Below are 138,317 nucleotides of genomic sequence, written 5' to 3'. Positions count from 1 at the left end.
GAACGCACCAATTGCCTCAAAGCATGAGCAAGAAAGGAAAATACCGCATTTTCTCCGCCTTTGGAGACTATGGCCCCAATAATCTTTCCCCCGCCCGCTCCTTCCCCTCGATCCGCCATTGCATACGAATTAGCTCGCGCGCCTGCAGCGCCAGACGATTTTGGCGTTCGGTAGCAAATTTTTTTCTTAGCTGCCCATTTGTTCAAACCATCTCCAATGAAATGCTCGCGTGTGCGTGGTTAGTGTGCGACCAAAACCAAGGTAACTGATCTTGTTACGTGCATGCCCGCATATGGTATCACCACTCAAAGACGCTTGCCGTATTTGCACATACATTTGAAAAGTGGTAAGTGTCAAGTGCACCTTGCGCCGCAATTGCTAATTTTTTCCGTTAGTGGAATGCACATCGGATGGCATGTACACTGCAAACGACTATATCGACAATGTTGCACGCAGCAGCCCCGCCCCACTTCAACTGCAATATCGATTCCAATTCTATCTTGACATCCCGTTTCCGAACTCATGGAATGAACTTTTGCAGCTAAATGAATTCCCGACGTTGGATTTCCACGTCCACGGCTGGATGCATGGAAAAGGCGACCATTCTGCTTGATCGTGCCACGGCCGTATGGTATAACAACGTTTTTCGCTTGCGGGTTTACGACGCAACGGTACCAGCTATGGTAGCGTTGCGTCGAAGCCTCGTGTTCAAGAGCCTTAGTACTAGCCAAGTCACGGGCGTGTAAAGACCCTCCAGCAGCTTCAGAGGTATGCAGTTGCGTGCAGTCATCAGCTCGAATCATGCCAGCCGGCAGCACATGGATACATTTGTCATTAATGCAGGGAGCGCGCGTGATTTGGGAACTCCAAACCACATTTAGCGCAGTGGAACACGACGTAAAGCGCGCCTGACATGTTGCAAAAGCCAAATATGCTTAATGCCAACAGAGGCATAACAGTAGCACAGGCAACTGACGTCGCGAAAAGCAGGTGGCATTGTAGCTTTGTAACGAAATCAATGTCAGCTTGCAGAGCTCAGCTAAGCACGTATAAACGATGAAGTTAGTATGTGGCCTACCGTTTCCGCCAGGAGCTCCGCTGTTTGCACACCGTTTCGGCCATCGTCCGGTATTATTGGTACCGGGAAGGATCTCGATATGTTTGGCGTGTACCTACGTGTACCTACGTGTACCTACGTGTACCTACGTGTACCTACGTGTACCTGTGCATCACAGCCTCGAGCCCTCTGAAGCCTCAAGCCGAAGAAGTTAAATTGCAAGGATCTGGCCGAAAAGCCGTGCAAACGATAACACAGATGACAAATGAATATGGACAACATTTCTTGACATCGTGGATTTCCGCAGAAACAGTGGTCACCATGAACGTGAAGCGTGAAAGATCGAATCTAGCATCTTCCGAAACGCATCCATTCACAATCTGCGTAGTTAGCAAGTCGGCCGGACACTAGGGAGGACAACGAACTGCCGAATTACTAACAAGTCGTCCACGAAGCCTCCACTGCCAGACTACAGCCCCAGACCCGCCTACTGATTCGGAGCAATGCAGTGTTATGTTAGGCGTCACTGTACTAAACAATGACAAGGAAAGTATTATCGATATGCAATTTCATTGGCATGCAATAGCAAATCTACGTGTATCTTATAAAGCACAAGTTAACCTTATGAAGCGGAACACTACATAGACATTCTGTCTGAAGTTCATGCCATAAGTTTAAACAATTTCTGGGCGGATGCTAGGCCTGACCCCTAGCCGTGTGAATCGGCCGAAATCGTTGGATGCTGGCTGCGCCATTATTATTGATATCGATGCTGTGTGGAGCAGGTGGGGTGTAAGGACCATTTGATTCAATCCCCATTCATCGCGGATCACGTTTAGGTACGTAATGTTTGGAAGTACTGCATGTCTGTGAAGAGGGACGTACCTAGGATATTGAAGTTTGTTTTGTCGCTTCTGCGTCAAATGCCAACGAATGTTTTGTCAAGTTTCAGAATGTCTCGGTAGAAAGAGACCTCGCATCATATCTGTCCATGAATAATGATCTTGCTTATAAGCAGTCCAACCGCGATTTTATCCCACAATACGCCTTTACAAGCATGCTTTTAAAAGTTTGCGAGGTACTCTGGCTGAAAACCGCAGATAAAAGTTGGGTTGTCAACAACAAAAAAAAACCGGACACGGCTACTAGCTTTGCTGGGTGGTTCCTACAGCCGGTAGTGACTCAGCACTGGCTGGAACAGCGCCTGAGATGGCAAGGCCCGAGCTTCGGTGGTACCAAGAAATGTTTGGATTTCATACAGTGAAAGCCAGCAACAGCGCCATTACCAGCCCTACCTTACCTACGCTAGTGCGGTACCCATGAAACTGAGCTGTTGTGGGTACGCGACCATAGCACAGGGATGTGGCTGTTTTTGGGTGCTGGTCTCATGTCTAGTTGGGTGGGTGGGGTGGGAGTCGGGGTGGGGTGAGCCCCAGCCTATCCAACTTGGAGAAGAAAGTGGGTCAAACTTGAGGAGAAAGTCGCTCTTGGCATATTTGATGGCGGATTTAGTCATTTTCCCCTCTTAGCCCCCTAACTTGTTCGCAATATTAGGCCTCTGCCGTGCACATGATAAAAAGTATCATCTCTTTCGATATGACACATCTCACAGGCATGACCAGCTACGTTTCCTTACAGCTCAGCTATTCTCTACATCCTCTCATATGAATCCTCTCAATGAGACAAAAGGATCACGATGACCCACATGAGATCAAATGTTCCTAACACGCAATGCTCCCAGACCAAGGGAGTTTCATGACCGCATTCTAACATGGACTTCTATGAATGAAACGTAAGATAGTGCAGTGAGGAAACGTGTAAATTCGGGTGCACTACTTCGATTTATTTTCAGTGAGAATGTGCCGTTTTCAAGTGCAACCTTCATGCACATATTAGGTAAGACTGTAATAATAGCTGTATTCTTCGTTGAAAAACCGGGACAATGGAGGGATAGATGCGTTAAAACTTTGGCAACGTGCCTTTATCGAAACGAATAACAGGAGCAACTTCAACATTGCTTGCCGATCCGACTCATCCTACTTTTCATGTGCTTTTTCAATCAGCGAGCCACTGTTTCTACGCGTCACAAACATTTCCGGGAATTAAACAAGGGGCAATTGCCAGCCGTCGCTACGATACAGTACATATCTAAGTATTAAAATTCGCAAAAAATACGTGTACATGCAAACAAATTCAAGTAAAATAGGCATCACGCACCACGCTTCAATCAAACATGCGAGCGATCGCTCGTTTATTTGTTTAAAGTTGTTGATAAAATGCTCTATAGAAATCGCTCGCATGTTTAAATGAGGCGTGATGCGTGACGCCTATTTGCTTGAATTCGTTTATATGTACGCGCATATCCCAACAACCCGATTTTGAATTAGATATGCACTATTATCGTAGCAATGGCTAGCAATTACTCGTGTAATACCCTGAATGTTGACGACCTGTAAAAACTGTGGCTCGCTGTTCTTTTTTAAACCTAAAAAAAATCTAGGATTGGTGAGCAATGTGGAATTTACTGCTGTTATTCGCTTCGCTTACGGCATGTTGCCGAAGTACCATCGTATCTATTTTTCCAGTATCCTGTGTATTTCCCACGAGGAATAAAGCTATTACTGCCGTCTAATCTATATGCATAATGTTCCTCGCCAATGCACTTAGATTACGTACCTATTAGGCTCAATTAAGACAATTATTGGATCGATATTAATTTTGAAAGAACACATAGCCGATTGCAGGCGGGACTGCAAAGCTGTATCAATGATTCGCTTGCCGTGATTGGTCAGCGCTGTCGAAAATATATGTTTTTACCTTCAGCGGCAGTACTTACCGAGTACGACAAAGCCCGAGCATTACCAAAGTATGCGTTCCAGCGCGGCTGCATGTGTAGGAGGGAAAACATCTTAGACAGGCACCGGCATGTCACAGAGAGGCATTAGTCATATCTGACAGGTGAACGAAAATACAAAACATTCCCTCTACCACGCCATGAGAAACGAGATGTCATGTCGTTGCACACCGCTCATCAAATTTACTAACGGGTTGCATCACGAAGATACTTAACTTCCTAAACTGAATTTACTAATTTAATAATCTTCCTTAAGAACAGTTGTGATCGGCAAGAAATGCAATGCTTATTGCAAGCAATGGCATGCATGTCAGCAAGTAGCGAAACGCCACCGGAGATGGCAAAGGCACGTAACCATTCGGTATGGTCCGACAGGCTTGGACGGCCATCCGATAAGCGTTCTCTTACCTGAGGCTGGCCGTGTAAAACGAGTGTGCCGATGTTACCGGTCTTGATCAGCCGCTTGTCGTTCATCAGACTGCCAGAGGTGCTGCTGCTCCTGCAAAAGATCGACAACCATCACATGGTCCCCGGACAGCGCCGAAGTCACGGCATCAGCAAGCTGCTCGCCCTGTCGGCAAGAATTAGAAGTAATTGGATCGTTCAAAATAATTCAGTAGCTTTGCAATCATCATGCCGGATACATTGAACAATTTCAAAACTGGTATAATCCATCAGGTTGATATGACAACAGATACCAAAGGACGGTTTCATGTTGCATGTAAAGGCATGCAGGCATGCCCTATTTGTCATTTATCCAGGCAAACGATCTCACACCGGGGTAATATTTAGCGACAACTTCACAGAAATGAAGTGAAACCATATGTGCAACATTCAGTGATAAAGCAAGCTTGCATTGAGCGCGATTCAAAAGCGCTTGCCAAATTTGTCATGTTACAAAGATTGGTGCATTGTTCGGTTCATAATTTTTCCAAAGTACAGGATTCTACATGATGTTAAGCATCCAATAAGCACCGTTGCTGGGCCGTATCAGCGACGTCATGAGAGCATGTACCACGAGCAATTTGCGTTCAGATTTGAATATTACTTGCAGCATACACCGCGTTTCGGCATGCCAAAGGGACTGATCCACATTTGAAAGTCTTCAAGTAAGCATCCGACATGATGCTATGAGCCTCACTTACTATTGGTATGTTTCTGAGTGGAAAGGATTGCTCTAGCCAACAAAACTTTTCTTCTCTTTAAATATGTTCCGCAGTGCGTCATTGCTTAATTGCGTCGTGCGTCAAATCGTATGGCGCTAAGATGCCGCTAAACTAGCCGTCCGAAATTGCCACCCTAGCACTCACTTCTAGTACTTCGAACTCGCCGAGAGATGACAGTGGCGGTGTCGAAAGTATTCGCTGAGCCAAACATTGTTATGTGCTCGTACTCCAGCCCCTCCTCGTGGTGTCCTTGTGTATTTATCCGTGAGCTTAACATGTTTAGTTGCATTTACACACTCAGTTATGGCGCTGTTCTTAAGTTATTTGATTACATATCTTATTTCCATAACAACTAGCAGTTATGTCCAGCTTCTGATATCATATAGCACAAAACGAGATGCATGACTGAAACTCGCACAGCCTGCTCAACATCGATTGAGAGCCAACTGACATCCAACCTATTTGGAAATCGTGCTCACGGACGTCAGATTTGAAAGGCTAGACGCTATATTCTTCATGGCCTTAAACGCTGCATGGCCTATGGAGTGGCAGGACTTGAATTACGTTGCTATGGCGTCATACATGCCTAGGACAGCCTTGAAATAGTCTGTACGACATAGCCCGCAGGTATGTCGTACAGAGGTATCTTAGGTATCTTAGGTATCTTAGGCATCTCCATGGGCAGGTAGTCTTAGCAACTAGTGTTTTAGAACAGCATCTTCATCAGGATCGTTAGGCAAGCATCATATATCATGATCCTAAGTGGAAAAGGCTGCTCTAGGCAATACAATTTGAGATTATTAATATGTTCCTCAATGCGTCATTATTTGATGATGTCATCACACCTTACACAGCACTGATTGGAAGCGAATTGACTGCCATTAAATATGGAAATCGTACTCACGAACGCACCAGATATGGGCAACTCAAAATTTTATTTTGTTTGGCCTTGATCACCGCAGTGGAACGGCAGGATTCGAATGACATAATGGTCTCATGTAGGCCGGGTGTCCTTGAAATTTTTCCCAAAAATATTGGCATATCTTCGCAGGTGTGTAGCTCAGTAATTAGACGGGTTTATTTCTTGAGGAGGGCAGGGCTGTGAACCGCACCGAATGATCTTCAAGATGGCCATTACAGTTCAAAATCTCATACAAATGTGGAACACCCCATTAACCCTCCGGCCCTTGCCAGTTACCATGGAGTTCTAAAAAGGACTGTATGAACTCTGGCTTTCATCCATGCACGCGTTATAACCCGAATGCTTTCCTTGAAATTGTTGTGACTCGAACTAGGGTTTTCTACCTGTGGGTCTGGTGCTCTACTAGCTAAGTAACCGGGAGGAACAAAGCAAGGAGGTCCACCCTGGTTAGGCCAAATCGCAGAGCACTGAACTCGCAACCAGAAAATCCTGATTGGAATCCCAACAATGTCATGGAGAGAATTCCACCTGTTACGCGTACATCAGTGAGAGCCAATTGTATCGAGTCCTTTCGAGACTCCATTACACCTGACATGCGCCGGGTAGTTAACTGGCCGAAACGTTGCGTGCATGCTTATACACTGGACAAGGACGACAGACAAAACAGTTATGCCATTCGTGATACTAAAACCTCGTGCCTGTCCTTCCGTAAAATTACATACATTGCTGAATACAACCGTATGTACTATGTGGCAATTTCAAGGATGCTTCCATCCTCCCCCAAAAATGTTTCGTTCTCCCGGGTCATGAGATATTCCAACGTACTGCAGAAAAGCAACGCAGCATGGCACGACTTTGCGCATTGCAACAAATGCCGCCCAAGTCTTATTCGTTTAGCGTTTACCATGAATCGATGCAAGACACACTCCAGACGGTGCAGTACAGTAAACAACTGTGCCTTTACATGCCTTTGATTCTTAACATAAAAATGTTGTGTCTGTACCGAAAGCGAAAGAACGAAGCTCACGAAGTTGGTCAACATATGACTGTCGACTTGGCATGCCCCCGGCAAGCAATCCGTGCCTTGTCCAGCAACCCATCTCTAGGAACAGATGCCTGAACATTGCAGACAAGCTCTGCTGGTTTGATACGTGCTCTGCATGCCCATCACAATACATCATCCTTGGTGGCCGTAACTTACTTCCAACTGGAAACGGGCCTTAGAACGTCCCTTTAAGAAAACAAAAGACGTTACAAATCACGGCACATTCTTACTGCAGACAGCTTAGGCCATTACATCCATCCTACCAGATAAACAAGTAACTCCAGGATGATTGACAAAGTATCTGCCAAGTATGAGATTCGGTAACAAAGGCAAGCTGTGTGTTTTGTTGTCTCCTCAAGCATAGGTGTACGCTCAACGACGCCTACCTCAGGGTGGGCAGCGCAGAAATGAGTGAGAGCGTGTCCAATACGTCTCAATGTGTTGTCAACCAAATCACGTTTGGTCGAAAATTACGGGAATACGATATAGGTATGCTGGCATGTCCTAAGCTCTGCGTGGCTGGTGGCCTAACCTTCAAGTAGCATCGCTCCTAAAGCCAGGTTAAGCCACATGGGCCGGACATGGCGACTCCAGGTGAGGTTTCCGAAATGCATACGAATTTTGTTATTTCATTTCAATGTCAGAGATCTTTAAATTTAATCATGCAGTTGACATTCCATGTCAACTGCATAGCTGAAATGAAGAAGACTTGATGCATTGAAAAAGAGTTGCTGCCTGGAAGTAGAGATCGCCAAACTATGTAGACTTGGTCACTCAGTCGAAGGTGTAAGAACTTCCCAAAATTTTAAACATTATGCGAAGCCTATACATGTGTGTATGCAATATCCATCCTTCTAGCATTTGAATGCATTTTGGGCCTAAAAAGGAATTATCCCACTAAAACAAACAGATTGTGTGCAAATGAGGCAGCACAAAAATGGCCCGTGTCTACCTCATTTATATGTGAATTCTTTCTTTTCCTGGCAACATTCACTTACAATTTTTGGAAAATCTCTGCAGAAACAATTGGTCCCTCAGAAGGCCATTGCACTGTAGTTATACAAGCGCCACGATGGCCCTTGAGACCACAGTGTTACGGCGCCGTGAGGCAAGACGGAAAGTGATTTTGTGGAGACATTTCCATTATCCCGCCGTTACGTGGTTGTTGGGGTCAGCCAATTGTGTTCTAGAACCTCTTTGGCTCGTTCCAGAATAAGAAACTCGAACACTTCTGAACCCAATCCTCTGAATGCCATACCCTAGACAAATGTATATGATGAATTCAGAACCCATAACAAGAAACCATGATGAATTGTTTACAGCCCAAGGTAAAAGGGAGGCAGTACCTGAACGAATTTGAAACCCTGTTCTTCCGACGCTCTTTGTTTTTCTTCCGGATCTCCTTCCACTGGTTGGAGTCTTCGTCTGCCTCGTCCTCTTGCCCCGTCCGTCTTCGGCGAATGCGAACGCTGCTGGCCGCCTTCACGTCCTCCTCGAAGGTGACGTGTTTGCCGTTGAGCTTGTCGTCGGCACTGTCAGGCCGGGGGGTCGGCTCGCCGTCCTCCCTCGCCGACGGCTGTCTCTCACCCTCCGTCTCCGGCGCCAACTCCACATGCGAGAGCACCTTGGGCCCGCTGGCATACGTGTAGACCAGCGAGACGCGGCTGGGCGGCCGCCTCTGGTGGCACCTGAGTCGGGCCGGCTCTGCCTCAAGTTGGTCACCGTCCTGGCCGGCAGTGTCCGCCGTCTCGCCGGCGGAGAACACCGAGTCCCCGTCCGCGGCGCCCTCGTCCAGCTGCGTCGTCGTCTCGGGCAGCCTCGCCATCCTCGTCCGGTCTGTGCTGCTGCTGCTCGATGTAGGGGGACACGCTCCTCGGCCCCACCCACTCGGACGGCGACGGCCCGGCGTCGCTCTGCCCATCAGCCTTGCCTTCGTCTACCCCGGCAGCGTCATCGTCTTGGTCTTCTGACTGATTTTCATTCACCTCGGCATTGTCGTCGTCTTGGCCTTCAGACGGATTTTCATTCACCTCGGCACTTGTCGTCGTCTTGGCCTTCAGACGGATTTTCATTCACCTCGGCATTGTCGTCGTCATGGTCTTCAAGCTGGTCTTCATTAGAAGCTATTAATCACAGTTTCTCTTTCGTCATCGTAAGTTGTCGCAGGAATTCTCTCCCTTTCATCATCCGTCTCATAGCCGTCACGTCCGGATCTATCCTCTTGAGCCCCCTGCTCATTTGAGTCTACCTCGTCCGCAGATTCCTCATCTTCTACGGGACTTGGGTCATTAATCACATCATCCTTGTCTTGATCCTCAGGTTCCTCCGACATTTGAGTTTGGGGATCATCAATCTCTTCATCTTTGTCCTGATCCTCAGCCTCATCCGAGACTGGCGTCTGGGCTTCATCGTCACTTGCGCCATCGCCGCCCTGATCGCTGTCACGTTCTTGTTCACTCACGTTCTCTTCGCCCTCCTCACTCAGGTGCTGCTCATCGCCGCCAGTCTGATCTTCCGTCTCGGAGTGTCCCTCCGCTTCCGCTGCGGACGTACTTCTGCCCTGCCGGGAGCCCTCCTCAACTTGCTTCGCTGATCGAATCTCTGGTCGATCCTGCCAACGAATGATTTCCATCATCGTCGTGGTCCTCCACATCGTCATCTCCGTCGTGGTCACTATTCTGTCTTGTTGCGTCGTTTTCGGCATCAGAATTATGCACATCAATCCCATCTTTCTGTTGTGCATCCTCTTCCGCCCTGTACCCGGAATCGTCCAATCCATCACCACTGGCATCAAAAACATCATTGCCATGATCTGTGTCCGCAGCACCAACACTGTTCTCTCCAGCACTGTCTGCAGCGGCTTCAACGGCATCACTGGCATCGTGCCCATCGCCAGAATCGTTTTCCAAGGCATCGTCATCACCCCGAGTGTGGTTGACGTCATGTTGCTCCTCTTCTTGCTGTTTCCTCACATGCTCCTCCCACTTGCGCTGTTTTTTCTCCTTCACTCTTTGCTTTCTCCAAAAGCGGTTCTCACGCTTCTGGTTTCTGTCCAGCCGGATAAGCTTCGTGTGACCGCCTGCGTTCATGTCATTTACAAGATTGTGCGCATCTCCATTTGACAGAGCGTCTACGTTGTGGCCTGACACGGCATCTGCACTTGTCAGGCTAGCAGTGTCAGTCACCATGAGCATTTTGTGACGAAATCAAGCACCGATTCAGCGGGAAGCGACGACGTAAGCTCGTGCTGCGGTGAGAGCAAGCAAGCAGATCAGGAACAGGTGACTCTCAGACCAGTCCAGGTCATCGACAGCTCGTCCACCTTTCCGTCCGTCTAGACCCGATATTCCAGAGGTCGGCACGTGAGCGATCCACACGAACGTCACGTCACCGCCGGCACCATCACGTACTCTCCGTTCGGGTCTCACGAGTCTTCTCCACAGCCGACGTCTACAGCAGGCACGAGAGGGCGGGTCACGCACGGCCGGGTCAGCGCTGGCGACGGACGGCGGCGGGCGGCGGGCGGCCGGTGCTGGAGCGGGCCGCGCCGCTGTCGGCCGCGCGCCCGACAGTTGTCCACCGGTTACCTAGGCGCCGGCTGACGTCAGGGCGCCGCAGGCGCCGCCAGACGGCCCGATCGTTAGCGACGCGCGGACTGACGGCCGTCTGGCGCCGTCACACGGCCGGTGGTTAGTGACGCCAGGTGACGTGGGCCGACCGGCGGCTATTGACGGCGCACGTCAGCCGACCGGCGACTACTGACGGCGCACGTCAACCGACCGGCGGCGGTTGGCGGCACACGTCAGCCGACCGGCGACTACTGGCGGCAAACGTCAGCCGACTGCCGACTACTAGCGGCACACGCCAGCCGACAGGCAGTCACTGACGGCACACATCAGCCGACCGGCGATTACTGGCGGCACACGTTAGCCGACCAGCGGCTATTGGTGGCATGCGTCAGTCGACCAGCAGGTCTTGGTGGCACACGTCAGCCGACCGGCGGCCAACGACAGCTCACGTCAGCCGACCGGCAACTACTGACGGCGCTCGTCAGCCCACCAGCGACCAACGACAGCTCGCGTCAGCCGACCGGCGGCTGCTGGCGGCACACGTTAGCCGACAAGCGGCTATTGGTGGCATACGTCATTCGACCAGCAGCTCTTGGTGGCACACGTCAGCCGACCGGCGACCAACGACAGCTCGCGTCAGCCGACCGGCGGCTGCTGGCGGCACACGTCAGTCGACCGGTGGACACTGACGAAGCCTAACCTGGGCGGTTGGCTCCTAATTGGCTATGCTGTCACAGGAGCAGGTATTCCGCGCCACACAGCGGAACTGGGCAGGCACGCAAAGAAATGTGACAGTTCTGTTGTCAGTCTGCAATGATCGCACCTAAATGCTGCAGGTATTTCATTCATTGCATAAGCGATGCTACATATTGCCTGCAATTAGCTGTGTAGTCCGCTTGGTGTCTAAAAGAAAAGGTATCAATATTGGATCCAGCTACGCAATTTTCAACACGTTGCCCGCACCAAATGGTTCTATTCAGCCAAATAGGGTTTGACGCTATGGGCTTCTGAATCTTTCTGACAGAATCGTGGAATGATATGAGCGTTATGCTTAAACGAGAGCCGCCTTTTAAAATCGGTTGGGGGCTCAAGTAATAGGCTGTGCTTAAACAGGAAAAATCCTGCTTTCACCGCTTATTTCGAGCAATTTAGTTTGCGTGCGTGTTAAAAATGAGCAGCTTTTATGTTTGGCAAAGTTGAACTTCGTTTCGACGTGGAGAAATATGTCTGTCCATGACGAGCCGGAGTAAATCCATAGTTTTGTGAGAGGCTCGCAATGGGTGGCTTTCCGGGGCAAAATATCTGAGGGAAAATACTGATGTGATCACCAAACATGTGATTCGTTAATCGTTTATGAAATGTGGTCCGAGACGCCATGCGGTGTTATGAACGGTGTTATAAACCGCCTTGAAGAAACTGCCTTTTTAAGAAGGGACGGTGCGGCCTAACGTGCGTGCAGTGGCCACGACAAATTGTTGGTATAAACTGAGGTGATACTTCCGAGGGTAACAATGAATGGAAATGAGCTTGCACGATCTTCTGGAGCCAACTGAAGTCCTCGCAACTCCAGCAGTCGGCATGATGACATCGCAAGCACACGCGTTAATATGGCGTGCGCTTTCAAAGGGATCCACAGGGATTATCGAAAATATTTAGAATACTCTTGTGCTTCGGACGGGCCGGAAATAACGGCAAAAGCAAGAGTGTGTAAAGTGTTAAATTATTTCCGCCAATCTAAGAGAATATTTTTCAGCTTAATTAGAACTGATTGCCTCGGACAATTCTGAAAGTGTTGCTGGAACTTTCAAGGGCTCCCCGCAACAGATCGTCCTGAGATGAGTTTGAAAATTGTGATGCAGATGTGGTGGCGCATGTGACAAAAAAAACAGCAACGTGCAGGAAATATTGTACAAGCACGGCCGAAAAGCTTCGTCAGGTACTTCTGCTAGCACGTGAACGACTTGTAACCGGCGAGTAACTAACCCAGTTCAGGATGGCTTCAATCTGACGTGTCTAATCCGATAATAATTGGAGGTACAAAAAAGGTGTCAAACTTTCTTTAATGGGTTTCATCGCATGCAAGACTTTGCGCGCAAATGGTCGCGTCGCAGTTTTTGGTGCGCTGACGTCCGTACTGAACTTCTTTGCATACACCATAAATCGTGCTGCATTTCTTCGCGTCCCGATCACTGACATGCAAGGCTGGCACTTTCTAACTGAAATGTAAATGATGTACATGGTATTTTCAAGCCCATTCTTTCCATGCAATGCTATGGATCCAATGCTAAGTTTCTGTTGAGGACGGAACTGCAGCCCGATTGATAGTAAAATTATACTCATACCTATATTGCATTTCTAAGCCTTGCATTTCTTCATAGAGTAATTTTTCCGCGTCACATTTTCTGGGGTATACTTTAAGATGGAACACCTGGTACTGAGAGCAAACACGTCGGTCTTTCCTTGACCATCCGTTGATCAGTTCTGCTGTTCCTTCGTCGCTATTCTTCTCGTCTGCAGTTGTCTATAATGACCCAATAATGAAAAGAATTGCTTGGAGGGTCCTTTTCCTACCTCATTGAGTATATTATGATCCTCTGTATGACTGTATTCATACGAGACCCATCGAGCTGGTGAATGGCTTGACTCTCTGCTCACTGAGCTGGTGAATGGCGTAATTTTGCTTATCGAGCTGGTGAATGGTGTGACTCTGCTTATCGAGCTGGTGAATGACAGTGACTGCTTAACGAGCTGGTGAATGGCGTGACTTTACTTATCGAGTTTGATAGTTTGGCTCTCTGCTTATCAAGCTCGTGAATAGCGTGACTCTGCTGAAACATGTCCCGCCCCCATACCTCAGTTGCTAAGGCGTTGAGCACTCAGGCTAATATGTAATAAGTATTTGGGCTACAATCCTCCCGGAAACTACTCACACTCAACATCCGAACGCCTGTCTAGAACTTATAATAAAAAGACATTGGAGACGACAGCTTCTGATCTTATCAGGCATTCCTAAAAGGGATTCCATCAGTTCCGTCCACGCAAGCATCTCGAATCTATAGCCCTGAGGGTTATCAATTCGAGCGCTTCGTTCTGTGTTGATGTTGGGTTTACGTGCGTTTCTGGAGCCTGCACGCGTTTGCCGTGATATTGTTTCGCACTTTAACGTTCACATCTTGTCTTGTGTTTCTGGAAAAGATATCCCCGATTCTACGAAGCATCCTTTCCTCTCCTGGCTTCACATGGGTGGGGGGGGGGGGGGGGGGCAGGTCTTCCCTGGGTTAAGGAAGAGGTGCCTACTTCATGCGCACCGTCATTGCAACCGTCCACAGCTCATAAGCTTGCAGAATGTCAAAGGCAATCAGCGAATAGAGTGGTGCACGTATGGAGGCAGTCCATGTACAGGGGCCACATTAACCATGCGCCAGTGAACCAACATTACGCTCCTTGAACGTCATACAAGAAATACTACGCTGGGTGTGTAACGTCGGCCGCCTGGGGAGGTGTCCTCTTTGCCGCTAATGAGTTCCTGAAATAGCTTCAAACCGTCTTGAGTACGCCCACTAAATCTTCAGAGGCTGGACCAGTTTACATGCTCTGTTAAAAAGGTGTTCGATTTCGGGTAAAATGGTGGGCTAAAGACGTCATTAACGTGGGTTCACGAGGCAATTTCGCCTCCCATACCGGTAATCTACCGTTTTCTTTTTGTGCTATTTTAAAAAAAAAATAGACCATCGACTAGCTTGACTGTTTGGACAATCAGATCATATCACTTCAGGGCATCAACGAAGGGCATATGAGGTAACTTGCAAACATCGCACCAAAAGTATCCGTGGCGCTCATTTGTGAAAGAGGGAATGCTCCCTATTTGAAGATATCAAAGTAGGCATCAAATATGACGAGGCAAGTTTTTTTAAACAACTGGCATGTTTTTAAGTGAAAATGACCGCTCTGAACAACCAAATTCCTCTTTTTAATAAATATGCTCCTTTGTCATTGTTAGGTTGCACCACAGAACGGTCGTACCACATTAAGGTGCTGCCAACCTGGCCGTGCGAAATTAGCACCCTAGCACCGACCTGTAGTACTTAACTCGCCGATAGATGGCAGCGGCGTTGCTGGATATGTTCGCTGGGCCAAATATCGTTGTGCTCGTATTTTGGTCCCATCTCGTGGTGTTCTTGCTTATTTAACCATGTGTTTAGGAAGCTGTGTTAGGTCATAACAAGGTCAAACAGATTACAAACTATGAATACGTGTACAATACGCAGGGACGAATCGTTTCCATGCCATTGCCAGAGCAAAAAGAGTGCAAGAACGCTCCTCTCAAATTTTGATATCACGCATTGCAAAGGCCATTAATCACCTCGTGACCATCTATAATCGAACGAGGTACATTTTGGTAAGCGTATGTGCCATCAAATATATTTGTTTCTTTGGACGAAGTTAACACCTAACAAATGGGCAAAATTGTTTAATTCCGGACTAAGTCAAAAGGACCGAGATTACGAGATCAGGTCCTCGCCTACAAAAATACGAATAAATGCCCATTTTTTATCCTTCCGTTCCTTCCAGTTTTTTTGAGATATTCCAGATTGCTGATTTGTATGCTTCGTCATTGTTGTTATACACAGTTTTGTAATGAGCTACATTGGCTGACACTAAAAAGTTCATGAGCTCTACAGCTTCTCACCAAGACGACTGAGCTCAATCTTTCAAGAAATCAGCAATGCATCTAGATTACCTGATGAATCAAGCTTCAAGCAATTCCGAGATGCGAGGGTGCTAAGCTTCGTGTTCAAGCTGTAAGGTTTTGCCCTGGAAGGCCCCAGTAGTCCGTGGCCACGCTCCCGTGGAATGTATTGATCGCCGGCAGGTCCTTCCAGCTCGCCACAACGTGCATGAATAAATCCACGTCCATTCCCCGCGCAAGAACAGAATCAAGCAGTGTGATTCTACGCCAATAGTCAGGAGCTCACCAGAATATATTTCCACAATATTCACCAGTAACGGTCTAATGCGGTCGTTTTACGGCTCAAAACAAAGCAGCACACTCAATTTCATATTCATGAAACATATCCTGCTGACTTTCTTAGTACCAGCTTTAATGTCATTTTTACCGCTGTTAAATTGTAGCACTCTTTCTGAGAAAACGTGACCCAATAACAAATTTGTGAACGTAATATTAGTCATGTTTCTCGCTACATCGATCGTACAGTTTACTTGTTGGCAACTAGGATATGTTACTGGTTTGTATTATAGCTATAAACGATTTTGACGTCAGTGATGTCACGCTTCTTTGTATCTGAGGATAACCGGTCAAATCAGAGGTCAACGAGATCAAATTCCAGGTGCATCAGGCGTCACACAGACAACAGAGGTCAAACAAGAATGTTTTTTTACGAATCACACGGAATTTCTTGGGTCTCGGTCATGCTGGGTCCGAGATAAGTAACACAGGAAGTATCCATAGGCACAGTTAGCGCCAGGTTGGTACTGACGTACTGTAAAAATGATTGTTCTTTCTTATTTCGCTTTGGTTATGCGTAGTTGTATACAAAAAGTTTCAATCGTTTTAAGCCAAGCAGGGTCATGACTCACAATAACTAGTACCTGACAAATACAAATGTTAATAGTACCATGACCCACAAATACGTGCCTGAGCAATTTCCAATATTCCTGTGCAGATACCATCTCGCACGGGTGTAAAACTTCCTCTTAACAGCGATCGGGCAAGTCGTTTTAGGCTGGTGACTGCAACGACTGCCCGCTGCGTGCGACGAAATAACTTCACAACGTGTTCCTCGTTCATCAACTCTATCGGAAAACCACCACCAGAAGTGAAGTCTTGAAAACGCACAGTGTGGCACCAGCTGGCCTACCACAGCGCTATGAATGTTACCTTCGTACATGGACATTGCACGCGAAAACAACAGCCGAGGTCAATTTCGTGCCACGTCATGGTGTGAACTGACATTTTTTGGACATAACCACTTGCCACAACATAGGGACATAATTTGGCTCCGACCCGCTTTGATCTGTGCACATATGAAAGACAACATAATAACGGTAAATAGTGATTAGACGTCGTTCCACCTGAATTAACGGCACGATACGATACGACTGATAACCGGAATGCGGGATTGAAATCCAATTACCGCTGCATTCAAGAACTTCTATTCAAGCATGCCGGGTGTGGGATCGATAAGGGGTGGTCCCAGCGCCACCTATGCCTGCATCTTCGCCACCGTCGGCGGTCCCTAGTCTGCCGAAGGTGGCGAAGCTACCGAAAGCGGCGAAGGTGATATGCGCAATGACATTGCAGAGAACTAAGCCAGCACACGAACCATCGATACAGACGTCACTCTTTAGGGCACTCGCACACCGCACTGAAGCGGCGTTAATCGCATGCGACTGAAATCACTACACGCGACTGAAATCACTGCACGCGACTGAAATCACTGCACGCAACCAAAACCATTGTCACCAGCTGTCATTGTCTGCTGACAGCACATACGTTCCGAAAAGTGCTCTTTCCAGGAACACCGTCCCGGTTCCTCATCACTGCTACCAAGACCGTCAACAGGATTTAGCTTCGGTGGTCAATCCATGATCCAGCGATCAAAATGGTTGAATGAGAGGCCAAACCGGTGATTTGGTTAATAAAAACTGGTGAAACCACTAGAACATGTATGTCGCCAGAGGGTACACGCAACACCCCAGAGCATAGGGCTATGATCACCTGTCTTGCCCCCCCCCCCCCCCCTACACACACACACTGAATGGTGATAACCCCATTCGATTTCTGTTTTTAAATCTTCGTTTTACCTCAAGCTGTGGGCGTGATAAAACGGGACCGCTTTCAGGCATTCATTGATAACATGACTCAAAAACTGAAAACTGTTCCAGTCACGGGAATCAGTGAGTTGACCGTGGCTTTGCCGGTGCCAGGCACCGTCAAATCCTGTGACACCCCTGGGTAGTACCTGGTCGGTGCGAGCAGCACTTTTCCACTCATCAAGTCAAGTACCAAAAAAGGACTCACGTGGCTATTAGAGGACACAAACCTCCAGTTGTACTACACCAGCAAACCTGCATCATGGGCGGAATTATTGCTCGGACTGTCGTCCTCGTCTGGTGTGGTAGGATGAACACAATGTTCTGGCCTGTTCAGTGTGCGGCCGTCGGTCGGGGTTATTGAATCCTGGGGACTGTATGATGTTTGCCCTTCAGCCGCGCAGCCGGCCCGGCCCAACTTCTCCCCTTGGACCGCCGGGATTCAGACCGGGTCTTCCGATTGCGAACCGACGAATAACCTAGCCAAACATCCAAAGCTTTATCATGCCACGCAGGAAAGCATCCCAGACAGCTACTGGTCCTACCGGGAATGCTCGCGACGGGGCAGGCAAGTCGACTACCAATCCACCTAGCAGACCCCGCCGTGGCCGAAACCCTGGCCGGGGCTGCCAACGATGGGGAGACACTAGGACCCCGACCCCCTCGTGTCCACACAAACGCGTTTGGAACGGCTGTTTTCACGATGCTTGAGCTTTCTGAGGTTCTTGGCCGACTGGGGGCATCGAGAGCAGTAGGCGCTGACGGTCCTGTACAAATGATGCACACGACATTCCTTGAGGATAGATCGCACATCGTTAGTGTAATGCACAGATGACTTATGATAGGCCCGGTCCCACGCACTTTATCGGGCTTTGAAAATATATAACCGCGTCTTTTTCACACTGTCCGAAAGAAGAAATGTGAAAATGACAATGTAAAGAGAAAATATCGCAGATGCAGACGTGACACTTGTAAGCAGGTTCGTCGCTTCTGACAAAGCGTGAATATTTTTTTCCAAGAGACGTACTCCTGCTTCGCAGTAACGTTATAGCTCATACGTCCCGGTTCCCCGCAGCACCACTGTTACAGCTGCTGTTGGTACATGCGACAGGCTGAGTGTTAAGCCTGGTGCCGCCGGCTGACGCGCTGCTCCATGGGGCGCCCGGCCGGCCGTCATGCGTTTGGCAGCTGACCTGCAGCCGGTCGGTGCCCGAGCTGCCGGGCAGCGCCGCAGCGGAGCAGTGGACGTGTCTGCTAGTAAACCCTGCCGGCAGACCGGCCCTGCGCCGGCGCGGGGCGGTGTTGCTGCCCGAGCTGCCGGGCAGCGCCGCGGAGGGACAGTGGACGTGTCTGCTAGTAAGCCCTTGCGGCAGACCGGCCCAGCGCCGGCGCGGGGCGGTGTCGCTGCCCGAGCTGCCGGGCAGCGCCGCAGCGGAGCAGTGTACGTGTCTGCTGGTAAGCCCTGCCGGCAGACCGGGCCAGCGGTGGCGCGTGGCGGTGTCGCGAATGAGGAGGTGACCACCGGCCTGACACGGATGGCGTACTGACATTCCGTGCAGCACTGCGCTGCCGCCCAGCGGCATCCCTGGGCGGCGAGACGGAACTGGCCGCTGTCGCCACGGCCGCTCAGGGGTGGCGCGGGGCGATGTCGCGAATGAGGAGGCGACCACCGGCCCGACACGGATGGCGTACTGTCATGCCGTGCAGTACTGCGCTGCCGCCCGGTGGCATCCCTGGGCGGCGAGACGAGGCTGGCCGCTGTTACCACGGCCGCCCAGCGCCGGCGCGGCGCCGTGCGTCAACACTGGCCTGAAGAAGCCTTGTTTAGACCGCCGTTGGACCAGATCTGACATGGAGCGACACTCAAATCCCCCTCCTCCCCCCCCCCCCCTCCCAGCCATGCTGAATGCCAGCTCTGCCAGCGCCACCGCTGGCTAGCGCCCACAATCCAGGCGAGGTACCGCGCACGACGCAGCGCGCTGACTACGCTCTGGAACTCCAATATCGACAGCTAGAGAGGACCATCCCAGAAACGTCAAAGGACTCAGACAACACGGAGCAACCCGCTGTTTTGCCGGCGATTTGCGACCATAAGTCGTAGCAGGGCAGCGTCATGGCGAAATAATGACTCTCTGTGCAGAGGGCTGGAAGAGGAAGTTCCAAAAATCAGGAAAGCAGAAAACCATAAAAAGCAGTTCGAACGATCCAGCCCGGATCACTCAGTCCAATTACAATTGCCGCTGATAGATGCAAAAGTCACTTCCTGACCTAGGGACTCGTTTCCCCAGGCCAGGCTTTCCAGCAGTCGATGCCTGGCGCTGTCCGGATCTCTATACCACTTGTCCAGCGTCGGCCCGCATCCGCTCGCTGGCTTGACCGCGAGCAGGGCGCGGGTTGACCTTGATGCTGGGTGGATGCGATGCACAGAGCCCGTTGTAAAACACTAGACCGCGTCCCACGCCGGTGCTCCGGAGAGGAGAGAGGGGGTACGCACACGGGCGCGTCTGTGTTCCAGTCCGGTGTGGACTCAGCTGTGGCAGGTGGCGGCGGCCGATGATTCACACCCTGACAGGCCTCCGGCCATTGTGAACAGCCTGCGCGCAAGTCCACATATCTGCCATTCGATGGCCACGGAAACAAATGGAAGCCATGCGTGATAAACGGATTGTGCCATGAGCCGTGCGTGTAATAGCAAGTACTTGATTAGGTATCATCGACAATGGTCTGGTGCTTGGAAAATGCACAATCTAACCAAATACCTCCGCAAACACGAAACAGCTAACCACCCTCCTTTGCTTCTTCTTTCTCTATCTCTATACGCAGATCGGCCCTCTAATCTGATGTTCCCTACACTTTCGCCAGGCTCAGTTCAGCTCCGATCGCCATATATCGTCATCAATAGCCACCAGAGTTTTACTCAGCTGTTGCACTCAGCTGTTGAGGCGACATGACGTCGCCTGCCCATTATCCTGGCAGGGAGAGAGCACCGGCACCGTGGGGAATCGAACCCCGTGCCTCTGGTTTCCTAGACGCGCAGCTCACCCACCACACTACCAGTATCGGCATCGTCGTCAGGCATGGCCTTCCGCTTACCTGGCAGGTAATGCATCACACATCAGTGTGATCAATACCTCGTCCGGCAGTGTGTTTTTGCAACGCTGACTCAGTCTTCCATGTTCTGGAATGTCCATCAGGCTGATATATTGTGTATGAGCACTTGGCTTTGGTCAGCCCACGTACTCCGCCTGTCGGAAGTGTTTGAAAACACTGCGAAGGAGTGCAATTCTGAATAGCGGATCAATAGTGCGGTTAACTGGAAATGGCCGAGGAGGCATTTACCCATACATATGTTCTACGCGGCAGTGTCCCACCATGAGATGGGGCGCCTTGGCCAGTGGTGAGCCCAGGGGGAGGCATTAGGGGTCTGGGGCCTTCCTCAAAACCCACACATTTAAGCAGCTTCTCGACCGAAGTAAGCGCCCATGTTGCAGAAATCACAAAAAGGCGCCACTAAGGCCAAGAAGTCCCCAGGTCCAAGCGGGGAGCACCCTCCCCCCCCTCCCCCGAAAAGAAGGAAGCGGAACGCCCCAAGTCAAGGAAGACGGGAAATGAACCCCATAGCACAAGATGACGTCCTAAATTCGAAGCGCAGGACGGAAGTGAGAGGTAGGAGTAAAAGTATGGTGATGGGCACCAATCAGCGCAAGCAGGCCGGCACCATAAGCATGGGAACAGGGGCATCTTCAACACGCACCCGGGTGGCCGACTGGATACCCTTCGCTCAGAGGGTTCAATTTGACTCCCCTCTCGGTATTTCGGGAAATAAGAGAGCTAGAGACACAAAATTCACACGGTGTGTTGAGCTGTATGTGAACTTACTTCGGTCAAAGTTTGAAGTTACTTGGTCATGATCTTCGGGCCAAATAAGGTCAAACAAGGTCACACTCCATGTTGGTCTCCAAAGTGCCCCAGAACCTAGATAACCGTTCCTAAGCAAAAGGTCACATGCTCACTCAAGGCCAGTGACCTTATTTGATCTTTTGAAGGTCATGGTGACCAAAATCATACAAGACTGCCCTGAGTTTTGCATTTGAATAAGCGACAAGGATTACGGTAGGCAGTATGTTTCCAAAAACAAAATGTTGACCTGGGTCAAGTTAGGACAACGGCCTACTCTGGCCTCTAAGAAGTTCATGGAAGATGTATAATGCAGTTCCTGTTATCAATAAATTCGAAATGAGCACCAGGGACTAACCCATACAGCAAGCGCAAGAGCAATGAAACAGGTTGGTTTGACCTTGGTGTGACCTTCATACCTTGCCTTAGGTCAATGAAATCTGTTCATTCAATTGTTGTGTTGTCTAAGAAAGTATTTCAGAGATGTATGGCTTCGTCTAACACTCCGTTGTTGCATCGTATTAAACGATTCCCTGGAATATGACTTCGCTGAAACCATGGCCTGACTTTGAACTGCCATAGGTCAGCAATCTTACAAGGTACGTCTAAATTCTTTACACCAAACGATCTGCTATTTGATTGCCTACAGCTATGCAAAATTTGGCGCGGCTACGTCGCGTTGTTCGGAAGCTATTCCAGAAAACCTTCGGAGGGAGGGGGGTCAGTTTGAACCCCGAGCGCGCATTAAACGCGGGTACCCGAACGCAACTTCAAAGGCGGGCGCTCAAGTCCAGGCTTATGTTTGTAACGAGATTGAGAGCAGGCTCGGCGCCCAGATACATACAGACGGGGTGATACCAAAAGCTAGCTGTACGCAACGCGTTGTCAAAATACGAATGGCCGCAACGTAAATGGTAAGAGAGTGATGATCCGTGATAACGGAAGTGGTCGGCCATATTTCGGAGGGGCCACGGAAGACAAAGATTAGGCAGGACAAGCGGCCGCGACGAAAAGGGACGCGGACGAATTATAAGCATAATGAGTAATGAAGAAGCCGTTCCATGAATAGAAGCTAACGAGGTTGTGGTATAAGGCTCCGATCCAGTGAAAACGAGCTTTGAATGGTGCTGACCTGAGCGTAAGAGCAGGCTAGAGCATCTTATTACTGTATTTTTGTCTTCAGATGTCCCATATTTTGTCAGGATCTGGTGTCTGTGTAAAGCCAATGAGAATCAGCGACAGTCCTGGTGCTTATTCTGGTGTTGGACTGACCCAAGGTTTGGTGTTTGTGTAAAGTCAATGAGAACCAAGAACAGGTCTGGTGCTTACGTTGGTAAATTAACCCATCGTCTGGTGTTTGTGTAAAGTCAATGGGAATTAGGAACATATTCTGGTGCTAGGCAAGAGAGAAGTGGGAGCCAGAAACCCATGCTCATATTTGCGACAAACCAGTGTGGACCAGCAACTAGGAAGCAGTGCTTGCAGAACCATCAATAGGTTTTTGGAACTAGGGAGCTTATGCAATAACCAGCAGGAAGCAAGGAACCAAGATCTCGTCTTCAAAAGGGAGAAGTTGGAGCCAGGAGCCGACATTGGGATCCAGGCATGAGTGTGTTCAGCGCCAGCACTAACGAAAAGGCGGCATTCGAGACGGCCCCGACACCGTACGCCGTCTCCTATCGTGGGCGCCTATGTTGCTCACGACCGATCCAGAAAATGGCTATATAGAATTTGCATGGACATAGAGGCTAACAGGGCACCCATAGCAGGTCAGCGACCTGATAGCCTCAGGGCGCGTTTCGTATAGTTCGGCCGTGAAGGCTGAAAGACTTGCTTCCTGCCACGAGCGTTTGCTGAGTCAGAGTAGGCGGGCGCAAATTGGAGGACACGAGAATGCGAGGTAATGAAACCAATTGAAACCAATTGGGCGCATCCGAACGCAGTCCACAACATCCGTCATATCAGGCGTCAAATTGTTATGACTCTATTGCCTTGAATCCTGTGGACTACCTGCTTGTTTGCTGTTATCCAAATCTAGCTTATTCATGTCAAATATTTGTCCACTGATTTGTCTCCCTAGCTGTCTTTTATGCCCGTTAGCTGTTATCCCCTACGCATTTTTCTTACCGAGTTTTATCCCTGATGATAATTTGTCCTTTGAAACATTTTTCAATGTTTTATGGCTGCGGACATTTATCCCTTTCTACCTTTTCCCCATTTCAGTTCTATCCCTGTCAACTGGTATTTCTTTTAATTTGTTGTCCGTTGATTTTTTTCGGACTCGAACTTTATCCCCGTCGGTTTCAGCCGATTCGAGTATTGTCCTTCGACTCTTTTCCCATTTGGCTTTTGTCCATGTTGACTTTGATCTCTTTCGACTATATTCGCACAACCTCTTTAGTTCGACTTTTTCCGTTCGCATTTCTGTCCAGGAAATGAAAGGAGCTGAACGTCGAGTCGCTCGTGGAACACGCAAGTGAGCACCATATCATGTTGGTGAAAGCGTGGTTTTGTGGAGGAAGCCTTAGAGTCGTTCTAGGCAATTGGCATAGTTTGCCTCCCTACGCGCCTGAAGAGCACATCAACCAGATGAATAACTTATGTTCGATTATCTCTAGCCACTCCAGGTGAGTTTGGACAGCCCCAGACAAGACTATTCATATTCAATAGCGGGTAACATGCGCGCAGAGCATGCCGAGTGAGCTCCATGGCTGGAGCTTGGGCATAGTGGGCAGACAAGCATTTGCGTGCCGCAGATAATGAGACCCAATAGCCGCCTCGTCTCTACGTCCGCGCAGCTGGGAAAGGCAAGCATCTATCCCTTGAGATCCCTACGGTACGTACGTCTGTACAGCGTTCAAGTTTAGCACTGACTTACGCATACGACTTCACCACGTGAGACGTTCAATGAGTTTTAGAAATGACGCTCTATTCCGAAGGGTTCAGCTACGACGCCTGGCGGGTGGTCAGTGAGCAAGCTGTTGTGTCCTGTTGCGGGACGCGCGAACCAATCCGACATTTCAATATATGAGCCTACGCAAAGGGACGTATCAAGCCGAGGAAGGGGTCCAGCAATACGTAGCCCGCGCAGAGGGAAGTCCCAAAGCCCTCATCATGGGATAATCCAAGCCTTGAGCAGGGCGCTGAAGCCAAGTCACAATAGATGGTGTCCCAGGCTTAGACAAAGAGCGCTCTAAACCTAGCTGGGGACGTACTCAAAAAACCAAACGGGAACCCTAAGCCTAGATCGGCCAACCACAAATCCTGTGTCTTCCCTGATCAAAGATGTATGTGATCTTTTGTCCTGAATTACAAGGTCTCGTCGAGGCATGTAGAGCGCCCCCGCCCCAAAGTCTAGGCGAAGGGCTCAACACATCATGCGAACGGACGCCACGCTTCTCCGGTCTACATAGAGCCCTGAAACCCACAAAGGCATCCAGAGAAACACAAACGTAAAAGCCACTTTTCAAGATCCGGCCAAAGTACCTTGAGCAGTTTGGGTCCCCATAGACTACCCAAGTCTAACCAGAGATACACGAGATGGCAGATATCCGATATCTCGCGCCCCAGCTTCGAAGACGCTGGGCACATAAAGCCAGAAACAGTAACAGGAGGCAGAGGGCGTCAAGGCGATATCCCACATAACGCGTTAGCCTAGTTATTTGCGAAGGAAAACGGTGTCTTAGTCCTCAAGGATACGCGATGATGAGTTCCTACCACATGTCTCATTACTTTCAGTGACCATGGCAGGCTGTGCAGCTAACGTGTGTCGACGATGAAGAGATTTCGATGTCTTTAACACCCAGACGCACATCTGAGGACAGAGTAACGGGACTCGGCCCCCCTTGAAGCCCACACGGATCCCGCAAGGAGAGATAGATTGCCGAGCGCCGTGACTACCGCGGGCCGCAGCGACAGTAACATGGAGCCGTGTACGCATGCGGAGTCTCAGTACCGTCAGGCGCCAATAGTTTTGCGACTCAAGAGTGTCAGATATTAAGCAAAGCCAAGAAACCGAAGAAAACGAATGTTATGTAACTAACACCCTTTTTCATATCAGACATCGCTGAAGAAAATCGCGAAGCCACCAAAATTTCAGGATGTACTCCATTAGGTTCTACGGAGGGGTAACCCTTCGCACTGAAGCCGAGCACCGTAATGTTCAATTAACCCACCGTAACGACATCCGGCTTCCGCCCCACGGCACCACATGGTACGCCGACTCTATACCCTCAGACTCTTAAGCTTCACAAGCCGCTAGTATTGCCTTGATGTACTTATTACATTCTACTATCTCGTCTGAGCAGCGGCACAGGCAAGGGTGGGACGCACCCCTCCTCTGGAGGTGGCGGGTGCCTGGGGCCGGCGGCCTCAGTTCCTTTTGGCCGTTTACGCCACTGTAGGCAGGCAAAATGAAATTTCTTCTTATTTTGTGTGGAGGGGGGGGGGGCAGTGGACAGTTATTTTTGGGGATCTGTTTCCAGTCGAGTATACCATCTTTCCGGTATTTTCGAGTAGCTCAAAGCACCAATGATAATTGAGAGGACGCTTCCGCCCCCACCCTAGTTCCCGCGACCCTGCCAGTAGGCTTTTACAACATACCGAGGCAAAAACATGGGATCCTGAGCCTCAAAAGATCCCCGAATCCAAGAAAAGGGCTTCTTACCCACAAAGACGGTTCCATGGGCTGCAAAGACCCTACGAGCCGATCATCCACCCCCCCCCCCCCATCCCCCTCTACTCCCAGGTGTAACCTTCGTTACGTCGCTGTGTCTCGGCATTGACAGCAGGTGCGTACCTTGGCACCATCGATTTCAGTCGGGCATGAGCGGTGTAGAGCCACAACTTTGAAAAAAGTCATCAAGCACAAGCAGTTCAAAACATTGCACACGGTAGGAATTCAATTCAAAACCGACCGTGCCCCTCACTCCTTTCGGTGACTTCTTTCGAGGAAGATCCAAGTGAGGGGCAGGGAGCCAAGACCCTCCAACATAGCTTATGGTGCGATCCTGGAGAGGGCATCACTAATCAAAATTTCTGGATCTGTCCCCGTAATCATGGGCAGCAAGCAGTATCCACAGAAAATGACATATGTGTGGTGATCCGCCTTTTCTCACTTTCGTAACATTCCAGCCGAGAATATTGGAGGGGAGGGGAGAGACCAACATTGGGGGGGGGGGGGGGGATCTAACTCAACGTTAGGAAAGGCGCTCATAAAAGGATACAAGTCGACGCCCGTCTAACAGAGCCTGCTGGGGCCCCAATTCCAATGCAGAACCCCAGGAAAAAATGGACGTCCGGACCAGATGCATGTTAAGAATAAGGTCCAGTGAAATTCGTAATCTGCCCCCGAGTTCCTGCGTCAATGACCAACCCAATGCACGATTTTCAGCGTGTCTGCATCTTTTGGATCGTATCTCGGGTACCTCTCACTGCGGCTTCGTCGCGCGCTGACCGAACTTGCGACAGACCGGCCAATCGCACTGTGAGCCTGACGAACACTTTGGTAACCAATAATTTTGTGATGTGATCAAGTACTTACTTTGAGCCATCGTTGTGGTTCTTCTGTCCCTGGAAGATTGGTCTGGGCTGGCTTGAAAAACTGTATGTTGCTGAAACGTTCGGGCCCCCTCCAGGAACTATCTTCTGAGAGATAACTGCAGTCATTTCGTGTTTTTCACTGACGGATTTGTCCACGCAAACCATTTATGCACCTGAACCACTTCTTCACTGTGGACTTCCAGACAGGGGTCTAAACCACGAGGCCAGCGACGGCGTGTCACCGGCGCCCAGCCATGTTTATCGATGAGGCGTCCTGGTGTTGCTATGGCAACGCCGGCATGCCGGCCCAATGTGCACGCGGGAGCCGAGGGCGGGTCCAGACGTTGGAATGTCAGGAATGTCTGACGAATGGGGATGGGTTGGGTGGCTGAGGGTCAGACCGGTGAAATGCAAGGGCTGTATATGCGTTTTTGTCGAGCGCCTATTGTCAATAACAACGAATACCAGCAGAGATAAAATTTGGCAAGCAAATTGCGATCAGGGGCAGGTTTATAGCGACAGGTGAAATGGCGACATCACTAATTGCCTGAACAGAAAACAAATAGTTTCAACCTTCTTTATTAAGGCCTTTGTTACGTGTGGAGCATCTCGAAAGGTTAATAACTAATTAACCTTATCAATGCGGTCAAAATGAGGTTTGACCGAAATGACCGCACACGAATGAGCCGTCGGGACAGACAACTGGAACCATTATCCAGCAAGCCCCCCGCTGCTGGAAAGTTGGTGCCCGAGGTTTTGGGTGTCTTTGAGTGCGTGTCCTTATTCCTTACCATTGCACCTAAGCCTCCAGCAATGAGCGTCCATACATCCATAACTAAAACTACATAAACAACGCGCATTGATAGTTGTTGCGCATTCAAAAAGTGACGAAGCGAGGTTCACACGTATATAGGTCACCAATTTCTCGTAGCGTCTTCTCGCTTCTCGCTACACAAAGTAGCGTCTTCTCGCTCTTTTTCTAAACGAATGGCCTAAACTTACTCCACTCCGTTTACAAAGGTTGCTTATGAATAACAAGAGTTAAGGTGTATGCCTCCTGCGGCATCGCTTTACGTGTAGCTCCTAAGAATTGCTCTACAATAGAACATTCTATTTTTAAACTTTTTGAAAATAAAGGCTCTTGTGCCACTTCGCTCCTAAGATTACAAAAGACTCCAAGTGCAACGGATGTTACTGGTTGAAGCACAATGTGTTTGTAATACTACGTTTGGGAGCAAAGTTGGCTCTGTGTGTTAGATCTCTTGTAAAATTGTGCTTTCTAGCGCTCTCAAAAGTGGTCAGTGGGTTCGTGGAGACGTGTTTGACGTTAATATTCATGCAATGGCCTTGATAAGCACAAACCATGTGCTGAGCACGTTGAACTTACCGCCTCAGCACATTAATGTGTGCTACCCAAAACTTGCATATAATGTTCGCGGCACCCAGTTGTTCTTCCAGTCCAATTTAGGGGTTTGGCTGAAATCCTAAAAATAGATAGATGAAGGGAATACGCATCAAGCTCCTTGCTCTAAATATTACTCAAGAAGTTAAGCCTATTGGAAGAGTGAAGCTTTTCTGGCCGGGAGATCCCTTTTTGGGCCAGAAGAACCCTGCTTCGGATTATGAAGCACCCTCAATAGATCAGAAGACCGCTGTTTTGGAACAGCAGGCGGCAAGGAGCCTACTGTTCCAAAAGACCCCTGTTGCGGATCAGGAGGTCCTGTTTTGGGAAAGCCCTCTCGCTGGGTTGGAGCGCCTTTATGCATAAAGGACCTCCTGAGCGTTCCATCTTGGGAAAGACATGTAGCCGTGGCAAATAGATTTCTTGAATAGAGCTGCGGTGAGCATATTCCTTTCTGATCCCCAAAATTTCCCAGTCGGACACAATGATCACATCACACGAAACTCGAGCTGGAAACACTGGGCTTGTGTCCCGGAACGATGGCTGCCGCTCTGATAAGTGCCTGGTTTTCCGGGTAACAATCGCTCAAGCAATCCTGAGTTCTCATGTAGGGGAGAACCAGCCATACCGTGTCCATGTGTTAATTGTTTATCTAGTTTTGTGTTGAACACACCCGACGGATATGCCCGGCACATGAATGGGCGCATCCCTCTTCAAGTAATCAGGTCGGTGTGGACCAGATGACCTAAGCATACAGGCCTATACTAAGCAAAACAAATTGGGCCTCTAAGACATTTACTTAACGAATCTGTGAAAAACGTGCAGGTAATCTCCAATCAGTTTTTGCCATTGCCATCAAACGCCTACATAACTAACCACTTCTAACAGGAAATTTGTTGTTTTCCACAGCTTAAAAACGTATTATCATGCTTGCCTAACAAGGTTACGATTAAAGCGAGTGTTCCACATTTTTATGGGGTTTTACACTGAAATAGCCGTCTTGAAGATCATTCGGCGTAGTTCACAGCCCTTCCCTTCTTAAGACGTAAGATCCTCTTGTTTCTGAGCAACAATTCTGTGAGGATGTGCAGACTGTGTCGTGCAGACCATTTCAAGGTTACCAAGGCATCCATGACGCCATAATAACGTCACTGAAATCCTGCCATTCCACTGCCCATGCGACGTTTGAGGTCAATAGAAATATCGCTGTCGGGTCGTTCATAGCGGACGTTCATAACACGATTTTCAAATATGACGGCCTTCAATTGGCTCTCAACCAATGTCGTGCAAGCTGTGCAAAGTTTAACATTAATTACGTTTTATGCTAGATAATGCAGGAAGTTTTACATTGTTTCTAGGTATCACAGAAACAAGACTTGTACTCGAACCTGTAAGAATAGTGCCAAAACCGAGTATGTGAATACAAGGGATCATTTTAAACTCAGGGATGAATACGCAAATACACCACGAGAAGGGGCCAAAATGAACACACCAAACGATATTTGGTTTAGCACACATCTAGCACCATCGCGGGCTACCACTCAAGAGATTGAAGAATACCAGTGAGTGTCGTCATGCAAATGCTCCATGACGCCGTCAAACAATGACATATTGAGGAGAATATTTACAACTAAGTGAAATTTTGACGTCTAGAGCATTCTTTCCACTTAAAAGTATATCGGTGGTCATATATCATAAACGAGCTTATTTCATTACATGTAATGCTTCAAGACCATTAGATGTGGAAAATTCCCTTTACATTTGGCAGTAAGCTGCATCCGTCTAAAACCGATTTTTGGAATGTGCCCCTATTTTCCCGTGACTCGAAACATGGAAATTTGCTTCCTTTCCTAGTCCCTCAGAACAATGAAGAACCCGATATTCATTTTCTCCCAGTTAAGAAGGCGCAATGGACACAGCTTCAAGGAGTCCGAATGCGTCGTTGTGGGGTCTCTCTCACCCAAATTCAGGAAATCTATTACAAAGCATCACCCATTAGCTCCCTCCCCTCCCCCTGCATCTCTCAACCCCCTGTGAGGCCAGCTTGTCAAGGACGTTCTTCATGGCAATGTACCGTTTGGATGTTGTGGTAGATGATCACCTAATTTCGTTGTTTCATATCGGTTCTGAACGTGTTTGAATACTACGCCAGACATTGCTCTTTCATCGACTTTACAAACGGTGTTCTTCTGGTTTTTGGGTCTTTAACCTTCCGGTCACGTTTGGTGGTGCCAGACATTCTGGTTCAAATGCCACCGCTCGAATTACTGGCTCTGCTTCCTCGAACCTGCACATTGGATAATCCAATGCATTACTCGAATATTTACCCAGTTCGCGTATTCACCGCCACCGGTGATTCCTGGGTTACCAGTGACGCCACATGTCGGGACGTAGGAGCAGATCTGACACTTCAAAGAAAGCTGTGTGGCCGTGAGCCGGGACGGTTATAGAAAGATACACTGTTAGGTCCAGGTACAGCCATCTGGATGATATAAGTGCCATGTTAAGTTTCGATGACTTAAACTGCTCGGAATCCGTGAGTTGCAAAGTGACAATTTTTACAACGGTTAACCCGGTTACAATGGTTGTGACAACGGTTGACAAATCAGTAAAACTCTGTCCACCACTGCATTAAATGCAGATATATAGACACACACACACACACACACACACACACACACATATATATATATATATATATATATATATATATATATATATACATATACATTGCCGTCAGCACCTAGCACCGACCGCTGTACGTATGTTGTACCATACGTTGTTAACTTGCAAAATGCGAATGCACAAGAGGCCGTGTTTGGCGTTGCCACCGTTCTCCCACGGAGATCCCTTCCTTTCAGGGCATGAATTATGTTCCGAGAACGCATCAGTCGCAGCGATGCAGTTACCACGTTTTTCCATGATGATCTGTTTCAATAGACATTTACAGAAAGGGAACAGTGCTCCATCATCCCAAGGGAGGGATTAAACGACCGAATAAGCTTGCTAACAAACCCATACCCGAGGGTAAGGAACCGATCGCTTCAGACCCTCCGCCATTTCATGCCATTTGGTCAATAACCTTGCCTTTCCAGAACATGGCAGCCTGAGATGAGGTCAAAGGTCACCAAAAATGTCCGAAAGTAAATCAGTTTGCAGACAACCCCGTGCTCCCAGCCTATGGAATCGATGACCACAAAACGCTGGCAAATCGATGCGCCACAATCAATCATTTATTCTTTCCAGACGATGGTGACCTTCGGTCCGGTCAGTTTTGGCGACCTTTGACACGACCCAAATTCGCCACGTTCTAGAGAGACAATGATTATTGATTTGTCCAGTCTGGGTTATTTTTCGGTACCATTTGAACCGAATAGAGGTCACAATGTTCCACCTCGGCAGAGTTATCGAACACGTCGCATCGTTTGGTAGAGGTTTTGAGGCAATCTATACCATATGCTCGGAGCATGGGGATGTAGGCAGCCAGTTTAGGCGGCATGTCTTTGGTGACCTCTGACTCGTCTGAAGGTCACCACGTGCTGAAAAAGGTTGTCGACGGTTGCGCATCGATTGGTGAATGCTCTATGATGATCAGTCCTAAAGGCTGAAAACATGGAGCTTCCTCGATATACTTTTCCGGTTTGAGACATCTCGACAACACTGGAAACCTTTACCCCTGCCACTGGGCACCATGCCCTGGAAGGACAGATTATCGACCAAGCGGCATCGAGTGGTGAATGTTTGGTAGCGACCCGGCACATAACCTCAGAGCACGGAGTTATCCACAAGTTTCGTCGGTCATCCGGTCCCACCTCCTCCTCGCCGCCCGCGCAAAATAGTCGCACACTGCCGCCGCCTGTTCACGCGCCAGCCAGACATCCCCTGCTAGCGCCGGTGGGCCCCGTCAATATCAATGGCTCTCCAGGATATGTCGATTCCAGAAAGCAGCTTAGCCTCACTTACCGTCTACACATCGCTCCATGCACGCCACTGATGTCGATTCCAGAAGGCAGCTTAGCCTCACTTACCGTCTACACATCGCTCCATGCACGCCACAAGCCGCATACAAATTGCTTCGCTTGACCAGCGGGGCGAAGCTGGGCAGGGATTAGGCAAATGTCGGAGCGGCGGCGATGCCACAGAACCGTCCAGCCGCCCAGACGGTCGGGCCGATGCTCGTTTTTCCTGCTTTTCAGTGAGACGGGAAAGTTAAACACGCATGATGGACGGGTAGGGTCATATGATACGCATTACTCGCGAATCTTTGCCGCTGAAGCTTCGACTCTGCGCTCCCTGCCGATTCCGAGACAGGCTAGGCCATGTAGCCTCAACTGCTGAGTGCGTCGTTAAGCCTAATCACATGACATTGGCAATCTCAGCCAGTAACCGCAGAAGACGTAGATATATAGCTTATAAGCCCGCCCCACTGGACCGAAACACGTGCCATCACTTTTGCGGAGGGACTTGTACATACCCCCCCCCCCCCCCCCTGCGAGCGTTGCGGCACATCGCACTATAACGGACTCCTCCGTACGTGGAGCGAAGTCCACCAATTTTTGTTGACGGGTGGGCACCCGCGGTATGTTCGGATATCTGGTCCCGGGACCATGGTGGTAAACAACACGTGCGACGCGCTGGCCAGTGCTCTCAATACTCCGCCTGCCATGATTTTGAGGCTGGATTGCCTTACGTTGACCTGGTACCATATCGCCAGGACAAGCACGCGGCGCCATATGACAACACCCGAATACGTCGTTAAGGTCAAATGGCTGTGCAAGATAGTTGCGCAAGTAAAATATCGTAACATGAAACTTGTATTGTTACAGCCGACACCTCATGTCCGGACAGCGGTCATCTTTTAAAATAATGTCCTCAGATTCTGCCTGGTAGCAATAAAGAAAAGGAGGAAAATTCCATTTAGGGTGCATGTCACTCAACAGATGTTCGGGCACATCGAAACCAGGTGGCTCAATCCACCTGTGAACTGCTTCGCAGCGCATCCCCAGCGTTACATGCACCACCTATTTGTGCTCATTCATCTTGCGTACGCTCCATACAAATAACCAGTGATCATCCTCGCCACAAGATCTCAGGGAGATCAAGCGCACGACTCCCCGGAGGCCAAACACTCAGTTTAACGGGCGTTGTTTATTTGGGCGTCATACATTTTTACGAGTTGGCGTTCGGGCCCTTCTTCTTCCCGAACGTCTGCACCACGGTGACGAAGCGCCGCCGGTACTGGATGCGGCGCTTGGCCCGACCCGTCTTCTTCTTGCGCTTCTCCTGCTTTTCCACCTTAGGCGTCTGTCCCTTTACCTTGCCGGCACGGGCCAGGGATCCGTGCACCTTACCTGGAACACAACGCCATCTGTTAGAAGTCGCCGACAGGCTCCATGAACATGACACACGAGTCGGGCACATCTGATGAAAGCGCTATTACGCATGCCCCGATGCGGTTTCTCCCGAAAGTATGTGTGCATCATGGCAGATGGGTGACGGTGGGGTGAAGGCCGGGGTCAACTTAACCCCTACCGAGTCCTCAGAAACTAAAAGAATTGTTTCCGCTGAATCCATGGCCTGAACTTACCTGCCGTAGGCTATCAACCTTACAACTTACATCTACATTTTTTGACACCAAACTATCCGCTTTTCAAGGGGGTGTCGAACTCCCCCCCCCCTCCATCCGAGCGCGTGTTAACATGACAGTTATTAAATCAACACAAATCATCGCGGAGACTCCGATGGCGTACAGCTGAGGTTCGTGCGGTAGTACCCAATCAACCCAGCGTTAACACGTTGGGCGCAAAATGACCGCGGCTGTCGCGCCCTTGGAGTCGTCAAATGATGTCAGTCTACATGACGCACGCGGCGTAAAACAACGAGAAAAGGACGCCGCAGCACAGTCAGGCCTACGTAAGGGTCAAATACTGCCAGACGAGGTCCAATTATGCCAACAATTCAGTATCGTTGCTCTCAACACTCCTTTATTGGAACAGGTGAGTTTCTCTTGCCTCCTTTCCAATCGCAATTTATTCAAAGCTTGATGCCACGCACTGTGACGCATGACGCGCACCAATGAAATCGGGATGACCCCAATATATCACGATTACAAAATGTTGTTAGTTTACTACTTGCATCGCGAGGTCGTTAAAATTGTCCTTAAAGGACCCTTTTCATGTATAGGACATCACTTAACTTTGCTCGTCAGTTACAACTCTCATTTTTGGCGTTTCGCTTGTAATATCATCCAAAGTAAGTCACTTGCATACACAATGTACATTACATTTGGATGATGATGAGATGAAACCAGCATTTCAGGTAACTCACTTTTCATTTCGCCGTTTTCACAGCACGTTAAAACTTAGGTGGCAAATTTCAGGGCGATCTGCGATTATATTTCGAAATCACAGCGAGCTGAGAGGCCAATACACAGCGCAGCCTTCCCGTGAACTGCACAAAGGTGCATATTTAATCCATACATTGACTAGACAGCATCTCCGCATGCATATTTTGAAACTAAAGCGCCGTTTTTTCGCTGCCCTTTCCCCACACCACGGTTGATTCCTTCCCAGGAAATCACTTGTCACGCGGTCACTTTGCGCGACTCTTCCGCCAAACGTATATGTGCAGATACCTCCAGGAGACTGTATGTGCAATTCGTGAACTAAATGCCGCACCTTCCAAAAACAAAACAAAACTGAAGCTGATTCCTTTAGTAGTATAGATGGTTAACAAGGTAGTCCCGGTAGCCTTTGGAAGGGGGGGGGGGGGGGACTCGGTTGGGAGCATATGCTGGACTTCTTCGTCGGAGGTCTGGTTTGGATTTTAGCTCGACGCTAGGACCTATGATTGCTAAAATGACCATCAGTCACTGGCGCCCCATGAAGGCGGTGATGTGTGGACCGATACCGTTTACAATAAAATACTGCACCCGTTTATCGAGACTCGGAAAATTTCGACAATTTGATGGCCTCAATACATGGCAGCTGCTTATCAGCGCTTTGAACACTTGGACAACTTGAAAAATACTGACACCCGACCCCGCGGCACAGCGAGTCAACGTGAATACCCGACCAAGACCAACAAGTCAACCAAGTCTCCCGCTACGCGCAAAGAGATCCGCCCCCCTCATTATAAAACGTTCAAACTAAGAAATAATACTATGCGTGAGAGGATATCTGAGAACCGCGAAAACGCATTTGGGCCCATTTCTAGCGCTACCTCCGCAGCTCAGCATTTACGTCCCAATCGGCAGGCGGCCGCGTGGCTGTGGGACGAGGCGCGAGCGGGCGCGACCCACCTCCCTTGAGGCCGACGTCCAGCTCGATCTCGGCCTGGATGGAGCTGATCAGCACGTCGTCCGCCAGCGTCACGCCGCCGGCGGAGAGGCGCGCCTCCTCGGCGTCCACGCCCTCCAGCGCGCAGAGCAGCGGGCGGAGCTGACCCAGCGTCTCATCGCCGCGAACTTCGACCACGTGCGGCTCCTGGCCGCGCACAAAAATCTGCATGGCTGCAGGACCTAGAAACACAGACGCTGGTCAACGGCGACGCTTGAGCAATGGTCATGCTTTTTCTGACATACTCCATTTTAAGACATCTCCTGCAGCCCTCTCCCTGCAGTTCACCCAGGACATGCAAAAAAACAAAACAACAAACAAGAAGATCCTCACCAACCCCATCTCCAGACTGGTACACTGCTATTGGTAAAATATCAATGCCACCAAAACCATTTCAGCTTTGATACATCTTGCTATTTTTGTGTTAAGACACTCACATTTTTTGCAATAAATTTTATTTTTGATATTCTGTTATGTAGAGGCCAACATATTATGCTGTTTTCTTTTAATCCTGAAGGTTAGTGGTATAAAGGCCACAATATTGATGCTTTGGTATAAATTAAAACTCTTGTATAGGCAAAGCTGTTGTGTATAAAGAAATTTTCGTTTCCCTACAGCCCTTGTTTAAACCTGTCTGGATGGATTTGGGGGATCAGAAAGGAAGGGGGGGGGGGAAGGCTGAAGTTCCCAATCTGAATAGGAAACTACATGCTGTAATAGTTGTTATCACTGTGCTCATAGTGATTTTGCTTATTTCTTTCAAGTCAATACCCACAAGTCTGATGTTAGACTTCAGAAGGCTGCAGGGGGGGGGGGGGGAGGGCACAGCATCTCTACCCACCCTACAGTTCCTATGCCCCTGATCCAGGTAGGGTGGGGAACAGCCTCTCCAATCTGCCCCCCAGTTCCTGCACCCCTGATTCCAAACTCTTCAGATTCCAAAGTACAAAATAAGACTGGTAGTTAACAACAAAATTCATGCACTCAGACAGAAATAACATAAGCATAATGCTGTTAGCCTACACTGGCTTCAGCTGCTTGTACACATATAGCAAATTGCTGCAAAGAACACCAAATGAAATAGGCCAGGCAGCACCTATAAATCCAAGTTCCTGTTGCTAAACCTTGAAGCCCCTTACCTACCAGTCTACAGATAATCTGTCTTGTCCCAAGCACAGAACCTAGGTACCCCAGTTGAGGAAGGACTGAGCCCATCCCAAACAAATAAGCTGGTCTGCCATTTTCCCAGACTGCACCAAATACATACCATGCCAAACATCCTGGCACAACATTCCAAAATTTGTCCTATAAGGTATGCAGGATGCAACCATAAACTCACACCACCATAATCCTGGCTCTCTAGCATCCCTACACATAGTTCACTGGTCCTGATCTGCTGCTCTTTGGCCCTAAAACCAGACATCTGACAAGACCCAAGCCATTTGTCAAGCCTGCATTGCTTAGTACTGGGTTGACTGCCATCCAGTTTGATGCTGGTTGGCCATTTTTGAGCAAGGGGTGAGACAACCAGCAGCCAATCCCAAGCTGGGATGCAAAAGCATGGGCAACCAAAGTGGCTGAATATTGGAACACTGTCCTGGCACGGCGGCCACATCCCACTAACAGCTTCCAGGTACAAACACTGCGAATGTGAACACTCAAAATTTGCACCGTTTCACAAATTTCAGAAAAAGAGCCAGAATTTTGAAGACTTATGAGATGCAGTTTGAGCTAAATGTACTGAGAAAATACTTATGCTAAGACACAACTGACACTCATGAACAGTTTGCCCTATCCTGACTTTGGCACAAGAGCTTGGTTCAGACTCAGGGCATGGATGAAGGCATGGCACAGATGACAGGATGCAACGATATGCCTTGTACTGCAGTAGATGGATTTTCACATACTAAACCAGGAGGGTCCTGACATCTCCACGTGGTGAATGCTCCTAACCTTCACAACAAATTTGGCCATGACATGATTCAGTCTAAATGCACAAGCTTGTAGCTTGATTTGGCATGTGAAAAATGAAGCATAACCTTGTATATTAACATGGAAATAAGTGGGGGGCATATGAGGAATTACTTCATAATGGGTGACCACCACTTGACCATGATGCCATAACACGCATTGTTGGTCAGAGTAGGCCAGCTGATCACATCAGGATGCGTGAGCAAAGAAGCACCAAATGGAATGCATAAGATTTTCAGTCATTAAAGCTCTCTTATGCATATCAAATGGCCCATTCGGAGTCCTCCATACAACCTTGGACTTCAGCCCGTGACAATATCGTCCAATATTCGGAGCGGCAGGCAAATAAGGCGCACACAAACAACACCCATTCAGGTAAGCAGACAGACGGCACATCAATCTGGCCAGTATGGAATGACTCATAATTATTTTCTTCTTCAACTGATAGCAAAATGCGGCACAATGGAGGCATATTTCGTGCGAACAAACGCGATTCTAAGCCATACAGCCACTTGCCTGAAGAAACAGGATATAGAGGGAGTAGTGCAGAATGATGCACAATAATCAACAAACTAACAACATCCATCATTTTCTCACTAAATAAGCAACTTTCGGTTATAAGTAGATTCATATCACGATTAAATATTTAAACTAGTATCAACTTACTAATTCATCCACGGTCTTAAGAAAATACTGAAGAGAAACAAAATGCTTCTCTATATCAAGATAAGTTCAAGTTAAAAATAGCGCAATACTGGCTTAAAATAAAAATTTGCAACATTTCTCATTAAAATGGCAGAAAAACCAGTAGTTAAAATATTCTTACGCTTTGAATACGTTTGATTCCTGTTTCTTTTGAAAAAAGGGTTCTAGAAAACATTACTTCTTGATACCTGTGACGTTTTACCACTTCAAAAACGGCCTATTCACGACATATGTTCCGCGAATTTGTCTGCGAATTTTGCACGTGCGAATTTTTCTCGCACGTGCTTCTGTTCACACGGCAGGAATCGTATGCGCGTAGGTACTATTGTAACTCGGCGCAAGTCGCACGTCGTCGGGTGAACAGCTTGTGTGGATAGCCCAGTTTCATGTAATTGTGTTGGTAGATACACTGTAAAAACCTTGGTTAGGCACCGCGACCGGTTGGATTAGTTCATCCACGATATTCGCCGCCCGTCGCACATGGTTAATGTTGTCTAAACCTCCTGATGTGAACATTACTACCCAAAAATGTTCCTGGTGTTCATATATTTTTTATGTCATCTTGCACATCATGGGCACTGACAGCATAGTGGCTAGGTATGTGTAACTGGAGGTATAGTGTGTGATTCCCTGAGGTCCAGACTACAATGAATACTCTATATCAGATATGTCTGGCATAACAGCACCATTCTGGCAGCAATTTAAGCACATGTATGAGGTAGACCAGGGAAAGCTGATTTAAGCACATGATCACAATCATTTACAGCACACAGAGAGCCAGTGGTGATGCTGCTAGGGTGATTTCAGACAAATATACCCCAAACTTTTGAAACATTAATTAGTTGCTTTTTGGGTCAGTCTCACCTGGCATCAGTTCAGCGCATTTATGCTCCACATTGAGCATGCCAAAGTCATCTGTCATATTGAATGGACATTTTGCAGACTGGCCACTGGCTGGTGGCCAGACTGCCAAAAAATCCATGTTGCACAAGAGAGAACTGGTAGACATAGCAGTAACATCCAGCCAACTCACTCTGGTCCAGTAGTAAGTATTGAACATATAATTCCAGCAACATGGAGAGGTAATGCTAATAGGAGTTGTGATGCTGAGAAGGAGTTTTTACACAAAATTACCATTAAAGACTTTTTGTGCTGAAATAATTAACAACCTCAGTCTGATCTGTGCTAGCTTGTGGTAGGTACTCACAAGGGTGGTAGCCCAGAAAGGTTATAGGAGTCTGTCTGGCATAGTAGATGCATTGTTTCCAGGCTTGGTCAGTGGTGCCATCTCTGGAATGGTGAGAGGCAGACAGCACCAGATGGCATCAGCAGCTGAGTGTATCGTAAATTCATGACGACAAGTGTATTGTTCTCCTTCCTTGGACCTGTTTCACCTTCAGTAAATTGGTGATTAACTTCTTTGTGATGCTGACTATAACAGGTATAGTGATTAATTGGTCACAAAGTTAATCTTGTTAACTTTAAAAGTTCTGTGAAGACATATTATACGTGTCATGCAATATTTGGCTTAAAGTTTTTTTTCTTTTGCTTACAAATAATGTTTGTAGAAGCTCTGCTCATTTATATGTCGCTGGGTGAATATGTCTCCTAAGGGAACATCCATTGAAAACCATTTTCTTTGACATGACATGACCATGTTCTACCACTCATTTCATAAAGTGAAGTCTAATGGTGTGCTTGGATTTGTTTCAGCAATCCTAGGTGCTATCAAATGGCCAATTGATACAATAGCAACTGATGGTGTTGATAATGTCTCCAGTGCCATGGTGCTCAAGGTAAATATTGTCATGGATGCTGTGCTGCAAAGTAGTGTTTTGGGTTCAGTTGAAGACACTGCTTTTCATATAAAAACTGCTCTTTGATTGGCACCAGCTGCACTCATGCACAGCTGAGCAGGCTCAAGTCTGAGCCATCCTTGGATCCATCTGGACCAAGCCTAACATGCTCTCTGTCTGCCCCATCCATTCCCATTCTGCCCCATCCAGTGTCCTGGTCCATGCTCTGTGCTGCCCCATTTTGGGTCAAACCCAACTCTGCCTAGTCAAGCCCTGGCTTGCCCTGTCCTGCCAACTGCCCAAGGACACTTGCACTGTCCCATCTCCTGCTGTTTTCTGTTTTCTGGCTTCTTGCCCATGCTGTGCTCTGTCCTCTGTGTGATGTTCCAGTCTTTGTGCTATCTGTCATGCTGTCCACTGTCCTGTTCTGTCTTGTGTTCTGCCATCTGTCATCTGCACTTCCATGCCATGCTTAATAGCTGCCTTGTTTTGTCCTGTTGGGGGTAGCACACAGCAGGCATCATGCAAAGCCAGGCTTCTGCCTGGCAAGCTGAATCAGATGACAAGGCAGTGATATGGCACTGAAATGGAAGCTGATGCTGGAGGCTTCAAAGTTTCGGACTACGAAGCCGGATCCGACACCAGTGACTTGGTCTTTTTTTCCTTGAATATGCGGAAACGAGGCCGAAGTCAACGGCTTCTAACTAATGAATGTGAGGCGGTAGTCGAGAATCAATCAGTTTAAGGTCATGAGGCCGAAACTAAAGCCTTGTAACACGAAACGTTGTTTGCAAAACCAAAAGTACTTCCGCGTCTGCTAAAACTGCATACGATCGGCAAATGTCATCAAAGCGCAACAGAGTGATTAAGGCGAGGCGAGGCGAAGTATTGCGGATAGAATGTTTCTCATGCTATTGTCTTGGTCTCGTGGTATTATGTGCACAACGTTTCGAGCACTTTGTTCTCCTACGTCGTCAGGTGTTATTGAGTGCTAAGAATGCCCAGCTGATCTGAGACTTGCAGCCACGTCTTGGTCGCAACCTTGAAACGTGGTATGAGTTATGAAGGTGTCAGGAAGAGCAAGTCCGTAGTTTTTTTTGTAAGCAAGCTGTAACTGTAATGAAAGTAAACCCCCATGGCAAACCCGAAGATGGCAGTTCAAAGTTTCATGGAGTCACTTCTCAAGAGTTGTTCGAGTTGAAGCGGTAGTCCGCTATGAAGAATGGCACAAAGCCGAAGCCTAAGTCAATCGTTTGTCATGCCACGAAAGGGAAGCTGACTAGCCGTGCACAGTGGGCTCAAAACCTAACCTGAAGTCATTGCAGGAAAATTGTGATGTCACAAAGCGGAAGCCAAAGGTGATGTTGGCTTCATCTCCATGCGTGGTGCACAGCACGGCCCTGCCCCTGATATCTTGTATCATATATTGCATAGGTCGGACTGTGCTATTGGCTTTGCTGGTGTGATACTTGGCTATGGCTGGCGGCGTTATGCCAGGAATTATGCAGGATATTTTCACATACAAATATCTCGTGTGTCGTCTTAACTTCTACACCAACGGCTTCTAACGCCTGTAGGGAAGAGCTCATTCTATTCGCGGGTCTGAGAGGTCCATGAAGTTGTGGGTCTAGCGCAACAATACACCCTGGTAAAATGTGACGCTACTCACTGTCATGCGGTGCGCGTAGCACGTGCATGCGTGTCCCATAGGTAATGCGTGGTAAAGTCTTCAAAAGAGCGATTCTTTCAGTCTGATATTTTTTTTTTTGACTTTGAAAAGTATCGAAGGATCCAAAATGCGCCATTCAATCCCACATCCAGGTAAGTTCCATATCAGCTGCTGGCCATTCATTGCGGGTTGACCGCCGACGGCGCGTTTGTCTGACCCTACTTCAGATACGGGAATCTCATGTGCGTCACTCAGATGTTAAGCTCCGATGTTTACCGTGGGGACGGCCGGACGAGCTGCCGAAATTCTGCGCTGTTTGAGTTCGTGATGGCCCAGTCGGACCTCGCTCATATTCTTTAAATCTAATCGCCATGTTTCTTTTCAGTGACGAATGGCAAAAGCTGAGGGCTCTGGTGTGCAGCATACAGGAAGACTCCACTAACACGGCCAAACTTCGGCTAACAATCAGCATTCTGAGATGCCTGATGTCGAGGTACTGGTCACTGCTTTCATATTTTGCACAGTACGGCCGATACATGGATGGAGCCGGTGTGGGTGCATTCTTAGCTCAGCTGTGGCTTGTGTGTGCATAATTATGTCACTGCCCCATGATCTATCACCCCATCTGCCAGTGCATAAAATGCACGTACAAATTTTTGCGTGTATCGCAACTTTAGACATTCTCGACGGATGAAACATGCCTGCCTGTGGACGCGAACGAGGATGAATAATACCTGTAGTACAATTGATTGCAAGTGGACGCATGCGACTGACAGCATCTCAGCGACAACGTTGGTCACAACACTAGGTTCCAACATCGCTGATGAACACGTGCGACTGGTAGCTTCTGGTGCCACAAGGGTCGTCACAACACTAAGTCCCAACATTTCCCCCCCCCCCCCCGCTAACGAACTGGCAGACATGTTTTTCCGTTACCTTCATTATCTGCGGCACGTGAACCGCTTCTGTTTGGGAAACGACCAACCTATATGACACTGCCAGTTGCGTCTTCGTCAACTGCGTTTTCGTCCAATTGCGTTTGCGTCCAATTGCGTTTGTGTCTGATTGCTTCTGGGCACATGTCATTGATTGGTACGTTGCAGATTGCCGTCGCCACCGATTGGTGCTCTGATGACGTCAGAGCTTCTGCAGGCGTTTCTGTCAGTCGCTGGCGACACCGACGTCGCCACGCGTGATGGAAGATCGCAGATGGCGTTCGCCATTATCAGGTATTCCGAATAGATTTCCTCTCCCATTAAACTGTTGATTGGCCTCCGTCGTGTTCCTTTTTTAACATTCAGCATGCAATGCAGTTTTTGCCCGGGCAGGAACTGGTATCATGAAGTAATAAAAGCAATCTACCCACCTTTATCTTCGAGGCATCACACACGGATTGTGAAGCTATTGAGTTGACCGGCGCACATTACTCACCAGTTATTAACTTCGTTTTCGGTCATGTGATTGGCGCGATTTAGAAAGGGCGTAAGATTTGGTTGTGCTCTCGGAAACTTGCCTCATTGTTTTCGTGCGCGTGGTTGAGCTGGATTTCGCTTGGCACATAGACCAACGTTCCATCGCAGACCACCGATCCTGGCGGCGAGCACTGTCACATGAAGCCGCACAAAAACAACGGCAGTAATACACGACAGCCTTCGACGCTTGGAAAGCCCAGGTGTCGAGACATTTCTCGTCCTTTAACTAAACTGGCTCCCGTCCACTCCGACAGGTTCGTCAACTACGTGAGCCACGCATTCCAGGAACCGGACAAGTTCGGCGTGCTACCGCTGCACAAGATGGCCGCCCGGCAGAACGTGCCCGACTGGCTGGTGACGCTGCGGCACGACGCGTCGCACGGCGCCCTGCCGCCGGCGCACCTGCTCGGCTGCGCCATGAGCGCCGCCCTCCGCTGGGTCGTCGTGAGTCGGGCGGCGGTGTCGTGACCGTCGGGGTGGGCCATCACTCATCATATGCGACTGTCCCCGTTTTGAGCTGCGCTGTCAGGCGGCACACCGCAGTAAGTCGCCGCACTGGGCCCGGTTGGCGCATGCGCAATGCCTCTTCTTCCCCCACACATTCAGCACGCCGCCTCGGCGTGAGGCCCACTGTCTGCGCCTGCGGCTGCAGGCCGAGTACTGGACGGAGCGGGACCCGGCCGCCGAACCGGAGCCGGAGCCGGAGCCGGGCTCGGGCCGCGTGCCGTCGCCGGAGGCGGCTGCCGTGCCCCTGCGGCGCCTGGAGGCGATGCTGCGCGGCTCGCGAGGCCGCCACGTCAGCCGGACGCTGCTGCGCACCTGTCTCGCTGGCGAGCCGCTGCGCCGGCCGGCGCTGCAGACCATCGCCCGTGCCATGGTCGCCTCGGTGCCGCAGGACAAAGGTCAGGCGCCCTGCCCGCGCACACCGGCCTGGTGGTGCTGTAGCGTGCGAGCAACGTGCCGTGGCGAAAACTATCCCATTTTCCGTTGAATCGGGTCAGTTCAGGACTTCTGGTTTCACAACTGCTTCAACTGATCTGCGGTGGCGTTAGTAATGTGGCGTATTCGTTGACTTCATGCCAACTGGGCACTCTCCCAGCGCCGCTCTGTTTCCCTGGCCATAGTAAGATCGTAGCCGTTGGTTTTCACCAGCTACCGGCGCTGGGGTTTAGCGGGTGGCAGGCATGTGGCGGCGCTCATGCCGGCGGTGCGCCGCGACAGGCGCCACCCTCAAGCGGCGCCCCTCACTGGGGACCTCTGTGGGCGGCAGGGGAGCCGATGTCGGCGGCGCTGCTGCAGTCCTGGCTGTCGACGCTGACGGCCGTCAGCCACTGCCGGCTGCTGACGGAGCTGCTGACGACGCTGCTGAGCTGGCCGGAGGCGGACGACGCCGGCCAGCAGCAGAACGCAGCAGCACTCTGGGTTCAGCATGTCGTCCTGGCCTCCCAGCAGGCAGCCAACCAGGTGACCTCTCCACATTGGCTGGACGTGTGGCACCCCACATCCACCAGCGGTCCGGCACCCACATCCACCAGTGGTTCGGCAACCCTCATCCACCAAAAGTCCGGTACCCCACGCCCACCAACAGTCAGGCACCCCTCAGCCACCAGAGGTCCGGCATCCCACATCCACCAGACGTCCGGCACCCACATCCACCAGCAGTCTGGCAACCCTCATCCACCAGAGGATCCGGCATCCCACATCCACCAGCAGAACGGCACCCCTCATCTGCCAGAGGTCTGGCACCCCACATCCATCAGCAGTCCGGCACCTCTCATTCACCAGAGGTCCGGCACCATTATCCACCAGCGGTCCGGTACCCCTCACCCACCAGAGGTCCGGTACTCCACGCGTGGCCGAGAGTCCGACACCCTTAGCCGCCAGACACTGGACGTCTCACCTGCTGGACAGCAGCGTCTCGCGCCTGAAGCGGCGAACCTGTGTTGGTTTTTGCGAATGCATGCCACTGTTATCTCCAGCACACCGCTGGCCTCCCGTGAGCCCTCGAGACTGGACGGAGTGGACCCCATCGCGCCGACGGACGCACCTGGTGGTTGTGTGGCCATGTAATCCTCCCTGGTGCGGTGTGACGGACCCCAGCCCCCGCACCGCGCAGCACCAGCGGGGCTCGCGCGTAAGCCCAGTAACCGTGCCGCCAGTCGGACGCCGGCCGACCGGACGGGCCTGTGGCCGCACAAGGCCCCAACGGCTGCGCGTGGCGCCATCTGCCGGACCTGGCCGACCAGGCCCGACACGTGGACTGGGACCGCCTGGTGCGGGTGGCGCTCCGACGCAAGAACAGGACCACCAGCCGGGTCCTGCCCTGGTGAGGCTTACGGCTAGGCTGTGGTGGTGGAGCTGTGTGGAGCCGGCTCCTGGGTGATGGGATGGGTCACAGTCAGACACAGTCACCGACCAGCCAGCACCAGCGAAGGTAGCCGTGGCTGCGGGGTGACGATGTTGATTTGGAGTTGGGGCGCTGTGACTTCCTTTCCGCCTTATCCCAATACTAAGTGCCGTCGTGAGGGTGCGAACTGCAGAATTTGCACCTAGGTTACACGGCAAGAACGTCAGGACGCTGTCATATGAATTTCATCGTTTCTGGCCAGACTGCCCAGCGTTGGCTGTTTTTCCCACTGGAAATTGTGATCGGCAGCTGTGAATTATGAAACTTGCATCAAATTTTAAAGCACTGAAGGCTGAACAGCACTGCCACGTAGGACGATGAATCGCAACTGTCCCCCTGACCCTCCCGCCCGGTCGGGCCGGTGCGGCGCAGGCTGCTGGACGGTCTGACGCCCCCGCTGCCTGAGCGCCGCCGCCGACTCCTCTGCCAGCTGGTGGACATCGCCAATGGCATGCAGCCGGCGCCGCGCGCGCCGCTCAAGGTCGACGAGCGGCAGCTCCGCCGGCTCGGTCTCGCGTTGCCCGCTGCCGCTGATCCGCCCGCCGCCGCGTCACCTGCCGACGCGCCGCCCGCCGACACGCCGCCAGCGCCGTCTGCCGGCGCGCCGGTGGCGCCGTCTACACGCGCGGCCGGACCCGGCTGGCGCCACTGTGGTGATGGTGAGTGCGCGGCTCGTGGTGAGAGCGTGTCAGGTGGACGCTGTGTGCGATGGTGAGTGGCTACCGCCGGGACTGCATGCGGCTGTGAGTGTACAGTGATACGGCCCAGGACATGGTCTGTTGGCCGTGGCTGTGAATACTCGCCATCTGGTGTTTGCATGCCAATTGTGGTTTCCAACATTATGCGATAGGACTGCTGATACGTGACATCGGCAAATCTGGGAACGTTGGGTCACGTGACCGGATTGAGCGGGAGCACGGAAATAGGCACATTGCGTTGACGATGTAGAGCGGACGTCGGGCAGCCGGCCGTAACGAACACCAGAAAAGGTGTACTATTCTTAACCTCCGTCGCGCGTAATGACACTTGGTCCGCCGCTGGTCCGCTCCGAGAGTTAATGCTGGTCGACCCACGTATTCTGCATAGTCAATGACTATGACTATGCAGAATACCCATCGGCTTTGTAGTTCAGCAGTTTGCTGCCTGGCATGCGCTTGCATCGTCTACGTGGATTGCATTAATTTCTTCTCACTGATGTATTGCAATTTCGGATTCGGAGGCCTGCTATGAGTAAGAGGCCCAGGAGCACACAAACGATTTATCAATATAGTTTTAAAGTAGCCTCAGCGAGTATTTCCAGAGCAATCGACCGCGTTTCTTTGGTTTAGGCCGGTTGTAGTATATCAAGCAGGCATAGTTTTTCACTTTGTTCATTGAACCACGTCTAGGGTTTGCACTAGACCATGTACCTCCTGACTGTGCCCAGCGCGTTCATTTGTGTTCTCGGCGAGCGGCTTACTGAGCTGCTCTGGCGTCGCTCATTTGAGTTGTCGGGGAACGGCTTACTGAGCTGCTCTGGCGTCGCTCATTTGTGTTGCTCATTTGTGTTCTCGGCGGCCGGCTGACTGAGCTGCTCTGGCGTCGCTCATTTGTGTTCTTGGAGAGCGGCTGACTGAGCTGCTCTGGCGTCGCTCATTTGAGTCCTCGGGGAGCGGCTGAGTGAGCTGCTCTGGCGTCGCCCGCCGGCGGCGCGCGGCAGTCTGATGGGCCCAGCTCTCGGGAGGCGGTCGCTGGACCGGTGGTGAGGCCTGCGCGCTTGAGTCCGCTCAGCAGGCGGCGGTCGGCACCGATGATGGCTCTAAGAGCGAGCACTTTTGAATATGCGCTGGGAACACCGTCCCACGCCCGGCTTTGAACCGCGCGGTGGTGAGTTGCCACTGGTTGACGGGTTTCGGGTGCGTGCGATCGCGCCACAGCGTGTTCAGGATGGCGACACCAGAAAGGAGCTGGTGATCGGTTTGGCAAGTAGTTATTTACATGGAACCCGCGGAGACATTCACGGAGATCTGGGCCGGTTCGTATGGATCTGATGAATGCGGGCTTATCGCCTTATTTTACGTACAGAACAAGTTTTTTCTAGCTTGCAGAGAGACTGATTGCTTTTTCGCCCTTTCGGTCGCATGCCTTTTTACTCCCGTTCTTCCTCTCTCGTTTTCGCTCTCGTTCCCGCTCATTTGCTCTCGTTCTCACTCATTCGCTCTGTCTCGCTCCCGTTCTCGCTCCCGCTGTGTTTCTCTCGCTCCCGCTCTCTCGCTCCCGCTCTCTTTCTCTCGCTCCCGCTCTCTTTCTCTCGCTCCCGCTCTCTTTCTCTCGCTCCCGCTGTCTTTCTCTCGCTCCCGCTGTCTTTCTCTCGCTCCCGCTTTCTTTCTCTCGCTCCCGCTCTCTTTCTCTCGCTCCCGCTCTCTTTCTCTCGCTCCCGCTCTCTTTTTCTCTCTCTCTCTCGCTCGCTGCTCTCTCTCTCTCGCTCGCTGCTCTCTCTCTCTCGCTCGCTGCTCTCTCTCTCTCGCTCGCTGCTCTCTCTCTCTCGCTCGCTGCTCTCTCTCTCTCGCTCGCTGCTCTCTCTCTCTCGCTCGCTGCTCTCTCTCTTCGCTCGCTCTCTTCTTCTCGCTCGCTGCTCTTCTCTCTCGCTCGCTGCTCTTTCTCTCGCTCGCTGCTCTCTCTCTCTCGCTCGCTGCTCTCTCTCTCTCTCTCTCGCTCGCTGCTCTCTCTCTCTCGCTCGCTGCTCTCTCTCTCTCGCTCGCTGCCCTCTCTCTCTCGCTCGCTGCTCTCTCTCTCTCGCTCGCTCTCTTCTTCTCGCTCTGCTCTATCTCTCTCGCTCTGCTCTCTCTTCTCGCTCGCTCTCTCCTCTCTCTCTATCTCTCTCTCTCTCTCTCTCTCTCTCTCTTCTGTCTCTCTTCTCTCTCTCTCTCTCTTCTCTCTCTCTCTCTCTTCTCTCTCTCTCTCTCTCCTTCTCTCTCTCTCTTCTCTCTCGCTCTCTTCTCTCTATCTATCTCGCTCTCTCTCCTCTCTCTCTCTCTCCTCTCGCTTCTCTCTCGCTCTCCTATCTACGCTCTCTCCCTCTCTCTCTCTCTCTCCCTCTCTCCCGCGTGTCGTGCCTGCGCGTTCTGCAAACACGGTTTGTTGCGAGAGTGGCCTCGCCGCGGTGGTCGGCGGTGAATGAGATTGCCGCTGGTTATCGCCTCGGCCCCTGACTGAGACTGTCCCTCCGTCCATCGCTCCCTACTGGCCCATCTTCCTCCAGGACAGACGACGGTGATGCGCCTGTAGACGACCGACACACCGCGTGTTTAGAATCAGCGTCCATGGCTTGCAAGTGCGGCATTAACATTTCGTTCGAGCTCTTGAGGATATGACCAGAGTGCCTCTAACTGCCATCCCAGCTGTTATGCATCCCATCGTCGTCCGCCAGTCGGAGTTTAGAACCTGGTTTTCCCTCGTTGTGGTTCACGAATGCCAGCTTTTCAATCGGGAAAATGGGGCCAAAGCTGTCCCGCCAGCGTCACCTCCATCACCAATACCATCGTCACCGTCAGCGCTCACAAAAGTGACGGGAAGGGCTGCTGGCACGGTGGAGCGCCCTGAGGTAACAGGTTCCCCGAGAGTCCCATCGGGTGTGCCTGTCTACCGGTGATAATGCAAATAATGCCGGTGATGGCGAAGTGACACCGACGTGGAACTTTGATGAAGTTATTCGATTGTGGCATCCGCGGGCACATAATACAGTTTTTTTTTACTGACATTTTCTTTCGGGTACGTGTTGGTTCTCATCACCCTGACGGGTATCCGCAGGAAACTGGTGTGCCTCAGGGCAGCGTTTAAGTGTCATTCTTTTCGCAGTGATGATAAACGGCATAGGGGATACACTCTCACTTGGGATCAGCCGTTCGCTGTTCTTAGACGACTTTGCTGTTTGGTGTAGCTCATCGACCACTCGCACAAAAAGGTGACAGTGCAGCTGGCTGTCACACGTCTGGGGAAGTGGAGTGTGCTCAACGTGTTCCGGTTTTCCACATCGAAGACGACTGCAGTTCATTTCTGTCGTCGTCGTTGTCACTGAAATGGAAATCAGGCTGTATGGGCAACACGTCGCCATTGAGAATATCGTGAAATTTCTCGGTATACGATATGACCGACGCCTAACATACCGGGAGCGCATAAGAAATGTCCGCGACACATGTTTAAAATCCCTTAGCATCCTAAGGTGCGTGGGACGTACATCATACGGTGCTGACAGGGGGACGCTCTTACTCCTGTACCGTTCTCCGATTTCGTTCATAACTTGACTGGGCTGTTTTATCTTTGGCGGTACATCAGACCTGATTAAACATACTTTGAACACGGTGCACTACGCCGAGCAACGTATCGCCATAGGGGCTTTTCGAACATCGCCCATCGATGGTTTCCGGGTGAAGGCTCACGAGCCCTCACTAGCATTGCGAAGGCAGATGCTGGGACTGCGCTACACGTGCAAGCTGGCGCAGTTCCCATACCATCCTACCTTCAAAGCAGTGTTTTCGCGTGGCTTACGAAGGCTGCTTCTACGTCAACGGTCACCACAAGCTTCTCCCTTTTGCGTACGAACGCGAGAACCTCTAGACGCGAGCGGCTTCAACCTAGACGTGTCGTCAGACCTAAACTTATGAAGACTGCTGTTTTGGAGCTAGCATCGCCAAGAGTGGATATTTCGCTATCAAGCATGCAAAAGCAACGCGTTCTCGTGACGGAACTTAAAGACGCAGCTTTAGAGCACATAGCCTGCTTTGACGGATACGTGATGACTTATAAGCATGGTTCGAAGACGGATGTAGGTGCAGGGTGCGCTTTTGTGTGTGGTTCCACAACACGGTCATTCACACTGCCGGCGTACGCGTCTGTCTTCACTTTCGAGCTTATAGCCATCAACAAAGCTCTCTGTTTTATTGAAGTAGATAGCAATTTGCATTCGATTTTTTCTGACTCCTTGAGCAGCCTCCTGGCTGTTAGTGGTTTCTCCTCATCGAATCCACTGGTCCAGGACATTCAGTCGCGTCTTAGCTCCCTGGATTGAGCAGGAAAAACGGTCGGACTGTGTTGGATCCCAAGTCACGTGGGGATCTGCGGAAATGATCTTGCTGACGCGGCAACAAATCGCGCTACGACAGGGACACGCATTCATACAACACCACTGCCAGCTGAAAACATGTGCCCCGCAGTGTCGTCGTTTGTGCAGAAGCGATGACAGTTCTACTGGGCCTCGCTGAGCGCCAACAAGCTGAAGTCAGTGAAACCCCGTATTGGACTATGGCAGTCGTGTTTTCGCAACAATAGGAGGGAGGAAGTTGCCCTTTGCCGGTTACGCATAGGTCACATATATGTCACGCACCGTCACCTGCTATTGGCTGGCGACAGACCATGCTGCGGTCGATGCTCTGACCCGCTGACGGTGCATCGCGTGCTCGTCGCTTGCCGTCACCTTACTGCGACGAGAGTGCAGTTTTTCGGACACAACGTCCAGAGTCGCACGCTTTGTCCCTTTTTAGGGGATTGTTCGCATGTTGTCGAGTTTGGTAGTGTTTCTTCGTGCTGTAGATTTCCCAATCATCTTTTCATCATTATACCAGGCCTGACCATCAAGGCTTCATAGGGTGACCTGATTGATACACTTGCCCGATTTGCGGCTCTGCATGAAATGGTAGTTATGGGCGCTGCACGACCTACTGCAGCCAATGCGCCCCAAAACCCTAAATCATCGTCATCAACAAAGTGATACCGGTTTTGGCCAATGTGAAGCAGCAACAAGGGTCTGTAGACAGCATGCAGGTCTGGTCCGGCATCTGTTTGTGTGCACGGGAGGAAACGGGCGTCCGACAGCCATTTTACACTCAACGGATACCCACTCCTCCGCAGTGAGGCCACGACGGACAGCGGCGCATGCGGAGGAGTTTTAGTAGCGGTACATCACAGTATACTCGCACATGTAGTGGTACATCACAGTATGCTCGCACACCAGCTTGTGGCGCGTACTGATCTGAAGACTGTCGCTGCAATGGTAACTTCTAAGCGCCGTATAAGGACGTCTGCTTGTGATACATATTTGCCGCCCGGGTCTGAATTTGCAAAATCATCTTTTTAAACGTCAAGATTTTGTCAATATAAATGTCATCATCTATTAGTCTGTTCAAGTGGTGTCAAAATTGGTTGATAAGCGTAAAAGAGTCGAATGAAGGAAGGTTTTCTGTCTATAGCTATCGTATAGCTCTGCACAGTTTTATTTTTTAAGAACCTAAAACTCGTCGAGAGACTTAATGCCGTTTTGTTTTTCATAATCAGACCTGTAGTTCCGTGATCGCTGGGAGGGGGGAGGTTGGGGGGGGGGGGGGGGGGGGGCAATACGCCCTTCCCGCTCGGAGCACGATTAACAGGGAGCCGGCCCGGAACACGGCTAAGCGCTGGAGGAGGGAGAGGGAGGGGGAGACTACGCCCTTCCCGCTCGGAGCACGATTAACAGGGAGCCGGCCCGGAACACGGCTAACCGCTGGAGGAGGGAGAGGGAGGGGGGAGACAATACGCCCTTCCCGCTCGGAGCACGATTAACAGGGAGCCGGCCCGGAACACGGCTAAGCGCTGGGGGAGGGAAAGGGAGGGGGGGGGAGGCAATACGCCCTTCCCGCTCGGAGTACGATTAACAGGGAGCCGGCCCGGAACACGGCCAAGCGCTAGGGGGGGAGGGGGGGGGGGGGTGGAGACAATACGCCCTTCCCGCTCGGAGTACGATTAACAGGGAGCAGGCCCGGAACACGGCTAAGCGTTGTGCTCTCTGCTCTCACAGTACACGATATCTGTAGTGCACTGCCACAAGATGTGAGTAGCCCATTTCATGAAGAAGATTTAAACTCGGTGTAGATCATCCACCATCGTCACGATGGAGCGTCAGCTTCAGCTTCAGCCGTACACCCGGCTGGCGATCTGGATCATGGCTCATTGGATTCCGATACTCGGCTTCTGTCACTGTCGCCAGAAGTGTCCCGTCTGATGTTCGGTGGTGCCGATCAACAGTCCTGTGGGAGCCGATCATTCGCTTCCTTAGGATTCATCTGCATCTCCATGCAAAATACGGAGCTCGTTTGCAAACATCAGAGATGTTTTACGTCCCTGAATGGCTTCCAATGTATTTCACGAACGTCGTATGGGACAATCATGAGGTGTTGTGATCGCTGTTCTGCTTGTTTATACGGTCCAAGCGGAACTCAATGTGTCGCTTTCCTTTTAGAACATCTTCTTTTATATGACTGCGTTTGGATATCCACCAGCGCATACTTGACACTATTCGCCACTCAGCACCACGTATCGCGACATGGGTGTTGGGGACGTCGCCTGCCACAAGCCGCAGTGTCCGTTCAAGGCCCACGAGCCACCGCTAGCACTAAGACGGTCAATGCTTGGCGGGCATGAGGCTCGCTAAGTGGCGCAATCCTCTCTTCGCACTCAGGACTGCGCAGGATGCGAACGAACCGCCCGCTTCCTCCCATTTTGAGGGGGGAGGGGATGCAAGGCTCGTTTGGGTGATGCAGTGTGAGCAGGTGCGGTATGACGCCGGCGAAGCTCCCCCGAGAATTGGTGACGCCAAACTTCTGTCAGTCGCTGCCGGCATCCCGAAACGCGACGCGCATTCGAAGTGCCCTTGGCTTAAGCTGTAGAACATATACATCGTACCAGGGTCACACAAATACGCACACTGACAGTCTCGAAACAAACGGTGGTGTTGGGTTTGCTTTTGTCTTTGGTGCCGTCACTGGATCTCTGCCATACAAGTCCTCTGTGTTTACCTCGAAATCAATCGCAACTTTTTGGGAGTCACTGTGCTGTATCGCAGACATCCACGATGTCTTGCCGCAATGAGTGACTCCCTTGGGGACTTGTTCTGAAAACTGCAGTCCGAAAAGGATATCTGCAGTCCTTTAAAACCCTTCACATCCGAGTATATAGTGCATTGTACCGCAGGTGACAGCTTGCTGTTGTGTGGAGAGTGAACCGTAATGTGCTGGAGGCCCTGCCGCGGTTTTTGTTTCTTTAAATTTGCAATGAACTAGCCAACACATCAGCGAAACGAGGCCGCCAGGAACCCGTTAAGCGTCCTGCTATTACCTGCGGGGATCTGTGCCAGGCGTTTTGGTTACATGCGTAGAAGAAGTGGCGGCGCGGCCTGGGTTTGCTGGGCACGGACAAGCTGAGGGCGGCGATGCCGCGTCTAGAGCTTCGGCATCCATCGACGCGTTAGGTGTGGCGAGGGAGCTGACGGTGTGATGCCTTTGCGTTGTTCGCACGTGCGGCACCTGTGTGGTGATGACCGGCCCGGCCCCTGCTCTCGCTGACGTGAGCCCCCCGTGGCGTATTACGTTTTGCTTGATTACCGTAGCCTTGCCTGGCAACGAATGCGCTATCTTGGTCCGAACACTGTAAGTCTTTTTCACACAGAAGCCGTGGACGAGGAGTCTCGCTTTACTAGGCTGAGCGATTATTTCATATTCTTGGCGCCGAGGGATGTCGTGACATTTTGGCATAAGGTTCGTGAGTTGTGGGATGATTAAGCCCAAATCATTATCGCCATCCCTGTTTTCCCAAGCTAATGCATCTGTAACGTGCCTGAGGGTATTTTCACACGTGTAATAGACATGTCACACCCAGTATGGGTTTAGCTGATGTGGACCCAATTTGTGCACGCCTGATTCCTCCGTGTGGTGGTCTGGTGGACTGCAGAGTCTGACTTACGCCCGAGGATGGGCGCTTTCAAACCCGGCGGTAGCGCGCCTTGCGACAGAGTGGGCGCGGTAACCAGGGCCGGGGGCGGCGCGGCGGCGGCGGCGGCGGCGGCGGCGTCGACTGCCGGCCCGGCCGTCGCTGCGGCGGCGGCGGCGGCGGCGGCGGCGGCGCCGGCCCGGCCGTGACGCTGGCCACGGCCCGTCCGGTGTCGTTACCGTGACGTCGGTGGCGACGGACGCCAGCCACCGGTCGGCGGCCGCGGCGGCTGACCCCCCGCCGGGGCGCCGCGTCGCCGGCGCCCGCTGCCCAGGCGGCTTGGGGACACGCGGTGGCTCACGGCAGCCCGCGCACGGATGGATGAGACCAGATGCACGCTGATGACAAAGAGTGGTAATACCGCCTGAGTGGTGCAGTTGACCAATTCCTGTGCCATGGTAGGCGTGAGGTTTTCGACGAATGCCTGAATTCGCTACTTTTCCTCGTCCGGCTCCCACCCAGAAAATGAGAGTAATGGGGAAGTGACCACCCTGTCTCGGGATTAACACAACTAACCAGCGGTCACGGCAGTGCGCTCGTGGATATCGCTTTCTTTGGCCGAAAGCCTGGCAAAAGGCTCTGTTTAAGCCGGCGTATGCCATCCGGGACGCAGTAAGGGTAAATGGTAGGTAATTTGACGCTAACCCGGGTGATCATGCCCGGCAGCAATGCATGCAATCGCCCGCGAATTATTTCAGTTCGGCGAACCCCGGCCGAACTGAAAGTGAAAGAAGCTGTAAAGTAAAACGGCTGAGAGAAGCTGTAAAGTAAAACACGAGAGGCGTATATACTCGGTTCACGTGGATGGCATGACCACAGTGTCGGCTGCAGACGTTTGCCCACAGCACCAGACGGGCCTTTGGCTCCGAGGCCGCTGCTGCGAATGACGGCAGCCAGGCCGCTTCCACGCAACAGAGGGAGGCAGCGGCCGGGTGCAAACACGTGCTGCGTAATGTGCTCACAGAAAAAGAAAAGTAGAACAAACGTTTTCCCAGACCCATGGAGGAGACCCAGCACGTTTCTGTGAGGCCGTGCTTAGGAAACCCCGTGGCGAGGGGCTTTTCCCTCGAAAAGACAAGGAAAACCTGACGGAATTGGGCAAAGGAAAGCCCCGCTGCATTCAAGCATTTAAAGCGAATCGCCGAGAATGGCCGAAAGCGTAAATGGGAGTCTGCATGTGTATGTGTAGTGGGCGAGTGTGTGACGCGCGCGCTGGTGTGCTGGGCAGGTGCTAATGAAGTGTCCATTAGCCTGACCTGGAATAGCCATTCTGTTCGGTGCTCTATCCCAAGGGCCGGTCTCTTTTTAGATCACCAGAACAACCCCCCCCCCCCCATCCAGCGGCCCAAAGAAATGCGGATAAGCCCGCCTTATGCATATATGCTACAATGGGTGTTCTGACAGCCAGCGGTGATGAGTGCCGCAGGAGTTCCGAAAATAGAAAGGTGTCCCTTGTGTATTTCGTGCGTGCGTGCGCGCGCGCGCGCGTGTGTGTGTGTGCGTGCGTGCGTGCGTGCGTGCGTCTGTGTGTGCGTGCGTGCGTGCGTGCGTGCGTGTGCGTGTATGCGTGCGAATGTCTGTATGTGTAACCGGCCAATGTGCGACCAGAAAATCGTCGCGGTGCAGCCCCTAAGATATAAAAAAGCAGTACTGACCCCATGTCCGATTTGAAAATAACCGTACATATATGTATGTATATATATATATATATATATATATATATATATATATATATATATATATATATATACAAACTTTGATTTCCTACCGCAAACGAGACGTTAGCGTTGGAGCACCGCAAATCTATACCTGCATACAAAAAGTGCCAAAGTTTGGCGTAATGAAGATGTTTTTTTGCGTGATGCGGATGACACCGCATAAGATACTCGCGTTCTTTATCATTGATGATTTACCTGTTTCTCTACACCATCAGTGAGGATTTTAACACCCGCTTGCAATCCCATCTATTGATGAGAATAGTAACGGAAGTACCTAATGCGTGTTCCCGGATTTTGAGATCTGCAAATGTGTCTTACACGCGATTAAATGTCTGCAATTTTTAACATGATGCTGGACTATTGTATGCGATGGCTCCAGGTAACACAAATTAGATAAAACCGGGTCTAGGATTGAACACGGGTCCAACCGGATGATCATGGTCAGCTGGCGTTTTTCGTTTGGGGATGAACTGGATTAGGGACAACTGTATCATGTCGAGAAAGTTCCGATTGACAGGACTTACAAATGCAGATTATAGTACTGTGATATGTATGAACCATGCATTTTCTGAAATTGTGGCTGCTATATATATATATATATATATATATATATATATATATATATATATATATATATATAATGCCCCGATTGGTGTAACCGCGCCAACCACGACGTCTGACAATGCGCTTACGCGACGGGGTACCACAGGAGCACACGCGACGTGAACATGACAGGACATTAATATGGCAGCAACTGACGGATGATATTGACATCCATCTGGCTTATAATTACAGACGACGCCTGTAAATTTTAAAAGCGTGTTTATTTGGCTTTATATATCTGTGGTGCGGGCGCAAAATAAAAAACTTCGGTGCACCCTTAGACTTCAATCATCATCATCATACCTACGGTGGCAGCTATATCAGTTCACCTGGTCAGTTGATGTTTCGTTTGAATTTTCCCGTAAGCAATGAAGATTATACATTGCATGCAAGCATACAGTTGCCCAAATATGTGCCTTCAGAAAATAGCATTAAATTGGCAAAGTTATACTTGCCAGAATGCATGCACCCATGCTACAGTGTTATGACCTATATCAGGAGTGGGCTGAAATTGGGACAGCTTTGCCAGATGACTCTGCCAGCGAGGGTTTGGTTTACAATTGCCCACGCCTGCTTTTGAACATCCCTGGATGGAGGATCGAACATCAGTCCGGATCCGGAATTGTTCGGATTCGCGCTGACGGCACCACCCTGGAATGACTTTATGGCCGGAGGCCGAAAGCTTGTCTCAAAGGTGGAAAGTTGTGCTTTTATGGGGCTGGTCTTAAGTAAGCTACAATTTCGTTTGTTTAATCGAACTTGATTTCGTCGGAACACCCAGCTGGAGTCAGTAACTGTACATACATAATTAAAGACTGGGTGGTCTCCGCACTTGGGCTTATCAGCTGTTGTCTGTCAGCGTCACCTTCGACTGGCTATTTTCTGAAGACGATAGCGTTGAGAACAAAACAGTCGCCAAATGTGAATATCTGAGCGTTCTTAATGGCCACTCACACATGGGCTGCAGGTGACAACCACGCAATTCCAACGACCGAAATGACACTGCCTGTAATGGTAAGAACGGCAAACGACAACGGCTGAGCGCACCCGAAAGGGGTGCGTCCCCTGCCCGCATATGTACCCAAGGGGATGCGTCCCCCGCCCGCATATGTACCCAAGGGGTGCGTCCCCTGCCCGCGTATGTACTCAAGGGATGCGTCCCCTGCCCTTACTGCGGAAACCGCCTGCATGAAGGGCTGCTCTCCTCGCTCTACGGTCTGTGCGTGCACCGGGTGCGGGGTTTCGTGTCGCCCGCCGTCTGCACCTTTGTTACGCTCAGTGGCGCGGTCGGTGGCGGTCCGGTTGTAAAGTCTCTCGCTCAATCGATACGACCGGTGTGGTTCGTGACGTCAACGTTGATATGGGTCAGCTGGTACAGCCGTGTAGCAGAGTTTGAGCTGGTTAGCGTAATGGTTTGACTAGTAACGACCTTGCTCACGCCAGTGCTTGACGCCGGCCAATCGAATATAAATATTCTGCTTGTAAAAATTACGTTTGCCAGACCTCATTCACCAACACCCACTCCGTGTAACAGCGTCCAAACGTTTAACCAGCACCAGTAACAGTTCTCGAATATTCCGAGTCTGCTACATCTTTTGAATATACTCGGCAACGATGGGCGCACGCAGAATTTCACCATTGTGCGGGGGGGGGGAGGAGGGGGACACAACTGAAAAATCGTCACTGAAAACCGAGCTAGCGCGTCGTAAAACAACACCGCATGTTCCAGATCTTTTTGTTTTTTTACGTGACTACCTGGAATTTTCAACTAGTCGGGAAGTCACGTACATATTAATACGTGCCAAAAATTTGTTTGGGGGCGTGCCTCGTGCCCCCGTGCCCGTACGCTTCTGTTAGAAACACACCACTCACCTTATATACCACCTCCAAATGAAAGGAACACAATCACGTGGCACGGAAATGACGTGATCAACCAATGAGAAATGTATACGAGATCGCACTAGGGAGGGGACTAGAAGGCTTAACCAATCAAAAAGAGCGGGATCGCTTTGAAACTAACTAATCAAATGCTTCATGATGATCCCGACAATTTAACTAACAATCACGAACCTGCAGCCACAAATGCAGCACGATAATCCGGACATCCTAACTAATAATCACAGACCCGCAGCCACAAATGGGGCACGATAATCCGGACAACCCAACTAATAATCACAGACCCGCAGCCACAAATGGAGCACGATAATCCGGACAACCCTACTAATAATCACAGACGCGCAGCCACAAATGGAGCACGAACCATGGAATCCCGGCGGAAGAACTTGTGACGGACTATCGCGGAGGAGAGAATGCGTAGTGTTTCGGATCACAAAGGACAACCGCATCTGGACATGCCGGTACTGTATCCAGTGCACCGCGATGGCGGCTTACAAGGTTCAATTCCCCGCGGTGCCCGCCCTTCCTGTCAGGGCGAGAGGCGGGCGACGCCATGTAGCTGCAGCTGCTGAGTGCGTCGGAAAGCCTCAAAGACGATGCCAGCTTATTTGGTCGGCCTGTTTCGCTGAATTCCGTCTTCTTGCTGGAGCGCAGCGGCGCCGTGTTTCGAGATGTGTCCTGGCTCTGTGTGGCTGACAATCTACCGCGGCTGCGGCCGCTAGTCGCAACGGTGCGCTGGAGCAGCTGGTGAATGCCTCCCGCAAAACAATTTGTCCCGGGAACTGGGGACGTGGGTGATTCTTTGCTGGACGGCATCTCAGCACTTGGTGTCGCATATGACCGCGCAGTGTCTTGGACGCCTGTGGCCGCCTGCCGTCCTACCGCAGGCGCGTGCGGGTCGTGCTCACCTGGCCGCTGGTAAACTAGAGAAAGGGCGCAGCCTACTGTCACGAATCGTCGGCACGATCGAAGAGCAGTCACCGCACTGGCTGTCTGAGCTGGTGGGTAGATTCTGTTTATTACTGCGTGTGCGTGCATACGATTCTCTTCGCTACGGTATGCGTATGTTGGCATGTGAGCCCGTGCTCACGCACGCAATTGCGTTGCGTCAAACGGGTGGCCTGTGGCCTCTCGGCGGTCACTGATGTGAAAACCTTCTCCGGGATGTAAGGGGTTCGGTTTTCAGTTGACCTATTTGCCGATGCGTTTTCTCATGAAATGCACGGTGTATTCTTATTCTCTGAAAGTGAGGGTCTTAACATAATCCATACATCTGAGCGGACCGGTCGTGAATCAGCAACTTCCTTTGAACCACGGGACTTTGGTCGTCCAGAGTTCCTTTCCAGTTTAACTGAGCCGATTACACCGCAGCCATTGATCGCTGCAGACGCTGTGACGTTATCCTGCAGCTCAGTTCCTTCTAGCGCCGCTATATGAACGTAATCTGGCGATGACGGCATGCCCAAACCAGGCGGACGTTGCATCATAGCATGCTGCTCTGTGGGCAATATGTGTGGGTTGAACTACTCCATACTACGTGTTCGGAATACCGTCCTCGTCTAGTGTGTTTTTTCTCTCAAATTAACTCCTGTTTATTGCGATTCATTACATATCACATATGATCACGTTTCACACGATACAACTCCCAACCGGTGTGTTAGTATGCACGCAACGTTTCGGCCAGTTAACTCCCCGGCGGACTTCAGGCGTTACGCAGTCTTTGGAAGGACCGGTTGATGTTTGGCTTTAAGCCATGTGCGTTTCACTACGAATTCTCATTGGAATTGCTTGGATTGAAACCGGGGTCTTCTGCTTTTGAGTCTGATGTCCTTCCAGCAGGGCTAGCCTGGAAGGGCCAGTCGCTGGCTCCGTTGGGAGAGCACTGGACTCGCAGTCAGAAGACCAGGGCACAGACTAGTACACCAGACGACAACGATAGCCCGAAAGATTATGCCATCCATGATGCGGAGACCCCATTGCAATTATTCCGCGAATCTGCTGCGTGCTGGTTGCTATTCTGGTCAACGTATAGTGTGAAATCGGAACGGGATCATCATCATCAGACCGATCTTTGTTAAAGGGAATGTCGCATTAAAAAATATGGAAGCAAGCATCAGATATTAAACAAGCTCGCTCATAATTATTGGTATACTTTTTAAGAGGAAAATTCTAGTCTAGACAGCACAACTCTCCGTTTATTAAATGTGCTCATCAATGAGTCATTGCTTGATTACATCATCGTGCCTTGCACAAATTGATTGAGAACTAGTTGACAGTCGTTATATCGTGAAATCGTGCTCACGAACGCCAGACATGAACACCTCGAAAACTATATTTTGCTTTCCATGACCGCCGCATGGCTCATGGAGTGGCAGGATTTGAATGACGTTAATATGACGTCATGAATGCCCAGGTGACTGAAGTACTTTCCCCGATATACCTTTCCCAACTTTCGCGGGCTTGTTGCTCGGAAACTAGAGGGGCTTAGGTCTTAAGAAGGACAAGGTTGTGAACAGCACCAAAAGACCTTCAAGATGGCTATTTCAGTTCAAAGCTCCATAAAGCGTTCCACATATAACTGTGGAACACTCCCTTCAACCTGTGTTCTCCTCCGCAGATTGCGACTGGCGACGCGCGACTGAAGTGGGACGGTTGCCGTGGCAACGGCAGACGCCTGCTCTTCCAGACGCCATGGACACATCCACGGGTTGCTTCTAGGGATTGGTCAGGTGACGGGACATGGTGGGGACGACACTGAGTGTGTGTATGTGCCACTCGGTCAGGCTGAAAAAAACGTTGCGTTTCTACTTCGTGTCCGTGATGGGTAATGGGGTTTGTGACAGACACAGGTTGGATCGTAAAAGTGAAAAAGCCGTCTGCCCATCTGATGTGATTGGATGAAAGCCGACCAGAGACTTTCCGTGGTGTCCTGTGAACAACGAGCGATCTTTTCACCATTTTGAGTACCCCAAGGGGTAATGCTGTGTGTGCGCACGCAGGTATCTTCCGTGAGACACCAATAAACAGACAGCGAACAGTCTAATTGTGACTTCCGGACTCCGACCAGCAGGTCAAGTGTGAAATGTTCAAGTCGCCACGTCAGCCTTACCCTAGACTGTCGACGGTAACGGAACCAAAAGCACTGCCGATGGTTAGCCAGCATGGGGCGGGCATGATAAGCGCCGTACGTGGGTTTCCCCACCCCAAGCACACTTCTGCAGAGTATGAATTCAGAGATGAACTTCATTTCAAGGCAAGGAGATGGCTGTGAGCCGATTTCAGTCACTGGCGACGCCCACCCCGTGCCGCGCCACCCAACTGTTAACAGCCGACTTCCACCAAAGTCAGCCGCCGGCACTACAGTTCGACAAGGTACCAGCCATAGTGGCGGCATGTTAAAGGTACGCTTTTCGGAGGCCGTGTATCGTATTTGTCTTCGAATTGCGATGAACCCGGCACCAAAAAAGAGGCATAATCTTATGCCGATTTATTGACATTCCAATGTCGAGAGGGGCCGAACTTCCGAGGCGCACTGCGTTAAGGTTTTCATGCGCTGTTATCCGTGAATTTTCTGACTCAACTCACGCCGCTCGGTCCCACTGGCAAGGTCGGTGGTGTGCCGCGTACATAATTTGGAGGCCGTGCCTTTGAGGCCGAGGCGAGCCAGGAATTTCTTACCAGCTCCTAATGGAATATGGTGCATGGTTTTGCTGACCGACGATGCACGCTGCCAGTTAAATGCAGCATACGTTTCAATGACAACTTCTACCTGTAACTGATAAGAATGTGGGATATGACAACCATCGAACTCGAATTACATTCATTATTGTGAGGTCGGCGCCACGCAGCCTCTAATTATAGACTGGAAAATGGTGGAAGCAGTTCTAGCATATAATTTTACCTTTAGTTAAGTTCATGTAGCATGCTGAAATATATGTACTTGCCTCTGTCCTATCATTATAGTCGCTTGGCTGACAGCCGCCTCCAGCTGACGCTCCAGCTTCGGCTCGCACAGTAGTCACCGTTAGCGAGGTCTGAGTGGGCAGCGCCTTTGCAGTTAGTGGGGTCTGAGTGGGCAGCGCCTTTGCAGATAGTGGGGTCTGAGCGGGCAGCACCCCTGCAGTTGGCGGGGTCTGGGCGGGCAGCACCTCTGCAGTTCGTGGGGTCTGAATGGGCAGCGCCTCTGCAGTTAGTGGGGTCTGAGTGGGCAGCGCCTCTGCAGATAGTGGGGTCTGAGCGGGCAGCATGTCTGCAGTTGGCGGGGTCTGAGCGGGCAGCGCCGCTGCAGCTCGTGGGGTCTGAGTGGGCAGCGCCTCTGCAGTTAGTGGGGTCTGAGCGGGCAGCGCCTCTGCAGATAGTGGGGTCTGAGTGGGCAGCGCCTCTGCAGTTAGTGGGGTCTGAGCGGACACCGCCGCTGCGGTTGGTGGGTCTGAGCGGGCAGCGTCGCCGCAGTTAATGGGTCTAAGCGGGCAGCCCCTCTGCAGTTAGTGGAGCCTGAGCGGGCAGCACCTCTGCAGTCAGCGGGGTCTGAGCGGGCAGCGCCGCTGCAAGCGCTGATCGCCGGCCTGGTTGCTGTTCAGGGGGGAGATTCTGCTGACCGCTACGGTGCACCTGGAGCCGATCTCGGTGGGCAAGACGGCTCACCGTCGTCGCGGCCGCAACTAAATGGAAAGATACCCTAGGACCGTGGCCAGGCGGGATAACCCACTGAAGCCTCAACCGTACAAGTGCAAGACGTTTCCGCCACCACCAAAGGGAATAGTTAATGGGACCACAACCATCACTTCATCCGGGAGACCCACTGGAAAAATTCTGCCCCCCCCCCCCCCCCCAATCACAAAGTGTGGCGTCGCGCTACGAAAGGGCAAAATCGCTATCGGCCCGGCGTTCGCATCGCTGATCGGGGCCCTTTAAAACCAGATGTCTGCAGTCACGTGCCAAATCTCCGCAATTCCGACCAACGCACCCGCGTGACAATGCGACGCAGTCACGTGCCAAATCTCCGCGATTTCGACCAACGCACCGGGCGTAACGTCGCGAGGCGTCCCCGGCGGATTGGCGGTCGGTACCCGGCGGGGTTCCAACGCTCTGCTCGCTTCCGGCGGGCGGCCGACTGCGCGGTGGGGGGCTTCCCTTCGCGGCCGGTAGGTGGTGGGTCGGCGGTCGGTCGCCGGCGCGCGGTTAGTAGCTGGGAGGGACGGCTGCCGGTGGGGGTCGTGCCGCGGCGGAGCGAGCCGCCGAGCGCGTGTCTGTGACGGGGTGACGATGCCGGCCGGCCGCGGACTGCGGCTGCCGGGGGGAGCCGAGCAGCGCGAGGACGGCGGCGGGGTCAGCTTCACGGATGTCACCGCTGACATAGCAGGTAATGTCACCACTGCCGGTCGGCGCCGGCGGGGCTTACCCGGCACATGAGTGACCGCCCAGTTGACCGCAGAGAATGCTTGTGAAACGAGTGGGTGGTGACACACTCTCCCGACCGCACCAGCTGCGGAGGGACTGTCTGGGGTGACCACGGGGCGTACGAACACAGGTCCGGCCGACCGCCGGCCACGCGGTCCGTCCCGGTCCTGCCTGCTGGCCTCGGACCTGAGCACGACTCACGTACGCACGGCTCCGGGCAGTGTCCAGCGTCAACTAACGTGACGGCACGAGCAGGCCGGTGTCGGGCACGTGCAGTCACGCGGCATGCAACTGGCTAGGCCTGGTGCAGCCCCTCCCCCCCCCCCCCCACACACACACACATTGCAATGGATTTTAAACTTGAGTGGGTTAGACTTCTGCTGTTGTTTCGATAAAGGCATGTTGCCAAAATATCGGCCTAACTTTATCCCCATTCTCCTGTTCGTTTTTTCTCAGAGGAATAAGGCTTATACTACTATCTTATCTATGTGAGTAATGTTCCTCGCTAATGCACTGAGCAGGTTTCGTTCCAGCTTTCTCGATTTTGAGCCAGGGGCCAACAAATGCCCTTGGAATAAGGTCGGTGATCGCAATTATGGCCCGCGATCGTAGCGCCACCAATCTCCGAATGGGATTAGAAAACAGCCCGTACGGCGCGAGTGCATCTTGGCCATTTGGAAAGATAAGTGGGCAGGACTGAATGCCCTGTGTGAAGCTCACCCAGTCCTCCAATATTCGAGTCTGTCGGTCGTGGCTTCTGTGCCTCGGGGATCCCAAGTCCAACATGTTGCACGCGCACGCAGGTTACATGTCAGCATTGACCGCCGTAACCCTGACATGAATTGGCAGCCTGCGTGACATAGAACAGTACTCGTTGAGTTAAAAGCATGTGGTGTCTAAGGTTCCCAGATCGGAGGCCCATGAGCGAGGGGCTCAGCTCAGCACAAGCTCACGCTTCGAAGCTGTCAGATCACAAAACATGCGTTTATCGACTGACGTGCTCAATTTCCCCGTTCTGGTATTCGTGGGTAGGCGAAATGGCAGATGGGTGCCAAACTTAAGTCGTGCTCCAAGTGTGGCGAACAGCGTTGAGATGCGCCGTTTTAGCCCGCCCACTCGCCACAGCTGACCCGGCAAGAATCCGCCGACTTTTCGCCGGGTTCGTGGGCCAGAATTAGCTGGCTTTTGTTGATTAAGAACTTGTGCAAAATGCTGCGTTGCTTCTAATGCCCAAGTTTTAAAATCTGCCAAAAACCGTAGCTCGCTGGCTTGCATGATGCAGCCATGAAACAAAGTCAAACTGGCATTCTAACGATGGTCTTGAGTGACAGAAACCCCTGGCAGACACCATACACGAATGTTTGAACAAATTTAAAACGCGTAAAATTTTGAGAAAGCTAAAATTTGGGTTTAAAATGAGCAATATCATGCAGCACAGCGAAAACGTCAATATATAGGCTTTGCCTGATTCCACTGAGCATTAGTAAGGTGCGTGCCTTTATACGTGCAGCAACAACGTACGCTTAATTGTTTTGTATGAGGGTGAGGTGCATTTAATTGTCATGTTCCATAAACAAACAAAGCCTCACCATAAATATGAATAATTTACGACATAACCCAAAAAGTGCGACTTTCATTGGTCTAGTCTCGCTCACTAATCAATGCACTCTGCATTTCTTCTTGTATCAAATCGTGAATTCTTGTATCACGCGATGCAGATCTAGGCTATTTATTCCTGCGTTTTCCATACTTACAACAACAAACAATTTACGACAGCCATAGGCGGGGCTTTAACGTGCGATAACTTTCACCCTGACCGTGGTTATGAGTGAATTTAAACTTATACGCTTCGTGAGGATGTTGTTCTTTTTGCTCCTCAAAAATTATTTTAAACGTGATGATTTCAGTCATACGGTATTTCCTTCGTGCTGTCGCATGATGCATGTTCTTAAGGACAGCATGCCACCACTTAAGGGCCAGAATTTCGTTTTTGAATGTGGGTTATGACTGTAGCTATTGTGACGCATCCGCCTCCTTCGAGGTAGGCGGGCTGACGAGGTCCCCTTCTGTAGAAGCGTCATGAAAATACGCCTTCGCTTTCTTAAGCCAGTAAATTAGTTGTGCTCGTGTACATCGCAGTGCATTGGGAAGACCTCCCATGATTTGTAAATGCCCTGCATTTCTTTACTCTTTGTCAAAGTAGTCATCGGGTAACGCAGCCAATTTTAGAAGGCTTCGACTTATAGTTGGGTAAAAAGCTGCGCCAAATAGCCGAAAGGATCAGTGTTAGGAAAAACGCGTGCACTTCTTAAGAATTTATCATAACACCTGTGGTTCATATTTGAAGCGTTCCGGTAGTGTGAAAGTTATCGGGGGTAATTTGCCAAAAGCTTAAGCACTAGTGTTTCCTTACGCCGTATTATTATGGTCTTTCTCGGTCACCGTGGGCGGTGCTCAGCTTAGGGCCGTATAGCATTCACCCACGACCATGTGCGGAGAGACGTGAGTTCGAGCCCCCGTGCCGGCCTAGAGCTTCATCGTTCCCACGACAAACAATTGGTGTTAGAGCTTGTGACGCAGTGTGATGCATGCTTTAATGCATCGGTAAATCGCAGCCATTATCAGTATAATGTACAAAGCTTTTAGATTGTACTAAATTCCACACAGTGACACTGATCAGGCTACTTTCAGGAACTATAGGTCAGAATGTCATCATGCTTACAATTAGCGTGTCATTTTTATGTCATTAGTAAATGAACTTTGGCTGGCCAGCAAGCCAAAGTCGCGTCTTCCTCATGGTCTGACAGGGGAACAAGATGCAAACAGGTGGAATGCTATACTCAGTCACATGACGGAGATCGACGCAGTCGTGTTGAAGAAGATTCGCGGAAGACGGGACGAACTGCAAGGGTAGCAGGCAAACGGCGAGCAATGCCACATCCATTCAGATCAAATCCTAAGAGGCGACTACCCAGGGAGCACACGCACCATGTTCAACCAAACGTAAGGCCGACACGGAGTGCATAATGGGCGGCAGACGCGGTGGACGGAACGACGGCGGCTCGCAGATGGGCAGGGAGAAGGTGCGAATGTGTCGCGACAAGTGACACATCGAGGAGAGTGGAAATAGGTGGCCAAAAACTCGGTCTCAAGTTTTTGGGTAATATCTAGCATTTGGTTCAGCGCAACAGGCGATATGTGAGCGCATGGCTAGCCCGGACAATTGTCTTTCTCTTACAAGATATTGAGGGGATGGGATGTGACATTTCTGGGGGCTATTATGCCTTAAGGAAATGCTGAAAATGGGATAATCTACAGCGTGTTTCATAACTTTTTTCCCCCCTGTCAGCTACACATTTGATGCTGTAGCTTAAACATTTGTCACCTTCAGGTAACGAAGGTAACCAAACAAAACATGCATTTTCTTTGACTTTTCGCTTGACATGTGCGAAATGGTAAACAATTAAAAATGCAGGTTTCATTAGGCCACAGATTTCAGACATGGCCGAGCAGCAGACATCGGTGTCGGTGTCATTAAAAATACTCCCGGGAAGGTGCTCGAGCGATGTCCATGACAACGGCCCATAGTGGCGTCAATCAGGAACCTGTCGCCGAGGCGCTGGGGCGGTCATGCCTTAGATTGAACACAAAATGGATAATACTTTTACATGAAGAGTCTCTCAATGACAAGCGGCCAGGTTGACACTTGCAGGCTAGCTGAGTAGTGAAAATTAGCTATGTGGAAGCTGCCCGGAAGAGGGACCGGTGCGTGCGAAACTATCAGCCAAACTGACACGCAAGGGCCACGCGATGTCCGTTACCACTGTTTACCAGTAAATGAATCGTTCGAGCATGCAAACCTCGCGACACTCAAAAGGGCCAAACAGGCAAAGCTGAGTGAAAACAGTGGTAGTGGAGGGTGGAACTGGGCAAAATACAACGTAATGAGAGAATAATTGGAGCGAGAACGACCTCAAAGAATTAATATGTAGCGAAAACATGTTTTCGAGCTCACACCCACTCAGCCCTCAAACCCTACCAAAGCGACCGTGTCTGAGTGAAACACGGCGGGAACGCTACGTTGCCGCCGTGAAAAGATATCTCAGAAGGCGATGGGATGGGGCGGCAGTGACTGCCATGGGACTTGAAAACCATGCAGAGGTGCCGCAAAAACAGGCTGACAACCCGGACATCTATGCCAAGGATGTTCTTGATAAGTCTCACTAAAACTTTAAACGTAAGGCGGACACGAACCCTGCAAAACACTGAAAGGTGGTTCCCGACACGTCGCCCGACGTATTCCTGCCAGACGGCGCGCTGGCTCACACAGCATAGAGAGCCCAAGAGCGGCGCCAAACTACCATTTTTTTTGGCTCTGGGACAAGAAGACATTACTATGAACTTCCTTGACCTGAACCGCATCGAAAATCTGTTGGATGCCCTGAAGGTATGCGTCAGCGAGGTGTACCCCTGCAAGTGATAACATGGACTTCCAGGCTGGAATAAAAAAGAACATGAAGTGTTTTACAAATGGTGGGAGGGTGAGGAAGAACTTACGAAACATCCTGTAAGACAAAGGTGGGAGACATGGGACAGCAGGATGGTAGAAACTGGACAGTCAAGGAAGATGTAGGAAGATGCTAGACGATACCATTAGCCGCTGGACCTGGGCGATAGCCCAGGTATCACCCGATATCTCGACTTAACCTGGGCCCAGCCAAGCCTACACCGAACCGGGCAGCCGCTTCCCCTGTAGCAGCCAGTATTATATTATTATCAGGTCGGGTGGTACCTGGTCCGAACCGGATTGAATCGTTCAGATATCTCGCTGAGGCAGCCCCTTGGTTTCGCCAGATCGCCAACTGAAAATGATACTAGCTAACCAGTGCCAATCCAAGCCAATGCATGATTGCATTCCGTGTGGTGAGGTAGGCAGCCTTTCGCTGTTTCTTCATGTGCATGCCGAAGGCAGTGTCGGATCGTTGTCTGTCTCGCTTGCTCAATGGCTCCCACCGATCACGCTCACTGGCAATGTCTGCCGATTCGATGACACGACAAGTGCAATGTCTTAAGAACGTATTTTTGCGTTGAGCTAACAAGCAGAAAGACACAAGACACACAAAACACATTTCTTCGAAGAACTCGACCAGATGCGTTCTCAGCTTCTTGATGTTTCTTCCTCAGGCTCTTCAACTTGCAGGACGAGATTAACCACGAAAGCCCGGGCGCCGTCACACTAACGGCACATGCCTGGATGGCCGTTTCCTGTTCGGGCGCCGCATCCGTGATGCCACGCGGCACATCACGCCACAGCTGTCCCACTGCACCCACCGTTCAGCTGATTTCCCGTACAGCGTGCCACACACGTGACATTTTATAGACTTGGGAATCGTGTCAAACTGTAGTTCAACAAGGTTCTGGATTACTTTCCCTGTCTTTCCGTTCGCTTGCTTTGTTGCAGCAATTCTTCGCTTGCTTTTTTGACTTCACTTAATCCTCACTGCCTGCCCATTCTCTGCTTTATTATTTGCTTGGTGTGCCTTTGCGCTGCAGTTTCCTCTCCTTCCTTGTCCTCCTTTTCTTCCTTAACTCTGTCCCCAAGGCATCATTGGGTAGCCGACCACCTGTTCTGGAGACGTTTGGAATCATCTCGGGCGGGCCGCGCCAGGAGCGCCAGACCTCGCTGCTCGGTCAGCAGCGCCCTCGCCGGTGTCGTCCTCGCAGGAAGCTGCGAGGAGTCGTCCTCGAGGAAAGCTGCGGGTCTCTCCGTGACAGCCATGCTCTTCACTGCCTTCAGCGGGCCCGGCAGCGTCCTCATCACCACCAGCGATAGGAGGCCCCTCCGGTGCGGCCACTTCGGCGGCCGTGATGGTCGCCGCCGAAGAGTTTGTGGCGAGGAGGCCATACGGAAGCCGCCTTGAATCCCATCCTGATGCTGGTGGACGTGGCCAGTTCGTTCACGCCTTTCCTGGCAGCCGTCACGCGTCGTGAATGGTGATTGCCGGTCGGCTCATCCCGGTACTTCAATTTGCGGGATGTGCGCTCCGATCTCGGCACGGTGTTCAGCAGCTCGAACACACTGTGATTCAGCAGCAGGCCTCGCTGTCTGGTGTGCGATGGTTAATGAACCGGACGTATCGGTGACCACTGCACTGACTGGGAGCCCGTTCCATTGTGTCGCGCAAGTCGCTGCACAACATCCGCGTAGTAAATTGCGGTCTTGTGGTTTTACTCATATCTTACAATTATAAAAGATAGTTATTACACCTAATAATATATAATTATATTACATATCATTATTGTATATTAAAATGTTGATATATTTATAATTCACCGTTGTACAACATGCCAAAATAGATATATACGTTATCGGAGCTGACTGCCATTGTACTTAAGCAAGGCAACGCGACGCATTAATACGCATGAGTTTAAAAGCAGCAAGAAACTAAAAGAGAACAGCTCACGGCCACCCACTCCACTCAAACTTCGGTCAACGCAACATCATGCCTTATTTCTACTCAGATACCTATGGCATGCTGCAGAGCAGTTGTTTCCCAGATATGTCTTTATACAAAGGATTAGGGTTGCGCATTTATGCGTAAAAAAATCCGAGAAGTGGAAAATAAGACCGCGGGTGGTGTCTAAAGATACAAGCATGCGTAATCGGCTGCAGGCGTACGCGCCCTTGTAAACTGAAATCAATCTGAAAATACTGATAACGGGTGAAACGATGTTCCCAACCATAATGTCACTTCTCCGGCGGATATGTCAAATTCAGGGTACTGGTAAGCCACGCTCGACACTGAAACTTTTTCCCACTGAACCACGCGCAATGGCTTCAGAGCCCCATCCAGCTGTCCGCAACGCCCTAGACAAACTCGGGTTCGGCCGCCGCGCTCCGGCCAAGTTCGGGTTCAGCCGCCGCGCTCCGGACAAATTCGGGTTCAGTCGCCACGCTCCGGCCAAGCTCTGGTTCAGTCGCCACGCTCCGGCTAAGCTCGAGTTTAATCGCCATGCTCCGAACAAGCTCGGGCTCAGTCACCACTCTTCGTCCAAGCTCTGGTTCAGTCGCTATGCTCCGGACAAGCTCGGGTTCAGCCGCCGCGCTCCGGCCAAGTTCGGGTTCAGCCGCCGCGCTCCGCACAAGTTCGGGTTCAGCCGCCGCGCTCCGGACAAGTTCGGGTTGAGCCGCCGCACCCCGCACAAGCTCGGGTTCAATCGCCATGCTCCGGACAAGCTCGGGTTCAGCCACCGCGCTCCGGACAAGCTCGGGCTCAGACCGCAGAGTCCGTCACCATTCCGAAACGGCCCCAACTCGCATATTCTGTGAAAAGTACGTGACGGTGCTACATCTTATCACTAGCAGCTTACATTGACACAAGATTCTGGTAGACACAGAAAACTGTTCCTCAAACCCATAGCACGTCAGGATCACAAAGGCTGGGATGATGAATGCTTCATTGGTTGCTGTTTTGGGTTGATTGACGAAGAATTACAACAGTATACAAATGACACTCTGCTTCATGGGGCATGAATTCCTTTACAAGTAATTATTTTCAAACAAATGCAAACCGTGCCGAAATCATTTTATTGTAGCAGACACCTTTTGTGGGATGGAACGAACGAGATTAAGCATTATCACCATGCAGATGATATATCACCGGTAATTTGGTTGGGTGAATGAAACGAGGTGCTTTTCAAAACAGAAACGAATAAGTCTTAAAGGGAATATGCCACCTTTTTGTGCTTTCCACGTATTGTTAATCCAGACACGTCCAATTTGATTCATGAAAGCGCCGGTAAATCCAAATATCTAATGTGATCGATAATGCCGTTTTTTTCTAAACCCTTCTCAATGGCTTAGCAATCGATTTGAAGTAGCTGATCTGGTGAAAGTAATGCCATTAGATTCCTTGTTCACCGCTATTAAATTAATACCGTTCATTGACTGCTTTTCCGACGTGGGTAATCTGCTATCGTTGCAATACATTAATTCGTCAAAATTCCTGTGTAAAAAATGACACAAAAACCTGACACCTTCTATTCACGGAAAATGTATGCCAACATGAGGCTATCATGATGCGAATTCAACGAATGGTTGTACTGTGGCTTTCATTTCTCTCCTATGGCGTTTAGCATAGCGGCTATTTTGGGACCTGGCTTTGGGAAACAGAGAATTGCATGGTCTATGGTGACGCACTGGTTAAGATCATGACCAATGTAATTGGTAAATGAGCCTACGCCGGCCGCTGTGTCAATCGCAAATGTTTACTGATGTCATTCATACCGGTAAATGTGTCACTTACAAGCCCTCAGGTAATTTCACTACTCCATGTATTAGTAATTCACGAATTACTCATTCATTAGATAATTTGAAAACCACAAAACAAGTTCACTAATTCATTCCGAAACGAATCAATAACTTTCACAACCTGGTAAATATTGTTCTTGTTACGTTATCGTTTGATTGCGTCATAGAACGTTTTTATGACGTCAGAGTCGCTGCGAGTTGCCATGTCATAGTAACGTTGCAGTGGATGGGCTGACTCACTTGCGGTACTTCAACGTGACGCAAGGTAGCATTATTGATTTGCATGTGTACGTTTAAAAAAAAACGGGCAGTTGTGCGTTTGCCACGATCCTTTCTTGTAGCATTCTTGCATATTTCCTCCGTGATCTTTTTTAAGAGAACGTGGCACACGTTGTCGCACCTTTTATGGAGCGCCAGCGACTACGTCGGCCATATCAGTGCTCAGAGGCCATGGCGCAATAAGGATTCGAACCCAGGCTCCCCTGTGGGAGTCCGATGCACTAACCACATTGCGACCCCATTTTCCCGCGACATTATCTTCCTTATCTGCATTGGTATTGTTGGTTACGGCGCTACTCTCAAGTTATTCGATTCTTAGCCTCATATCCGTTATATCTAGAAGTCGTCCCATATCTGTGATATTCATGACGAAACATGGTTCATGATCAAGGCATGTAGCAAGACAAGCATGAACAAGACATGATCAAGCAGCGAAATGGCCCATTGCCGTCTGTCGTCGGGATAATTAGAGGTGCATCACCGCCAACGTGAATGGTCAAGTTGGCTATTAAATGCTTAGAAATGAGTGCAACTCAATCAATAGGGTGGGGTACTTACGTGACGGTTCTATGACGTCATGCATGTCTGGGTGATTTTTGCATGGCGCGCATGTCATAGGCTGTACAATGTCACGCGCATGAAGCTCAGAAGCAGCTGGATTTAAAGCCCTAAAAATGACATGACCGTGAACTGCAGGGAACATTTGTGAAAAATGACTACATAATTCAAAGCTTTATGCAAATGTGGAGTAGTGCTTTTAAAAACGGATAACAGGTCAGCGTGGGTATGGCTGCATGGGTGGTAAGTCAACTGAGTGAAAAGGGAATCTTACCCATGAAGACTTCTGCTGTCAGTCTTTCCGTTTCGCTGATAGCTTGCTCTTCTCGCCTTCATGTCCCTGGTCTCACTAATTTCCCACACCACTGACGATCTGCCAGTCTCACTCATGATGTCTTCGGTCCACTTACCGTCTTCCCGTTTCATTGACAATTTCACTGTTTCTGCAAAATCCTCCTCGTCTCGCTGACGGCTTCCCCGTCTCACTGGTGGTCTCTCCGCCTTACTGGCGGCTTCCCGTCTCACTGGTAGTTTCCCCGCCTTACTGACGACTTCCCGTCTCACCGGTTGTCTCCCCGCCTCACTGGCGGCTTCCTGTCTCACTGGTGGTCTTCCCGCCTTACTGGCGGCTTCCCGTCTCACTGGTGGGCTCTTCATCTTACTGGCGGCTTCCCGTCTCACCGGTGGTCTCTTCTCCTCACTGGCGGCATCCCGTCTCACTGGTGGTTTCTCCGCCTTACTGGCGGCTTCCCGTCTCACCGGTGGTCCCTCCTCCTTACCGGCGGCTTCCCGTCTCACTGGTGGTCTCTCCTCCGCGTCCCCCCCCCCCCGTCGTCTCCACCCTCAGCACCTCATCAGCATCCGGTGTCGTCCCGAGTGTATCATGGTCTGGCGGCACCGAACATCGGCCGCTCCGTCTCATGACCTATGGGATGACGCTGCCGGGAGCGCGCTCCCAGCACATCCGTGTGAACAGCGCCGGGCAGCACATCCGTGTGAACAGCGCCGGGCAGCACGCGCGGGCGCGTGTATAAGCGGATCCTGCGGTCTGGCGGAAATTGTGGCACTGGACTATCGCCCGTCCCGATGTCTTAGCTGGTTGGAGCGCCTGCCTCCCAGTTATCCCAACCATGGTGGTGTGGGTTCGAATCGATAAAGGCGCTCGCTGTTCACCCTTGATTAAGATGGCCTGCGGACGGCGACAGCGTCCGCGCTAAAGGCCAGGTGACGTCAGAGGGCAGGACGGACCTTGCCGAACAATAATTCTCCCGATGACACAATATTTCACGACCAAATGGGTGGGTCAGAGCTCTCGCAACAAGGACAGTTTGGCGTGAACGTTGATTTCAGAAATCCATCCCTTAAAAAAGCTGAAAACAAATTTAAAAATAAAGCCCCGCCAACGTGCTTGGCATAGCATATTACTGTCATTTTCATTTCAAACACACTCGTCTCAGCGACCACCCCACACAGGCCGTTGTCAACAATTTCCTCCCATAAGGGTGTTGTCACGCTGCCATTTTAGTAGCCTGCTATCGCGCAGCGTGCGGGGCAGCATCCCATGGAACGGAAAACAGCTGACTCACTGCTGCCGCCTTATCTGCGAACGCGCAGCGGCGCTCATCGACCAGCGACGACCACGGCGGCGGCTGTGAACAGATGTCCGTCTTGCCGGCGCCTCCTCGGGCGCGTGCTGTTTACCACGTGTCGAAACCCGCGAGGGCTCCAAGCGCATAGCCCGTCACCATTACTGCCAGGTGTCGTCCTACCCCGCATGAGCTATACAGAACGGCGTCGTTTGTGGCTGTCCGCGTGAGGTCATCACGTGACGTGGCATGACCGCTCCTGGATTGGTCACCGTACTTCTTTCACCTTAAAGCTGCGATGCCATTGGTATGCACGCTCGGCTGAAATCGCTTAGATGGGTTTAGATAAGTAATTTGGCCCTGCTTATCCATCACGATAAGTTATATTTGGTCAGAGGATGCATTTTAAAATTGTGTGCAAAAACGACACATATTTACCTTATCCTGGACGTTCTTAACTTTATGGATTTGTTTCAATCGGAGGGGTCTGGATCTTCCCTTTCGTAGGGTTGCAGCTAATATCACCGGGAAATAATGCATGGAGCCAGGAAATGATTATTTTCTTAAATTTCTGATGTTTATCTCTCGCAGTAAGGGCCACTCATGATGTACTTGACACGATTCGACTTGCCACTTTATGCACTTTTTGGAAGGGTGTCATTTATACTTGCCTTGCGCAAACGGCTCATCTTTACTTTGAGACGTAAAACCCCAATAACTACTATCATGTCACTAGGAGTGCCATATTCATTGGGAGATTTGAAAAAGTATGCGACATACATAAGTTCGCTCCCATAGCTCAGTTGGTGAGAGCACCTACCTTCAGATTCATCTGCCCGTCTCGGGTTGGGTTGGAATCGCTTCAGGTGATGGCCATTTACCGTTAACTGGGATGGCCCTGTGGTCAGTGGCAGCGGCCCGCGCTAAAGGTCAAGTGACGTCAGAGGGCAAGACCGACCGTGTCGAGCATTGGAGCACGATGAGCTTTCGTCGCAAAATTATGTCGTCTCAGGACTCCCCGATCCGATGTTGAGGTCACGGGTCGCATAACAAGGACTGCTTTTCGTGTTCTCTGGTCCTAGAAATTGATGCAATTAAAATGCTTGGACCAGCTCTTTTAGAAAGTATAAAAGCTACACGTTGTGCTGTCCTTTCCCGTCGTCGACTCCATGTCGACTTCATGTCTACTGCAGATAGAAAGGTTGGCGGGGTCACGGGTCACTAAGGAAATTCGAGGATTTCACGCCATGAAACCGAGAGCTGCGGTACATATGCCTATACCTTGACGCATCAATAACGACATCTTCCAAGACTTTCGGTGCAACCTAGATGGAGAGCAGTTCCGTCAGCTATTGATGGTTACAGAATGTTTCTGGGATTTCTTGCGTACCACGAAACGCTTTCCACACAACGCAACGGTGCAGGGTGTGCGTTTCTATGCTCCGTGGATTCCTTGATTCAGTGTCTGCATAGACAGCTTCAGTGCTGTGTACTATATCTAAACCTCAAGGTATGATCATATATCCCCAATTACGGCTGATATCTCTGTTGGACTAGTTGCGGAAGATCAGGACCAAATATTGCATAGCCTTGCCTATAACATTGCGTTTGCACACACCCAAAATAACCGCTAAATGCCAGTGGGTAAACTGAATCGATTTGCTGTGCATTAACGTGATATATATATATATATATATATATATATATATATATGCTCTGCTATGTATATATATAATATATATATATATATGTATATATATATATGTATGTATGTATATATCTATATAATATATATATATATATATATATATATATATAACACCATCATGATAGACAAGATCATCATCACATCTATCATCACCAAATAGAAAAAATGATAAAACGTCACCTTCCAGAGGCGAAGTACATTCAGCGAGTACGCAAGGTTGGCCAAGGACAACACATTGCACTGTCTTACGACGAAGCTTTTCGCCATGGTCGAGTCGCTCTGTGCACCGCCTCGCCGCTGCCGTAGACGCCGTATCGCAGACTGGTCATGCCTGGCTGGCCACTGCAGGCCCAGTGCAACTGGCGTCCCCTCCCCGTGACGCCGCTCACGACGCCTTGTCAGCTCGGAAGCGTCATGCCGAGACCGACTTAAACGCAATGAGTCATGTTTTGTGTGCATAGCATGTCAAGAAAAGTTGAGGCAAGCTTGTTTGGATAGCCAAAGTGCGTTTACTAGTACTCCGCCCCCTCGCTCGGACGTCCACCTGGGATTGCTCACTATCTGCTGCCGCGCGGCACGTCGAATACTGCGATGCCCTGAACAATGAGACAAATTGATTTATATCAGTGTGCATACTTACGCTGGTAAAATTGGTGTCCAATGCTGCACACCCTCATTGGAGGCTGCAGAGCATCTTTTTTTTATGGTGGTACCTCACACGTAAAAAATATTCGCACGCCAGCACCCCGAAGCCACCAAAACGCCCGAGAGTGTAGTGTCCAGTGCTCCTGCCATCCGAAATCGCAACACCCAGCGCTCATAAAGTCCAATATGCGTCTTATCCCGTGCTTCATTGGCGGGAGTTGATAGCATCCAAGCTCGCTGATCTAATATCGCAACGTCCAATGTTCACAACATCCAGCGATCACGACATCCGGTCGATTACATTGACTGACACTGCTATCCGACCAATGCACTTCATGAACGCTAGATTTTATCAACTTTGGATGTTGCGAAATTGGATGCTGCGAGCTTGGGTGCTGTGATTCTCTCCTATCCAGGGACATTGGACGATTTTGGATGTTATGAACGGTGGGTGCAGAGCTTTTGGACGTTTTGACCGTTGGACGCGATGAACTCTGGATGTTTCATTACGCATGCTTCGCCCCAACGCAGATAAGAAAATCATCAGTTTTTGACCAGGTTTATCGGTGAACAAAATAAATACGGACAGGTTTTCCGTATCTGAACTTGTACCGTGTAGTCGCATTTGTTTGACTCATACATTTATTGCAACCAGGTTACCTGAAACCCTACCAGCGCATCACAGGTCATGATTGCCACCGTGGTCAAGGACAGGGCAGTCCATCCTGCCGCGGTTTGCGCCCGTGAGTGTGGAAACTGATAGACGCCAAATCGTTAACGGTGGAGTCAAGTCGTACAACACGGTGTACCGGAACATTCCTGGAAAGGGGCTCTCGCTCATTTCTTTGATCCTCAGTGCTCATTGGAAGCATTACTGACCAGCGTTGCCGTAGCTTCCCAATCAGGTAAGGAGTGGACCGGAAGAAGGTACCCGACTACCTTGGTAGGTTGGATTATAATGTAGTAGCAATTGCCCGGCAATTGTTTTGTGTAGCATTTCATTTAAGATGTAATAAGCCGGAAGTACCTGATTATCGAGATTTACTTGGTAAGTAGGAAGCTAAACTTACTTTGTAGGTGCATGCAGCTTGCCAGCATCTTACTTAGGTTCTGTCTTCTCTGGATTTGTAGACCATGTATTATTCATTTTGGGGCAGGTACACGTGCTCTAACCAACTGAGCTTCTGGGCAGACAACTTAATTACCTTTGGCATCATTTACAAATTGACACTGTGCCGTAAAGACATTTTGACATCCTGCTTAGGTCCTACACGATTCGTACTTTGACGTTTACCATTCGTGTGGCAGCCTACCCTCTTGCTGTGTTTGGTTTGGCCTTGTTGACCGTGGATGTTGCGATATGCCGCCGATCTTGTCGCGCCAGATATATCATGTTACATGTTGTGATCGTGTTTGAAGCAATCATCGAATCACCATTTATGTCGTGGCAATAGTTTGTATCTAATCCTTTCCGTGGGCAGGGATTAAGAAATGCCTTTCTGTCATTAACGAAATTTGGAACAGTCTTAATGGTCACGCGCAGCAAAATATTCAGATGATGATGATGATTTGGGGTTTTAGGGCGCATCGACTGCTAGAGGTCATGCAGCGCCCATAACTATCGATTCATGCAGAGCCGTCAATCAGAGAAGTGCATCAATCAGGTCACCCTATAGAACCATGATGATCGGCCCCTAGCATCATGATGAAAAATTACAGGAAAATCTATAGCGCGAAGGAACTGGAACACTTTACCAAACCCGACGATGTTCGAAGAATCCCCTAAAAAGTCGCATAGCGTGCGACTCTGGACGTGGCGTCCGAAAAACTGCGCTCTCTTTGCAGTAAGGTGGCGGCAAGCGACCAGTACGTGATGCACGGTCAGTGGATCAGAGCATCGACCCGCAGCATGGTCTGTCGCCAGCCAATAGCAGGTGACGGTGCGTAGCATATGTGTGACCTATGCGTAACCAGCAAAGGACAACTTCTTCCACCCTATTGTCCCGAAAGCGCGACTGCCATAATCCAATGCGGGGGTTTCACCGACTGCAGCTTGTTGGCGCTCAGCGATTTCCAGTACAACTGCCATCGCTTCTGCATAAACAGCGACACTGCGGGGTACATGTCTTGAGCAGGTAGTGGTGTTATAGGAATTCTAGTCCCTGTCTTAGCGCGCTTTGCTGCCGCGTCAGCAAGATCATTTCCGCATATCCCCACGTGACTTGGGATCCAGCATAGAGCGACCGTTTTTCCTGCTCGATCCAGTGAGCTAAGACGAGATTGAATGTCCTGAACCAGTGGATTCGACGGGGAGAAGCCGCTAACAGCCAGCAGGCTGCTCAAGGAGCCGGAAAGAATTAAATGCAGATTGCTATCGTCCACTTCAACAAAACAGAGAGCTTTGCTAATGGCTATAAGCTCAGAAGTGTAGACCGACGCGTGTGAAGGCAGTGTGAATGACCGTGTGGTGGATCCGCACACAAAAGCGCACCCTACACCTGCATCCGTCTTCGAACCATCTGTATAAGTCATCTTGTACCCGTCAAAGCAGGCCATGTGCTCTAAGGTTGCGCCTTTGAGTTCCGTCATGAGGACACCTTGCTTTTGCATATTTGATAGAGAGACATCCACTCTTGGCGATGCTAGCTCCCAAGGAGCAGTCTCCATGGGTTTAGGTCTAATGACACGCCGTAGGTTCAGGCCGCTCGCATCTAAAAGCTCTCTCATTCGTACACAGAAGGGAAAAGTTTTAGGTGACCGTTGACGTAGGAAAAGCCTTCGTAAGCTACGCGAAAACACTGCTTTGTAGGTGGGATGATCTGGGAACTGCGCCAGCTTGCACGTGTAGCGCAGTCCCAGCATCTGCCTTCGCGATGCTAGTGGGGGCTCGTGAGCCTCCACCAGAAGACTGTCTATGGGCGATGTCCGAAAAGCCCCTGTGGCGATACGGAGTGCGGCGTGATGCACCGTGTTCAGAGTACGTTTGATCAGGTCTGATGAGCTGTCGTAGATAAAACAGCCGTAGTCAAGTTTTGAACGAATCAGGGAGCGGTATAGGAGTAAGAGTGTCCTCCTATCAGCACCGTATGACGTACGTCCCACGCACCTTAGGATGTTAAGAGATTTTAAACATTTGTCGCGGAGATTTCTGATGTGCTCACGGTATGTTAGGCGTCGGTCAAAGCGTATACCGAGAAATTTCGCGGTATTCTCATTGGCGACGCGTTGCCCATACAGCCTGATTTCCATATCAGGACAGTGACGGCGACGACGACAGAAATGAACTGCAGTTGTCTTCGATGTAGAAAACCGGAAACCGTTGAGCACACTCCACTTCTCCAGACGTGTGACAGCCAGCTGCAGCTGTCGCTCCATCGTGCGAGTGGTCGATGAGCTACACCAAATAGCGAAGTCGTCTACAAAGAGAGAACGGCTGCTGAGAGCGGCTGATCCCATGTGGAAGCGTGTCCCCTATGTCGTTTATCATCACCGCGAAAAGAATGACACTTAATACGCTGCCCTGAGGCACACCATTGTCCTGTGGATATCTGTCGGATTAATAAGAACCAACACGCACCCGAAAGAATCTGTCAGTCAGAAAGTTTTGTAAAAACTTTCCCATGTGACCATGGATGCCACAATCGAGTAACTTCATCATAATTCTATGTCTCCATGTGGTGTCATAAGCTTTTTCTATGTCAAAGAAGATGGCGCCGGTATGACGCTTGCTACTAAATCCGGCTCGCACTGCGGTATCAAGAGTTAAGATAGGGTCAATCGTGCTCCTGTTCTTACGGAATCCGCACTGAGCATTCGTGAAAAAGTTCTGGCGTTCTAAAGTCCACGAGAGCCGCACATTCACCATTCTTTCCATGAGCTTACAAAGCGAAGATGTGAGGGCGATCGGGCGGTAGTCAAGAGCGTTCGTCCCACTTTTCCCGGGCTTTAAAATAGGTACTACTGTTGCCTCTCGCCAGATTGGCGGGAAGTTACCTGACACCCATATGCAGTTGAAAACTGCCAGCAACGCTCGTAGTACACGGGGAGGAAATTGCCGTATCATATCATTGTGGATGAGGTCGGGCCCCTCCGCTACACTACGCAGCGAGCGAATGGCCGCTTGAAGCTCCATCATAGTGAAATGTTTGTTGTACGTCAGGACGTCATCTGTACAAAAATTAACCTGCGAAGTTTCACATCGTGCCCTGTGCCGCAAAAACCGTGGATCGCAGGTGCCATTTCGGCGACGGTCTGACAGGGCTTCCCCAATATTTCAGAAATCGCTGCAATAGAACACTAAATGCTACACATCACAAAAGCCGATACAAATGAAATGCGATGCGATATAACTATCAAACATTTTTGTTTCGGAAATTCATTTGCATTAAAGCATCCTTTGCTGGCCATCAGACACTGAATGATGGTTAAGACTAAACTAATAAAAGCAGCAGGTAGTTTCCTCGTCAGTTGATGAAGGGGGTTGGGAAATGGTGTTTCCTAACCAGGGATGTAGTTTCCTATGTTTAGTTATAATTTTTGATACATTATTTTTGAAAAATCACTATTTTTGGGGCTCATCACCTAAAATTAATTTTGAGAAACTACCCCCACCCAAACCCCAACTCTGACAAGAAAGTGCATCAAATCTGGGGAGAAAACTGTTAAAGTGCATTTCGGAGGCAAGCTTACTGAATTTTTCTTCTTGCACTCCTCGCCATCCGTCACCGCTTTTGTCCTTTGTAAAAAACTGAATCCCTCTAGCCCTACATTTACCATTAATAGAGTTCTACAAGCGGCTGAAAACTACATCACTCTTGGTTTTTTATAACGTCGTTTTACAATCAGCTGGAAACGTTGACGATTTTCACAATCTTTGCATAATTATTACCGGCGCGGAACAGATGCATGCCACATTTGGAACACCTGCAGCACCTGCATCGATCTCTTTATACAATATGATAATAATCAAAAGTGTTTTTTCCCACGCCTGTACACCATTTAGAACGCTCAATATGAGGTGTGACAGACAGTGAATGAGACCTACACCAGCGATGCTCAGCATTTTCCCTCACTGATCGATGGCGCCAACACTGATACAATGATTGATTGATTACTGTTTACTTTCGATGATGAGCATGAATAAGTAGATGATATGAGTGGATTGGCGCATAGGCGCAACGCTTAAATCTGAGCGCTCCTCTTAACCAGAACGAATTATAGCCATCGCCGGCAGGGAACCCACGACCCCACCGCCCACTTGTCCGATTCGCGAGCCGAGACGGGCCCGGCGGCCGCCTCCGGTCCGGTTTATACATACAGCCGTCTCCGGCCGGCGGCGGACGCCCGGCTCAGCAACGTCACCCGGTCACTCATCTGGTGCCCGTGCTCGCTGGAAGGTTAAGGCGAATCGCTCCGTCTGAAAAAGAAAGGCTTGGAAAATGTTTGGGATCTTCTGCCCGGTGAAATTTTGTAAGCCATTACCTCTGGGATGGGTGCTGAGTTGCTCGTTGTGAGCCCAGAGAAGTTTGGAATGATGCGATCTGTTTAAATGCACCAATGAAATTCTGCTCTCCTGATGGCCCTTACAGTTTAATGCAACGTGTTCAAGGTCTTCATATGGATAGCCACACAAACCAGAGGGACTAGGTGTGGTTGGGTTTTGAATTTCAGACATATGAGCGTTAGGGTGTGACATGACATAGTATACTTTGTAGCAATTTCTGTTATACGCTAAAAGCTATCATGATTATAGTACTACGTTTGACAACACTGGTGACTCAACTCGCTCATACGGCGAAACGTCAAACGTTTCGACGTGTGCTATACATAAGCTCAAGCTGCAAGCATCAGTGAGTACAGGCTACTCTTAAACTTTGAGTTTCGCTTATATAGTATGGCTGTTGTAATATGGTATGGTTTGTTGTAAGTTTCCATTTTTGCAATTTTGCCACCCATTGGCTTGCAAATGTATCTGTTTTTGTCATCGACCATATCCGTTAAATCAGAAGCTTTTTCACTCCTGCGTGTGGGGACGGAATTAGCCTCCCCCGGATTTTTATTAGTTTCTCTAAAGGGGTTTCGATCGGGTTGTTAACATGTTCCGACACATCCTAAGAATGTTTTTTGGTGCATTTCGTCCAAATATTGTGCAAAGACAGGACGGAACCGCAGACCTTATTCCCCGTAGAACAATTAGAAGACTGGAGAGAAACATGCATTTATATTTCGGCTGCACGACTTTAGCTAGACGGATATCGGTAGTAAATTACTCGCGAATGCACTCAACAGCTCACATTAAACCTCGGGTAATTGGCCTGTACAGGATCGGTTCCATGGCCTGGTATCGATACAGACCTCACGCGAAATTTTGGCCATCATGCCGAGATGGTGACCTATCCCGGGTTATATACACTGCCCTTAATTTACAGGTGTATATGATGCTTCCAGGAAAGAAGTCGCCTATGAATATGGCTTTTGCAGTATAGCAAAAGTTACATGGCAGAGGTGGTTGCAGGGCTTGGAAAACAAAGAGTTCATAACACTGAAAGGATTACAGGTCACCCGTTCAGGAATAAGAGGGGCAATCCACGGTTTCTAAATGCAGAGCTTTGTAATTCGGAAAACATTTACACATGCAGTAGATTTGCACGATGGGAAGAGCACGCTTCGATTTCAAGACAGGGACGCAAATAAATATATCCTAAAACCTATACCAGCACTCCTTTGATGTAAATAAAGAGCGTAGGAAATAACTCACACAGTTATAGATGGAAGAAAGACAATATATACTATTGCGTGGAGGCGTCTGCTGACCTGACAGTACGATGAGAAGTGGGGGGGGGGGGGGGGGGGGTCATAAAATCGGAAACATTGAGTTTTCCACCCTACTGTTCTTTGCAGCAAACAGCATCATAAAACTACCGCAGATATTATGCGAAAAACCAAAAAAGGGCGGGATTAAGTACACGGAGACCTTGGACACCAAAGCGGGCCATCAGCTGACGTCCGCGACTGTGGGCTACGCTCCAATCACGCATCTCCGCTCCTCTCCTTTCAAAAACTCGATATGCTTATGACTCTAATCTTCGCATAGTATATACTTTACACATATATGCTTTACACATGACACACATATACTTACCACACTTTATTTACGGCGTTCCAAGTATGGCAGAAGCATAGCCTTAATGAATTACCAGCCAGCAGTCTCTGGCGTATCAAATGCGCAACAGTTGTCGAAACTAAAAAATATGCTGAGTTTGTTTATCTACATCCGCAGAAGATGCAATTTGCGATTAAGACTAGAGGGCACTTGCACAATGCGGTTTTCCTCACTGCGATTGTTCCTATTTTTTCAACATATTTTTCACGAAGGCTTTTGTTCTGTCTGTTTTCTTCACCTTTCCAATATTGTATCTATATGCAGTTTTGTGTGAAAACAAATAATCTCAAAATATGACGTGAATGAGGTATTCGATACAAATCGAAACTTTTGGTCCGCACGCTTTGCAAGTTGTAGGAAGAGCTCCTGTAATCTATTTCTACAACTTTAGTTTGCTTTCATGGGAGTTTTTCTTCAGCATGTAACCTTATGTCACGATTTTTGATGACATTGGTAATGACAGTGATATCACTTAAGGGGCAAACGTTCGTGGACAAAATACTATTGTCATCCGTACTTTCTCTTGGCCTCCACGCAATATTACACGTACCGTGCGGTAATGACTGTTGGCTGGAACGTGGATAGTGGTAAAAGACATATGTTGGTCATTTCAAATGTACCATGTGGTGTTTGTGTGGTGTGGTTGCATGATGTATCCAAATGAGGACAGCAAACACCACATAGAAGGCTGGCTCTGGTTCTCCAATGCGAGATGTGACATTGTGGCAATTGTAACGCAGTCGACTGATAACTGAACCTGCGTACATTGTGATGTACTGGCACTTCCCATGGCTTAAAACATTCAGCTTTTTTATCCTGTCGGTGCAAAGCGATCAGTTGATGCATATAGTTAAAAAAATGGCCTCCGGCCTATTGCGATGAGGTAGAAGGGTAAAATCTTTGGAATATTTTGGTAAAGACCAATTTAATTTCCACCCTTTTCCTTTTCATTCATAGCTGAAAACAGTATTAAAGATTTACTTTGTAACACTGTGTTTGCTATCACAGTGTTAAGGATCTACTCTGGGGAATACTATATTCCATTACGCAGACACTTCGATTGCCGCTGTCTGAACAGCATCACTGGCGTTAGCCAAACGATGCTATGTATGAGATGACACATGCCATTTTATTTACGCATAAATGTATAGGTCTAAAATTAAGGTGAAAAAATAAAATCCATTTTGCAATAAATTATACTTGCGGGTTAATGGCGCATCAGTATTGTAGCATAGCGAGCTTTTGCGAGCTGGGTCACCAGCTAGGTGGAGCGGGGTGGGCTGGGCTGCGGATTGATGTTTGGGAGAAAGTCGCGTCTTTAGTTCCGACCTCATCGGACCTAGAGTGAGGACAGTGCGGATGAATCTGAGCCAGATCCGGTCAGCGGCGCCATCTCCCGTGTCCGCTGAGCCGGACACTCCTCGCCAGCTCCCGCCCACGCGCCAGTACACCGCCCCAGCGGTGGTGACGTGGCGGACCAGTCCTTACTTTGGCATACGGATGTGATGGTGCGATGAGCGAGATGGGTCCCGCGGCATCGCTCGTGTTAACTGACGCGAGTGTGCGCCTCACCCGGGCTTCAGACCACCCATGTCAGGAGTGTAAGCCCGTGCCGCCGCGGAGCTGGCAGCCACGCTGCTGATGCGGCACCGACTTACGCCTCCTCAGTGGTGGTCACTGCCGGCATCAAACGTGCCCGCTATCACCGCGGCTTTCCACCTGGGCCAAGCTGGCTTTGGAGGCGTGTGTCGAGCATTAGCTCGCCAGGAACCCTCGTGGCGTATTGCGGAAAGGGATAAAGGATGAATCGCCCGGTCATTACTCTGGCATGGATTAATTGTGGGGCCGTAATTAAGCCCGCGGGAAGACCGTATCACACCGCTGCACGCGGCGCCGCGACTGCAGTGCCAGGAGATAGCCGTGGTGGCCAGCGGTGCGTGCTACTCCCGGCTCCGGGAGCCCCGAGACAATGCTGCCCGCAGGAACCTGCAGACGCCTTTGCAGGTAACATGGTCCTGCCCGTGCCCGCTCTCTCACCGATTGCCTATGCGCGTGAACGTACGCTGCCTACGGCGTAAAGGCTCCGTCCGCCCGCTTAACCTTGCATTCGACATATCGCTGGTTTGTCCGTTCAATATTTTCCCGTCTACCTAGTGAATCATTTACCGACCCGGTCATCACGCAGTGGGCGTGCGGTATCAAACTTGGTTACACTGAGACAATGGTACACGACATCGTAACGCAGGTCAGTGTTAGCAGATCGGGGTTTGAGCCACGCAATCCTATAACCTAGAATTAAGGCAACAACTAATCCTATTGAAGGCGAAATAATCAAACATCACGTTTTACATCTTATGGGCACGAACCAAAGCCCCATAAGCATGTCCATAAACCTTGAGCGATGCAGTTAGGTAGGTACCAGCACTTGTGTTGGAGTGCTCCCGTAGGCAAGGTGAAGGGCCTACAACTGCATCAACAAAGTATGCTTATGCAACTGTGTGGTCCAAACAAGAACAGTGCAGTTTGGTGTTATACTCTGATCACATTCGGGAGCATTAGCCTAACGGTCCCACTAGAGCAAGCCGAGTCCTATACTTCTTCCCACAACGGTACGGTATGGATATATCTATGGCTAAATATAACCCATATTAACTGATCATGAGCGAATGACATGCGAGCGATATGTCCACACATATTTACCTCTGGAATGCATATGCATATACTTCATACGCGTTGTGAGCCCAAAGTGGTACGTTTAGTAAATACCTCGACCGGATGTTACCAGCTCATGCCGACAGAGTACCGCATTGCTGCTTACTCATGAGGCTAGTTCGGCGCAAAATGGCCGTCAGGGCAATGTATGTAGACTAAAAGTGAAACTCAATAATGAATACGTGTACAAAATGAAACAAAGTATAATTTTGTTGAAATTGTATGCTTTAAAACATTTTGGAGTTGTATAGACGACGGATGATCAATTCGATACATTCTGGAGAGGAAATTCACGAGACCAACTCATTGAATCGCGACATCATCATTCAGTACATTAACGACGGCTTTTGCCTCAGCATACAATATGTCGCAGCTTTATTTCATGGTTTGGGCGACTTTTATGTAATTCATCGGCTGATTTTACTGGGTTCTCTTCAGGGTTAGTCAAACCCTGGCGTGTCGCACCAGGTCACCATCAGTAATGGTGTGATGTAAATTTATGAGCCTACATGCAGTTCTACATACAATACAAGTTTTGTTACCCATTTGTATTAAAACGGTCGGTATAGTGACACATCTCCAAAACAACGACCTTCATATATGTGGTGTGAACTGGAATATTACATACAATATAAGGTCTGATCAAGCGACGTGGCATGGCCGTAGACTGACCCTACATTAGACATTTCTGAGGCAGAAGGGTATTACTTCTACGTTTTCTGTTCCATAAAACATGTGTTTAAAGCCACATGACTCAAACGTTATCATTTTTGCATGCCGAAAAATGTACAGATGATATTCGCCCCGCCGGGGTCAATTCAATGTCAATGGAAAATACATTTGTATAAAGGAGTTGCTTACATTTACATGCAGTTTTGAACTCAAATGACCATTTTCATGACTATTCCCTACATTTCGCAGCCATTTTAAAACGAACATGACTGCGAAAACATGGAACGTGGCTGCTGAGCATGGCTCAAAATCATTTTCTATCTGAATTCGTATCGATTCGATTCATTGAGACTTCAACCAACCAGCTTCTCGGTAATAGGCCCTTGCCCGCTGGGCCAATCACAAACGTTCTTTTACTTGCAGCAGTAGAGGTGCACACGGCATTTTTTCGTGAAGACTGTGGTCGAATTTCTTGACGACTGTGGAACAGTTTAGGCACTAAGCGTGATGTGGAATGCAGAAGCAGGGACGAGTCCTGCATGCCGACGGTCAAGGCCGTATAAAATTGGTAAAGCCGTCCGGTGATTCGCGCTTCATCTTCGCTTAACCCCAGCGTGACATCACTGGAGCCGAGAGAGACTTCAATGCGCGACAGGCCGCCTGGCGCCGGGTGTAACGCTGAGAGGGAACCAGAGCATCGCAATATCCGCACATGTACTGAAAGAGCCGTTAGCGAGATGTGCATGTGACCAGCGAATCATTTACGTAAAATACTGTGACAGACATGACACTGTGCTTTGCAAGCCTGTGTGGCGAATCATTAAAATGCAGTGGCCTTAAAATTGAAGGCGCATATACGATGCTTGTTTTCCGTACGGCGGCAGAGACATCGGGCTGTCTTTGTGCCGATAACGAACAAACTGTTAGTGGCAGATGCATGCAGCCAGCGACATAAGCGGCAAATGTATATGAACAGCGAGCAGACGGCACACAATTTAGCGGCGAGTATGATATACATGACACCCTAAAGCGGCAGTGCATTACAATGCACTTTGATCTTCACGGCCTCGCACCCCGTGGCCGGGCCGCGGCCGGTGGTGCCAAAGAATGGCGAGCGTGTCGGGACTTCTGCCGGCGGCAGTTATTTGCTTGCGCCAGATGCGCCGTGCTCGGTCCATGCCTATCTAAATTCTGCCGTAACTGGTGCGTACCTGTCTGCGGGGCCGACCGTGCTCTGTCCGTGCCTACTTACATTCCGGTGTACTCGGTCTGCCTGTCTGCGATGCCGGCCGTGGTCGGTCCGGGCCTGTGCGTCGGGCCGACAGTCTCTATCTGTCGGCTCGGTCACCGCGAGTCTCGAGCCGCGGATGTTGCGGTCTGGAGATGTTTACACGCGCCGATATATTCAACGTCAAAGCGGCATGTGGGTAGGACTGGATCGCGAAACCGAGGTGCAGAGCACGATATGTGTCCGTAGTGACTTACTTTTTAGCCAGACGAATATAAACTGTTCAACTGATAAATCTCTGTGCGTTTCATGCGAGTGGCTTTGCGCTCCAATTACCTTTACTCCATCCCTGAGTAAAATACGTCATAAAAATGTCACATAGTTTATTTGGGCAGCAAGCCCAAACGCAGGGGTAACATGGGCAAGTCAAACGGGCAGCACTTCCAAGCAACCAATGAACAACACGCGCGCTCTCAACACGCGCACGCAACAACACGCGCGTCTGTGTGAACCTGGTTCATGGCTGACTGTGTCTGGGGATCGGTCGTCACTTGCTCAGTCTTCTGGGGCAACATGTGCGCCCCGTAACAAAAGGTAGACTTTCTTGTTTTATGCAGCTTCCCGTAACCCTACACAACATCATAAATGGAAGTCACGATCAGCAGTCAACGAGGATGCTAGCCGGCTTCTGCAGAGGCACAGAGCCCTCCAAGTGTGGGGCTAACAGCCATTTTCGTTAGTTCATTCCGGTTGAGGCACACTGGGTAAATGCTAGGCCTAGGAAAGTTGGGACGCATCCCCACCCCTAGGACCCGCGCCTGTGCGTAATTCCCACGCGGATTGAGTTTCAACGGCTTTGTTGAATATTAGCTCGCAGAGCACGGTATCAAGCTCGCCATTCAATTTCACTTGATCGGTTCTCGGATATACGCACCCACTAGTAATTTCTCTAGCTGTTATTGATGACAATGGCAAGAAAGTAGCCCCCATATCCAGCTGCAGATCTCCAGCAGTCTGCGCTCACACGTTTCCGCTTATGCGCCGATTACATTTTAGCCGTTTCGCATATACGCTTGCAATAGCAAATCATCACTCTCGACGTTAAATCGTACACATTCCGTCGCCTGGCTATATGCTCCCGCTACTCACATTTTGTTCATTATCTGTATGAAGATTTCCGATGTTCCGGCTGTCTCGCATTGTTACGCCCGCGGCTAGCGACCGCGCCGCATTGCAGTCTCGGCACCAATGACGCCACCACCCAGCACAAAGTCTGAAACCCGACTTATGGTAAAGCCAATGAACAGCATTCCCTTGGTCGACGGTGAGGATAGCCGACAAAGGGAGATGCCATTTAGCATGTGGGACGGAGCACATAGTTGGTGTTTATACTTCTACCGGTCCGCAAATTCAGAACTTGCCCTAGCTACGTGTGCGTCAGATCGCGGCAAAAGAGCGTCAAGTACATGAGACGGGTGAAAGCCCCACTTGTCGCGCCAAAGCAGTGCGAAACCCGGAGTTTGAGAAGTACCACGGTCTTGTGACCTGCTCAGCGCCCGGCCAGGATAAAATGAGTCGTTAAACGCGGATGTTGATTGATGGCAATTGAATGCTTTTCGTAGGTTATTATTATTTATTCGAAAGCTCGTTACCCTTCAGAAAGGTGGGTAGCAGGGCACCAATGTTTCGATGATAGCTGCTTTCGACAACTTAGTTTATTAAATCCCCTCCCACGTTCCAGGAACATTGATGGCACGTTTCCACCGAGGGTTCCTCAGTAGAAAGTCAGATTAGGCAAGTCCTGACCAATCGCTGACGTGTGGAGAGCCGCCCCGTCATGCTGGAACCAGACGTTCTCCTTCTCGGTCTCAGAGGCTTGCTCCAGTACCTCCAAAAGCGCTCCAGCATGTCGACGCACCGCTCCTTGTCAAGCGCGAACGTTGAGTTACGGCCGTGGCAGCTGCGTCGCCTGCATGATAGAAGAGGAAGAGCCCGATGCGGCCACTGAAACCCATGACGGACTACACTGTCTCCTGTGGGCTAGTGCGGCTTCAGCGTCAATTCCGAGGCCCCAATCCGGCAGAGTAGATGTTTACGGACCAATTCAGCTGAAAGTGGGGCCCGTCGCTTTACCAGAGCCGGCTCAAGAACCCAGCGTCGGCTCCATCCTCCTGCTTTAATTGGGTGGCAAATGTTATCCGCTGTTGTTTATCAGCTTCTTTCAGCTTCTTGTGAAAGAGAATGGTCACTTTCAAAGGAGATAGTCTGAGGTCATCTTCCAGAATATGCCGCGCAGATGTGTGAATGACGCCGACGTCCTGAGTCATCTTGTGGATGGATGTTGATTGATCTGTAGTGATGACGGCCCATACTGTTGAGATGCCCTTGCTAGGTTTTTTTTTTACTGTGCCCATACACTTTGTCCTACATTTTCGCTCAGCACAGACCCATTTCTTGGAAATTTCTGGTCTTTGCTAGTTTTTTACTGTGTCCTTACACTCTGTCCTACATTTTCGTTCAGCACAGACCCATTTCTTGGAAATTTCTGCAGGCGGTCAATTGCTTTGGACAGAGCATTTGGATTTCGAAGTGAAGTAAAGGCAGTGTTCCACATTGAGGTGGGATTTTAAACTGAAATAGCCACCTTGAAGACCCTTTGGTGCCGTCCACAATCCTGCCCTTCTTAAGACCTAAGCCTCTCGAGTTTCTGAGCTACACGCCCGCGAAACTGAGGAAAGTATATCGGGGAGAGTACCTCGAAGTCGAAGTCTGACATCATCAGGCCAAAGTCGAATACATGACATTGGCTCTAAGTGGCATAACGTAAGAGGTTATATACAACCACCATCATTGTGGAGACTAGTCAAGAAAGCCAAGATTAACAGCTGTCTAGGTGGTTCGAGAAACGTATCCCTAGCTGTCATATCTCTCACGGAAGAGTTGGATCTTTTGTCTATTTTTCAATACCGCTTACTGACTTCTTGACATCAATCTGTAAATTCACAAAGAAAGGTTAAACCAATTATTATCATGACATGATTTCGCTCATGACCCAAGTACCAGTTGCAAGGAAGCTGGGCGGGTAGATGCCAGCAAATTGGGCACATTCGCTTGCTTTTGCGGGTAACCTTAAAACAGCAGGAGCTGCACAGCATGTGCCCCAAGTAATGTTCACAAATACGCAGTCGATTATAAATGGCGACGAATTTAACCACTCGTATGACATTTCCATTTCAGATTATGCCGCATCCAAAATAAATATTTTTGATCACCCGGCAACATGCCTGAACAAATTGCAGTCTTTCAAAAAATCTAGAAAAAGTGGCTTCGTCGGTTTTATTAGCAACAAACGTGTATGTTATCATGATTCAGATACCAAACCTACAGGTCAGACAGATCGAGAATGATCTGGCTATGAATAATGCCAAGGCGATGGGGAATAGTGACGTAAATTATTGTGATCCTGCATACTGAAGCCAGACGTCATGAAATACAATTTGTGTGGCCCCATCGAAATAAATCTAGCCTCGTCACTTAACGATGAATTCCGGATGAGGAGAGAGGGTTTTACGAATCTGCTCTATCCGCTTGTATTATGGGATCTCCTCATAAGCCTAACGTCTGAGAAGGGGAGAGAACAGCTCGCCTTCAAGTTTGGTTGAGGGGGAGGGCCGGTCAGCTGTAAGTTAGGAGCTCAGCTGCCAGCTGATTCACTTCCCCATACTCAGGTAATCCTACGCCCCTCAGCGCTGTGCGTTTCTCTTGAGATGTTGAGCTAATAAGGCCATAAATATTGTGTGTTGTGCCCCTGCTTAGGTTTTCCTTCAGGCATTAATCGCATTCGTTCGATGCAGCTACTGTTCATGCATGCGCGCGCTGTTATCATTCCATGGTGATAAGGAGAATTTCATAGCACTATGCGCGGTGTAGTTTATCATTTTCCGTGTTTGAGAAAAATTTCCTTGCGGATTATGAATGTGAAACTGACGACATTTTCGGGTGGATATCTGCACCAATGTTCATGAACCAGTGGTGTCACCCGTACAGGTTAGGGTACGGGGATCCGTAATGGTTCTCGCACATCAGTCTCAGAGCTGTATTGTCCAGCCGTGGACTGACCCGCATGGTTTTCAGAGCTGTTTTGTCCAGTTGTGGACTGACCCGCGTGGTATTCAGAGCTGTATTGTCCAGCTGTTGACTGACCCGCGTGGTATTGGTGCCGATGGGTTTTCCCGGTCGGTGGGGGCCTGCGCTCGGTGCCGCCTAACGTCGCCGCGACAGCGGAGGTCGGGCCGGTCGGGATTACGGCGCCGTGACCGCGAGCGCCAGATTGTGTCATTGGACGGACGGGCGGGCGGCGGGCGACGCGGACGTTCGGGTAAAGCGCCCGACTGCTGCGCACGGGGGAGGAAGGCCGCCCGACTGCTGTGCACGGGGGGAGGAAGACCGCCCGGCTGCTGCCGAAGGAGGCGAGGCGACATTTCCCTCCGACATGGACCGTGCAAAACTCGCATTGTGTTCGGCAACGCCGGTCGCTTATGCTGTGTTTGTGTCCAATGACCATGTTTCCTGTCCTGGTTACATAGTGGTCGGTTTGTTGTATGCGAGCGCAGGGTAATTTTCCGTCATTTCCCGGATTTAAACGTCAGGACAGGGTTGAACGCCTGAAACAGCGCTGTTCGAGCAGCCGATGCGCGTTTCGTTACTCGACCCGGACACCTTCAGACAAGACATAATCAAGACCTGGGGCCCTTCCTCTAGCGGGTATATGTAGCCCAGCAAACGTGGATAAGTAACTCAGCTGTCGGCGCGCGCAGGGGTATTTCCGCTAGAGCCCATTCTGGCGAGGAATTGTCCTACCTTCCATCGCGCCACCTGCGGTCCCAAGCTCTAACCCAACCATCATGCGTTAAACACGAGGCTTACCCACCCGGAACCCGCTGGAACATCTTAGATTCTCTGCTAAATTATGCTACACAGTTCTCATTTAAAGCTTAGAACATCAACTTCATAACCTTTACCTGAAGTCATTTCTGTAACAAACAATCACGGCCACCGTGCAGCTGCTTAGTACGCAGTGCTTCTTCTCCATGTGTTTAATGCACCCTCCAAGCACCGGCAAGGCATTAAAAAACTCGGTGTTTTGAAAACAAAGTTAACTATAAATGCTTTCAGCAGCTCTATCAGATATCGACAGATGTGTGCCCTGTGATATGTCATGTGTCAGGTAAAAAATGTAAAGGCGATTGTTGAATTCGCCTGTACGGCTAAACAAAGAACCAAACAAGCCACATCAATGGCAGAACAGTGCTAGATAGTCTTGTTAAGGCCATAATATATGTGCCATAAGCTTATGAGTCGTATGACCCTCACAAGGTTAAAGCTCGACATTGGTTGACTTTGGATGCCGTGATCATGCAAAAACTGCTAGACTAGTAGTAGTACCCTGTGACAGATAAAATCGAGAGTTTATGAAACCAAACATCATTTGTCCCTTCTGAGCAGAGTGTTACCGATATGTTCTTAATAAAAAGGTCAAGATCAGAAGCCTCAGATTTTAAAACATGTTTAAAAATGATGTCGCGCACGCACGCACTCATATGCGAAGTTCCACTCTCTTACAAACGACTCATCCAGCTGTCTAACATGGCGCGCGTCTACTGGTCAGACAAATTAACAAATACTGGAAATAAGCATCGATCCTCGGTCGTTGCCAGCTTTGCAGGGCCCTTAAAGCAAGCTTATTTCAAACGACCGGCTTAGACCGTTAATATGGCTGCTATCGTCAATAATTAATGCGGTGTTGGTAATGGAAGACATAACTCACGACATGACATTCGTCCTATTTTATTCATAGTAATCGGCGTTTGCGTCACGTGTAAATGACATTGTACCCATCCCATTAGATGTAAAGAAGCTGCTTGTTGTGAGTAGTGAACATCATCCATATCCGAGGCCTCATATTGGCGAGAGTGATATACCCACGAAGCCCCGGACGTGAGGTCTAAGACGCCAGTTCCAATCACGATCCCCGGACGTGAGGTCCGAGACGCCAGTTCCAATCACGAGCCCCGAACGTGAGGTCTGATACGCCGGTTCCAATCACGAGCCCCGGACGTGAGGTCCGAGACGCCAGTTCCAATCACGATCCCCGGACGTGAGGTCCGAGACGCCAGTTCCAATCACGAGCCCCGAACGTGAGGTCTGATACGCCGGTTCCAATCACGAGCCCCGGACGTGAGGTCCGAGACGCCAGTTCCAATCACGATCCCCGGACGTGAGGTCCGAGACGCCGGTTCCAATCACGAGCCTCGGACGTGAGGTCTGAGATGCTAATTCCTATCACTAGCCTCGGACGTGAGGTCTGAGACGCCAGTTCCAATCACCAGCCTCGGACGAGAGGTCTGGGACGCCAGTTCCAGTCAGTAGCCTCGGACGTGAGGTCTGAGACGCCAGTTCCTATTACTGGCCTCGGACGAGATGCCTGAGACGCCAGTTCCAATCACAAGCCCCGGACGTGAGGTCTGAGACACCGGTTCCAATCACGATCCCTGGACGTGAGGTCTTTGAGGCCAGTTCTTATCACGAGCCTCGGTAGAGAGGTTTGAGACGCAAGTTCCAATCACGAGCCTCGGTAGAGAGGTCTGAGACGCCAGTTCCAATCGCAAGCCTCGGACGTGAGGTCTGAGACGTCGATTCCAATCGTGAGCTACAGACGGGAGTTCGGAGACGCCAGTTGCAATCACGAGTCTCTGACATGAGATCTAAGACGCCGGCTCCAATCACATGCTTTGCGCCACCATTTCCGGACTAACTGGCGACAGCGGCTGTGAAGGCACGTCGCGCCTGCGAGCGACGACCAGAAGAGACAGGTGGGTCGATAAGGAATGCGCGCTGTTAAAGCGGCCGCTGTCGAATGGAACGAACACCAGGTGAACTCAGATGGCGGCCGTGACAGCGAGCCTTCGTGACGCACGCAAATATCTGTAGTTACATAACAGCGCTGTATTTGAACCGGTTGGAGTTGATGCCGTTAGCTATGGTGGATCGTGCCGGGCGCCAGTATTCGAGACCATGATAAGCTCTTATGTGACTTGGTGACTGGAACCAGAATAATCGTAAATTCTGGTCACTTTCCACTGAGAACCCGCAATCAATGCAGTACGAGTTGAGAAGCATCCATGTTGACCCAACTTCGGCTCCCAGTCACATTCATGACTTACATAATGTGTGGCATCGTCGTTAGTTTTAACTGCGGTCTGCTTACGAGCAAGCCTGCAGCTGGGGGAACACTAGTGATGAGCTACCGGCCATTGTTCAGCCTGAGTGGCTGAAGCGTCTGCCGAGCTGGCCGAGGGAAGCGCCGCCACCCCGTCTCCGACTTCTTGCGGTCAGATGCGGACCACACGTCGCTCCTCCTGGAATTAGCCGGCCCATCTGACCAGTGGCTAGCCTTCCGCCAGTCTAGGCCTGACGCGGCATCACCAGGATCGGGAGCAGATCTGACTCACCAGTGCGGACACTGGCGGTAAAATTCCGTCGAGCGCCGCGTCGCGCTGATCACTTATACCACATACACATGTGTGCTTGAGCTCTCTTAACCCGCTCCGACAGGGGAAGGGGATCTTGAAGGGCCCCAAGATTTTTGGAGGATGTTACGAGAAGAAACGACGGCAGGTCCGTGAAAATTTGGGCACCCTTTCATGCATCTTTTTACATGCGCCGCAGACAAAGTAAGCCAAGTTCACCTCAAAGGTCGTTGACACGGGATGGTAAAAGGCGTCTATGTTCCAAACTAATTCCAGTGTCTTCACTCATTGTGATTACAATCAATTGATGCCAAACTTAGATTATGGTAAAAATTAATCACTTGAAACAATTACAGAATCTCAAATTGCCAGGTGTATCCAGGTCATTAACCCAAAGTCATGCCGTTTATTTGCTATTTTCAAAGCATTTGGAGAAAATTATGACAAGGATGGGAATTAGTTGATTGTGAAATGTTGTGCTAACATCTAAAAAATTTAAAATTATATGAGGGACAAACGTACTTCTAAGGTCAGTGATGGTCCTACTCAATTTTTTAAGGTTTATTTTGAAGCAGCAAGCCATAGTTTTTACAACTTACCAACATTCAGGGGATTAAAAAAGAGCGATTGCCAGCCATTACCACGATACGGCGCCTATATCTAAGAATATGAATACGCGGACATACGTGTACATGCAAACGAATTCAAGCAAAAAACAACACGCATCACGCTTCATTCAAACATGCAAGCGAGCTAAAGTAAACAGGCATCACACATCGCGTTCAGTCATGCATGCAAGCGATTTCAATTGAACAGGCATCGCGCATCGCGTCAGGCATCACTTCACATGTAAGCGATTTTAAGCTAGCACACATTACGCATAAAGGCCCATATCACATTCGCATGATCGACTATGATGAGCCTTGAATGTTAAGATTTGGTGGCCGGCTTTTACAACGATAGATTTGCTTATTTTCCGGTCCGAGTAGTCCTGTGCTCTGAAGGTGACTTTGAGCTCCAAAAGCGGCATGGGGTCCGTCCCTCCCTCGATTTCAGCCTGAGCGTGTTTTGCCAAAAAAAGATCACCGAAAGTGGTATACCTGTCTTGTTTTCAGCATCTCGCAGGTGTTCATGATATCTCAAACGAATAGGACGTATGAACTCCCCGACATTGATTATGTCCGTCCCATGTTTTCAACACAGTCTACGTTTGATTTCGTGAACCACGTTTTTTTTGCGTGCAAACCCCTCAAAACCCAATGTATGATGCCTGCCTACTTCAACTCGGTTGCATGTTTGAATGAAGCGTGATGCGTGATATCTATTTGCCGGAATTCATTTGCATATGCACGTATGCTCGCGTATTCTAATTCTTACATAGGCACTATCGTGGTAATGGCTAGCAATCGCTCTTTTTTAATCCCTTGAATGTTGGTGTCCTGTAAAAACTGTAGTTTGCTGTTTCACAAAAATCTAAAAAAGTGAAGGTCAAAGTCAATCATTTTTTTGGGGGCTGCAAAAACTTGCTTTGACGGTAGTTTTCAATTTGAATTTTGTTATCATCAGTAAGTTTTTTGAATTTTGGATTTCTTGGTCGTAAGGACGTCAGTAACTTCAATATTTTAAATTCATGAAGTTCAGGTGAGGTTATTGACCTAAAATATGACCTCGATCGACCTGTTGCCTTGACGAGCGTGCTGCCTAAGGTAGTTCCGGACGCTGACGGCCACGATCTAGGGACTTAAAAGTTAGGCAGAAATGCATTCACATAAAGGTCTGCCTATACCGTTGGCGTCTCTACTGGTAAATTTGTTGCTTTCGACTCTCCTAGCTTTTTTAGATCTCAGGGGCCAAATGGGCCCAACTGAAGCGCATCACATTCGAGCGACCATGACGCGTCTCGAAGCTCGATGCGTGGGGCGGCCTGAAGGTACTCTGGGCACTATTCTCGTGGTTGGCATTGCTTGTTCTTATTTGACCAGAATATCGTGACCAAGAAACCAACAAATTTGACACAAATGAAGCCACCTTAGGTCCCATCTCACTATGTCAATTTGGTGTTACTTGCTCTCTCGCTTTTTGGAAGCTCAGGGAAGTAAATTCGCCCCTCCTCAATCGAGCACATTGCATTCAACGACCGTCCGGACGCAGTTAATCCAAATCACGTAATTCTCTTTATCACTGGACCCACTTTCAGCTTCCTACGGTCACAGATGCATGAGACGGCTAGTATGGGAGGAGCTGCTTCATTTGCATCACCACAACATTAGAATCGCGTCCATGGGGATCTGCATCCACGCCGGATTTGCGGTCAGGGGAGGAGAGGACTCTGCAGCGAGGACAGCCACCAGCCGAGAGGGTCTCTCCCCATCCACTCACCTGTTGGTGATCGAAACCCGGCAGTTACGGGGCTTACCCATGACGTCTCGTGAAACAAGTGGGTCGAGATGGCTCATCCATTCAAGACCACAAGTCGCTTGTTGGAAAGCGGATTTTAATACGTGATATTTAAGTGTGTGGAAAATGCTCCCTATCATGATAATCGGTTTGATGCTCTTTGCCGGGGATGCCTCAGGCTGAGCTACGCCAACAACATTTCTTTTGCGTTGTGACATACGTTGTGGCAAGGGTTTCAAATCGACATGCTCCAAATATTCAATCATTAAGTTCAAGCTTGCCTGGCCTCCCCTTTGCTCATGTGAAACGTTGTTCATGAAGCGTAGGGAAACGAAGTGCTATGCACGCTCTGAATGTGTCAATGGCGAGTGATTTATTACACGCATCACATCAAGCATTCATCTTGCCACTTTCAGACGGATTGCTCTGAGACACAATGCCGGAGATTCAACTGGATCATTTGCATTGCATTTGGCAAATGAGAACAGAGGCCTAAAAGACAACGTTGTTAAGAGACATCATTGCAAATTTTGGTTTCTAAAACTAGATTATTAGAATTATCGGTCACTTGTTGGTCGCTATGTTGATATTCGGAATGTTCATTTATTAGTAATGAGCTGCTATCGATATGGATTGCTGTAATATTCATGCTGATATTAGAGGTCATCTTACCAGCATCTAGTTATAAATTATGTGAATGAATGGCTCGTGGAATTTCATGCCTTGAGGTTTGATATCTTCCAACGTTAGTCAAACGGAATTGCACCAAAATTTGTATTGGGGTGAGACTGAGGCTGTACTATACGCAACGCGGGGTCCAGGGATGCCCTCGTCAAATATGTGTTACGCATGCACACGCACTTGCATGCAATCCACACAGACTTTGGTTGTGGAATAGTTCACATTTCAACAAGACCGCACCGTACGCACACTATGCAACGCGACGGCATTCACAAATGCCTGAGCCGCTGCTGCGGCCCCATCCCCCTCGGTAGACCTTCCCAAGCGACAGCGTCGCCCGTCGTTGGCGGCGTCCCGTATGCGTCTGTCACCGCATGTGTCGCCATGCAGATCGGTGCGCACTCCCGGCGGGCCGCCAGCGGCGCCGCGGGTGACGTCATCGACACGTGCCCTCAGGTGGCGACGGCGGCGGCGGCTGGACGGCCGCCTGGGAGGAGGCGCAGCGCAGCCGCACGTGGCGCGGCGTCTACCTGCCCACCATCACGGACGGCTTCACGAGCCGGCGTCTGGAGCGCGGCTACCAGCAGTACGCCTCTCGCCAGCGGCAGCGCGGCCTGGTGATGGTGCACTTCGTCGACCTGCAGTTCAAGCTGGCGCTGCTCAGCTGCTTCGCGCTCGTGCGGGACCGCGCCGTCGACTCCCGGGTAGGTGGGCGGCGCGGAATCCGGACTCAGCCGCCCAAGGCCGGAGGGAGAGGTAGCATCGTCCGCCGGTTTTAGCGCCCGATTTACCCGTCAGCGTGACGTCACCAAAACCCCACTCTGGATGCGCCGCACGCGGCTCCGCGTGCTGCACAATAAGTCGAATAGAGTAATTACTTTGTTTTTAGTACAGCAGTGCTGTCTGTAAAGAAAGTTGCTTCGGTCTTAAATTGATGAGCGCAGAATGCTAATATCAAACGGTGAGCTAGGCGTGGATTCAGGAAACTCGGCCTCAAGTGCATCGCGGGCACTAAGTGGATCTGTTAACGGTAGTGATGACGCAACAGGTCAGGCTCACCGGTCTGCCCTTGGCCGTCACCGGTTATCATGTCACCCAAACGCACATGCCACTGGCCCTCAAGCCAGGCCAGCTTGGAGGTAAAGCTGCCAATCTGCACATCCCGGCGGGGCTTGACCAGACGTTTTCCAGTCGCGGACTGCAGTGGTTGACGCACTGTTTCCTTAGCAGGCCCCGGGAACGCGGTAGGCAAGGAGTCCCGCTGTGACTTCAGTAACCTCTTTACAGAACCATAACCACTTGTCCCAAGGTGTACCCTGATGTCCTTCACCTCCTGTCCGAGAAAGACAAAGGACCTCCTTTGTGCTTAGAGGGGTGGTATTGAGACGTAATGGGGTGGTTGGAAACAGGCCAAAATTTTTAGTGAAGTGGCCAATCAATGTTTACGTGAAGGTGCCCACCCCTCTTCCAAAATCTGTTAGTAAAAAAGCATACAAAATAGTCTTGGGCATGCGCACTCTCAAACATCAGGAGCAAAACCAACGGCTCCCGGAGATGCCGTCTCCGTCAGACGGAGCGGTGTTGGCCGGCGCTCCTCACTGGAGGCTGTGGGCGGCTGGAGCAGGGGGCATGCCACTGGTGTAGGGGGCACGCCACTGGCGCAGGGGGCACGCCACTGGCGCAGGGGGCACGCCACTGGCGCAGGGGGCATGCCACTGGCGCAGGGGGCACGCCACTGGCGCAGGGGGCACGCCACTGGCGCAGGGGGCATGCCACTGGCGCAGGGGGCACGCCACTGGCGCAGGGGGCATGCCACTGGCGCAGGGGGCACGCCACTGGCGCAGGGGGCATGCCACTGGCGCAGGGGGCACGCCACTGGCGCAGGGGGCATGCCACTGGCGCAGGGGGCACGCCACTGGCGCAGGGGGCACGCCACTGGCGCAGGGGGCATGCCACTGGCGCGGGGGGCATGCCACTGGCGCAGGGGGCACGCTACTGGCGCAGGGGCACGCCACTGGGTCGGGAAACATGCTCCCGAAAACCTGTAACCCTCGCCCAGATTACCATGTTTATTGTATCTGTATTTGGCATCAGCTGACACTCCACATGTATGCGTGGCTGTGACGTGTCATTAGTCTGAGAAATAAAACAGGATGTCAAAACACAACGGAAAGGGATAAGGGATAAAAAACACGTAAACGTATGCACGCGTAAACAGTGCGAGACAACCCTATCGCCCAAAAAGGACTGACAGTGCGCTCAAAGCCTGTTTAATTCAGTCGCCGATTAGTCAGTCATTTAGCTTTTCAGTCGTCAGATTAGTGGGAGGAAGGTCGAGCGACCCCCTCCCCCCTAAAAGTTTCCGAAGATCTCTTAGGCACGCCGTGCAATCGCGCCCAAATTTTCGTTCGCCTATGAGACATTTATTAGACTTGTTTGGCACCACACACGTCTTAAGCATTTCTGATTTCTGAACAGCGTCGGTTTTTTCAAGAACGCTGTATGACCGCGACCGGCGCGGGCGGCTGCCGGCGGCCAACGAATCCGCGGATGGCGCGCGGCGGGCAGACGCTGTTATAGCAACGAAGCCCCCGTTCAGACATATATGCTCAAAACACATAAAATGCATACTGATATGCTCGGAATTAAACAAGAACTACAACTTTAAAAAACCTAGATATTTCACCATGATGCCCAGGGATCGTCTATGCAAGGTTCATGTCACTAAAGCTCACGACTTCGTGCCTATTGGTATGCAAAGCTCAAATAATTCAAAAATCATTGAAATATTTCAGTTCAAAGCTGAATTAGCGCAAAGCTGGGACAAAAAGGAATGATCTTTGACCTGGCATAGAAAGGTCACGTTTGATCAATCAACATACAACTTATTAGCAATCGTGGAATCTCGTTGAAGCTATCCCACCGCTGCTTTTTCCGGGAGGCTGTATAACTTTCTTAGTTTGGAAACGGCAGAGGCGGAGGGCGGGGGGGGGGGGTTGCAGCGGCCCACCCCCCCATCATTCCGTACTGTGAAAAACGGTGAATCAGGGCGAAGGTTAAAACCACTTCTTAATGCTGAAAGCCTTAACCGTCGGGTATGTTTCAGCTCCGAAATTTTTATGTTGGTCCTTGCAACAGACTAGCAATTACATAAAAACGGACGATATCTAGAAACTTCACCCTTATGTCAATTGCCAGTCTTTCTCTGTTATATTGGCTGTTAGATTAAAAGGGTTCAACTGCATCAGATCAGTACAGTTTCACACATTTCGTTTAATATAATCCGGACCACTATCCTTTAACCACACCCAATCATTGCAGTCAAAGGCCACAAATGGGGCCGTGGCACTGTAAATGCTAGTCAGGTCCGGGAGCCAGTCTGAAAACTGCGCAGGCGAAATGAGCTGCTTAGGTTACTTCCCACAAGTACGAGGCCATTTCCTAGAGCGCTTGAAGCTGAGACTTTTCAATATGTGTTCGTTTTGGCCCGTCCGCCGGCCGCCACCGGGTGTGAGCTGCGGGATGGTCGCCGCACGATTTGTTAAGGCTGCAACGCTGGGTGTCGGGGTTCTTGCTCCCTGAATCCGCGCCTGGCCAGGGGAAGTTGACTTCCCCTAAAGGTTTTTTGAGCATAGGTCAAAAATGAACGCTCACAGCAACACGAAATTTTACAGTGCTTATTTATCTCTCTATTTGGCATCCTGCGTGTGAGTTTAAAGTTTTGATGTACCAACACCAGCAATCTAAGTCAGGTCAACGAGGTCAACCTTTAAAATTGTTTGACCACACAAAATCTGTCTGCGGGTCATTTGCCACCATTCAACTTTACTATAATAATAAAACATGATAGTACCTACATTTTGATAACTTCAGATTTTTGGAAAAAACGAGGTCAGTGTCTGGAAGTTAGGTGGTTTTTGCTCTTTTTTCGTAGATGATGCAGATTTGCACGCATTTTTGTGTAGTTTTGGTGTTTAAAGTTGAGAAATAATGTACTGACTCACCTGCACACTCATCATATGACCACAGAGCACAAAACTTTGGCCCAAGGCATGGCCTATCCCTGTTGTTGTCGCTGGGCCTTTATGACGCAGTCAGCTGCTGAAGCTACATGGTGTCGCATGCCTCTCACCCTGACAGAAAGGGCGGGCACCGCGGGGAATCGAACCGCGTACCTCTGGTGTCCCAGATGTGCAGTGGTTAACACAGGCGCGTCAACCACTACGTTACCGGCACCCCCATGACTTAGCTCTATGGGTACCTGCTGTAAAACACGGGCTGAGCTCAACATATGCAGTCGTGATGTCATATTTTGGACGCAGAATCATAAAAATTCACTGAAAATATGCTGTGATATCATTCCGATCCATAATGAGATCACACTCGATCACGTGAGGATATGCAAGGTCATGTGATGCCACCCAAGGTCAATGACCCATGTTGTCAGTGGCGGAAAGACTAGATGAACGAGTGCGACGCTTGCAACCACCTCCTTATCGTGTTTGTGAAGCTGATGACGCACAAGGTCATACATCAACGTGCCTGTTCTCGATGTGTCACAAATGCGTTGCCAAATGTCGAAGGGACTATCCGTAATGTAGACAAAAGCTCTGCGATCTTGAGTACCTGTAGATGTATAACACACTATTTCTGGCAATGGAAAAACTTTGCACTGGTCACATAGGCCTGGTTAACACTTTATTTTTTCGATTAAATAATTGATAAATTTGACCTATGTTGGCCTCATATGATCTCTAGTTTATCTTTAAGTGGTGTTTTTGTGTCCAGAATACTTTTTACCACAGCTGTGCCTTATTAAAACTAAACTTGGTCAGAAGCACATTGTAAATAAGTATTGTTCTTGCAGGGTACCGGTAGACCAATCCTGAACGATGATCTGATCTGACCTGACCATTGTGGAGAAATTTAATTGGTCGGAATGGGCCCCTGAAGCCTTAACACTTATTTCCGTGCCCCCGGTATCCGTCGTGATATGTGAACATAGCTTTTAAGCGCATCTGTTAGAACGCCCGTTTTTCCCCTTCGTGACCTCTGGTGACGTCACGTTTGACCTAAGATAAACATTTTGGCATGCAGTCCTCATGATTTGACGAGACCTTCGTAACGGCATCCTTGTTTTTCTCAAACAGCGGCCGAAAGTCGGAGATCCCCGGGGGGGGGGATCTCCCCCCCCCCGGGGGGGGGGGGTTATCTTCCCCCGGCCGGGCGCGATTGTCTCAGACACCGGGCCGGGCGTGGGTTTATGGGGGTGTTTCACATTTGCATGGGGTTTTAAACTAAGACATCGATTTTGAAGATCATTCGGTGCTGTTCACAGTCCTGCCCTTCTGAAGACCAAAAACCCTCCACGTTCTGAGCTACATGCCCTCAAATGTGTGCACACCATTTCGTGCAGGCTATTCCCAGACCATTCAGACATGCATGACACCACAGCAGCACCATTCAAGTCCTCTCACCCCATAGGTCATACGGCGCTAAGGCCAATACGAAAATTTGGATCAAGCCGTTCAGATCTGGCGTCCGACAATACGATCTGCAAATATAGTGGGCTCACGAGGCTCTCAATAAATGTTAAGCAAACCACGCAAGTTTCAATGACGACTAATTTTTGGTTATTTGGATAAGAGCCCCTTCGACCAGTTAATTTCGTTTCGGAACTCTTGAGAGGAAGGAAAAAGGATAGCGGTGGGGCAGGACTACAGACGCCTGGGGGGGGGGGGCCAACTGTCGAGCCTTAGCCCGCGCGTGGATCTCTTTGCGGGGCATGCGCCGGGCGCCCGGTCGGGTGCCCTTCCAGGGGGCCTCTCGGCCCACTCGTGGCTGACGTACGTAGCCTGTCCCGGATAAGCGGGGCGTCGCGAGGATGCAGAATGAAGGAAGATGGATGATAAGAGGGTCGGATAGATGCTCTGTTACAACGTTGATGATTTTATTTGCTTTGAGGCGTTTTGGCCCGCTTAGACGATTTCGTGCCTGGGACGTATCATTTCAAAATAAGCAGCGTAGTTACGTAAGTGAAGAAAACGAGAATGAGACTTTCGTTATGGACTGTTATATTGCTTGGAGCAGGCTGGTAACTCTGAACATGTTGAAAAGTGGGTGGAGCAATTGAGGATGGTCATCAGCAAGGATGAGTTTTAAAGAAAATTTGACATTACGACAATATGACGGCAAGAGGCCTTCAGGGTCCCGTAGTCCGATGTTAGGGACTGTCAAAACTTCTGTCGGTACTTGGTCAGCCTGCTCATTGCCCGTGATGTCTCTATGGCCCGAAATCCATCAACAATGCTATGTTCATGTCCTGGGTATATAATAGGGGATAATCGTTGTTGACAGCATGACCTCAACGACAACGTCGAGAGGTATCTTGGTGCTGTTGCATGCTTTGCAACGCAAGAAGGAGAGTTTCACAAAAGGAAGGAAAAAGAAGGAGTTTCACAAAATGAACTGAGGTTGCCTCCCGGTAACGGGCAATTTTATAATAATATTCGTCACAAATTACGGAACAGCCGGTCTGGTTATTGGTCTTCGAGTCATCAGTGTAAATGAAACGACAATTTTGCAAAATAAGCTATTATTTGATTAAACGTTTGTTGAACAAAAGCGCTTGTGTCAGAGCGGTTCCAATCATTAAAAAGAAGCACAACTTTTCTTGGAGTTAACGTTAGGGATGGCGCCATTAAAGCAGGTGGCTCAGAACAGCATAGCACTGGACAGTGATTTGAGATGCAATGGTAAGTCTTGAGTGGCGTTCTGCCGGCCCTATGCGGTTGCGGTGAACGTGAGGTAGTTTGTGCATACAAATAATGGGCGATTGAGATTTTGGCATACCTTTTTGGGTATGGTTATGTGCTGAAGTGTGATCGTTAAGTCCTGAACAATGTTCCGCCTGCCCTATATGGTTGTGGTGAATGTGAGGTAATTTGTGTTTAGAAGCAAATGGTGAGCGGTTGGGATTTTTGCGTACCTTGTTATTGTTAAGCGTTCCATGCGCCGAAGAGCAAAGAGCATAGCGCCTTGCTTGGAGCCTAAGCCTCAAGCGTCGAAATTGAAGAAGTGCACAGAAGTCTCGGGGCATTTCGCAGGAACCTGGTTTGAAAAGTAAATAAGGGCTCAGGAGTGTTTTAGCTTCTCGCGCGTTTGCAACGGAATCGTGTCCAACGATGGTAAGACGTAGGGATTTGTGGCGAAGTAATAATGTGTGGCGGTCAGCACGGTAACGTGACTGAGAGATGCATCGAAAGACGTTCAGTCTTTTTAGACATTTAGACCGAGCGTACTGCGCATGCTTTCCCATCGACAATCTCGGGTCGGTCAAGTACGATGCTAAGAAATTTGAAAGACGAAGAGAAAGGAACATAATCTGCACGAAGCGTAGCCGAAAGTTAAGCCAGACATATCTTTGCTGAAAATCAAACGGCAGACTTTGGGCTGGGGAACCGGAACCCGTAACGCTCTAACCACTGCTGCACCTTGTACAGGGCGGCTTGGAGCCGTGACAATAACTGGTCATGCTCGGCGTCCGAGCACCAGATCACGCTGTCGTCGGCGAAAAGTGAGGAGGAAATGCCCGGTGGCAATGTTTCAAATATATCGTTGATCATGAAATTGAAGAGAACGGCGAAATACAGTTTCCTTTAGGAAGCTGTTCTTTAGATGGTGGGTGCCAGGAATGGTGGTTCTGCATCTCGCATGAAATGGCCTTGTGTCAGACAGGAAACTAATGAGACCATGTGCTAACTTGCCTTTAAACACTAACTGGTGAAGTTTAAAGATAAGCGCAGGTTTAAAGACCACATTGGAGGCAGGAGTTATGTCTATGAAGACACCAGTCGTATGATGTCCATGCAAAAAGAGCGTCGAATGTCAGTATCAACATGGCTGACGTAGGCTTTGGTGCTGCGACTGCTTCAAAATCCAGTTCGCTTGACCACTGTCCGCTCAAAAAGCTTTCCCAAGCAACTCGTGGGCACAATGGGGCAATAAATTGAGGGATCTTGGATGTCTACCCGCCTTAGGAGAGAAATGGTAGTGTCCTTCCATGCCGTAGAACAGGCATGAAAAGGCCATAAATCATTAAAAACGGGTAGCATGACATGGAGCAGATTTTCAGAAAGATTACGGAAAAAGGGATAACTAATTGATCATTGCCTACCGAGGTGTTGCCGGCGGATTTAATTGCACTTTGGAGTTCCAGTAGCGAAAATGATACAGTTTATTCTGCCGCATCGTCGGAAACAAAGCAATTACGATGTAAGCTGAAACAGACTTGTGCCGGATCCACAAAGCCTGCTTTGTAATTTCCGGAAGATCTACAAGGATCTCAGCGAAGTCGCTGGGGATAGGAGACGTTGCCGCAATGACTTGGCTGTAGATACTCGACGTGGACAATTTAAAAGAAGGGCGTTTTCCGGAAAGTTTTCTGCCCACTCCCGATTGTTGGCCCAGAGAAGTAATGGGAGTGGCCTGCTGAATATAAGTTTGCCAAGAAGGACGTTTAGTATTCCTTATTGTTTGCCGCGCTCGGGCACGGTCATAATCTCGAACAAGAAGATGAGGTGCGTCAGAATAGCGTCGAAAAGGCGGAAGGCACGTTTCCGACGTGCACTAGCCTTTTAACGTCGGTGGTCTACCACGGTGCTGGGAAATGCCGCCATGAGGGTCAGTGGAATTGTCGCGGTTGCTGCAGGACGAGGAATGTTTGTGATAAGGTCAACACTGTTCGAGTGACTCGTAGCGATCGTAGTTGATCAAACGAAGTTCCTGAAACGTAGCACAGTCGGCCTTCCGTAAATTCCAACGTGGTATGAATCACGCAACCGCATCAGCAGCTGGATCAAAAGTGATGCGAAATTCGATTGGAAAGGGATCGCCGTCATGTTTTTCTATCTCAATAATCCAATTAAAAATCCAGTGAAAGATAATCCGATCCAATCAACCACAGCAATAAGTCGAAAAGCGGTTTCTGTGCCAGCGGGTGAGTGATGGTAGGTATCATTTCCTTTGTTTAGCAATACCTAATTATGAACATCAATTAAATCTACACTCAAATGTTCCCGACGATTAGCAGCCTGAGTGCTATTCTCCAAGCTGGGCTGTGACCCTTGAAATCGCCGAGTATGAGAAAAGGATTGCGAACGTGAGTGATTAGATGGTGGATTTGTCGTGAAAGCCCCGCGTTATTACAGTTCGGGGAATTTGCAAAGAACAGACGTAGACGTCGCGGCCGTGAAATCCCACAGAACATGCAGCAACTTGGAGCGGTGCGGTCAGTGAACATTGCATGTGTATGATTTCATTTTTGATATTACGTGTCACCCCGCCTTGCGACGCTCACCGTCTGTGTCTTCACAACGACAGAATCAGTAATTTGGCATTTTAAAGTTATATTGGTCTGTAGAGCGAAACTGTGCTTCCTGAACAACGGTAATAATTAAAGCTAATACGACAAGCACATCTCTATTCCACTTCAATTGGAAATAAGGCCGCGGCAATTCTGTTGGAGAATTCAGGACATTTAACACGCACCCGAGTGGCCGGTTCAGGTGCCTTTGCCCGGGTGAGGTAGGGGGACAGGGTCAATTTGGCACCCCTGATAACTTAAAAACAAGGATAGCTAGAATAACTACATTTACAGGGAGGGCTAACCTGTATGTGAACTAGGTTGTGTCAAAATTTGAGCTTCCTGGATCATCACCTTGGCATCAATTAAGGTCAAACAAGGTCAAACTCCAGATTGGTGTCTTAAGTGCCGCCAGAGCTCCTCACGCAACCACTTGAGCCTAGATGCATGTTCTAAGCAAAATATGGATATCGTTCAATTAAGGTCAGATATCTTGTTTGACCGCTATAAGGTCAAGGTGACCAAGCACCCACGAGATTGCTCCTATTTTGCCATTGGAGTAAGCGTCAGTAATCACGCTAGTTGGTATGTTCCTAAAAACAAAATGTTGATCTGGGTAATTTGAGGTCATGCTTAAAAAAAACATGAAACATATCTGTCGCAGTCCCTGGCATTGGTGAATTCTAAACGAGCACCAGAAACTACTCCGTAAACCAAGGTCTCGAGTAAAAAAGCAGGTCAATTTTGCCTCGGCCTGACCTTCATACTTGGCCCTAGGTCAGTGGAGTAATTCTAAATTCAACCGGTTGATTGCCCAAGGAAACATCTCAGAGATGTATGACTTCGTCAAGCACTCCTTTGTTGTATCACATTAAACGATCTCCTAGATACGCCCTTCGCGAACAGCTACGGCCCGACTTTGACCCGCCATAGTTAAGCGATCTTACAACGTACATCTGATGTACTTACATCGTAAGATCCGCGATTTAATTTTCTGCGTCAAAGAACCGCGCTGCTTGCAAATCACCCTGGAAAAACTTTGCGGGGGTGGGATCAAATTGACCCCACCCGCCTGAGCGTATGGTTATAATAAGTGGGCCCATCCTCACCGGTCGGTGAAAATCGAACGAACGGAAGCGGACGGAGACGGACCGTGGCCGTCCTATCGCCACCCTCACTGGTGTTGTTTCGGGGAGAGGGAGGGCGTTCTTATGGAGGCTGGGGGAGGGGAGGGGCTGTTCGTTCGAGGAGCTGGCCGGAGGGACGCGTTGCCGACCGTTCGCGGCTGGAAGGCCTGGGCCCCGGACGGCTTGAGCTGGCTCGCGTCCAGGCCTTCCATGCACAGCCAGATGATGGACGCCTGTCAGCCTGGAGCGAGAGGGCGCAGGTGACTCTTGATACGCACGCATGGCCAGGGCCGGCTTGAGCGAGCGATCTTCCAGGGCTTATGCCCTTACCGCAACCAATACAGTGTTGAGTAGAGCAGGAATTTTTAGAAGAGGTGGATGGGGAACAGGTGCGGTGTGTGTACCACGTGTGGTTATTTTCATGTTGTGTTGCCTGCGCGTATGATTTGGCGGGGGCCTGATATATTTTTAGCGCGACAGTACGCCGTGCTTCCTTGTAAGACACACCTGTCTCCACCTTTTCACAACAAATTCATTTTTTCCCGTCATGTCAGACATCGGGAGCAGTTCGTGCCGTAACCGGCCCCCACAGCTGAGGCATTTTGGAGGTTTCGTGCAGATCAGATCAGGTCAGATCAGCAGATCAGGCAGATCCCTCATGAGGGGGTCTCGCTCACCGGGTGCATCTGACACTGTTCGTAACACTAATTGGGCCGTGTCCAAGCCATTAACATTTGAAGCATCTAAATGGATCGGGCATAAATATCCTGACTTCATAGCAGAGACACACAACCATGAGTGTGTATAGAAGCCGGGTAGTGGCGAAAGTCAAGACCAGCGGGCTGGTGTCCTGACGCTGGCCATCTTGGGACGTGATCAGTCGTTGGACATGACGAACGACTTCCGCTCTGCACTCCGTCGGGATTTCTTCCTCAGTATTGAAACGGAGCTCGGGTGCGAGGACAGTGCCTTTGGTGGCGTTCCTTGCGTTATGGAGACAAATTTTGGCTTGTTACCACACAATTCAGTGGTTTGGAGCAGACCCTTGCTCTGTGCGCGGGTGGTTGTTTTGATAGCAAACGATTCATTTGCTGACGCATGAATTTGGAGATTGCATGGGACCCACAAAGCCCGAACATGTTTTGATGATCAGAAAACGCTGTTTTTTCTTAAGGAGATATTCTCGTAACCGGGCTGCACTACGACGTAAGAGACGATCGGGAAAAGAGCGGGCTCAGATATTTGCCTATCAGTGGTCAATGTCGAGCGAGGGTCAGTGTCAGAGCGAGGAGGCGCCGGGGTGGTCGGGTTCGAGCGAGGGTCGCAGCCAGGGGCGTTGGACGGAGATGGGTGCTGTCCAGAAACTGTGGCGGAGGTATGCACATCAATCAAATGTGCCTGGGGCGCGTATGAGTCATCAGGTGGAGTGGCAGCCAAAGAGAGGCTGGCGGCCTCTCGAAATCAGGGAAAGAATGCAATGTCAGAGGCCGAGTTCTAGTCAGTGTCTGCATCACCCTCCTTTCGTTCGCCTCCCTTCCCCGTCGTGGAGAAGCGGGAAGAGTCTATAAAAGTAAGTGTTGAGATAAACGTGTTTTAAGCGAGTTCGAACGACATGCGACGAAAACGACGAAAGAAAATGGACCCCATTGGCCTTTGGACCCCACTGGCCACAGCCGCCGATGGAGCGAGCCGTCATGCGGAGAAAGCGCCTGGCCGGTTCAGGTGGTGGTACCGAATGGATGGACTATGCCTCCGTGTCGGCCACGAACACGTTTTGTGCCGAATAACACAAGAAGTTGGACATAATTGCTGGTTATAACAAAAATGCGACTTGTGACGCCAAATATCTTGTGAAAAGCGTCATAACCCGAAGATGTGAATCAGTAGCGGTGTATCCGGAGGCGAGGGGGGGGGGGGGCGGGGGGGCAGCAGGGGCAAATTGCCCCTATCTTTTGAGGCAGCGCAAAATTATCTTTTTGTCCCCCCTCCATAATTTCAGGTGGTCCAGAAGGGGCCCACGGGTGTATGGTAATACTTCCTTATTGTATTATCAAAGCAAGCGTAGAGGGCCCATGTCCAGTCCGGAAAAGGCCCATCATAAGCTCAGGAGAGAATCGTTTCGTGTCCTCAAAGTGCCCGTCTTAGGCTGGAAATGGCCCATTCCAAAACGGAAAAACACTCATGTTGGTTCCAGGCACGGTAGAGGCCTCTTTCTGGTTTGGAAAAAGTTTTTGGTAAGCTCAAAAAGGTCCCATCTCAGGTCGGGAAAAGGACCATCGCAGGCTCAGAGAGGGTCCACTCAAGTCTGGAAAGCGTCCATCATAAATTCAGAAACGGCTTGTCTCAAGTGAGGTAGGGATCCAGCATAGGCTGGGAAACGGAGAACTTTAGGCTCGTGAATACCCTGTCTCACCTCTAGGACTTGGGGAGGGACTATCGTAGGCTGGTCTGGAGTATGCCATCCCAGGCTCAGAAAGCCAGTGGTGGTGCAAACGCGGGGTAAACTGTTCCAAATGTATGAGGTAAGGTTCAAAACTAGCTTTTTCATATGCAGGTGGCTCAAATGGCCCCCGACAGATTTGTGAAAGATTTTCGTTTATTGTGTGTCATCAAAGTAAACGAAGAGAGCCCATCTTTCCGGTCTGAAACGGACCCATGGTAGACTCAAAAGGGCTTGCCACCCAGAGTACTTGCCACTTGCCCGCTACCATTCTGGAGACACGGTGGTCGGGGCCCTCTGGTCGCCCAGGAGGACCGCAGAGGGATGCATTATGTATCGGTCCCCTCCCCTGACGCGGAAGGTTCTCAGAAGGCCCTCAGACCGGAGCAGTTGATCCCGAATCGACGCAGGTGGCCGCATTGATGCCAATAGGATTGCTTACCAACACAGAGGTTTAATAATTGGCAGATGACTCCAGTTCGGTTTATCGGACCCCTGACCAAATGGGTTGGAGGTCCGGGCCACGTTCGTTCTTGGGCCCGAATGTGCCGCGGGGCTCTTTCACTGTCTCATTATGGACCCTTTCATGTCCATTTATCCCATCTCCTTTCATTATCAGCGGGCTCGGTCAGCTTAAGAGACCCCATGAATTCGGGGTCACGCTTCTGCCCCTATTCAGAGAACGGAACCATGACCGACTCGGGGTCCTCGCCGACCTAGGGTCTCCTGTTAGGCGTACTGTGGTCCCCTGGCCAACACAGCGGTCCCTCATTACCTCAGGAACCCCGACCAATGCAAAGGGCCCTCTGACTGGCAAAGGCGGGCCCCAGGATGGTCCCAGCTTTGGAAACTGGCCCTAGACCCCGCCACGGAGAGGATATTCGAAGTCCGTGGTCAAGGATAGACTAGCGAACCTTCATTTCCCCACGGGCCCACAACTGACGCAAGAGGCCGTCTGATGGACACTTACGTGCCTGGGTCTTTTAATTCAGGCTCTGGCCAACTCTTGAGCCCACCTATTTGTCCCCCTATTTTTCCCCCTATTTGGGCCTCATGTTCGGACCCCATACCTGGGCCCTTGTCGTCGGTCCTGAGAAACCCTAAGGACCCGTCGGGACCAAAAGGAAAGCATGTGTGCCCCCGTTGCTCCCCCCCCCCCCCCCCGGCCTGTGCCCCGCCTTCAACTTGTGATGGACCCGTCTCATGCCTGAAAAGAGCCCATTTACAAATACGAAAAGTCCATGGAAGCTGGCTTGGAAATGACCCATCTTCAATTAGAATAGGCCCATCGTAGACTCAGAAAGAGCCCATTTTCGGTAAGGGCCCATGGCAGGCTTAAAAAGGACCCTCTCAGGTTTGGAAATGGCCACAGTGGACTCAAAAGGACCCTTGGTAATCAAGCGCCCTCCATTTTAGGACGAGGAAGTATGCATCTCATGTGCCGGAAAGGCACCTATGTCCTTTAGGCCCGGGACGAGCCCACATCTGGTTAAAGCCAGAAATGGCCCACGTTAGGTCTGGGAAATATCATTTTTTATGAACAGAAAAGGCACAGGTCAGGTCCGGAAAGGGTCAATTTTTGCTCTTAGACCCGAGAACATCTCCTCCTTGGCATGTAAAAACTGGAAGAGGATGATCTCATCTTAGGCCTTGAATGGGAATGGAGATGGGCCCCATCCTAGGCCCAGAATGACTATCATTAATTGGGATAGGACCCATGCTTGCGCACTCACCTGTAAAGCACACATGTAGCGGAGCATAGATTTTGCTGCCACCAATACTTTGGTGATGTGGTAGGATATGGAAGCTCTAAAACCGGCTTTACTTCTGCTTCTAAGGCAGTAGCGCAGGCAAAGTTGGGCAAAGGGGGCACGTGCCCCCTCCCTTGTGTTCCGAAGGCCCCTTCGGGCCTCTTGGGACCCACGATTAAGGGCCCACTTTGGGGGATCGAAGGACCTGAAAGGCCGTCCGATGGTTTTGCTCAGGGGACTGGCCGTCGGGGCGCCCGGCCCTGCGCCCGACCCCGGTCCGCAGGGCCGGGCGCTCCAATACCAGCCAGAGGGCCGTGTGCGCGATATGGGCCCCTGGGTCAATAACATCCTATATGTTAGTCAGACACCGCCAGTAACTCACAGTCGGCCCCGTAGCGGCATGGGCCTGGGGGCTTATTCTCCATGCAGGGACAAAGCTGGAGCCAGCGATTTGCATTGGCCGTGGCCCCACAGCGCTTAACTGTGCTGTGCTGGCAAAGGACTCCAGGTCGGCCAGAGGCAGCGTTCGAGGAGGCTCGAAGAGCCTAGAGGACCCACCGGGTCCGACAACCAAGGGCCCGATTGGAGGGTCTGAGGGCACAAGGGACTGGTCGGAGTCTTATTCAGGAGCCCCGTCCTGCGGGCACGGATCCTCAAATGACAGTTAGAGGGCCCTTTATGCCCCGCACAGTCGGCTCCATATCAGCATGGGCCTGAGGGCCCGCTTCCCATTCAGCTACAAAGCCGGGCTAGTGATTTACACTGGTCGGGGCCACTGTGTCTGGCAGGGACCCACATCGCCTAACAGAGGGTCCTGTGCTCGTAAGGGCCCCGGGACGACGGAGGGCAGTATTCGGCGAGGCCCGGAAAGAGGCCCGTGCGGCCCAACGGAACAGATAATCAAAGGTCCGGCTGGAGGGCATAAGAGCCCAAAGGATTGACTGTGGGACACATAACAAATCGCGGTCCGAAGGGTCATGATTTAAAATATCAGCCGGAGGTCCTCTTGTATCGTTTGAGAACCCCTGGGACAATGCCTAGTGCCAATGACACCAATGAGTGTCTGATGAGGGTGTCTAACTCGGCCAGAGGCCACGAACACCGAACAGTTGGCTCTCTGCCAGTCTGAACCTAGGAGGCCCATTTTCCAAGCAGGACCTAGACCAGGGGCCACGATTTGAATTGGTCTTGGTCCCTGAAACAGTGGTTAGGGTTCCTGTGTCGGTCAGAGGCGAAAGCCCCTGACAGGGGTCGTGTGGCGGCAAGTGGTGCGAGTCGGCCAGATGCAGTGTTTGAGGGGGGCTGAAAAGGGGCCGAAGAGTCTCTTGCGACCAAGGATCAAGGGCCCAAATGGAAGGCTTAACGGCCCAAAAGGCTGGCTGTGGGTAACTTTAGAGACCCCCCTGATCTCAAATATCCTCTTGAGACACTTGCCTCTGGCGCCTTGGGCGCTGCGCGGCGCGGCTGCCGGTTCGGCGAGCCAGCCAGCGCAGCCGCACCCGGTCAGGGGGCGCGCCGGGTCACGGCCGCCGCGCGGAGGGAGACGGCGGCCCAGCGCCGCGGACGGAGGGGGGCGCAGTGGTGGATGGAAGACGACCGACACCGGCCTGCACAATGGAGCTCTAAACATGCAAAGCTTAAAGCCCAGGCTACTGGAGCTCGCCATAGAACTGAAACGTCACGACTACGACGTCGTTCTTCTCTCTGAGACGTGAGACCCGTCACGTCCAGCCGACCAGTGCTGATCCCCGGGTACTCCATCAGCCGGGTTGACCGCCCGACGGGCGATGCTACGGCAGCGTCGTGGTGGTTCCCTGGTACTCCATCAGCTGGGTTGACAGCCCCGACGGGCGAGGCTACGGCGGCGTCGTGGTGGTTCCCTGGTACTCCATCAGCCGGGTTGACCGCCCCGACGGGCGTGGCTACGGCAGCGTCGCTGTCATCACCAAAACCAGCATCAAGTCGACCGTGTGCGTCTGCCCGCGTCTCAGACCCGGGACAGTAAGCTGGTGTCGCAGTGGGTGGTGTTGAATCTCGAGCGTGGACGTCAGCTAATCGCCTGTTTGCTGCACCGGCCGCCCGGCACACAGAAGCTGCCGTATCAAAAGACCCCACGGACCTGGAGACTCAGCTGAAACGCGTGCTGATTGACCACCCGGGAGTCCCGCTCGTTATCTGCGTTGATCTGAACTGTGATTTGCGGAAGGACCAAGGACCAAGGACCATCCAGCACGTCGGCGGTTGTTTGAATCTTTGACAGATCACTCCCTTAACCAGCTTGTGACTATACCAACTTTCTTCACTGGTTCTTTTTTAGATACGTGCATTGTTCAAAACTGTCACCGTGACATCGTGCGCGAATGCAGTGCTACCTTCTGCCATCTTGGCCGACATAATTTCATAACTATGCTATTGAATATTCCGAAGCCTCGATTTAAGCCTACTGTTATTTTCCCGCTGCCCGAAACGCACTGACATTGCTTCTGTATCCATGATTATCGTTGTGTCGACTGGGGGCAGTTTTCTCTGCCCCAGCCGTCAGTAATCAGTGGGCCGCATTTTGAACAAGTTTTTTACATATTGGTGACACCCATGCCTCGCTCAAGAAACCAACACTTCGTAACCTTATTGCCCCTGCCATCTCCGCCGCCACTCGTGGTCTCATGGCCTGTCGCCGGGCCGGTTTGGCGCGTTCAGGGAGAGGCTCGTGCGAGCACCGTGGGCTGACCCGTGCCGTTCGATGCGCCGTCCGCAGCGACCGGCGTAATGAGATCCAGAGGGAGATCAAGGAACACGGCCCAGGTCAAGCGTGGCGATGCATGAGGACGGTGGTAGCTGCCAGGAGGGATAGACAGTCGATCCAACTAAACACGACAGCTGATCAGCTGAACGAGCCGTCTGTTCCAATTGGTCCTCATGTCGCCGCCGAAATAGAGGCACACGGACGGGTCCCTGATTTAGCGACATGCATACCTCGGATCAGGGCACGCGCGTTTGTGGTTTCGCCTGTTACACGAGAGATGCTCGGACGCACGGTCTTCGGCATGCGGGACTCAGCGACCTGTGGTTCAGATGGCCTGTGTGTCCACATGCTGAAGACCGGTTTCAGCTATTGGTGACGTCATCCTTTACATTGTCAACTCTTGCCCTGCCCATTCAGACATCTCCGGCGCTTGGAAACATTCCCCGGTTCATCTCATGTTCGTGGCCGGTAACCCATCTAACTCATCCATTTCCGTCCGACATACCTCGCTTCTGTCATCACCAAAGGGGCCGAGTGAATCGTCCGACGGCAGCTTTACCACTACCTATCCTCGCGTCTCCTTTTCTTTGCGTTCTCCCACCACGGTTTTTGTCCTCGTCACTCGACAGAAACCGCGCTAGTGTTTGTCTCCGGCCACATCCTTGGTGCCACCGATGGGGGAGCTGTTGTGTCGGCGTCATTGATCACCAAATTTTGATTCAGACGCCGCGGATACACGGCATTGAGACCTCCTGGTTCGCTGCCCGTCTTCAGGGCCACATCCAGAATGTGTACCCAAATGATGGGTTCGGGTGCAGGCTGATGTCACGGCCAACAACATCGGTGTCATTGGTGTCAACATCGGTGTCAAATCCGCTTGCCAGCAACATTGGTGTCTTCCAAGAATCAGCATCAGGCTCACCTCTTTTTATTTTTCTCGAATGACAGGAATGATCTTTTAAATGATCTTTGTACGCGGAAAAGGCACATGTTTTTTCAACATGCAGATGACACCAGGTTGTGGCGGGCGGTCCGAAGGACAACCTTAGGGGACTTAGGGAACAACTAACTGTCCCTCCCGGCAGTCGTCAAAACTTACGCGCTCTCCAGACTGCACCGTAACTTTTCGTGACGCTGCATTATGGCCATGTGCGTAGGTGAGGATCCTAGTTGCCGTCTTTGCCACCGCCCTGTCCTGGGATTCACACGTGTCCGACCTCAGCCGCCGGTGTGTGGGCGTGCTGATAGGCCTGTCCCCCGCTCGGCATTGCTTTCCAGATGGCGTCATCAGAACTGTGGTGACGGCTTTAGTGCCCGTGCAGGTCAGGTGCCGCCCCACTGGTTATGGCAAAGACACACAGAACAACTTCGATTGAACCCCGAAAATCCTTAATTTTGCTGCCAGAGTGATTTTTGGCCGACGTAGATTTGACTATGTGTCTGACCTGTGCGACACACCTCGATCGATGTCGCCAGACACATGGCAGAGTTTTAGTCACCCTGGCTCGTAAGGCAATGTTGCACAGCAAACCTGACATGCCGAGGGCTTTGTGCTGAACAGCGACCCACGCGCCTGACCCACTCGGAAGAACGGAAACCTACACCTCCCTAGGCTGAGAACCGAGGACGCTAGGAGACGTTTTGGGTACCACGCGTTAGCATTGTATAATGTGCTGCCAGCCGACATCACGCAACTAGCACAGCAGCGTTTCGTACGCGCGGGGAGAGCGCACCTGTCTGGGCGCTAATGCTGTTAGCAGCCGGTGGATTGAGTGTTTGTGTGTCACATATTTTTGTTATTGTTTTTTTACCTGCATGGCCTTATCTCCTGTACTTTTGAAACGGGACTGCAATAGCCGCGCTTCATTGTGGATGACCTTGTGGACGTAATGCATGCGTAGAAACTTACATACACATACATATATGCATAATGCATGCATAATACATGCATGCATATATACATACATACAAACATGCATACACACATACAAACATACATAAATATATGCATACATCAATACATACATACATACATACATACATACATACATACATGCATGCATACATGCATACATGCGTACATGCATGCATACATATATACATGCATACATACATACCGAATACATACATTAAAGCAATACAATATGCATACATAAATACATGCATGCATGCATGCATACATGCATCCACCCATCTATCCGTTCACTCATCCATCCATCCATCCATCTATCCAAGCATGCATGCGTACATACATGCATACATGCATGCATGCATGCGTACTTGAACTTTGGAAAATCAGTGTCGCTTGCATGATAGTAGCCATGAGCAAAGCTAGTTGGAAATTGAACAATCACCAACAAAATACCTCTGCACTGTTTATTCCTGTAATGTCGCTTGTTGTCAACAGAAGAACTCATACTTATTTGACCCATAAAAACACAAATTTGCCAGTGTGCCTGGGTCTGCTGCCGGTATCCGACATGCACCTGCCTCTCCCCACATTACGTCATATATGACCTCGTTCGCCCGGCATTCGCCTCGTCCACTGCCAAGTGTGCCCGAGCCGGATAGCAGGCCGCAGTGCGGGGCCTCGGGCACCTGCCTCCCACGGATTACCAGCTGGCCAAGCAACGCTGCAGTAGCAGGCGGTGCACTGTTTCTGATTCCCTTCGTCGGCAAGCTCAAACTGATTTGTGACTTCTGCAGTTTCTTGCCACCGTTCGTCCCTGTTTGCCCTGAGGGTGAACGTATGGCGGTATGTTTTTTAAATAGCCTGAACTCTATTGCTCCTCCAAGTTCTATGCACTTGCGTTAGCTGACAAATTCTCTGGAACGCGTCCAACGCTTACGTACGAATATAAAAACGAACACCCGCAGGACAAGTTGCATCAGTTTGCGATTACAAAGCCTCTTACGACACGTAATCAGTATGCTTGTACTGACATTTTTTGATATTTTTTGGTCTCCGAGGGACCTCGAATTAGTAACAACAAATTAGACAAGGCAGGCGGACGTTGTCTTTGTCCCTCATTGTAGGCCCGTCGGGATTGCCGTGCATTAGATGGCAAACCCTGTGCTCCCGGTAGCTCGGAATTAGTAGGCTGTAGCCTGACAGCTACTAAGCCGTACATAACGTGTGCGTCGTCTGGGTTTTCCCGCATCTTTTTCGTGATAAGTCATTGCGGCCGTAATGACAAAAACAATCAAGCTGCACGCTTCACGTGCAGCGCAGCTGAACTGCGACGGGGCCCACACTATCAGTGCAATAATTTGTTGCCACAGTTTCACCAGTCGGCACCTGTGGGTGGGATGAAATTTGCCGGTACCGGCCGGTGCTGTAATTACTCAGACGCATCAAATGAAATGCAAAAGCGTGGTATTCATCTAGCCTGTAAAATAAACGTGCCTAAACTTTGATGAAACAGGGGAAACGTGGTGCATACTAGCTATATATGTGGGCCTTGCTTAGATAAATGAAAAACCCTTCATGGATCATTTTAAACAGATCATAAGTGGGAGGAGGAGGGGGGGGGGGGGCGCAGCCTCAGGGCATACTTCAATAACTTTTACTGGGAAGCAAGCCTGGTGACAGGGGCAGGAAGGGGGGGGGGGGGCAATGGAGTTTATTGTCCGCTCCGCATTCGCATAGCACACTCTGGAATAACTAGATGCTATGGTTCCTATGCTGGATATACATTTACAGCCGACCCCACCGGTGCACAATCTTGCCTATTCGTCTCATCTGTGTCATTCGGAAAAGAAGGCTTTCCAGCTTCGCAAGATTATTCGCCAAGTTCCAAATTGCTTTCCCTGGGGAGGCGAAAATCCACCAGCAGGTAACCATTTTGATTTATTGGGGAGGCATCAGCCTCCACAGGGTAAATCCGAAAAGACGACTGGACACAGGCTAATCAGAATTTCGAATGCGAATTGATGAGCCATAGTGCGCCAGAGTTTTCATATCCCAAAATTTTGCCGGCTTCTTTCAATACATAAGATTTGTCGCAACATTTTAGCGGAACCAAATTTGGAGGCTTCATGTAATAACTACCAAAAAAATGTGACAAAATCATAAAACTAAACTTTCTCCTGCAAAAACCATTCCACAAATGAAGTGAGCCCTACTCCCGTCCGCCGTCGGCGGCCGCTGCCCTGGCCCGGCTGTCCCCCGTATGACTGACCGCAAACTAATCGTATGAATGCTTTGCTGCACGTTTATGGATCAGCATTTTTATTGGTGTGTAAAGCATATATTGGATCCATGCAACAGCATCTTTTCCGAAACATTTCCCTTGCACCACACTACAGCAGAAAACATGCTTTCGAGAAGCTGCCTGCCTTAGGCATGAATTGGTTCAACGAACATTCAATTGCCTCTCATTTAAGGTGGCCGACTTGATCTGATTTTGTGCGTAGGCAGAGGTCTGGCTTAAGACCTGCCAAGGGGGCACAGGGCTGACAAAACCCCCCGATGACGACCCCTCCAAAAAAGCGCTGGATATAACTTTGTTGTAAACAAGGGCATGGTTTCCTTCGTTTTGGTGTTGTTTTTACCGCGTAACCAGAACAGAAGCAGAAATCAGAAGCTGCCGCGAAATCAGTTCTGATTGTATTTTGTATTCAACTAACTGCAGAAGCCAAGCGTTGAACGACTGCGTGGAATAAATCCCCGGCGCTCTTCATTTTATAATAGTTCGGTACAATCTTTCCAAACCGATAAAAATCGGAAGCTTCGTCAAAATCTTTTAGCTGGGTTCTACCGACATATTGCGCACCCTGTCAAGGTAGATTGTCGATCGAAATGGGTCAGCAAGGTTCGTAAGCTGTTATGTGCATTTGCGAAGAACGTTATACGTCAAGATAAGCCTAAAAATCACCCCCTTACTAACTCACTACCGCTAGTCGCTTCGACAAAGGCAGGCTGCCGAAATATTAACGCATCTATATCTCCATTCTCCCGATTTTTCTGCGAGGAATAATGCTATTTCTGCTGTTTTATGTACAGTGGTCAACAATGTGTTTTAACATGGCCAAACCGTGTTGTCGAAAAGTGTTTAACACTCAGTAGAAATCGTTTAGTGATACGAATTATGTAACGTAGTTTCGAACATGTGCGCTCGCAAATATTGACAACAAAAAACTCGAAGCCAGGCGTTACAGTCTCCATAGGTCGCGTAGTGTCGGCCCAGCGGATAACACTGAGTCGAGGCTAACAAGTGGGCGAAAATGATGACGCTTCTGAAATAAGTTCATTTGAACGCTTCAGGATATAAAACGTTCCATTTAAAAGGCAGTCCGGGTGTTTATTTACCCCCGCAATTTTTAGATTAATGATGAAAGCGGACTTGCAGCACCCCGAAGTGGCGCTGTAAGGGCCGCTCGATTTTGCAGAAGCTGCAACCAAGCCCACCGCTTTCCTTGTTCCCGAGATTGTGGACGCGCATGCTCAAACCTGCTTATGTAATGTTATTTGTTAGTCAATTCTGCAAAGGAGTGAGTGATCTCAGGAAACATGGGGCGTCTTTGTTCGTTTTTGAACCCGTTTCAGCACACTATAATCAACAATAATGAGACCCCGTATTTCTTTCCGGGCAAGGGCGCTCTTGAATAGAACACTAGCGGCACATGACTGCTCCCGGTGGGACGGAATGGCCCACACTCTGCGGTGGGCCATTCCGTCCCAACGCAGAGGGTCTTCTGGCTGCCATTCTGGCGACACGGGATCCCCTCCTTGAGGCGGGAGGCCTTCTGACCAGCGCAGTTGGCACCGGATGAACATAAAAGTCTTATTGACGCAACATCCCTGGTCGCCGCAAGTAGTCCAACAAATGTGACACAGACCCAGGTCTCAGATATTTCTGTGTTCTTCAGGAATATTGAGGACCCTTGAACGAAGTTTGTAGATCAAAATGAGGTTTCAAATTTGTGTGGAGATGGCTAACCCATGTTCGTTTTCAAATATTCAACATTGAGACAGAATTTATTGCTGATGCAAATTATATAACATGGTTTTCAACATGTGCGCCTGCAAATCTTGGCAACAGCAGCTTCAACACCCGGCGTTGCAGTCTCCTTAGGCCACGCAGCATGGACCCTGCAGCTGACACTAAGCCAATTGCCAATGGGCGGACGAAAACGATGACATATATTGACGAAGATGGTTGGTGGTCTATGTAAGACGATATGCATGTTTAGGGTAGAACAAAAGTGAGGTAACCGCTACTTAAAACTGAAAAACTGGAGGAGGGGGCAGCTATTATTGCTGGCCCCCTTGAAAAGGGGGATGGTCTGCTTGCCCCCACCCGTTCCCTGCACCAACGCTATATATATATATATATATATATATATATATATATATATATATATATGCATCTGTTATGAATGCATGTTTTTTAAATAAAAAATGTGCTGTATGCATTGCTTGGGCATGAAAAGCAGGCACCGAGAACGGATGATGTCCGTCTCATCCAGCACATCCGACAGAGGAGGCAGCAGAGGCAGCAGGCACTGCAGCAGAACCAGCGTCAGAGCAGCACTAGTCACAGTTCAGCAGTAGCCGCCGATTCGGCGGTTCAGACTGCTCTCTATCCACCACGACGTCAGCACATGTGAGCAGCTGGAAGACGCTGAACGCGCCGTTGAGGAGGGCAACGGCATCGAGCCCCATGCGTCAGAGGACCGGAGAGCGCTCAGCTGGAGAGTCGGCTCGGGGATGCCACCGAAGAGGCGGGTAGGAGAAACCACAGCAAATCAACCGAGCGACGGCAGAGCTGGCGAGCGAGACCGGCTATGCTGCTGCGCGAGCGGACCGGCAGCACCGCCAAGTCCTTATTAGGTCAACATTCTATAAAGGCACTGCACATGGACGTGTCTACCATGTTGCGCACCAGCACCGAGGTGATGGGGTGATGCGGCCCCACCGGCAATATCCATAACAAACATAGCGTCAGCCGACCACCCCGCCACCCCGTCCCATCTACCGCAATTAAAAGCCAGACATACGCATCGGCAAATGTTGTGTTAGAAGCACGCGGGCTTTGAAGGTTATGAACACGTTGTCAAAATTACGTAAGTTGCTCAGTGCATTAGCGGGGAACATTATTCACGTAGATAAGACAGTAGTATTAGCCCTATTCCTCAGGAAAAAACCAGGAGAATGGAGATATAGTTGGGTTGATATTTCGGCAACATGCCGAAATATTATATATATATATATATATATATATATATATATATATATCTCGCTCTTTGTTCAGTCCCCTGAAAATTGGTGTTTTGTAAAAACTGCCTTCCTTTAAAAAAACCTGAAAAATCGAGTAGGATCATCGGCATGCAGTTTTGAATTCACTTCTGCTATTGTTTCGAGAAAGGCATGTTGCTGAAATATTAACCCAACTATATTTCCATTCTCCCGGTTTTTCTCCGAAGAATAAGGCTATTACTACAGTCTTATCAACACGTTGTCAAATTAAAACATTTTTTTCATCTGATTGTGTCAGCGCACCGTGCATTACGATGAATTTTGTATTGCTGAACTCCACTTACTTGCAGTGCTCCGCTTAGCTTATTTCCGTATCAATCGTACGATTCTCCAGACCTCCTGTCTGATGAACGATTGTATAATTTTTGCAGAAACATACACGCAATTTGTATGCATACTTCAATAGCAGTCTCCGTCGCCCAGCCGGTGAATCTTCGGAGACGCTGGGAGGCATGTGTATAGCATAATGTGAAGTATATTTTATGTTCGCGCTCCAGAAACCTTTTTATGGCATGTTTTTGGTGGTGAGTTCGCATCTAATGAAGACTGGTATCTGACGAAAGAAAGTGGAGCTGAAAGAGGGCGGCAGTTATTGGCACGCTACAATTTTTGGACAAGATTGTTCGGTTGCTTATATTTTCCTCCAAAACTGATTATCGGGATGCGCTGGGTCAGGGATTATTTCCGTAGCATTGGGTCAGGGTATCGACACCAGAACATGCATGGTAAGCACTCTGATCCAAAACCATCCAGGTAGAACACCGCGTCAGTTTTGTATGTTCCGCCATATACACAGTCCTTGCCCTTAAGCTCAAACGCGCCTCAGTTTTACGAACTTGCACATCCCGTGCCGCCGTTTTGTCAGCTGTGTGGATGGATGGCCCTGTGACGTGTCGCTCGGGGCTTGCCCACCTCATCGCAGCTGTGACAATTAGCTGATGGCCCGGGCAGCTGCCTGACGGCCTGATCGGTGGCAGGGGGCACAGTGCACGCGATGCCCCCTCCCCCAGCCTAGTAATCGCCGAACGACGAGCTTCGCCCCCGACAGCGGCGCGTCGTCACACGACACCTGACACTGACAGCCGCTGGCGGGCGGGGACGCGGACCGACACCGCCGACTGTGCGGCACGAGCACGGGCCTGGCGTGGCCTGGCTCGGTCGGTGCCGACCTCTTGAAGGAACATTGCTGACACGAATGGGGCCCAATAAAGGGGGTCTAGCTAGCGCCTTTTGGGGACGTATCGCGGGATCTAGCCGCCGGGTGTGACGCATCGCGGGGGTCTAGCCGCGGGCTGTGACGTATCGCGGGGGTCTGGCCGCCGGCTGTGACGTATCGCGGGGGTCTGGCCGCCGGCTGGGACGTATCGCGGGGGTCTGGCCGCCGGCTGGAACGTATCGCGGGGGTCTGGCCGCCGGCTGGGACGTATCGCGGGGGTCTGGCCGCCGGCTGGGACGTATCGCGGGGATCTAGCCGCCGGCTGGGACGTATCGCGGAGGTCTGGCCGCCGGCTGGGACGTATCGCGGGGATCTAGCCGCCGGCTGGGACGGATGGCGGGAACCCAGGTGGCACGGCTAGAGACAGATAGCAGGGGATCTAACCGGAACGCTGGAGACGGATAAGGGAGGGGAGGGGGGGGGGGGGGGGGGCGGGGAATCTGACCAACACGGCTGGAACGCTCTGGCTACGACAGAACGGCTCTGACCAGCAAGGCCGCAGGTGAACGGCGATGTAGCTAACCGCCTTTGATCAAGGCTTGCAGGGATCAACGACTTTGATGACATTAAAAATAGACGTGTTACAATGAATGACGGGTACCGATCGTAATTGCAAAACGTGTTAACCACGTGGGCGTGTTGCCATGAATGACGTGTACCGATTGTAATTGCAAAACTTGCTAACCACGTGGCTCATTTCGCGGTTGGAAATTTTGCTTGCTGGGCTACCCGATATCGAAACAGGAACGGCAACCCTGACATTCAGCGCCTACCCTTAGATGGATTAGCATTCTGCTGGCGTCGAAATACGGAATGGAACGAAATGCATTCCCCGCTGCACCTGGATGTATGCTACGACAGTTTGCGATGTTGCAGGGCAATTCTCCCGAAAATGATTATTCTAAGTAGTTTGGCCTCATGCATCGCAGAACATTTTCATAATCGCGTGTAGACAATGCACACCCATATTCTTGTACAACATGCTCAGTTCCCGGATCCTGTCAGTTCCGACCGCCGCGGCCACCCGTTTCCGTTGTTTATCGCCGCGGCGAAACCCGCTTATGTGGTGGCCGTGCTCAGCGGCCCCCTGCTCAGGCTGGCTCGCGGCACCATCCGCTGGGCCCAAGAACATGATGCCCTGGGGTGTGACGCCCCGCTGACGTATGGTGGGGCGGCTCGGACCCAGACCTGGGCCGACACGGCTGCTGCTCTGAGCCGACTGAAGCGCGGCACGGCTGGCGGCCATCCGCGCTAGCCGCTGAGCTCCGGCCGCCCAGCCCCGGAGCGGTCACGGCCCGGGGCAGCCGCTACCGCCCTCAGCCGGCGGTAGCGAGGCTAGCGGCCATCCGCGCTAGCCGCTGAGCTCCGGCCGCCCAGCCCCGGAGCGGTCGCAGCCCGCGGCAGCCGCTATCGCTCTCTGCCGGCGGTAGCGCGGCTGGCGGCCATCCGCGCTAGCCGCTGCGATCCGGCCGCCCAGCCCCGGAGCGGCTACGGATGTATCGCTCCAGTGGACGAAGTGCGCGATGGTGAATCAAATCATGTCAAGACATTAGTACTATTGCAGATAGTGCCACCGACAGAACTGCGGCATTATAGGATCAGTACTGCGCGATAGCGCCACGTCATTAGTTCCATGCAGCTTCACTTTTACCGCAAACGCTTCCAGTCTTCACTAAACGCAACATGACTTCTAAAGCGAGGACGTATACTATATTAGTGTTATGAGATGAAATTTCTGCTTGAAAAATCTCCAAAGTCACTTCTTATGCTGCAAAAACATGTGCAATCTTTGTTATAGACGACGTCACTGCTATCAATGCTTGTTACAAACACAAACTGACAATTTTCGAACCTCAGAAAAGTTTTGGTTTCTTGACAAGGACTCGGCTTGTGGCGGGTCCTAGACCGTGTGGCCCATGGCTTTCTCCAGCACTCTCTTGTGGCTTCAGCCTCTGATGGTCAGATGCTGACGTACGCATCAGTACCTCCAAGAGCGGACGAGACTGCTAGTGGCGCCGCGCACTGCTCTGGTGGCGAGATATTGAACTAGTGGGCTCGGCGGGGCCGTTGCCCCAGGAGCAAATTTTTGCCTTTGCCCGTGCGCCGTGTGACATGTAGTCATCAACTACGTTGTGCTTGTCCAGATTGTAGTACATAATTGTAATCTGTACAGGAGTAATGCCGAGAGGTTTGCCATGTGCCAGCTCAATTGCTGCACGCGGCGTCCGCTCCAAACATTCAAATGCTGCAGCACTTGCTCGTTAAAAGGTCATGTCATTCATTGCCAGGGCGGATAAGGGCAGCGCATTTAAGTTACCATTTGATGGTGCTACGCATTTTCTGGTGTTATTAAGTTCGTCGTCGTGAATTTCAGTTAAACTGGGGGATGCCATCTGTGTCACCTGCGCGCGGGGCATCCGTGATATGGCCTGCACATATTCTGTCCGTGTCAGTGACAATCACACACAATCAGAGCCAGACAATCGTGCGCCGGTCGACGCCTGTCCACAAGTTTTAACATTCGTGCGTAAACGTACGAACACATGTCCATCAATGTCTTAACGCATGAACCTAAACACGTTAAAGTGCCAATGCGTTAAAGCATAAACGTGTATATTGGTGTGAGCTGCTTTACTACAAGGATATGAAGTTCCTTATATAAGCGGCTGATTCAGCAGAACCAAAGAATGCAAAATTCAGATATTACCGGCATAGTCTCGGCACCTCGCTGCCTCCCCCCCCCCCCCTCCCCTTGGCACGCCATGTCTGAATCTGGTTAGAGCGTCACGTCTGTCTGCACAGAAAACTGAAGCTCTTATTTCATCATTACGACGCTTAGAAAGTGGGAAATGTAACTTAGCACAACCATAGAATTGACACTCAAAGAACAAGTTCAAGTTCTGAGAGCAAACCAGTGACAACAACAACAAGGCTGCTTTATCGCATACCCACAAACGAAGGGCCTTGAAGAATCTGGTGTGTAAAAATTGGGCAATAAGAGCAAGATATGATTTGATAGTTGTCTTTCGAGATGTCCTGTAGAACTGCTGTGTGCTGATATTCTTCATTTGAAAAGCATGACTTATTCAGAAAAAGACAAATATTTAATACATACCACTTAGTCACTAGGTGCCATATGACCTGCGAGATTCCATTACCACATTACATAAGATGTGAAATAAAAATTGCAGTCATGTTAATGTTGAAGCAGGAGAGCAACTGAAATGCAATAAAACATAAAATGGAGTTGACATTATGACCTGTTGATTAGAACATATTTGAATAACAAAGAATAGATGAAAGTAAATTGAAAAATTAAGGATGTTTCGCGTTGATGAAATCCAATGCAATGAAAAATGTTATCATCACAGCACACTGATGCTTCTGCTATGATGCACATGTCTGCTTTTAATTTCCATGCCTTTAAAAAAAAACTGGGAAACTCCCATGGATAGCCAAATACTAAGGTAGGTTTGTGCACTGGCCGGAAGAAAAGTAGCATGAGGTGGGGCAGTGGAATGGATATCTGGCACAAGGTTCGAAAACATGATCATTATAAAGATATTTAATCGACAATGTCGCCTGGAAAGAAATTAAATTAACCGTACTGCAGTGTGAAATGTAGCCTCAAGTCAACAGTCACTGAACAGCAGTGCCAAAGATGCTCAAATGGATAAGACCTTGCCAAGTAGCTGAGGTCAACACTGCGGTTATTTAAAGACATCCAGTGGATGGCATGCAAGTAAGATCAGTGTGCGGACTGTTCGGTGTATGGGTGTGTCAGTTTGGCCCAGACCATGCTGTGCTCAACTTCCTGAAGTTTTGTTTGCATATTATCACCATTGCAACATCAAGATTCCTTTAATATTCATAAAATGCATAATTATCTTTCTCATGGCAAGGTCAGACTATCAAGTGCTTTGGAAGGTTTTGATATCATGCGAAACTTGTTATGGAAACATTAGACCGCATAATATTGCATTTTTGTTTTTTAATGACGAAATATGGACATAATAGTAACAACCGGTTAAAAGCGTTTCCGTGAAGTATACCAAATTATTACTCGTGAACATTCATGGCATGTTAGAAGTCATTATCCATGAACAGGCAACTGCTGAATCCATACTAGTCGTTTCTCCTGTATATAAGTGTGCTGCTTCCGAAACCGGTCAGTTTACAAAAATATTCATCCCATACACTCTGGAACATCTGTATAACATGAAATTAGTTTTGGTAGGGGGTCAGTATGCATGACAAAAAATGTTGGAATGTGAATCGTCGTCCAGTGATATTGACTTTGTGTTGGTATTATGATCAGATGGCGTGTGATAGGAATCAGAAATTGCTAGATTTAAATGATGTACATAAATAAACTAATCTTAATGTCCGCACATGTTTGTTAATGCTGGCACACATATATGTCTGCAAGTGTGAGATTCCATCCAGGCTTAAAAAAATATTCTCAGTTTTGTTTTGCTCTCAAAGACCTTGGTTCTCCGAACTAGGCCTGATGTCAACTTAGCAGTGCTACCGTAAATATATCATGCGTTCACGACTGAAAAGATGGCAAGGGAGATTGCATGATGCATCATGGTATCAAATAATATATAATAGTTTATGAACACCTGCCACGCGTGAAGCTAAGGCAATAGCAATATTAAATAGGACGCTCAAACCCCCGTCATCGCTGCGATATTTTCAGCAGTCTATCGCAAACACGCCATGCTTGTATGGAGGGCTGCCTGTCTTTATGGGCCAATGAAAGGCCATTTTCTTCCCTCGACGGACCTAGTCGCGTCCGAGGAGGAAAATTACTTTAGACTCAAGCCCAGACAAGTTAAACTGGCTTTTGCTGTCCGAAGCAAGGCAAGGGAGATATTATTTTGAGGTTACGTTAGCCTCTTCTTGTCCAGGGAAAGCAGTAAAAGAAGACCGCAGTAACAAATAAAGTTATTTCTCCACGACAAAACACGCATTCCATACGCTCGGACGACAAGTGAGCCTTCTCACCGGTTCCTCCACCAAACTCCTCGGCAGCCGCGAGTCCTGTGTATGGTGTCCGTTTCAGCGGTGGCCTTGGCTCAGCTGACTCGTCAGCGACCTGTGCGGTGGATGGATGCCGGGCCGCCTCATCGCAGCAACGGGGAGAGCAGACCCGGCCCCGCCGCGCGGCACGACCTTACTGTTGTGGGATGCTATTTGGTCCCAGAAAGCCCCAACGAAAAAAAGAGTATTAGTCGACGGGGAAAACCTGTAATTTTTGCCAACTGATGCAGGAAAAGCCCTTAATTTAAATGAACTTACTGATCAGGTACTGTGTAAAAATTTGGAGAGGAGGACGAGCAAGGGTCACCGAGAAGAGCACGGAAATTCAACGGAGGCCGATTAGCGTTGGTGTAACCGGTGAGAGGTGGTCTTGATCGTTGAAATACGGGGAATGTGAGGAGGAAGTGATTTATTGTGAATGGTCTGTCGCACCGATGAGATAGCGGAAAAGGGAAACCCTCGAAGACGTAGCAGTGAGTGATTTTTTGCGGCGATGTGAGGTCTGGAAAGCAGCACCTCCTTGCGGCAATGTCGGCCAGTGCAAGACTATGGTTTTGATTGGGTGAAGGTGGTGATGAACGACGTTGGTCCTAATCTTATGCGAGGAAGTCGCGAGAATGTTGATCGATACGTACAAAAATATCGGAAACGAAACAAGTAAGACGATAACGTTTCGGGGCACAGTCAGTCTCGATAACTGACTTCTTTTCTGATACACCCCGATGACCACAGATACATAGCGTTTGAACTGTAATGCGGGGATTTATCACTGCATTAAACCTGCATAAAATGCATACCATTACTTGGAACAATGAGCCTGCCGTTTGATCACAGCAAGTATGCCTTGCACTCGAAGGCCGTAATTGGTTGACATTTACCGCACTTCAATATTTGATGCCTCTAGATGTTGCTAGATGTCGTTAGCGATTTACCCCAATCATTGCACGCAACAATTTACAAAGTCGCTTGATTGAAGTTCAAAATGATACGCTATTACGAATGTATTTGTGCTTTCACAACATGTGGCACATTACATCAAGCAATGTGTGTTATAATTTGCCTGCCCAAGCAGCGGTCTTAAAAATTGCCTTTGACCGATCAAAAGCAGAATAAGTTTAAATTGACTCAATAGGCATAACGTCAACAACGATTAAAGCCGACAAGAATAAGTCCAAATGGAAAGGTGAAAAGACGCAAAATCCCAGGGGACAAATGTGGCGGGAAGTTTATGAGTTTACACTGAGTGCCGGTGATGACACACATATCATAAGCACAGCATAAAATTGTTATAAGCACTATCATAAGCACATTATGATAGAATGCATGCTTGCTCCGTAACTTAATTAAACCGAACTTCCTGGGATATTCAAGGTCGATAATCTGGCATAGAAACTCGATTTCATAATGCCTAACGCAGGGGTTTAGTGTATCTTGTTGGCGAGAGGGGGGGGGGGGAGGGAATTGTAGCACCTTGCCCAACTTTGGGGAGAAAGGGGTGAAAGGGGGAGAAAGGGGGTCGAACCCGGGGTGAAGATTCATTCTTATGCGCTTTGAAGGTAGGCTCTTCATTTTCCCTGGTTCTGTGCCTCCTCTCCCGCGCCTCTCTGCGACTCATTTTGCGAAACTGCGCCCCTGGCTGGCTAATGCGAAGCTTAATAAGGCCTTCCTGGCTGATATCAAGCACCAAGGTTTTGCGCCTGGGACGGGTGCACGTAATGTGCGTGTTTTTAGGGCTTCATAATCCCTAGGCAGGCTCCCTGCCGACCCGGTCGCACAACAGAGACCGTCTGCTGTCCTGCCGTCGCCCTGCTTACCCCGCTCTCATCTCTCTCCATGACGTAAGATGCCGGGGATAAAGCCGCCGCCGCGGATAGATGCCTGAGCCGCACGCCGCAGGGGCAACCGACGAAAGCCAGATGATGCTGCCAAACAGCTTAGACATTTATTTTGGCGTCCCGTAGGGAGCAGCTTTCCCCGATGCTGTCTAAAACTTGTCTGGTCCCATCCTGCCCGTCCAATAGCATCATGCCCCGTACAGTCCCGTCAGATCTCGTCCTGTTACGTCCGGTTCCGTTCCGTTTTGTCGGTTCCTTCTGGTTTCGCGTTGTGCCGTCCGGTTCCCTTCAACCACGCCCGGTGACTTCCGATGCGGCCGAATCGCGTCCGGTCACGCGCGGTCTACTCTGGTGTCGTCCGGCCTGGTCCGGTCCCGTCCCACCTTGTCCCATCTGGTCTTCTCCGGTTTCATTCGACCCAATCCCATCTCGTCTGTTCTCGCCCGGTCCCTTCTGGTGTGGTGTTGTGTCGTACGGCCTCATACGCTCCCGTCCGTCCTGTCCAGTCCCTGGTCACAGCTTTTCCACCCCTCATACCAGGCGCCAAATCCTGATGACATTCTGTTTAAAATCATTTTAACTGCTCATCTTTTTACCTATTCGAGCCGGCCTTTATCCCTGTCGATGCTCTGCCGGTCAGCTTATTCCATTTCACTGTTATCGCATCGGATATTTGTCTTTTGACTTTTGTTCTGTCCAGCTTTTATCCCTTTCGTCTGTTCGTCTTCAGACTTTTTCTGATTTAGCTTTCATTCTGGACGACTTTTCCGATTCGGCTTTCATTTCCGACGACTTTGATCCCTTTCGACTTGCATCCCTTTTGACTTGTTGTCGTTCGACGTTTTCCGTTTAACTCTTTCCATTCGACTTTTGTCCGGGAACCCCGCGACCCCGGCCAGTACACAAATACGGCGGGGCGCAGAGGTCCGTCCGGTACTTCGGCCGGTACACGTTACGGCGGAGTGCAGAGGTCTGTTCGGTACCTCAGCCGGTACACGGATACGGCGGAGCGCAGAGGTCCGTCCAGTACCTCAACAGGTACGCAGACACGGCGGGGCGTGGAGGTCCGTCCAGTGCCTCAGCCGGTACACGGATGCGACGGAGCGCAGAGGCCTGTCCAGTACCTCAGCCGGTACACAGATACGGCGAGGTACAGAGGTCCGTCCGGTACCTCAGCGGGTGCACGGATACGGCGGGCGCTGCATGGTCGTCACCGTTCACAGCCTTCGGCAGTAGCCGGGTGCTGGGGGCGACACCGGGGCCGGGGTGAGCACCGCAGTCTTGCCGGCCCGTTTCATTTGACGGGGCACGCCAGCCACGGCTACCCGATGGGTCTGTGTCGGGATTTAGGGCCGGCGGACTCGGCGCCCGGGGCCATGAATCTCAGACCCGGCCGCTCAGGCTCCGAGCAGGCCCGCCCAGGATCCGGACAGGGCCCGCTCAGGATCCGGATAAGCCCGCTCAGGATCCGGACAGACCCGCTCAAGATCCGGACACAGAGGTACAGAGGTCGGTACCTCATCCTTGCCAGGTTAGGCGCAACAGATATGGATGTTGCGTTCAACCTGGCATGACATGGTTTCGCCCAGGACCCGAACAGGAACGCTCAGGTACTGGGAGCCAGACGGGGGTTACACAAAGCAGACAGGACCGCCCTACTCCGGACAGGAGCGCCCAGAATCCGGACAGGATCGATCAGGCTCCGGACCAGACCGACCTGGCGCCGGACAAGACCACCGGGGGGGGGGGGGGGGGGGGCAAAAATCCAAATATTTTAGCCCTATTCGCGATCTAATGCAGTTGGCACTGGTTTCACTCGTTTCCAAAGCAACTTACGACATTTAATGAAAGAAACTTATGTTTGTTAAAAATCGTTGGATGTACATGACAGCCAGTCACAGGTCATGGATTTAACTAAGCCATTGACTTCCTTCTAACTTCTAATTTGAAACCACTTCTGAATCTCTTACTCCGCTACTGATATGGAAGCCCCACATGGAACACAGACTTTGTACCTAACATTTTAAAGCGTTAAGTAAAGGCGATGCGGTACCATAGGTGGATGTAAAATAGAGCTGAGGGCTCCGATTCGCAAATACGGATTCGCAGAATTAAAAAAAGATCTGAACAGATTGGGATCTTGCAAATTCTCGAGTCCTGAAAACGGGGATTCTAACGCTGCAGAAAATTATGTATTCAATCCTTAAACTCCTGTTGAATCCTGAAACCCCCATTTAAATCCGCAAATAAATGCATGGAAATATACTGTAGGGTCAACTTGTCTTCAAATACACTATACGCTATGCATGTATGCCCTCGTGAGTTTCGCATCCCAACTAATTACCCTGCAAGTTTTGCGTCCCTAGCTCTGGCGGTTTCTGACGTAGGGAGGGAGGGGCTAATTTGGCACTCCCACCCCCTCGCCAACGCATGTTAAGTGCCGCGTCTCTCGAATACGAGCGTGTGAAGCCCAGCCCTAGCGAGGGTAAGATGACCAACGCCGTCAGCCCCTGCCTGATTAATCCTGTTCCCATGTTTCGAGGCTTCCTCTCGCAGGGGATTCGTGCCCGGCACGGTTATCAGCTTATCGATATTGCGTACAACCTGGCATGCGAGTGACGAGTGCTGTACCATGTGTGCCTTGCCATACTTTTCCATACTTTTCTTCACTGCGTGTGGTACTGAGAAATCTATGACTTCGTCCGTGCCTCTGCAAAAACCAAAACTCCGGCAGCTGGACAGACTGACGTCAATGCCGCCGCTAATAGAAGCTAAATTTTGGGTTAACCTCGCCTACCTCTGATGGCAATTGTATCGGATGAAATGCACCTTATCGGCGTTCGTACCCCTATTGGTTCCCATCCCGCACCGCAGAGATTTTCTTTTTTAGAAATGTAGATATCGCTGAGAGAAATCAATCACAGTTTCATTGCTCAGAGTTCAGACGTTCCCGAGGTCTCAGTGGGTGGGGAATCCGTAGCCACCAGTGAGACCATCGGGAGCTCACCCATAACATTTCAGCACCGAGCTCAAAACCGGTCCGAAATGATTCCGGAACGCCTTAGATGTGCACCCTGCAAAGTGGCTTCTGAGCCCCCCGCGCCCCGGAAAGACGAGAATTGACCTTGTTTTTACGCGGTGAATCTCGCTGGACTCTTTCAAAGGAGCGCGGCGCGATTCGTTGCGCACACTTTTATGAAGCGACATAGACCGCAGAGGCATTATTAGCGCCCAGGAGCCACGGCACAGCCGGGGTTCTCACCCATGTCCCACGTGGTAGCCGAAGGCGCTAACCACTCGGCCTCCACTCGGCCACTGAGCAACTACTCGGCCACTGAGCAACCACTCGGCCACCAATCGGCCCGGCTTTCCCTCGAAAAGGGAAAGACTGCTCTAAACAACGAAGTACTCTATGTAGTAAATATGCCGCCCAATACGCCATTGCTTGCTTGCGTCATCAAAGCTTGCAAGGCATTGATTAAGCGCCAATTGACGGTCGCTTTATCTGAAAATCAAGCTCACGAACACCAGATATTGACGACTCGACTATTGCATCTTCCATGGCCTTGATCGCCACATGGACAATGAAATGGTAGGATTTGAATGACGTTATTATGGCGTCATGGATGACTGGGTGATCTCGAAGAGGTCTCCCCGAAACAGTTTGCTCTCCTTCGCGGGCGTGTAGCTCAGAAACTTCCAGTTTCTGAGCTTAGGGGCTTAGGTGTTGAGAAGGGCAGAACTGTGAATTGCACCGAATGATCTTTAATATGTCTATTTCAGTTCAAAGTCCCATACAACTGTGGAACATTCTCTTTAAACAATGCACCTAAAACGCTTCTGTCAGTGTCGCGTGTACAAATATGTCTTTTCGGGGGTAAACTTCATCCTTGCCTGCTGTCTCCCTTATGTTACCCAAAGGTAGATACCAACGCCAAAAGCGGTCAGGTGTGAAAGTGTTATAAAAAAAAAGATACTGAATCATCAATGCACGGACTCACTCAGGGTTGCCATGTTGTTCAGATACACTCCGGTATGTCGAGGTGACCTTAGGCACAACTTTAACTTAAAACCACAAGTTGTTGGGTCATTTTACAAGACTGCATCAACTGGCAGCCTGGGTTAGCCTAACCTATTGGAAACCATAAGAGCATGTTGCTCTCTCACGTTTGTCAGTGGCGAATGCAGGAACGTTGATTAATGCAGCTGGCGACATTTTGATTACTACTCAAGTTCTTTTGTGAACACATTTCTTGCCAACATGCCCAAATCATTCACCGGAATATAACGCATGATGCGACCTTTCCTGCTCTGTGCTACCTGACTACGTCCTTTTGTCAAACGTAAGCAAACTATTGTTGTAATGGCGGACACAGATGGATCATCTTAGCAGACGATAAAGTCGACGTAATACATCATTATTGAAATTCTGTCTTCCCATGCATGTTGCCTGATACTGGCCTGGTTCAGGCATTTGTACGCCTCTAAACATCATTTTACCATATCACATGGTGACAGCGGCGAAACAATAAATCTATGATCATACGGCTCGATGGGCAATCCGAAACAAGCTCTTGTCTCAGCTCCTACCAGTCTGGATGCTTGGAGTCACCCCTGCATGCTGTTGGGGTTACGAATTGGATAGGTTATGTCGAATTGGCTAATATAAGTCGTCAAGTTTCAGAACAGCGTGGGATGCATGCTCTGACAAACTTGCGGAGATCAAAAGGACCCCGCCAGTGCGTGGGGTTTAACTAATGCTGACAGTGTATACGAAGCTCTCCTCCACTCACATGATATGTGCTTTCTGCTCTGCAGGTGATTCTTTGGATCGCTGCCTGGATCTCTTTCAACCTGGTCTTTATCGGCCTCATCCTGTGGAAGCGGATGGTACAGAAATACATGTGCCAAATGGCTATCGTCTCATGGGTGATGATGACCCTACAAGGTAAGCTCTTGACATAAAGCACATACGTCCGGAGCAGCGCTGACAGACGCCAACTCAATACATGTGACCTTTCGCACTGCGGTATGCAGCAATTAAAGATCATTTGAATCGGTATAGCACACACGACGATTCAGTTGGAATGCCGTTTTTATAATAGCTATGATGTGTTTACAAAACCGTGTTTACATGTTTGTTTACATTACAGACAGCTGAATATTCTGACATTTTTGTTTCTATAGGCAGTGTTCACCAGCCTAGCAAAACGCCTCCGGGACGATTCCCTGAGCAGCAACGAACTTTTCCGTATTTTATAATGAATCACATTTGCCGCCGCCTTGCAAATGGCTTGTTGATCCTCTGAGCACAGGAAGATGAGACCTGCATATTTAGTTCGCAGACCACGTTGGTTGCGTGATATAACAATCTAAATGTCTAAATGTATTAAACAATACTTGCCAGATAGCACGTGCTTGGCCTACTTTTGATATTGCTACTCGCACTTTTTAAATCTATTTTTTCAGGTGAAACACCTTGCAGCTGGGACGGTCACACTTTGGCTGGACTTTCGGCGATAGTGTTACGGAATATTTGAGAAAAATGGCTAGAACTGATATCATATTATTCCGATAGAACTGATGTGACGCCTTTTTCGGGCTATCGTTCTGGCTAGCACGTTTCCGCCAGTTATTTCTCTGATCCTGACCAGACGTGAGCTGGCCCTGAGAAATGCCTTAAGATTTATTAAGCGAAGGACCTACGATTTCATTTTCAAGCGCTAAAAATTGACAGAGCGTGTGGAACTGTCGTCGAATCAGGCAGTGTAGAATATAGCACGATACCGTGAACGATTGCCAAGTTATTTAAGAAAACCCTGCTAGGGTTGTCAGTTCTCATCAGGCGAGGGCTCAGTATTGTCTGATTTCCACGTGCCCGCCTATTATTCCTCGACACTTTTCCGGCTCATTCTCCATTTCCGACATTTCGAATCTCAATGCATGCTACTTTTAACCCGTCACTTAAGTCGAAACAAATTATTTTCTATTTATCATATTATTCCGATTTCAGATTAAATGCAGTCCTAT

At 50.0% G+C, this 138,317-nt stretch overlaps 4 protein-coding genes across 4 annotated transcripts in view; 2 read left to right on the top strand and 2 right to left on the bottom strand.

Moving 5' to 3' along the window:
- Rsph3 (Radial spoke head protein 3) overlaps positions 1-8,869 on the bottom strand; it is a gene marked incomplete in the record, with an annotated part of 27,473 nt that extends 18,604 nt beyond the window's left edge. The window contains 3 exon segments of the mRNA XM_037223113.1: positions 4,320-4,410; positions 7,201-7,230; positions 8,391-8,869. Of these exon segments, the coding sequence (XP_037079008.1) occupies positions 4,320-4,410; positions 7,201-7,230; positions 8,391-8,869 (600 nt within the window).
- A 24,551-nt stretch (positions 8,870-33,420) lies between these two features.
- On the bottom strand, positions 33,421-35,813 carry RpS30 (ribosomal protein S30). Its single transcript, XM_037224540.1, has 2 exons — positions 35,588-35,813; positions 33,421-33,638 (listed from the first exon to the last, which is right to left on the bottom strand). Exons 1-2 carry the CDS (start codon positions 35,793-35,795, stop codon positions 33,457-33,459), a joined length of 390 nt encoding a protein of 129 aa, XP_037080435.1. The 5' UTR covers positions 35,796-35,813; the 3' UTR covers positions 33,421-33,456.
- A 2,724-nt stretch (positions 35,814-38,537) lies between these two features.
- LOC119099993 (uncharacterized) lies at positions 38,538-45,567 on the top strand. Its single transcript, XM_037223112.1, has 9 exons — positions 38,538-38,615; positions 40,014-40,096; positions 42,151-42,258; positions 42,869-42,994; positions 43,492-43,681; positions 43,890-44,139; positions 44,508-44,560; positions 44,873-44,974; positions 45,397-45,567. The coding sequence occupies exons 2-9, from the start codon at positions 40,059-40,061 to the stop codon at positions 45,565-45,567; spliced, it is 1,038 nt and encodes a 345-aa protein (XP_037079007.1). The 5' UTR covers positions 38,538-38,615; positions 40,014-40,058.
- Positions 45,568-70,868: 25,301 nt separating this feature from the next.
- Positions 70,869-71,366, top strand: LOC119099992 (salivary glue protein Sgs-3-like). Its single transcript, XM_037223111.1, has one exon. It carries the CDS (start codon positions 70,869-70,871, stop codon positions 71,364-71,366), a length of 498 nt encoding a protein of 165 aa, XP_037079006.1.
- Positions 71,367-138,317: the final 66,951 nt, after the last annotated feature.

Source organism: Pollicipes pollicipes, unplaced genomic scaffold (assembly GCF_011947565.3).
Source record: "Pollicipes pollicipes isolate AB1234 unplaced genomic scaffold, Ppol_2.1 Scaffold_4881;HRSCAF=5763_pilon_pilon_pilon, whole genome shotgun sequence".
Classification (NCBI taxonomy): domain Eukaryota; kingdom Metazoa; phylum Arthropoda; class Thecostraca; order Pollicipedomorpha; family Pollicipedidae; genus Pollicipes; species Pollicipes pollicipes.
The sequence above is the reverse complement of the archived record's forward strand: the minus strand, read 5'-3'. Positions and strand labels throughout refer to the sequence as shown.

Coding starts and splice junctions, on each gene's coding strand:
- RpS30 (XM_037224540.1), bottom strand. CDS start 35,795: ATGCAGATTTTTGTGCGCGGCCAGGAGCCGCACGTGGTCGAAGTTCGC. Junction 33,639..35,587: donor GGACGTCGGCCTCAAGGGAG/GTGGGTCGCGCC, acceptor GTTGTGTTCCAG/GTAAGGTGCACGGATCCCTG.
- LOC119099993 (XM_037223112.1), top strand. CDS start 40,059: ATGGTGTTGATAATGTCTCCAGTGCCATGGTGCTCAAG. Junction 40,097..42,150: donor CCAGTGCCATGGTGCTCAAG/GTAAATATTGTC, acceptor GTTTCTTTTCAG/TGACGAATGGCAAAAGCTGA. Junction 43,682..43,889: donor CCGCCCTCCGCTGGGTCGTC/GTGAGTCGGGCG, acceptor CTGCGGCTGCAG/GCCGAGTACTGGACGGAGCG.
- LOC119099992 (XM_037223111.1), top strand. CDS start 70,869: ATGGCTTCAGAGCCCCATCCAGCTGTCCGCAACGCCCTAGACAAACTC.